This window comes from Cornus florida, unplaced genomic scaffold (assembly GCF_030987335.1).
Source record: "Cornus florida cultivar Cherokee Brave unplaced genomic scaffold, ASM3098733v1 CherokeeBrave_3.0.0_Hap2_Chr06, whole genome shotgun sequence".
NCBI classification, from domain to species: domain Eukaryota; kingdom Viridiplantae; phylum Streptophyta; class Magnoliopsida; order Cornales; family Cornaceae; genus Cornus; species Cornus florida.
The window spans coordinates 87,256,226-87,400,404 of NW_026775576.1; the positions used below are offsets into that span (position 1 = coordinate 87,256,226).

At 34.4% G+C, this 144,179-nt stretch overlaps 12 protein-coding genes and 2 pseudogenes across 16 annotated transcripts in view; 5 read left to right on the plus strand and 9 right to left on the minus strand.

Annotated features, from left to right (window-relative positions):
* Window positions 1–487, plus strand: part of LOC132312613 (pentatricopeptide repeat-containing protein At4g38010) — a 9,699-nt gene extending 9,212 nt beyond the window's left edge. Inside the window, exon 3 of one of the 2 annotated variants that reach the window (XM_059811039.1) lies at window positions 401–487. The gene's annotated coding sequence lies outside the window, so the exon portion shown is untranslated. Of the gene's footprint in view, window positions 1–394 lie in introns of both variants that reach the window. The other variant, XM_059811040.1, reaches the window with a different exon arrangement.
* On the plus strand, window positions 406–4,013 carry LOC132314511 (protein HOTHEAD-like; annotated as a pseudogene).
* A 1,487-nt stretch (window positions 4,014–5,500) lies between these two features.
* Window positions 5,501–9,403, minus strand: LOC132314512 (protein HOTHEAD-like). Its single transcript, XM_059813369.1, has 5 exons — window positions 9,319–9,403; window positions 8,195–8,845; window positions 7,002–7,393; window positions 5,750–6,315; window positions 5,501–5,564 (listed from the first exon to the last, which is right to left on the minus strand). The coding sequence occupies exons 1-5, from the start codon at window positions 9,401–9,403 to the stop codon at window positions 5,501–5,503; spliced, it is 1,758 nt and encodes a 585-aa protein (XP_059669352.1).
* Window positions 9,404–16,178: 6,775 nt separating this feature from the next.
* Window positions 16,179–17,128, minus strand: LOC132314994 (uncharacterized). The gene has a single exon (XM_059813753.1). It carries the CDS (start codon window positions 16,953–16,955, stop codon window positions 16,593–16,595), a length of 363 nt encoding a protein of 120 aa, XP_059669736.1. The 5' UTR covers window positions 16,956–17,128; the 3' UTR covers window positions 16,179–16,592.
* A 4,247-nt stretch (window positions 17,129–21,375) lies between these two features.
* On the minus strand, window positions 21,376–29,358 carry LOC132312614 (zinc finger CCCH domain-containing protein 48-like). The gene is made up of 9 exons (XM_059811041.1): window positions 28,569–29,358; window positions 28,168–28,263; window positions 27,259–27,348; window positions 27,018–27,119; window positions 26,436–26,582; window positions 26,177–26,296; window positions 26,026–26,085; window positions 22,142–22,239; window positions 21,376–21,942 (listed from the first exon to the last, which is right to left on the minus strand). Exons 1-9 carry the CDS (start codon window positions 29,046–29,048, stop codon window positions 21,801–21,803), a joined length of 1,335 nt encoding a protein of 444 aa, XP_059667024.1. The 5' UTR covers window positions 29,049–29,358; the 3' UTR covers window positions 21,376–21,800.
* A 1,380-nt stretch (window positions 29,359–30,738) lies between these two features.
* Window positions 30,739–43,197, minus strand: LOC132314513 (zinc finger CCCH domain-containing protein 17-like; annotated as a pseudogene).
* On the minus strand, window positions 39,859–40,326 carry LOC132314514 (uncharacterized). Its single transcript, XM_059813370.1, has one exon. The coding sequence runs from the start codon at window positions 40,324–40,326 to the stop codon at window positions 39,859–39,861; it is 468 nt and encodes a 155-aa protein (XP_059669353.1).
* A 1,823-nt stretch (window positions 43,198–45,020) lies between the features above and the next one.
* Window positions 45,021–52,322, plus strand: LOC132312615 (uncharacterized). Of its 2 annotated transcripts, none has more exons than XM_059811043.1 (5): window positions 45,021–45,412; window positions 48,604–48,865; window positions 48,975–49,171; window positions 49,862–50,049; window positions 51,748–52,041. In XM_059811043.1, the coding sequence occupies exons 1-5, from the start codon at window positions 45,318–45,320 to the stop codon at window positions 51,900–51,902; spliced, it is 897 nt and encodes a 298-aa protein (XP_059667026.1). In that variant the 5' UTR covers window positions 45,021–45,317; the 3' UTR covers window positions 51,903–52,041. The 2 variants fall into 2 exon arrangements, with proteins under 2 accessions (XP_059667026.1, XP_059667025.1); XM_059811042.1 differs by having other exon boundaries at window positions 45,025–45,412; window positions 51,755–52,322.
* Window positions 52,323–53,184: 862 nt separating this feature from the next.
* LOC132314995 (dehydration-responsive element-binding protein 1B-like) lies at window positions 53,185–54,219 on the minus strand. The gene has a single exon (XM_059813754.1). It carries the CDS (start codon window positions 54,148–54,150, stop codon window positions 53,437–53,439), a length of 714 nt encoding a protein of 237 aa, XP_059669737.1. The 5' UTR covers window positions 54,151–54,219; the 3' UTR covers window positions 53,185–53,436.
* Window positions 54,220–63,902: 9,683 nt separating this feature from the next.
* LOC132314996 (ethylene-responsive transcription factor ERF027-like) lies at window positions 63,903–64,987 on the minus strand. The gene has a single exon (XM_059813755.1). It carries the CDS (start codon window positions 64,964–64,966, stop codon window positions 64,265–64,267), a length of 702 nt encoding a protein of 233 aa, XP_059669738.1. The 5' UTR covers window positions 64,967–64,987; the 3' UTR covers window positions 63,903–64,264.
* A 6,746-nt stretch (window positions 64,988–71,733) lies between these two features.
* Window positions 71,734–77,196, minus strand: LOC132312618 (F-box/FBD/LRR-repeat protein At4g26340-like). Of its 2 annotated transcripts, none has more exons than XM_059811044.1 (4): window positions 76,369–77,196; window positions 75,365–76,205; window positions 75,107–75,250; window positions 71,734–72,185 (listed from the first exon to the last, which is right to left on the minus strand). In XM_059811044.1, exons 1-4 carry the CDS (start codon window positions 76,437–76,439, stop codon window positions 71,883–71,885), a joined length of 1,359 nt encoding a protein of 452 aa, XP_059667027.1. In that variant the 5' UTR covers window positions 76,440–77,196; the 3' UTR covers window positions 71,734–71,882. The 2 variants fall into 2 exon arrangements, with proteins under 2 accessions (XP_059667027.1, XP_059667028.1); XM_059811045.1 differs by having other exon boundaries at window positions 76,494–77,195.
* A 36,535-nt stretch (window positions 77,197–113,731) lies between these two features.
* Window positions 113,732–114,493, plus strand: LOC132314515 (LOB domain-containing protein 24-like). The gene is made up of 2 exons (XM_059813372.1): window positions 113,732–113,884; window positions 114,194–114,493. The coding sequence occupies exons 1-2, from the start codon at window positions 113,732–113,734 to the stop codon at window positions 114,491–114,493; spliced, it is 453 nt and encodes a 150-aa protein (XP_059669355.1).
* A 5,905-nt stretch (window positions 114,494–120,398) lies between these two features.
* LOC132314997 (protein DETOXIFICATION 49-like) lies at window positions 120,399–122,204 on the plus strand. Its single transcript, XM_059813756.1, has one exon. It carries the CDS (start codon window positions 120,437–120,439, stop codon window positions 122,009–122,011), a length of 1,575 nt encoding a protein of 524 aa, XP_059669739.1. The 5' UTR covers window positions 120,399–120,436; the 3' UTR covers window positions 122,012–122,204.
* An 11,566-nt stretch (window positions 122,205–133,770) lies between these two features.
* LOC132312619 (BAG family molecular chaperone regulator 1-like) lies at window positions 133,771–136,065 on the minus strand. 2 transcript variants are annotated; one of them, XM_059811048.1, is made up of 5 exons: window positions 135,969–136,065; window positions 135,152–135,760; window positions 134,780–135,036; window positions 134,535–134,681; window positions 133,771–134,394 (listed from the first exon to the last, which is right to left on the minus strand). In XM_059811048.1, exons 2-5 carry the CDS (start codon window positions 135,387–135,389, stop codon window positions 134,020–134,022), a joined length of 1,017 nt encoding a protein of 338 aa, XP_059667031.1. In that variant the 5' UTR covers window positions 135,390–135,760; window positions 135,969–136,065; the 3' UTR covers window positions 133,771–134,019. The 2 variants fall into 2 exon arrangements, with proteins under 2 accessions (XP_059667031.1, XP_059667030.1); XM_059811047.1 differs by having other exon boundaries at window positions 135,897–136,065.
* Between the last annotated feature and the right edge of the window lie 8,114 nt (window positions 136,066–144,179).

Below are 144,179 nucleotides of genomic sequence, written 5' to 3' on the forward strand. Positions count from 1 at the left end.
TCACCTCCAATTGGTATGAGGCCTTTTGGGGTGAAGCCTAAGAGCAAAACCGTGCGGGCTCAGGCCCAAAGCGGACAATATCATACCATGTGGTGGAGTGGGTCGTTACAATAGCTTTCCTCTTTCTCGTTTCAGATGATGGAAGTCTTGGAAGGCCTTCATGAACTGTCAAGCTTTACTATCTCACTGTCAGCCTTATATATATGTGCTTTGGACAGGTAGAGTGATATATGGGAGGCCGTAGTTGGTATCATAAAGCATGCATTTCAACAATCTCTAAGGAAATTGAATCTTTATATGCAATGGGTGCAAATTTGACATTGTTAAACTAGTAAATCGGTTCTTCAGTAGACTTAAATACAAGAGTTTTTTTTCTCACTTTTCTGTTTTGTAGTTACAGAGAACATGGGTTTGGGGTTGTGGAGTTTTACCTCTGCTGCTCTACTGGGAATTAGCTTCTTTCACGGTTCTTGTTTCTCAGAGAAAGGTACTTTCATAAGCCTCTCTCTCTCTCTCTCTCTCTCTCGTGATAAATAAACTTTGATTCTTTAGTTGACTAAACATGCTAGAATCTGTTTTGATCAACTAGTAAGTCTATCATCTTTATCATTGAAAGAAAAATACGATTACATTGTATTTAGTGCAATTATATATATATATACTAATTGCATATATGTCCATCTGACTCTCTTACTGTGGTTCTAGCTCCATATTCCACATTCACTCGAGATGCAATATTTGCCCCATCAGTTGTATATTTCGACTATATTATTGTTGGTGGAGGAACTTCAGGGTGTGCATTAGCGGCCACTATCTCTCAAGGTACAAATGTTTTGGTGCTTGAAAGAGGTGGTTTGCCCTACGGAAATCCTAATATAAGCAACATAGGATCTTTCTCCGCCACTCTTTCAGACACCTCTCCATCATCACCTTCTCAACTGTTCATCTCCACAGACGGTATGTTTAATAGCTGAGCCCATGTTTTGGGTGGTGGCACTGCCATAAACGCTGGGTTCTACACTATGTGAACCGAGTTGGTTGGGACCCAAAACTGGTTGATGAGTCCTATGAATGGGTAGAAAAGAAGGTGGTGTTCAGGCCTCAGATCTCGGAGTGGCAATCAGCGGTGAGAGATGGGTTGGTTGAAGTTGGTGTGTTGCCATATAATGGATTTACATATGATCATCTTTATGGGACTAAAGTTGGTGGGACCATCTTCGATCAGGATGGTCATCGACACACCGCTGCTGATTTATTAGAACATGCTGACCCAAGAAGTATTACGGTTTTCTTGAATGAAACAGTGCACCAGATCTTGTTTAGGATGGAAGGAAAACATTATACCTGCCTGAAAAGTAGTGGTTGAAAGGGAAACCTTTACAGTCTGTTTGGCAATTTGGAATCTGTGACTTGAAATTGAAGTTGAAAGGAAAAATAGTTAAAATTTATACTGACATGGTTTTACTCCAGTTGCAAGATGTAGATTCTGTATTGTCAAACACAGCATAGAAGTTTTTCTTTAATTTGGGTTTCCCATTATATTTTATCGTAGAATTCCAAGTTTTCACGATTTATAACTTTTAAGTTAAGTCTATAATGAAGGGAGCCCCTCATTGTAGTTTTTTCCTACTTTTTGTTATGCTGCCAAATGCAGCATTCTAGAGTTACCCATTTATTGTGATTTGGAAGCTATAGCTTTACCTCAATGGCTCTTTGGCATTTTATCTGTTTTTATTTTTATTTATTATTATGTTTTAAATGAAAAAAAAAAAAAAATGTGACCATGGCTTCATGGACTAAAATCATTTTTTCTGAGTCATTCATAATTACTGTAAAACAAGCATACCCAACCAATAGTCATATAATTGTCGGATCACTTTCATTTTAGTAATTTTGTGTGGTACAGTAGAACCTGTCAAGTAATGTTGATATATTACTTTTGCAACAATCATCTGTTGTATTATTCTTGTAATTGGTGCCTTACAATTATTTCTTTATCATGTCAAAAGTAATTTTTATTAATGTATATCAATTTTTATGTTGATGCTGTAGGAAAATTGAGACCAAAGGCTTGTGGGGTGGTTTTTAGAGATGCAAAAGGAAGCAAGCACATAGCGTACTTGAATAAGCACTCCCTGAACAAGATCATCCTGTCAGCTGGTGCGATTGGAAGCCCACAGCTTTTGATGCTGAGTGGCATTGGGCCAGCAAAACACCTTTTGCCCATAAAATAAGGGTGATAATGGACCAGCCCATGGTTGGTCAAGGGATGGCAGATAATCCTTTGAACGTCATATTTATTCCTTCGCCTCGGCTGGTGGAAGTCTCCCTCATCCAAATTGTGGGCATTACCCGGTTTGACAGCTATTTTGAAACAGCTAGTGGGTCTCACTTTGGTTATGATTGGGCGCTTAGCATGGCTAGAGAATTTGGAATATTAGCGAATCAGGTTAGTTCTTGCTTCTTATTAACTGGCATATGTAGGTCTATGGATTGCTCCAGTTGAACTAAATTTTTTTGAGCCAGCACAAGTTTTACTTATGCTTGGCCAAGCTCAAACATTACAGTAGGTTGCTTTGGGTTTAATTAAAGATTTTAAAGTTAATCCTACTCCAAACATGGGCCAATACCATAAGCTGTATATAGACTTGTATTTCAATCTGTTTTGTGGTGATATTTTGGATAAAAGTTGTGTTTGCCAACCATGAGAGTATTGGAAACTGAATACCTATTTTGTGTAGATAATATAAAAAATTGATCATATTCAGTTGTCCTCCCAACATTGCATTGTGAGGTCTACACTATGTAATGGCCGTTTTTAACCCAGTTTAATATGCAACAAGTGAAAAACATGAACCCAAAAAATAGAAAAGATGATTTTCAATTGGAAAAGATGATAATATTCAGTTATCCTCCCAACATTTGGAAAAAAATTTGGTGTGAAAAGACGATTTTCAGTTTAGTTGTTGTCAAATTGAATTTATCTTAGAAGGATTCTTATGATAAAATGATCATAGTTTTACTCGAGGTTATCACCCAGCAGTACAAAAAAAAAAATTATATATTATTGCCAGGAAGGGAAGGTCAAAGGAAATAACTGAACAGAATGGTTGACACTTTGGCAGACTGGTGGCCAGGCCACCAAAGTGTATTCTGAGCAAAGAACCCCAGAAGCCAAAGCTAAAGCTGATGAAAACATGAGTCCTAATCTCATTGGAACTCTTCAAGCTGGATTCATCTTTGAAAAGGTTGCAGGCCCATTCTCATCTGGCTATCTCAAGCTCAGAACTAAAGATCCCAATGACAACCCCTACGTTACTTTCAACTACTTCAAGGAGCCCCAGGACCTGCAGCAGTGTGTCCAAGGCATGAGGACTGTTATCAACGTTGTAGAATCCAAGTCCTTCTCAAAGTTCCGCTCTGCTAAGTTGCCAGTGCAAGATCTTATTAACATGATGCTGACCTTTCGGGTGAACTTGCGACCAAGGCATGCCAATGCCTCATTTTTCTTGGAACAGTTCTGTATAGACACTGTCGTGACGCAATGGCATTATCATGGAAGCTGCCAAGGGTTGTCGATGGTGATTATATAGTTCTTGGAGTGGATGCATTACGTGTTATTGACATGTCCACCTTTTATTATTCCCCTGGAGCTAATCCCCAAGCAACTGTTATGATGCTTGGGAGGTAATCGATCATTGTTTTCATTGTCACTGTCATCATCATCTTCTGAATATTTTGATCTGAGAGTATTATCAATGGAATTTGTAATATGTTATCTCGTGATGCAGGTACATGGGACAAAAAATTCTGCAAGGAAGGAAATAGATGAGCTTCCGAACCTTTGTATTTCAAAAATAAATAATGTTATGCTTTTGCATGGTATGGATACTAGTATGTGAATAGACTAGGAGAGGTACTTGATGTTTTTGCTACTGCTTCAGTATGTAATCACATCTTTAAATAAAACAACATTAGTTTGAATTGCAATGCCATGCTCTATTCTGCATTCACTGGTGATTCCCGCGGCCGTCATTTTCTCATGGGAGTCTTGATTATCAACATATTTGATAATCTGAAAAATATTTTGTTTAATATATATATAGGTGTGTGTATATATAAATATATTTATTTATTTTTATGTCCTTCCTGGGATATTGGAATGGAGTTCAAATCTTTAATAAACCTGCAATTCAATGAACACAGGAGGTGAAATCAACAAGAACATATATATGAAACATGACAACCATGAGTGTTTTTTACAAAACATTCTATGTCATCTATGTACTGTATAAAACTGAGTTGGAAAGCAAAATATACACTTTTATTTCAGTTACCTTATCCATACATAATGCCTTTGAAGAGAGAATCAGGATACAAGACCATATATTAAGCTGAAGCAGTCACAGGGCAACTCTCCTTTGGCATGTCACCGGAATTTCGTCCCGGTGGCCCTATATATTTCACCACTGATCACCATAACATGCCAAGAGAAAGGAGCCCTACAACTGTTTCGCTTATCGAGCAGCTGCTTCCTCTTCCTTCAATGCATCTCAATTGCTTCAGAGTTTTGCAGGTGATCGATGTACAACTTATAAGCAGTTCGATGAGGTCTTGAGAGATGGAATAAACCAATGAAGCAATGGCATATGCCAAGTGATGTGCTATATGGAATCCTTCAATACCTACTTTAATGTATTTCTGGTCACTCCATGGATGGCTTCTTATCTTAAGCGTTTCCATGTCTTGAAAAAGTTTTTGAGAATATGAGATTCTTCTCCTCTCCTTGTCCATAGGCAATAATATGTGAAGTAGAAAAAAGCAGTTGAAAGGAGATGCTATCTAAGCTATGAAGTTGTCTGAATTCTTACTAAGATGGGTCTTGAAATGGCATATCCTTTGTCATATTCTTCTTCCTTTGCTTTATATGTTGGCTCTTGGGATTCTTTGCAAAGTCCAAGCAGGTGTGTTTTTTTTTTTTATTTTTTTTATTTTTTATATTTTTTAAAGCAAATGTATATTAGCTGCGTCGGGTATAAAAACAATTGGGAAGAACTTTTTTTTTTTTAAGTTAGTACTCACACACACGCTTCCCATGCTCTGATCTCACTTTGAAAAGTAAGGACCTGGTACTGTTAAGTCATTGACTATTAGTAGAACCAATTTTATAAAATGGTGTATTTCTATTGGTGGGGCATACCAATAACAAATCTAATTCAATCGTCAATATGTGTGTGTATATATATTCCATGTTCAATTCTAGCTCTCCACACTAATCACAGGCTAATTAGTGATTTGTAACTGCTGGAGCAACTTCGCAATCCAAATTAAAGTTGTATTGATTATTGAAACACATGACAACAACCAATGCAGTTGCGAAAACACTGTTCTACCGATTTATGCACAAAAAATATATAACATGTCCAAGGCAAAATTCAAGCATATATAACCCTCAATAACAATCGAATCACATTCTCCAATATAAAGGGTTGGACCATCATCACATTCTCATCTGCTTTCTCCCATTTTGAAACCTCTCACACATAATTCTTTGTCCCATGTACCTGCATGCATAACAAAATACACAACATAATATTTCATTTATTCCTATGATAATGACTTTTATGTCGAAGAGTTTGAACGCACAACATGGGGAGTCAAAGATGTAAGTTCAAACTCCTAGGCATAAATATCATTATTCTTATTTATTTCTATGATGACGACGACGATGATAACACCTAGAACTTACCTTCCTAGCATCATAACAGTGGCTTGAGGATTAGTTCCTGGGGAATTATAAAATGTGGATCCATCGATAACGCGTAATGCATCCACACCAAGAAGTTTATAATCATGATCAACAACCCTACCAACTTGGCACCCTCCATGGTAGTGCCATATGGTCATGACAGTGTCCATGCAGAACTGTTGCAGTGACACTGAAGCATTGAGATGCTTTCGTCGCAAGTTCACCGGAAAGGTCAGCATCATGTCGATGAGGGCTTGCACCGGCAGGGCTCTAAGGCGGAACTCCGAGAAAGACCTTGATTGTATGACATCAATAATGGTCCTCATGCCTTGGACACACCTCTGCAAGTCCCTGGGGTCTTTGAAGTAGTTAAAAGTAACCCTAGGGTTATCATTAGGGTTTCTGGTTCTGAGCTCGAGATAGCCGGACGACAAGGGTCCCATGATCTTCTCCAGGATAACTCCGGCATTAAAAGTTCCATTGAGGATAGAGCTTATGTATTCATGAGCTAGGGTTTTGGATTCTGTGGTTCTTTGCTCAGGAGGCACTGTGGGTGGTTCAGTGGTCTGCCAAAATGTGAACAATTTTGTATTGTTAGTTACTTTTTGTTTACTAATTAATTTGCTACACAGGTGAATTCAAATGGTCTACAAAAATGTGAACAATTTTGTATTGTTAGTTCCTTTTGTTTACTAATTAATTTGCTATATAGTGGAATTCAAATGGTCTAAGGTAATTTTTATCACCCAATTCCAAATGATTTTCTCAATTAGATGGGCATTTTCATTTTCTCAAGGAAAACTATACAAGATCACTTTTACGGTTTTATGTTTTAAAAAATAAAACTATTTTATAAATATCTCTTATAGTGATAGAATTCACTAAAATATATATATTTTTATTTACACATATCAACTGTTGTCTTTTGTATATGTGTAAGCTTTATTTATTGTGTTACCCAAGCAAAATTATTGAATTGCCCTTCATTAAAAAACTTTGATTCAACAAACTTTTTTTTAAAAATTTCACCATAAGGATGGATTGTAAAAGTGAATTATCAGTTTTTGCTATGGGTGATTATTCAATCAGGCTCAACCACATAAACCATAATAGAACTCAAACCTGCCCACAGTTTGAGATGGGTCAAACCTGAGTGGAACTAATGCTGCTTCAGTGTTTTATAGAAATGATATGGGCCAATTGATGGGCTAACACAAGTGGGTTAATGGAGAAAGTAAGAACTAACCTGAACCTTTGATGTTCCCATTAGTCGGGCCATACTCCGAGCCCAACTGTAACCAAAGTTGGACCCACTAGCCGTTTCAATGTAGCTGTCAAACCGGGTAATGCCCACAACTTGGACGAGAGAGACTTCAACGGGCCGAGGTGAAGGAATAAATAGGGCGTTCATTGGATTATCAGCCATCCCTTGACCAACCATTGGCTGGTTTACTAACACCCTGATTCCATGGGCCGAGAGTTGTTTTGTGGGCCCAATTCCACTCAACATCAAAAGCTGTGGGCTTCCAATTGCACCAGCTGACAATATGATCTCGTTCATTGAGCCCATATTCAAGTATGCTCTGTGCATGTTACCTTTTGCATCTGTAAATACCACACCATGAGCCTTTGGCCTCAATTTCCCTACATCACCATCAAAATGATTACTATCTTAGTATTATTAGTTACCGTTCGATCACACTAAAAAAAGATCCTAGCAAAAAAAAAACCATTGATCACTAAAATTGATATTATGAGGCATTAATTGCAAAGGAAAATGATATTTACACTTTGTGAAAGACTTGGTTATCCTTGAAAGCCACACTCAAATACCAAAATTATTATAGAAATGACTCTCGTACTACATTTATAGGAATAATTTTGTCATTTCATATGTTATAAATTTTAAGGAGAGTGTAACAAGAGAAAAGTGGAGTATCAAATTCATATCCCAAATTACAAGAGTGATACAAAATATGATCTACTTCCTTGCTAATTTCTTTAATCTCTTAACAACATACATACTCTTTCATCTTTGTATGATCTACGTCTTCTAATTGGACAAACTAGTCTACAATTTAATTAATTTTTCTCTAATTTTAATATATAAATTCCACATAAAAAAAAAAATTTATGATTTGGGGTTTTTCATTTCAAACACTCATTTTTGGGGTTTTTCTGTATAAACGTACACGTGGATATAAAATTAAATAATTGTCACACCCTTTGAAGTGCAGGTAAAAACCATACTTCTAACATTTATTTAATTTCCTAATTAAATCTTTCACATGCATTAAAAGACCTGCCCAGCTTTGGACTGATCAGCCCATGCATTTGTAGCACATAGATCAGCTGTTCTACTTGTACTAAGTATTACTCGTAACACACACACAAACACACACAACACATGCATGCATTAAATACAAGTTTAATACACAAAATTACCTTTCAAGAGTTTCATCCTAAATAAGATCCGTTGCACTGTTGCATTCAAGAAAACAGCAATCCTTGTTGGATCAGCATACTCTAGCAAATCAGCAGCAGTGTGTCGATGACCGTCCCGATCGAAGATGGTCCCACCAAATTTAGTCCCATACAGATGATCATACGTAAATCCATGATATGGCAACACCCCCACCTCAAGCAATCCATCTCTCACCGCCGATTGCCACTGCAACATCGGAGGCCGAAACACCACCTTCTTTTCCACCCATTCATAGGACTCATTCACCAGTTTTTGGTCCCACCCCACTTGGTGCACATAGCCGGTGCTAGCCCGGGTGTAGAAACCGGCGTTCAAGGCCGTGCCGCCACCCAACACCCGGGCTCGGCTGTTAATGACACCGTCCGTGGAGATGAAAAGTTGGGATGGTGAGGAAGGGGAGGTGTCCGAAAGACTGGCCACGAAAGAAGTAATGTTGTTTATGTTAGGGTTTCCATAGGGCAAACCACCTCTTTCGAGCACCAAGACGGTTGCGCCTTGAGACAGAGTGGCCGCTAATGCACAGCCGGAGGTTCCGCCGCCGATGATGATGTAGTCGTAGTGTATGAGTGGTGGAGCCAATGTTGCATCTCGAGCAAATGTGGAATATGGAGCTAGAGAGAGAGCACATAATTAATAAAGGGTGTAATTTTAGGACGATATTATTATTTAGAACGGAAATTCAAATCTAGAGATACATTTCAAAAGGGATATAATTTTCTCTATTAGTATTTTCGGTTAGACTTTTAAGTCTAAAAATCATTTTTTAACATTTATTCTCAACTAAAAAGTTATACACTAATTTTCCAAAAAGCAAGAAATGTTAAGTACATGGAAACTTTTAAAATGAACAAAATCTTTTTTTTTTTTTTTTTTTCATGAACAAATCTTAGTGTGGTAACTTGTAGCACCATTAAATGAAATGGATGCCCTAAATGTAATAAAAATAAATAAATTCTCTCTTATAATGCTAAAGGAGATAAAATTTACTATAAAGCTGATCAAAACCAATGCACAAGAGCTAATTTAGTAAACAAAGAAACAAAATTTATTGATCACAGAGAGAGAGAGGGGCATATGAAATTACCTTTTTCTGAGGAACATGAAGAAGTATTAAAGAAGAGAATTGCCAGTTGAGCTGCAAAAACATAACTCCACAACCCAAAATCCATGTTCACTCTAACTTCAATTTTCTGATCGAGTCTTGAGTCTTTGATTGCTTACAGAACCAATAATCAAACAATAACCTTTATATATATATATATATATATATATATATATATATGAATCCTAACTACGTCCCCAAAGGCACAAAGATTTCTTTGTAACACTTACTTGGAAAGACAGGTAGTTCTAGCTAAACAATATCAAAATTGCACACATTTCATTCATGGATCTCTTTAGAGAGTACTGTTGAACTGCTTGCTCTGTGATACCAACTAGGCCTTCTCTTGTACCCCTCTACCTGTCCAAATCACTTATATATAAACACACACATACACACACACAAGGTCAACAGTATATAGTTAATGCTTGACAATTAATGAAGCCATTCTCAGACTTCCATAGCCAGTCTGTAACAAGAAAGAGAGAGACTATATAAATGGACATTAAGTACAATGTCAAATGCAAATATGGTTTGTTTCAACTTTTGTCCTATTTTTCCTACTGCCTTAAATTTAAATTAATGGCATTGCCATCTTTTTACTGTTCCGTTTATATAGATATGCCCTAAGTCACACAATTATAGTCAATGGGTGTTACTCCTACACTCCAAACGAACATTTATGAGTTAAATCTAACTTTTGCCAATTGCAATGGTTCCATTGTCTTAAGGGCAGTAATCCCCAAGAAGTAATTAATGTGCATTAATACATATTATTTTTGTTATTTTCATTTAATGAGGGCAGTAATCTCTTGAAGACTCATCAACATCTAAATTATTTTAACTACTTCCGGAAGTAAAGTATGACGGTGTTGTCCTGATTGGTAGAGAGAGTTAGGCCTTAAGTGCCTCTCACCCTATCTTTGATCCTAGGTTTGATTCCCCTTTCCCGTGACTGTAATTGCAAAAAACTATTTACTGAAGCACGAAAAATTAGTTTAAATTTTTTTAATAGTATTAAAAGTAACAATTAATTCATTAATTTCGATTTAGATCTTCAACAAGAGCTATTATAAGTTTATAAGCAGGGCTGTTCTTGGTGAAAATTCATTAAATTATGGGTTAAATGCAAAAAAACTCTCCTAAACTATTGCCATATTGCAACTAACCCCCTGAACTATCATTTTATTCCAAAAAGAAGAAATGTTAAGTACATGAAAACTTTGAAAATGAACAAAATCTTAGTGTGGTAACTTTTGGCACCATTAAATGAAATGGATGCACTAAATGTAATAAAGATAAAGAAATTCTCTCTTATATTGCTAAAGGAGATAAAATTCACTATAAAGCTGATCAAAACCAATGCACACAAGTTAATTTAGTCAACAAAGAATCAAAATTTATTGATCACAGAGAGAGAGAGAGGGGCATATGAAATTACCTTTTTCTGAGGAACATGAAGAAGTATTAAAGAAGAGAATTACAAGAAGAGCTGCAAAAACATAACTCCACAACCAAAATCCATGTTCACTCTAACTTCAATTCTCTGAGACTTCAGTCTTTGATTGCTTACAGAACCAAAAATCAAACAATAACTTATATATATATATATCTATATATATATGAATCCTAACTACGTCCCCAAAGGCACAAAGATTTCTTTGTAACACTTACTTGGAAAGACAGGTAGTTCTAGCTAAACAATATCAAAATTGTACACATTTCATATAAAGACTATTCATGGATCTCTTTAGACACTGTTGAACTGCTTGCTCTGTGATACCAACTAGGCCTTCTCTTGTACCCCGGCCTCTACCTGTCCAAATCACTTGTATATAAACACACAATCAAACACACACACAAGGTCAACAGTATATAGTTAATGCTTGACAGTTAATTAAGCCATTTTCAGACTTCCATAGCCAGTCTGTTGCAAGAAAGAGAAAGAGTATATAAATGGACATTAAGTACAATGTCTGAATGTCAAATGCAGATATGGTTTGTTTCAACTTTTGTCCTATTTTTCCTACTGCCTTAAATTTAATTTAATGGCATTGCCATCTTTTTACTGCCCCATTTATAAAGGGTATGCCTCATCAACTCTAATTTTTTATATCGAATAGTTTTGGCATACATGTTGAATTTCTGGAGGAACTGTTACAACAAATGTTTCAATTTTATTTTTATTTTTATTTTTATTTTTGACTAAATAAGATCAATGAAAAATACAAATTTATGAGTTGAACTAACTTTTGCCAATTGTACTGGTTCCATTGTCTTAAGGGCAGTAATCCCCAAGATGTAATTAATGTGCATTAATACATATTATTTTTGTTATTTTCATTTAATAAGGGAAGTAATCTCTTAATTAAAGGAACATCAGCATCTAAATTTGTTCAACTACTTACAGAAGTAAGGTGTGGCAGTGTTGTCCTTAGTGGTAAAGAGTTAGGCCTTAAGTACTTTCAACCCTATATATAATCTTAAGTTTGAATCCCTTTTCCCCTAACCGTAATTGCAAAAAAACTATTTATTGAAGTGCAAAACATTATTTTTAAAATTTGTATAGTATTAAAAGGAACAATTAATGCATTAATTTTGATTTAGACTCTCTGAATCTTCAACAAGAGATATTATAGAAAATTCATTAAATTGTTGACTCAAAATAGAAACACTTCCAGAGTCGTTTGACATGGTTAGTTAATTTTGGGTAAAGTTCTAAAATTTTATTAATTAATTGAATGAAAATTTACTTAGAAATCTAAACACACTTATTAATAATGTCACATAAGTCATGGTAAAGGCTTAAAGGTTCTATTAGCACAAATTTTTTTTTTTTTTTTTCGTTTGGGTTCGACAATAGTAGTGTTGAGCTTTATAAAACCCTTCATAATCATATGCCCGTCAAACTTTGATCAATCAGCAAGGATCGCAGGCTCATAGGTCTGGTATTTCCAAAAAGGTCCATAATGGAATATCTGTTGAGTGTCTTATTTAGATTCAATTTGATCCAGTCCAGATACACACCTTATTTAAAATGGACCATCTTAAGGCATTTGAATTACATATGGGCCGCTCGTATGGTCCAAATATTACAAATATCAAGTCATAACAAATGTTGATCGAGTTGTGTCTTAATATTTCTCAAAAAATATAAATAAATAAATTGCTAATTGACAAAGCTAGAAGATTATTAAATTAATAACAGAGGTTTACAAGAAAGCCATCATTTCCTCAGACAAGTAATTAAATTCCGACAGTTGAGATATCCATTAATTGGTGTAATATATATATAATTCAGTATTGGTTGGCCAATTTATATGATAAAGTGGGATTTGGAGTTTACTTATTTTAATTGGTGACATTAATCAAATTAAACTCGAGTCCTTGACAGTTAACACATTATTTTCTGTCTTCAAATTAAAGTGAGGCGTGACTAACAGATATTCCCCAATATGAATTGTATATTTATTTATCTAATAGTAGAGTATTCGTATTATATATTGGTTAAAGCAATGTTAGAATTGCCTACATTGTCATAGTGACTAAGCCACTCTCACAATGTTCTCTATAGATGATGTGAATTGAACAACACTCTAGACATACTTACTATATGTATAGTATATACATATACATATACATATACATATATATATATATATATATGTATGTATATGTATACATACACACATATATATGCATTTACACAAATTTGTATAGACTGGAAATGATGGGTACGGCATGGGGAAGAAAAACGCAGAGTATATATATACCCACCTAAGCATGGTGGGTATGATGTCTAATAGAGAATGTGACATGCAACCATACCAAAGCCATAAGTCCACTTTATATATAATAGTTTCTTCTGGCATTGAAATTCATTGATATATATATATCCAATAAAATTCACATACTGGCCACTAATAAACTTGCTAATTTAGCTTGATATATAAATACAGTAAAGCAAACCATGAAACACCCACCTCATCATGAGCTAATCATAAATTCATAATACACTCTCTCTTCTTAGGCAAATTAACTTGGGCTTCCTAGTCATCTTCTCACGGCACCTTCGAATTACTAAATAATATATATATACACACTCCTATTATCTTTTTTAAATTGCTTCTAACATGTATAAAGAGATAATCGTATTAGTTAGTTGCAAAATCATTAGATGTTAGTTGAATATGTAAATATATATTTTTTTAAGGTAAAAATGTTAAATCAAAAGGCAGTGGGTGTAAAGGTTTGAAGTCGGGCTCCCATAGAGAATGAGAAGCAACTAAACCATTAGGCTACGATAACGTTCACAGTTGAATATGTATCTTAAACTTTTCAAATTTGACCATTTACGCATAAAAAATCACTCCTTAAAAGATGTTTTACATGCAACAACTTGGGATCACGGGACTAGTCAAATATTTAGGTCTTCATCCTCATTGGTGTACATCATCACTATGAGGACCTAAGTATAGTACCCCAAGCAGGAGTATTAATAAAGATATTAAATATTTTCTCCTCTAATTAAATTTTAAATAGTGATACTCACACCGAATACTAATTGTCTAACCTAATAGTTTTTTATTAATTATTTATGTTGTAGATGTTAAGTCTAAAAAGCGCACGTTTAAGTGAAGTTATGAATTGTAACTTTTAAAATTGCGTTAAGGTAGAGGTCCATATTTTTAGGTAACTAATTTTCTTTTAAATAATTTAATCCCTTCATATTTTTTATAAATAAAATTGTGTCCCTTCTACAAATAAATAGCAAACAATATGGACACTGTAACAAACTAAAATCCTAATTTATTTTGGGACTCTCCAACCTTCCAATCTCAGTTTATTTTGGGACTTTGAATTATATAATTGTTAGATGTTTAATTTTTAATAAATTATGATTTGTAATTTGTTTTTAAAATAACTATAATACATTTATATAATTATCTTAAATAACAAGTAATAAGATTATTAATTGTGGTTAGAGTGTTTAATTTTGTTTTATGAAATGTTGTCTATATTGCAAAATATTATATTATTAAATTTCATTATTAGATAGCATAGGACTTATAAAAATTTTTTATTAGATAACATATGAACAAATTTGCTTATTTTATTACTGAAAGATCCCAAATCAGATACAAATTAATCATTATTAAAATATATTTAACTCATTTATATGTTAGTACTCAATACAAATTCAATATCATAAACAAAATATGTAATTAAAAAAAGAAAAAAGAAAAAGAAAAAACCAATACGAGTTGATCTTTATAAATTATTAAACTCAATAAAATTTTATAATATTTAATATTAAGAAATTAGTATATGTTTAGTGTAAGAGTAATATAGTAAAATTAGTAATAAAGTGCTTTAAGCAACATTATTACCAAACAAATTTAAAAGTGCTTCAGGTATAAAAAGTGTTTTATATAATATGTCACCAAACGCTTAAGTATGTTTTACTGATAGCACTTTTATAACAGTTCTACCATTAAAAATACTTTTAATATTCTAACAGCAACCCAAAGTGGCTAATTAAATTTTGAGTAGTGATACTCAAACCGAATACTAATTGTCTAACCTAATAATTTTTGATTAATTATTTATACTAAATACAAGTAAGGGGAGAATTTCACTTTTTTATTTGTGGTATAAATAATCAATTAAAAAATGTAAGCTATTAACAATTTACTGCAAATAATTGGTGCAACAATCACCACAAGGGATCGGTGCAACAATTAATTTGACATGCTTGCACACAAAATTCAAAGTGAGATCACTCTTGGGATAGGTATTAATTTAAAATTCAAATCAAAATCATTGATATCAATATCAGTTATAATATTCGCGATCTATATAAATCCGTTAACCCAAAAATTGACCAAATTGAAAGTTGGTCAAAAGTAACTTTTGTAATGGTGGTCATCGCCTTTTGGTTGCAATGATCGTTAATAAAATGATGCTTAGGAGAAAAAAAAGAGAAAAATTGACCAAATTGAATTGCGTCTTTCAGTGGTTATTGAAGGCGATTGTATGCCGGTGATGAAGTTGCAAGCTTCAGTGGAAGCTCAGCTGGTGATTCTTAATGATGTGTTCTCTACTCTTTCAGAGTGTTTCGATTTTTTCCTTTCATGGATTTTTCGATGTGGTTCCCTGTAATGGTTTTGCTCACTTATTGAAGTAGAAGTCGATAGTGTCAATTTGGAGTGAAACATTTGGCTTCACTTATTTATTTTTTTTCTTTTTTTTTTTTAATTTTTTTTTTTTACGTAGTTTTGGTTTCTTTGGTGTCAAAAATAAATAAATAAAATAAAATAATGATTTGCCGTCTTTGAAAAGTATATTTTGATCTGATTTCTTTATAAAGCAATTTGATAACTTGACATGTGCATTATATATATATATATATATATATATATATATTGGTGCTGAAAACGCAATACATTGAAAGAGAGCTTGCTTGCAACAAGAAGCATAAAGTACATCCCATGGATAGAGAGGTACTTAACGTGTAGCCATTTCATACGCATTATATAAAAAATAAACTATATATATATATATATATATATAAACATATTTATTACTCGTGCTACACTTCGATTCCATCACCAATAAGGTTACAAATTAATACTTTCGGTTGACACAAAGTTCATGAAGTAATACTTCTCTTAACCGCCATAACAATATAACTTTAATATTTAACCTAGGAGACTTTCTTCCACATCAAGAACATGCCCAAAAAAAAAAAAATCAGTAATGGTCCCTCTGAAATTATAAAAAACACCATCTTGCCCATCTCCTACTTACATACCATATTGAAAATGTATGATACAATAATAAATAATTAAAAAAAACTTCCAACTTCCTATGGAATTTCATTCATGAAATTAATTATTACAAGCACCATCATGTTCATTTGCTCGATCTCCTCTTACACGTACAAGAAAAAGGAAAAAGTATGAACACCACACACATAACCTTTTAGTGTGGTACCAAAAAAAAAAAAAAAAAAAACTTTAGCTTAGTACAAGAATGTTTATATATATTTTTTTTGGACGAACATGTCACACTGTCACACGTTCGGAAGAGAGTTGACCACTCTACCAACTAACTACTTAAGAACGATGGAGTCACATATGTGTTTAGCCCACACAATGCAACACAAATGGTCAAGCATCTCCTTAAACAAACAGTAAAATCCAGGATTCTGAAAAAAAAAAAAAAAAAAAAAACATATTTTAACTACCTTGAATTTACAACTTCCTAGGCCAGGAAGGAGTGATCTTGATGACAAGTCCAGGGAAAACATCATCGGGGTCTTGAATATGAGGGTTCTGCTCCACAATAAAGGGGTCACCACACTTGTCACTGATTGTATGGAGGGTTTCGCCTTCTCCGACGACATATATCTCGTCGCAGGGCCGGTAATTGAGCTGGTTTCCTCTCACAATACTGCTTTCATTTTCCTCATCTCTGAAAGCAGAAGAAGAAGAGCCCAACAAGATGAGGGCTATTAGCACAATAGCACAGTACCACCAAGCTTCATCACCTATAGCCGCCATTAATACTTTCTTGGAGACACAGTTACTCTCAGTTTTGGGATTATAAGAAGCCATATATATATACTACTTCCAGAGAGAGAAACAGAGAGATGGGGTTTGATAATTTTGAGGAATTATGTTGTGTATCTATAATCTATATATATAGATAAAGAGTACACATGAGGAAAGGTGAGGGGGAAGAGGTGGGGAGAGAGAAAATAGGGAGGCAGGTGTGAGTGGGAAGTCTTTTGGCGTATTGTTGGGGGAAGTTGGGTTCAACGACACCAGGACGTGTTATTTGATGCGTTTCATGAATTAAACATTTCTTTTACTCTTCCATCAAACTGACTGATATAGACTTCTATCTTGCCCAATACCATTTTGGAAAATGTTGATCCAAAATTATTATTATTATTATTTGTAAGGTAAATTTTGAATACGTGTAAGAAATTAAGAATTTATAAATTACACATATTATTCAAATAGTATTTTTGTAATTAGTGAGAGTCAGACTCAGAACTAAAGCCACTTTTAAGAAAGAAAAATTATAATTTAATCTTTCATTAATTACACACTCTATATATTAAAACAATTAAAACATTGTACCATTAAACTAATGTTTTATTAGTTACACACGTCAATGTTAAATCAATTGAAACTAAAAAAATTTAGCTTTCTCTATCTAAAGTGAATGAAATGCTAAAACTTATCAACTTAATGCATAGAAGTGAATCTATTTTTAATTTTAATGGATGTATCAAAAAGTAGAACCAGAGAATTTTTTTTTTTTTTGACATTTTGGTCACCACAATAGACTTGAAGAAGGCTAGTCAGAGTCAAACAAACAAGCAATAGTATATTGTATAGGACTTATTCTTTCCCTAGTCGTTAGAATATTAGGTATTTGGTTTTAAAGAGGTCTACTTCACTTTCAATTTTTTATTTATTTAAATTTTTTTTTTGGTTTTCAACATTTAAGAGCTAATAGACTATTTACATTCTATCGAACTCAACCAATGGTGATGAAAATAGATAAAAACAATAATTTTTTAACTGAGACAATAATTTCAAAATGTTATGCACACACACAATTACTTTTTCTTATAGCTAACTAAATTCAACACAAAAAGGAGATGGAAATTATGTTAAGAACATATACATGACAGAATTTATAAGTATATGTTAAGTCACATAATTCTTCACAACGAGTGTTATTCTTACACTTCAAGCGTACTCTCGCTCTGACTCAAATTTTCACCATTTATTACTTAAATCTACTGTTCTCATGCTCTTGTTCTCGAATTCGCCGTCACTTTATGTGACTTAAAGTATATGTGCAAATTTATCACTTAGCTACTATTTCAACAATACTAAATATTACTAATTTATTGAAAATTTAAAGTATATGTGCAAATTTATCACTTAGCTACTATTTCAACAATACTAAATATTACTAATTTATTGAAAACCAAACAGACTCACTTTTACTTATTTAAGTAGAGCGTGTGTGACTCACTTTTACTTATTTAAGTAGAGCGTGTGTGTATTGAAAACCAAACAGACTCACTTTTACTTATTTAAGTAGAGCGTGTGCAGACTCACTTTTACTTATTTAAGTAGAGCGTGTGTGTGCACGCGCGCTTTTATTTATTTAAGTAGAGCGCGCGCCTATGTGTCCGAAAGAGAGAGAGGAATTAGCGTTTTTACTTTTTTTTAATTAGAAGTTTAAAACATTGAAAATAAATTAATATCACTCAGCTGTCAAAACATAATGAACAATGCGACTATACAGATAATTGTCTATTATATCATATTCTGGCGGGCTTCTATAATCTAATCCTAGTCACTTTCTAACCATAACTTCAAAATTGATTAAAATGATTTCCTCCCCAAATTGCACCATAAAATCTGGGTTTAATTATGATAATGATCACATTTAATTGAAATGTGATTGTTGTCATAGAAAGTCAATTTTGACTTAGTAAACAGCCACAAAGTAATGGCAGCTTGAAAAGCATCTTTCATGGCAAAATTACAGAATCAACAAAAATATCACAAATTACTAGTTCGGAAAAACAAATCCAACTACACTTAAAACCGTTAAATTCCGATGCTAAAAATAAAAAATAAAAAATAAAAAATAAAAAATAAAAAATTGAATACCAATATAGAATACACATAGAATACAGCAAATAACGGCAAGCACGTACTGTACAGAGGACTCCGCTGCTCTCTGCCACGCCTCTGTCCTCTGTCGCTTCACCGGTCTCAAAACTCTGTTCAATATCACGCGCCGGTTACACTCCCGCCTCCTCAACCCGCGCCCCTCGTCCTCTTCATCTGGATCGCGTGTCAACATGCTCCAACACTTCGCCATGTGCCAGACGATCATTCCCGCTGATCAGTCGCCGTTTCATTGATCCACCGCCACCGACCGTTCTTCCATTATAGATCCAATAATAAATTCCTAAGGGTGTTTTTGAAAGAGTAAAAGGATAAAATCAGCATTATATTAATTGGGGTGTGTTTTTGCACAAATTAAAAAAAAATATGAATATTTTTTGCACACATTTTTAAATAAGGAATAAAAATATTATAAAAGGTATATTTGAAGAATGTTTCTTGCACTTACCCCCAGAAATTAATATATTCATACCCGCAAGTGTGTTAACTTATTGCACAGTATGCATGATATCCAATATGGCTTCCTGGTGCAGACCATTTCCAAAAAAGAAAAATATATTCTTTTCTAGTATATATTCTTTTCAAATTATTATTATTATTATTATTATTATTATTATTATTATTTTGACATTTAAGAGCTAATATACTATTTATATTCTATCGAACTCAACCAATGGTGATGAAAATAGATAAAAACAGATAGTTTTTTAAGTGAGACAATAATTTCAAAATGTTATGCACACACACCATTACTTTTTCTTATAGCTAAATTCAATAAAAAGGAGATGGAAATTATGTTAAGAACATATACATGATACTATGATAGAATTTATAAGTGTATGTGCAAGTTTATCAACTTATCTAATATTTCAACAATACTAAATATTATTAATTTATTGAAAACCAAACTGACTCACTTTTACTTATTTAAGTAGGGCGTTTGTGTGTGTGTCCGTGAGAGATAGAGAGGAATTAGCGTTTTTACTTTTTATTAATTAGAAGTTTAAAACATTGAAAATAAATTAATATCACTCAGCTGTCAAAACATAATGACATATATACAGATAATTGTCTATTGTATTTCTGGCGGGCTTCCATAATCTAATCCTAGTCACTTTCTAACCATAACTTCAAAATTGATTAAAATGATTTCTTCCTCAAATTGCACCATAAAATCTAGGGTTTAATTATGATAATGATCACATTTAATTGAATTGTGATTTGTTGTCATCTCATAAGTGAAAATAACAATGTCCTCCCAATGTTATTATTAAATGTGTTAATTAAAAGGTTTTCCTGCAATCATAAGTGATTTAAAGAGTTGTTTGGTTTTCAATAAATTAGTAAACATAAATTTATTTCACCAAACTATAAAAAAAAAAACTTTTTCCTGAACACTAAAACAAAACAAGGTTTTTATATATATTTTTAACTAATTTTTTAATAATAATAAATTATTTTCAAAAAAACTGAATCAAACATATTTTAAATTTCCTTTTTTAAGAGTTTCTTTTCAAAACCTATTTCTTTGTGTCCTTCCAAACAGTGAAGAAGAGCCTTTAAGTAAAATCCATTGAGCAAATGAATGGGTTTATATTTGTCACTTGAATTCAAGGCTGGTGTTTGATGAAAAAAATATGATTTAGGTCCTTTCTCAAATGAAGAAGAGCCTTTTTCATGTGAGGATACAACCCCAATCATGAATTACTCTTTAATTCAATTTATTGACCAAATGTGACCTACAAAGTCTATTTTGTTAAAGCAATGTTGTGTCCCAAGTCTTTAAACGTATATTTCCTTCACAAGCACATGAAATATCAGTCATATATGTGTGTTTATGTATATATATAAGTAATACAAAAACATTACGGTCAATTTTGTTGAACCTTAACACACGTATTACGGTCAATTTTATTGGAGTGTATTATATATATATATATATATATATATATAACACACACACATATGAACCTATTTAGAAAAATAAATAAATAAATTGACACACACACACACACACATATATATAATTAAAATAACTATATGCAACATTTAAAAATAATAATAAAAAAAAATTCTACGAACATTTGCTTCATCATTGAAATGTGTAACGGTTGGAATTCTCAAGGTTCTCTATCTAAATATTACGAGTACTATTTTGAGATACCAAGTCTTAATTTAAGTAATATTTATGATTTGCAAATAATTGTAGTTCAGCACAAAGAATGCTTGTTAAAAAAATGGTTCCTCATTAAAAAAAAAAAAAAAAAATTAATAATAATAAAAGGAGAGAAATTAAGTGGACGGGAGAAAATGAGTATAACCACCATTGATGTTCCATGCAATTTAAAACTACTTTATGGAGAACACTTGTGACTGAAATTGGATATATTCTGGAACCATTACAAACTTACATATAGAGAGAGCATAGAGAACACTTGTGAAAAAAGAATCGACAACACTTGTGACTGGAATTGGATATATTCTGGAACCATTACAAACGAATTGGATATATTCTGGAACCATTACAAACTTACATACAGAGAGAAAAGAATACTACTATATTACGAGCATTGCATGGGTCACAAAGCTTCATTGACTGGTGATGTGCTTCTCTGGAACCTCAAAACTGGCACTCACTCATCTTTTCTCATTTTTTCCATGAACTTGTACATTGTCAAGAAACCCTGAAATTAAATAAAAAATTGTTAATGTATAGACAGCGCCACTCATCATGACTCATGAGGCAGCTGTTGTTTCAGCCAACCATTTCCATACTCTCACTTCACCCGCTCCATCTCCGGTAAAAAACAAACCCCCAGGGCCTATCCGTATGGATCGGACCTCCTGTTTCGCGAATATCTTGCCCCTCTCGGAAAACCTGCATCCAGTAAAAGAAATCTTCTTTTAGAATGAAGTAGAATGAACCACATGAAAGCATTTGAAGGGAAAAAGAAGAAATATCCGTGGAATTCCTACCAAGAAGATAAAATAATGATGACAAGTAGATGGCGTAAAAGCTTTTTGAAGGAAAAACAAAAAGGAATACTGTAAAATACTGAATAAAAGTGAGAACTTACGATGGCAAATCATATACATGGACAGAGTTATTGTTGCAAGAGCACAGCAAGACCGGCTTGGATTCTGAATCATGCATCCCACAGAGAGTGAGCACGCCCTGTAGCAGGCAGGTGGAACCATTAAAATGCAGGTTTTTTATTTCTTAGAACAGATATAAAGAAAATTAAACTAAACTCAAGAAACTGCAAAATATTGGTAAAAGGTTTTGACAGAATATAGCAGTCGCAATATGTTTTTTGCAACCTTCATTCGTATGGGACAAAGGCAAGGATATGATGATGACGACTATGTTAGCAACCAATTACATTTAAGGTGGTGGATTTCTGACTCAAAAGATGTCCTATATACTTTATAAAACAAGATAGTCTCAAAATTCCCAACCCCATCAGATGGGATACTCTGCCCACCACGTGAAAACTCTACCTACTCTGATACGTGACGAGTTATATTCAAAAATAGCGTCACAGCACAAATAGCAATGCCCCTGTCAATCCTACCCCATAGGAGTATTACCATTGAGTCTGCAAATGGTTCAAACAGAAACAGATGAAGTACCAACAACCTTTTCCTACCACTACAGGGTGGTATGAGCAACACATATGACACGCCTACTTTCCCAAAGAACTGGGTTACTCAAACTCAAACGCTGGCATTTAAAGAGTAAGGTTCTTCCACTGGTCCACCTAGTAAGGTAATTTAGCAGGATTCAGACTGGTTATTTGATACATCTATCGATCTGTCAAAAAATACAGACACTTCCCCTTCAATTTTAATCAGGTCCCGAGGCTAAACAATATGAGACTATACGCAAGAGCACATATACCCATGCAATGATTATTTATTTCCCAGCACAGTAGTAGGAAACCAGCTTCAAGATTGATAATTCTCACTTCCAAACAAAAAGCAGTCTCCACCAGCTATAATCACAAGAGATCATTAACCAGAACAAAGATCTAACTCTACATATCACCGATCCTTCTCTATCTTTTGAGAACAGAATAGCCATACTTTAACATGTGTGCATCAAGTTAAACATAACCCCTTAATACAACAGCACAACAGCGCCTGTAAACAATACGATGTTAAATAGACTCAACATTACTATTAAAATATTTTTTAACATGCTTGCACCAGTGATTTTAGATGAATCATCCAAAATTGTGCAAGGGCCAAAAACAAATCATCAAGAAGTAGCCTACGATTTCCCAACCTTAGAGATGATCTCTGCTTTTGCTTGATTAATGCACCTAATGGGCCCTTGATAATCAATTCATGTAACAATATTTTAACTTACAAATATTAGTTTAAAAATAATTTTAACACCATTTGGAGTAGAATTTAGAATACCACCATTTAAAAGGATCTGGCATTTAGACCAGAAAACTGCTTGTGCAATGGAATTTCTAATATTTTTACAAACCTATAACACAATCTTGGCCCTTGCCCTTTCCTAAGCAACCCAAAATGTGTAAATACCTGATCAAGCACACAACACGAGTGTAAATAAAAGATGTGTCTGACATGCCTATTGCATATGTCCATCCTTTATAATATTATAATTTATATCAGAAAATGATGGTGAAATTCCTTGTGCGCTAAAGGCTCCCTCAGATACTATCACCCTGCGCTGCTACAAAATGAATGAATTTCACGACAAAGATGCTTTTGTTATATAACATAACACTTCTTCCTTACTGTACAGATGAAAATTTAACTACTTCAACAACAAAGCCGTTTCCCAATGTCCAAATGTTATAAAAACCCCTAAAATATACATGCTAAAAGACTTGTATATTTTAGCTGGTTTTATAACATTTTAAAATTTGGACATTGGGAAACAGCTAAGTTCTCGAAGTAGTTAAATTTTCATCTGTACAGTAAGGAAGAAATGTTATGCTATATGAGGAAAACAGCCTAAACAGGTCCTTGCTGCTGGTTTATCCGATGAAAAGAGAGTATCCAAGGAGAAGAGGTAACTTGCTAGTATATGCCAGCACCAAGGTTAGCTGAGGAGAATATGACATTGCAATTATGATTGCATGTTCAGCAATGGGGACCCATTGGAGATTACTGGAGATAACTACCTGTAAAAAGGCTTTGTGAGCTGCTCATGGCTCGTGAAAACCCTTCACTTTTTAACAACCCCAGAACCAATTACAAGCTTTTGAAGAGGTTATTTAGTTAAAACATTAGTCACCATAAACTGAATACAAACAAGTCACGAAATTGTCAAAAGATAGGGCAAGACAGCTCAGGAGGACTAGAAAGTTGCCACACAAGCAAACAAGCTTACGAATACTAAATAACTATTAAGGGCCCTTGAGGATACTCCCCTTATACCATACCTTCACCGATACCTAAGGTTGAAGCATATGTAAAAATTAGAAGTCGCTTGGTATTGCATAAGCTGCAACATCAGACGCAAGGTAAGGACAAAGTTATCTTCTTGAATGCCACATGTAGTTTGGAATCAGGAACCCACAATAGTCCATCTTAAAATTTCTATGTTTTAGTGAGGCAAGCACTTGCACGCCTAGGTGAAATGTACAATTTTTCAGAACTAACCATCCCCTGAATGAGGGATAAAGTAACCCTAATTTATCAAAGTTAATACATTTACAATCAATTCAGATAATACATTCTGAAAATCTTAAAACACTTGTAAACTTTTTCAAAGTGGATCTTTATTAAGATATCCAAAAGAGGAAAGACAGACCAGTCTTCTTCTTTTCTTTTCTTTTCTTTTTTTTTTTTTTTTTGATAAGTAACACAGACCAATCTTTCAGGACAGGAGTTTATTACAAAAAGTAAAAAGAACAGTAAAAATTCGCTAATCCTTGAAAGTTGAAACAAACCAGTCAACAAAGGCTCAGTAACATGTCTCTTTACGCTAAATTGTTAATAAACTACTTTTTTTTATTTATTACAGTGATATCTGATTCCCTAAGATCAACATATAACCACCAATCCAAATACACCTGGTGAAGTGAAGGTCAAGCTTCTCCAAGCTCAAAACCCAATCTCTGAGAGGGAGGAAGGGATTTTGCTTTAGGTCGAGTAGTGAATCCGGGTAAATGCAAGACTATGTGGGCCCAAATAACACTCTGGTCGATATTTAAAACTATCAAAATCATACTTTTAAAGCATATTTTTGCAATTTCAGGCAAGAAACACTAAAACCACGAGCTATTGGGCTCAAAAGCCAAACCTGAGAAGAAGGCAACAAAATTATTTGAATTAAAAGTTCTCTCTTCCAAAAAATCTCCTTTAAAGGAAACTTGACAACCTCACGTATAAGTCTATAAGATACTAAGGAGGTACCCCATAGTGAAGCACTTCAAGTAACCTACAACCAGTCAAAAAGTAGCTAACAAGCAGCCACATCAATGACGAAAAGTCATAAAAGAATATATTCTATCCTAAATCTAATTTAACAAAGAACTAATGTACTCCTAAAATTTAATATAAAAATACATCGTAAGCTAAAACACATCAGGCCATTAAAAACACGTTTTTCTTCAAAACTCAATGAACCATCAGCTATTGCACCCAAAATACTTCCTTGATCTTATACATTGGATTTCATTACCAGGAACTAATGACATCTTCAGCTTCCTCAAGTTACCACTAACTTATGCAAAGATTTTTAGCAAAAAATACGGACTCTTCTTAAATCAATATCATCATCAATGTTAGAAGTCTCACATATCATTATCATCCTTGACTTATTCCCATATGAATGTGGTCAGCCAGAAGTCTCACATATAAAGGGATGAAATGCTAGCTGAGGATTTTTCAGATTAAGTGGGCATGTTAATGTATTAAAATGAAACACGTACAAGTGCATATATAAAATTAGGAGATATTTTACGTAGAAACTTACATGTTCCTCATTATGGGTGTATGTAACTTCCAACTTTCCACTCTGAGAAGTAAACCACACCTGGAAGCAGGACAAAGTAAAGAGGACATTTGAATGAATAAGTTGAGAGGTGGGTGCAAGGACAATATTAGTAATAAAAAGAAACACCAACCTTTATTGTTTTGTCCAATGAACATGATAGAAGAAACTGATCCCAGCATAGAACAGACATTACAACTGAAGTATGCTCGGTCAAAGTCTGGATGCATTGCAAAGTTTCAAGGCTCCATACCTGGAAGCAGGATAAGCAGATACACAAAAGGTAATAAATTAAAAACCTCAAGCAATGATTATGGAAGCAAAAGTAATTTGAAAATTCTTGCCAATAAATCATAGATAATCACAGCAGTATCCCACCACAACCAACTTACTCTTATAGAATGATCCATTGAACCGGAGTATAGCCTATTAGCACCAACAACTAGTGTCACAACAGCAAGAGTGTGACCCTTGAAGGATGCAGCTGGTTCAAAGCAGTTGGCAGCAGCATTAAATTTCCACGCCAATATGGTCCCATCCTGCATCAGAAGTTTACTTCTTTCAAGAAAAGAAAAATATGCCAATATCGAAGAGAGAGGGAACAAAACTAAATATAAATATGCAAGGCATTTTATTTAGTAGGACTCAAGTTGAACAAAGCCATGGCCATAGCTATAACTCCACCAAAAGCTAAGGGAATTCCAGATCACCATGATATTAGGAGAAGAAATAAAAAGTCTAAAGCCCTAACCAACCAAAATATGGCACAGTGAGTATTGAACATTTTCTATGACAACTCATCCATGTTAAAATGCTAAATTGCATAATTTACAAGGAGAAGCTCCTTAGGAACAGTGTGACAGCCACTGCGGAAATATTCTTACATGGTAATTAAGAAAAATAACAATAATAATAAAAGTATATAGATACAGTTAACAAGAGAAGAACTATATAATTCATAACCAAAAGCTTACCTGTGAACCTGCAAAGAGCATATCATTGCCCACAACCAGGGTATAGACTTGTCCAACAGGTCCATTAAGACTCAAATCAGTGGCGGTTTGGGTATTCCATGCCTGCAATATCACCATAATAAGTCCAACGACCAGTTTGCATCATACTCATACAACTAAGAAACCTAGAAAGAACCAATAACAATGAAATACTTAACTAAAATAAGACATAAAAGGATGGAAATTAAGACTCGCCCCTTACCTTGACAACATTTGGTAGACCCACAAATATCCATGGCCCTTCACTGAGCATGCAACCTATTTCACTGCCCAAATTAATCACGCTAGTACACTGCATAAAACATAGACAACAACAATACATGAATAAATTCCAGCACCCTCCATTCAGTAGCTGAGAAAAATAAAATAAAATACAATCCATATCAGAGGTGGCATGTTGCTTTGATTTCTCAATTCTTTTTAGTTTTAAAAGCTTCTTTGGGCCTGCTTGGTTAGTCACTCAGAAAACTGTTCTCAAAATCTCAAAAAACTGAAAACTGTTTTCAGAGAACTATATGATTACAGATCTTTTTCTAACTAATGACCTGCTTGGTTTGTCACTAAGAAAATACTTCTTAAGAACTCAGAAAATAGAAAACTGTTTTCAGAGAATTATAAATGATAGTTCTATGAAAATTGGCCTTCTTTTAATTGAGTTTTCAGACACCGGTTCTCAGAAACTGTAAATCAAACAGGTTTTTTTTACAGTTTTCTGATTTTCAGTTATCAAAAAACAAAAAACCGTTCAAATTGAACCAAGCAGGCCCAAAGTTTTCAGAAAAAGATTCTCAGAAGTTGTCAACCAAACAGGTTTTGTACAGTTTTCTGATTTTCAGTTCTCCGTTCTCACTTTTTCCTTTTTTTAATCTTTTGATTCGAATTACATGTCATGATAGTGCATCTAAACAGTCCTAAACAAATTAGCAATGTTAGTAGAATACACAGTGGGGGTTCTGACACCATAAATCCCAATAAAAAAAATCTAAATTTGAAACTTTTTTTCTCCTTTCCATCTCCAATGTATTCTCAGAATCAAAGAGCATCAAATTATTAAAGAAGAAAAGAAAAACTAATTTAATGAATAACCACAAAAAATGAAGAAAATACCAACCTGCCCAGACTGGCAATCCCAAACCCTCACAGTTTCATCCTTACTCCCTGTATAAAGCTTATCAGACCCAGATGGCAAAGTAATCCCGCTAACTACCTGTTTACCAAAAAAAGAAGAAAAACAAAAATAGATAATTAACTCAAGTATCCCTCAAATACAAAGACCAAAGAAACCAAATATAGAAAAATCATTTATCTATCTTTAGAAAAACTGAACCACCAAATACTGAAAAATCATTTATCTATCTTTAGAAACATTGAACATTGTTAACATCAAGAACATTAATTAAACAATGACCCAATAGTTCAACCAACACAATGCCAAGAAAGGGATCAACTTAAACAAATATAAAAGAACTGGATTGACAAATATGTGTAATGCGTGTGTGTAATTATCACTACCTTCTGGTGTCCTTCAAGCTGTGTCAACAACGAAAGACAATCTCCTGTGGACCAAGGATGCAAAAACCTGCACTTATCCCCAAAATTACAACTCCCCTGCACCCAATAATTACACAATTTCTCTGTTTTCTTCACAACTCTGTCCCCTCCTGCTCGCCCCCAAGTCGAAGAATTGCTGAAATTAGGATTCCTTCGGCTTGTCAAATGTTGGTCATCCGCGAACCCGTGAGGCGGCTTCGACTTGGCCGCGCCGTCGCCGCCAATGGACTGCGGTGGCGGTAATTCTCTGTGCAAGTAAGGACATGAGAATCTATAGCAATTGCCTGCCCTCCAATTGAAACAGACCTTTCGATGGTATACCCGCTTGTTTTTTTCAACATCCATAGTCGATTCTTGGTTTCTTGGATTGAGATAGTGGTAAGGAGAGTCCAAACCAGTTTGTGTCAGTGATTGAAACGGTCGGTGATCTGATTTGATCATTACAGGAAGCAATTTAAATCAACGGCTGATTAAGGTCTAAGACGCTCGAGATTGGAGAGTTAGGATCTGTAATGCTTCAATAAGGCGATTTAGAGAGAGAAAGAGCCCAAGAGGTATATACATGTATGTATGTATAGTGGAGAGAGACAGACAGACAGACAGACAGACAGTCGGTGAGTGAAGTTGGCCAGTAATTTCTTGCGAGGTTTTATTGAAGAATGGAATCAGAAACTCATATTTTTGTTGCAATGGCTACGGTGAAGAAGGAGACAGTGAAGAAGGAAATAACAGAAAGCGTAAAGTGTAAGCTGTGCTTTATAAGTAATACAGAAAGCGTACGCTTTACGCGTACTTGACAAGTATATACTTTTTGGAACCCAATATTACGTATTTATGTTTATTTTTAGATTTTTTTTATTAGAAAACACAGCTGTCAAAAAAAAATCAAGCACAGAAAAAAAAAAAAAAGAAAAGAAAAAAAAAAAAAGAGAGAGAGAGATAATAATAAAATAAAATAAAATAAAAAAACATCAATCTTCTTCCCATAATATTTTTTGAAATTTTTTCTCAAAGAGGTTTTTTTTTTTTTTTTTTTTTTTTTTTTTAATAAAAAATATATATATATATTTGGTTAAACAAATAACAACAATAAAAAATTAAATTTCACTGTTCTGCTTTCGAGGAAAAATTATTTTTGAGAACAGTGAACAAAAAGATTTCCAATCTGTTTATTGCTTTAAAATCCATAAAAGCTATTATTACACTGTGAAAACTCAAAACTGATAGTGATTAGCTGATGATAGTCATCAAAAATGATCACTAAATCACTATCACCCCCTTATTTTATATTTACCATAACTATTCTTTATACTGTAACTTCTTTTTCTTTTTTGCTAACGTTTTTCCAACCAAACATAAAAAATAAATAATAATAATAATAATAAAAGTGTTATTCCATCCCTCATTTCTATTACTTTTCTATGTCCTGTAACTTCTTTTTCCTTTTTTGTTAACTTTTTTCCAACCAAACATTAAAAAAAATAATAATAAAATAATTTTAAAAAGTGCTATTCCATCCATCATTTCTATTATTATTCTTTATACTGTAACTTCTTTTTTCCTTTTTTGTTAACTTTTTTCCAACCAAACATAAAAATAAATAAATAAATAAAATATTATTTCATCCATCATTTATATCATTTGTTTCATCCAATCAAATAAAAAGTGAAGAAAAGATCATACTTCCCTAAAAATGTCTCATCCATCCATTCCCACCCTCTTTCATTCATTTTTTCATCCCAACAAAGCATAAGTTAATTATAACATCATTAACACAATTATTGGAGTGTGTTATAATATATGTGTGTGTATATATACACACACACATATGAACCTATTAAGAAAAGAAAAGAAATGTATATGAACCTATTTAGAAAAGAAAAGAAAAATAACAAAGGAAAAGTTAAATAAATGGACACACACACACATATATAAATTGGTTCCTCATTAAAAAATAATAATAATAAAAGGAGAGACAATGAGTTCAACCGCCATTGACGTTCCATGCAATTTAAAACTATTTTATGGTTTTTTAGCAGTTCATGTACACAAATAATTATGGGTGTTTTAACAATTTACCCATCATAATTGCAACACGAAAAAAAATTAAAAAGATAAAGAAGTAGATATAGAGCACACTTGTGACTGAAATTGGATAATATATATTCTGGACCATTACAAACTTACATATACAGAAAAAAGAATACCATATGATTGATGATGTGCTTCTCTGGAACCTCAAAACTGGCACTCACTCATCTTTTTCTCATTTTTTCCATGAACTCGTACATTGTCAAGAAACCATGAAATTAAATCAAAAATTATGAAAAAAGATATATATTATGAAAAAAAAAAGATATATATTGTAAAAATTATGAAAAAAGATATATATTGTCAAGACAGCGCCACTCATCATGACTCATGAGGCAGCTGTTGTTTCAGCCAACCACTTCCATACTATCACTTCACCCGCTCCATCTCCGGTGAAAAACAAACCCCATGGATCGGACCTCCTGTTTCGCGAATATCTTGCCCCTCTCGGAAAAACTGCATCGAGTAAAAGAAATCTTCATTTAGAATGAACCGCATGAAAGCATTTGAAGGGAAAAAGAAGAAATATCAGTGGAATTCCTACTAAGAAGATGAACTAATGATGACAAGTTGATGGTGTAAAAGCGTTTTGAAGGAAAAATAAAAAGGAATACTGTAAAATAATGAATAAAAGTAAGAACTTACGATGGCAAATCATATACATGGACGGAGTTATTGGTGCAAGAGCACAGCAAGATCGGCTTGGCTTCTACATCATGCATCCCACAGAGAGTGAGCACGCCCTGTAGCAGGCAGGTGGAACCATTAAAATATAGATTTTTTATTTTTGAGAACAGATATAAAGAAAATTAAACAAAACACAAGAAACTGCAAAATATTGGTACAAGGTTTTGACAGAACATAGCAGTCGCAATATGTTGTTAGCAACCTCCATTCGTATGGGACAAAGGCAAGGATATGATGATGACGACTATGTTGGCAACCAATTACATTTAAGGTGCTGGATTTCTGACTCAAAAGATGTCCTATATATTTTATAAAACATGATAGTCTCAAAATTCCCAACCCCATCTGATGGGATACTCTGCCCACCACGTGAAACCTCTACCTACTCTGATAAGTGATGAGTTATATTCAAAAATAGCGTCACAGCACAAATAGCAATGCCCCTGTCAATCCTACCCCATAAGAGTATTACCATTGGGTCTGCAAATGGTTCAAACAGAAATAGATGGAGTACCAACAACCTTTTCCTACCACTACAGGGTGGTATAAGCAACACATACGACACGCCTACTTTCCCAAAGAATTGGGTTTCTTAATGCAACTTGGACCTAATTACTCAAACTCAAACTCAAACTCAAACACTGGCATTTAAAGAGTAAGGTAATTTAGCGGGACTCAGACTGGTTATTTGATACATGTATCAATCTGTCAAAAAATACAGAGACTTCCCCTTCAATTTTAATCAGGTCCCGAGGCTAAACAATATGAGACTATACGTAAGAGCACATAGACCCATGCAAGAATTATTTATTTCCCAGCGCAGTAGTAGGAAACCAGCTTCAAGATCGATAAGTTTCACTTCCAAACAGAAAGCAGCCTCCACCAGCTATAATCACAAGAGACCATTAACCAGAACAAAGATCTAACTCTACATATCACCGATCCTAATCTATCTATTGAGAACAGAATAGCCATACTTTAACATGTGTGCGTCAAGTTAAACATAACCCCTTAATACAACAGCACAACAACGCCTGTAAACAATACAATGTTAAATAGACTCAACATTACTATTTAAATATTTTTTTAACATGCTTGCACCAGTGACTTTAGATGAATCATCCAAAATTGTGCAAGGGCCAAAAACAAATCATCAAGAAGTAGCCTACGATTTCCCAACCTTAGAGATGATCTCTGCTTTTGCTTGATTAATGCACCTACTGGGCCCTTGCCCTTTCCTAAGCAACCCAAAATGTGTAAATACCTGATCAAAGCACACAACATGAGCGTAAATAAAAGATGTGTCTGACATGCCTATTGCGTATGTCCATCCTTTATAATATTATATCAGAAAATGATGGTGAAATTCCAAGTGCACTAAAAGGCTACGTCAAATACTATCGCCCTGCTCTGCTACAAAATAAATGTATTTCACGAGAAAGATGCATATGTTATATAACATAACACTTCTTCCTTACTGTACAGATGAAAATTTAACTACTTCGACAACAAAGCCATTTCCCAATGTCCAAATGTTATAAAACCCCCTAAAATATACATGTTAAAAGACTTGTATATTATAGGGGGTTTTATAACATTTTTAACATTTGGACATTGGGAAACGGCTAAGTTTTCGAAGTAGTTAAATTTTTTATATGTACAGTAAGGAAGAAATGTTATATGAGGAAAACAGCCTAAACAGGTCCTTGCTGCTGGTTTATCCAACGAAAAGAGAGTATCCAAGGAGGTACTTGCTAGTATATGCCAGCACCAAGGTTAGCTGAAGAGAAGAAAAGGAGCCCTTTCGGGTGTTTGATAACTACCTGTAAAAGGGCTTTGTGAGCTGCTCATGGCTCGTGAAAACCCTTCACTTTTTTTTTACAACCCCAGAGCCAATTACAAGCTTTTGAAGAGATTATTTAGTTAAAATATTAGTCACCATAAACTGAATACAAACAAGTCACGAAATTGTCAAAAGATAGGGCAAGACAGCTCAGGAGGACTAGAAAGTTGCCACACAAGCAAACAAGCTTACGAATACTAAATAACTATTAAGGGGACCTTGAGGATACTCCCCTTATACTATACCTTCACCAATACCTAGGGTTGAAGCATATGTAAAAATTAGAAGTAGCTTGGTATTGATAAGCTGCAAAATAAGACACAAGGTAAGGACAAATTTATCTTCTTGAATGCCACATGTAGTTTGGAAGTCAGGAACCCACAATAGTCCATCTTAAAATTTCGATGTTTTAGTGAGGCAAGCACTTGAACACCTAGGTAAAATGTACAATATTTCAGAACCAACCATCCCCTGAATGAGGAATAAAGTAACCCTCATTTATCAAAGTTAATACATTTACAATCAAATCAGATAAGACATTCTGAAAATCTTAGAACACTTGTAAACTTTTTCAAAGTGGATCTTTATTAAGATATCCAAAAAAGGAAAGAAAGACCAGTTCATTTTTTTTTTTTTTTTTTGATAAGTAACACAGACCAATCTTTCAGGACAGGAGTTTATTACAAAAAGTAAAAATTCGCTAATCCTTGAAAGTTGAAACAAACCAGTCAACAAAGGCTCAGTAACATGTCTCTTTAAGTTAAATTGTTAATAAACTACTTTTTATTTTTAATTAATTACAGTGATATCTGATTCCCCAAAATCAACATATAAGTATATAACCACATATCCAAATACACCTGGTGAACTGAAGGTCAAGTTCTCCAGGCTCAAAACCCAATCTCTAAGAGGGAGGAAGGGATTTTGCTTTAGGTTGAGTAGTGAATCTGGGTAAATGCAAGAATATGTGGGCCCAAATAACACTCTGGTTGATATTTAAAACTAGCAAAATCATACTTTTAAAGCATATTTTTGCAATTTTGGGAAAGAAACGCTAAAACCACGAGCTATTGGGCTCCAAAGCCAAACCTAAGAAGAAGGCAACAAAATTATTCGAATTAAAAGTTATCTCTTCCAATAATCTCCTTTAAAGGAAACTTTACAACCGCACGTATAAGAGATACTAAGGAGGTACCCCATAGTGAAGCACTTCAGGTAACCTACGACCAGTCAACAAGTAGCTAATAAGCAGCCACATCAATGACGAAAAGTCATAAAAGATTATATTCTGTCCTAAATCTAATTTAACAAAGAACTAAAGTACTCCTAAAATTTAATATAAAAATGCATCGTAGGCTAAAACACATCAGGCCATTAAAAACTCTTTTTCTTCAAGACTCAATGAACCATCATCTATTGCACCCAAAATACTTCCATGATCTTATACATTGGATTTCATTACCAGTAACTAATGACATCTTCAGCTTCCTCAAGTGACCACTAACTTATGCAAAGATTTCTAGCAAAAAATACGAACTCTTCTAAAATCAATATCATCATCAATGTTAGAAGTCTCACATATCATCATCATCCTTGACTTATTCCCATATGAATGGGGTCAGCCAGAAGTCTCACATATAAAGGGCTGAAATGCTAGCCAAGGATTTTTCAGATTAAAATGAAACACATACACGTGCACATATAAAATTGGGAAATATTTTACGTAGAAACTTACATGTTCCTCATTATGGGTGTATGTAACTTCCAACTTTCCACTCTGAGTAGCAACCCACACCTGGAAGCAGGATAAGTAAACAGGACATTTGAATGAATAACTTGAGAGGTGGGTGCAAGGACAATATTAGTAATAAAAAGAAACACCAACCTTTATTGTTTTGTCCAATGAACATGATAGAAGAAACTGATCCCAGCATAGAACAGACATTACAACTGAAGTATGCTCGGTCAAAGTCTGGATGCATTGCAAAGTTTCAAGGCTCCATACCCGGAAAGCAGGATAAGCAGACACACAAAAGGTAATAATTAAAAACCTCAAGCAACGATTATGGAAGCGAAAGTAATTTAAAAATTCTTGCCAATAAATCATAGATAATCACAGCAGGATATCCCACCACAACCAACTTACTCTTATAGAATGATCCATTGAACCGGAGAATAGCCTATTAGCACCAACAACTAGTGTCACAACAGCAAGAGTGTGACCCTTGAAGGATGCAGCTGGTTCAAAGCAGTTGGCAGCAGCATTAAATTTTCACGCCAAAATGGTCCCATCCTGCATCAGAAGTGTACTTCTTTCAAGAAAAGAAAAATATGCCAATATCGAAGAGAGAGGGAACAAAAACTAAATATAAATATGCAAGGCATTTTATTTAGTAGGACTCAAGTTGCACAAAGCCATGGCTATAGTTATAACTCCACCAAAAGCTACGGGAATTCCTGATCACCATAATATTAGGAGAAGAAATATAAAGTCTAAAGCCCTAACCAACCAAAATATGGCACAGTGAGTACCTATTGAACATTTTCTATGACGACTCATCCATGTTAAAATGCTAAATTGCATAAGTTACAAGGAGAAGGTCCTTAAGAACAGTGTGACAGCCACTGCAGAAATATTCTTACATGGTAATTAAGAAAAATAACAACAAAATAATAAAAGTAAATAAATACAGTTAACAAGAGAAGAACAATATAATTCATAATGAAAAGCTTACCTGTGAACCTGCAAAGAGCATATCATTGCCCACAACCAGGGTATAGACTTGTCCAACAGGTCCATTAAGACTCAAATCAATGGCGGTTTGGGTATTCCACGCCTGCAATATCATCATAACAAGTCCAACGAACAATTTGCATCATACTCATACAACTAAGAAACCTAGAAAGAACCAATAACAATGAAATACTTAACTACAATAAGACATAAAAGGATGGAAATTAAGACTCCCGCCTTACCTTGACAACATTTGGTAGACCCACAAATATCCATGGCCCTTCACTGAGCATGCAACCTATTTCACTGCCCAAATTAATCAGGCTAGTACACTGCATAAAACATTGACAACAACAATACATGAACAAATTCCAGCACCCTTCATTCAGTAGCTGAGAAAATTAAGGAAAATAAAATAAAATACAATCCATATCAGAGGTGGCATGTTGCTTTGTTTTCTCAATTTTTTTTTAGTTTTAAAAGCTTCCTCGGGCCTGCTTGGTTAGTCACTCAGAAAACTGTTCTCAAAATTTAAAAAAAAAAAAACTGAAAACTGTTTTCAGAGAATGATATAGTTCTCTGAATACAGATCTTTTTCTAAATAAGGACCTGCTTGGTTTGTCACTCATAAAATACTTCTCAAGAACTCAGAAAATAGAAAAATGTTTCTAAATAATTATAAATGATAGTTCTATGAAAACAGGCCTTCTTTTAATTGAGTTTTCAGAAACAGGTTCTCAGAAACTGTCAATCAAGCAGGTTTTTCTACAGTTTTCTGATTTTCAGTTATCAAAAAACAAAAAACCGTTCAAACCGAACCAAGCCAAGCAGGCCCTAAGTTTTCAGAAAAAGATCCTCAGAAATTGTCAACCAAACAGGTTTTGTACAGCTTTCTGATTTTCAGTTCTCAGTTCTCACTTTTTTCCATTTTTTAATCTTTTGATTCAAATGTCATGATAGTGCATCTAAACAGTCCTAAACAAATTAGCAATGTTAGTAGAATACGCAGTGGGGTTCTGATACCATAAAACCCAATTAAAAAAATCTAAATTTGAAACCATTTTCTCCTTTCCATCTCCAATGTCTTCTCAGAATCAAAGAGCATCAAGTAATTAAAGAAGAAAATAAAAACTAATTTGATGAATAACCACAAAAAATGAAGAAAATACCAACCTGCCAATAGACTGCGGTGGCGGTAATTCTCCGTGCAAGTAAGGACATGGGAATCTATAGCAATTGCCTGCCCTCCAATGGAAACAGACCTTTTGATGTTTGCTACCGTTTGAAGGACCGAGACGTTGGTATACCCGGTTGTTTCCTTCAACATCCATAGTCGATTATTGGGTTCTTGGATTGAGGGAGTGGTAAGGAGAGTCCAAACAAGCTTGTGTCAGTGATTGAAACGGTCGGTGATCTGATACGATCATTACATGAAGTAATTTGAATCAACGGCTGATTAAGGTCTGAGAAGCTCGAGATTGGAGAGCTGGAATCACAATTTAAGGACTAAACAAAACAAAAAATTAAAAATGAAAGTTAACTAGAGTTCTTGCCGAACTAATACTATATAATTTAAAATTGAAAACTTTATAAATCAATTTTATTACAATGGTTTATATTATATTATTCTTATTATTATTTATTGAGAAAAAAAAATACAGTTTTAAATATGAAAAAAATGAACCTAATTATGAAAACTAATATAAAAATAAATAAATAAAGAAGAGGAAGAAATGAATTATAGATTAAAAAAAATTTGTAGACTTAATGGTGAATAATTATTGAACAAAAAAAAAGATTATAAGGACGTGCGCGTGTGTGGAGACTAATAAGAGAGGAAAAAGAAAAAAAAAAAAAAGAAATGTTAACACAACACTTCAATTCAATGTAACATCTATTTCTTCCACCACTTCATTAACTACAATTTATTTTTTCTATGTCATTTAAATTCCTATTATAAGTCTTCTTCTTTTTTCTTTTTCATTTTTTTCCTTTCTAAAATTGATATTTAGTTCGTAGGTAGCTACATAATTTTAGAATGCCATAGAAAAATCTTTCACCATGTAGCTTTGATATATAATAGAATACTGTTTATAGTATTTTTTTTATACTTCTAATATTATTTCAATATACTAACAAATAACATATTCTATTAAATTTTATACTCTCGTTTGCTTATATACAGTAGGAATACCAATTGAAAATTGAGAACCGTGAACAAAAAGATTTTTTATTGCTTTAAAATCAATAAAAGCTATTTTTATTACACTGTGAAAACTCAAAACTGATAGTGATTGGCTGATGATAGACTGTCATCAAAAATAATTTTCATCACTAAATCACTATCACCCCCTTACTTAATATTTACCATAACTATTCTTTATAACTTCTTTTTTTCTTTTCTTTTTTTAACTTTTTTGCTTCCTCTAGTATTTTCTTTTTTATCACTGCAATGTAATGCCACTCATATTCAATCAATTCTTAAACATGTATTAATTAATATAATTAAAATTAAATAAATAACAAATGATAATCAAATTCAGTATAAATTGACTAAATAAATAACTCAAATTAAATAATTATTTAAATAGATTATTTCTTAAATAAATTACTTCTTTTGACGGAAAAAAGAAAGAAAGAAGAGAGTGCTAGAGAAAGTAAATAAGGTATAAATAAGTTACAGTTTGAAATATAGAGGGTAGTTGTGATAATATAAAATAAGGGAGTGATACATTAACGAACCTTCTTGTCATTTTTTTTTAAATATAAATAAATAAATATAGAGTGCAATTCTAAAAAACAAAAGTGCGAATATGGCCTCCCTTGAAAAACAAAAAAGCATTATGTAATTAGTGAAAATAACGTTACACTACAGCCCTTAGATAACATAATGTAAACGGTAAAAAGCAAAATTCACAACACAATTTCACAACACATTAGGGCATGTTTGGTTGTCCAATTTCAACACACTTGTATAACTTGGGGCTTCCCCATCTATTCAGGGATTATCATGCATCATATATTTCACAAGACAATTTTTCTGAATTCTCCATTTCAATTCAGCATGGAAGTTCTTTCACTTGCCTGGTATAATTGAACCTCATATGATTTCAAACATATCAACATCAAGAGTGTAAAAATTATTTATTGCTGGCAAAATCATCACAATTTACCCGTTACCCGTTCGGAGATTATTATTTGTGCCTCTCCTTTCAAATATTACTGAGTTGTACAATGTCACTTCAATCAAGAAGAAATCACAAATTAATATTGTTTCTGCTGTGACAGTAATGAACCAAAAAGGCAGTGATGCTGGTTTCTACTTTCTAGGGCAAATTGTGGCTGTCAGGATTAAATCAAGCAAAAGGGAGCTACGGGATGATCAAATCAAGGATGGTTTTTCGCTGTGAAGGATAACAATCATAGAAACGACCAGAGTAGTTCTTTCAATGTGGGAAATGTACTTCTAAAAAGAAATAAGTACACAGAAATATACTGCCCAACTTCATAAATAAACAAAAACAGCATCAACAAGGTTGTGATATTATGTTTTACACTACAACAGCGCTTGCTTAAACAGTAGCAAACCTAGGGAGACCAAGAAATTCATGCGTCAAAATACCATCTAGTGAAGTGCCCAGAAGATAAAGAGAGAAGGATGAGTGTGTAAGGAGGTCATGATAGGTATACAAATCGGAGACAAATTGAGAAAAAATATAAGGACGTCATTGATCAAATGGCAAGAATAGGAAGATTTGAAATGGAGACACATATCTGCTAAAATATAGTCACCAAATTTTGGAAGAGAGTATCTTATAAACCAAACCTATAAGAGAAGCCGGGACAGGATAAACCAACCCACATATGGCATGTTGGTCAATTTGGATGCTTTTAATTCAACTGGCAAGTTTAAAGGCATCAATGAATAGACCATAAGTGAAACCCATCTTGAAATTGTTCAGGAGAGCAATGGGGAAAGTAACCTTTGGCCTGCTGTAATAAAACTTAGTCACATACTCAGTAAGTAGAACACATACTACAGCAGCAATTACATCGTTGACTCCTATAGCTCCAAAGGATAGGGAGATTGTTTGAGCCACATAAAATCCACCCAATAAAGAGATACCCCCAAAAAGTGCCCTCCGAGAAGGAGTTCTAAAGTAATTCCTTGAGATGTCAGGCACAAGTCGAATAATGTCAATTAGCCTTCGAGGCCCTTCATTCTCTTGCACAGCTCGAACGGTAAAAAACCCAGGTGAGGATTTCGAAACAAAATTTCTGATTTTTCCATGATAATTTCTGGTTTTAGGAATCAAGCCCAATTTGAGGAAGCCAGTAGAAGTCAAACTTAGAGGATGTGCCATTGAAGATTCTGGTATACAGACACCAATCAGGATGCTTTTCCTAGAAGAAGAAAAAAATGAGGCTTGTTGGTGGGGTCGCTTAAATAAAACTTCTTCACAATGACAACATATAGATATACAAAAACTAATACATTCACACACACACACACAAAATGTGTTACTAATACATTCACACACACACACACAAAATGTGTTTACTTATTGCACAGTATACATGATATCCAATATGGCTTTCTGGTGCTGACCACTTCCAAAAAAGAAAAAATATTCTTTTCTAGTATCAATTTTTTTGCTCAACGCAAAAGTGTTTATAGAAGTGCAACAAAAGAATGCAGATGCTCCCGTATTAACATCCATAAAACTTTCCTTTCCCATCCACATGACGTCTTCCAAATAATAGTAACTGAAATCACTTCATATCTATCCAGAAACTGACACAATTAACTAATATGTTTCAGGTTATTTGCCCAACATGATTTTGAAATTTATTTACGCCCTATCACTTGGATGGACATAATCACCTTGCTAACTGAGAAAAAGCTTTGTTTTTTTCTTTTACATTTCTGCTACATCAGAGATCAAACAAGAGAACAGACCCATAACAGGACATGCATCAAAGAGTCCAAAATCAACACGAGGCACAAAAAAATAAAAAATAAATAAATAAACAACAAAACAACAATACTAATAATTATATTAATAATAGTTCATAATATTGAAACTCAGAAAACAAGGGTAACAAAAGAATAATAAAAGGTATTAAAAAGGAAAAAATAAAAATAAAAAACTGAATGTGGGAGTCTAAAGTTCTCAAATCTTAGCCAAACTATTTGTATAATAGGTCATACTTTTCGGAGATCCGCTTTTCAGCTTAGAGCATTACTTTGAGAAGTAAATATCATTAGAATCCAAAAACATGTGATTGCAAATAAAACATACACTGATCATCAACATCACCAGTATAATGTTTTAAGAATTTGGTTATGGCATTTAGCTTCTTCTTGTTTATTTTACTTTATTTTCATTGCTATTACATATTACAAATGTCAAATCCTCACGCTAAAGTTTACACTGGAATCACATTCTCTTGTGCAAAATTAATGGGGAAAACTACTCACTGCTATTCCCTATACGCCCTTTGTTAACCATCCTAGAGGTGGAAATGAGCAAAAGATGCAGAAAAGAAGAGACAAACTAAGTCAAGAAAGAACATGTTTCTTCACCTCTCTAGAGAGGAAAGAACTTAAAAAATTATCAAAGCAAATATATAAAAAGAAAGAAACAAAGAAAATTACTTTGAATTGCGAAAAAGAAGGGTCAAATAAGATGGCAGACTAATAACAAGTTCAAGCTGATATATTCTTTAAACAAAATTAGTACATAACTACAACTAATAAATGACAGGAAAATAGAAAAAGAAAAAGAAAGAGAAAATTAAGCTCAAGTAACTTGTGATCACTATAATGAATAACATCAACGATCTTCTGATAAATTCAGAGATCGTGGATCAAAGTATTAAATGAGGGCATGAAGGTTCTGAAAAACGCAGATATTCATGTTTTAGCTATTCAATTTCCAAGTGCATCCAAATGTCTCAGTCTTAAGAGATTAACTACTGTTCTGGTATATACACCACCAGAATTAAACCATCACCGTCCATTAAAATGGCAAGGGGTTCTACTAAATAAATTATGATTCTTCTTTATTACAATTTTTTGCAAAATTTCTAACATTTCTAGTTTTCAAATGTCAAAATGTTCATTGAAAAGAATGAAAGTTGATAAGCATGATATAAAAATAGAGCACTTCTGAGTTCTGACCCATTGAAATTTCTGCACGACTTTGGAATTATCAAGAGTCAAGCATGTGAATTCTAATGGGTGGTACAATTAACATCTAGACTTAATAACTGCAAGAAAGAAAAAAAAAAAAAAAAAAAAAAAGCCACTAAGATTAGAAGCCTCATAAAAATGTAATGACAGCTTGAGGAGACAACTATTCAAGGATTTTGTTTACTTGACAACACAATTGAGAGAAAACCAACCAAGCAGCATTGTCAATTTGTCGGAAGAACCATAAAACAATAATAATAATAATAAGATTTTTAAAAAAAGAAAACATATCATATACTCAGTGGACTGATTTCTATTTTCTAATATCCTAAAGCAAACAAACTAGAAAGCATAAAAGAATGACAGCTATGATAATGAGAGTTACAAGGACCCTAAATTGTACCATCGGAAAAGCTAATTAACAAGTAACAACAATGAATAATATCCAATTAATAGTATTTATGTAGTTGAAACTATATTGTCAGTGGATTCTTGAAAATTTACTTCTAAACCCGCATATATAATTATAGTACTTGTATTAGTGTTTATATTACGAACAATGGATACTTTTTATTTTCTAATTTTCTTCCTCCTATCTGTATAATTAATCAAATAAAAGATACAAAATTTAATTAATTTAAGGTTCATGAGACGTATATCGAAATCAATTCAGAGATAATATAGCTAAAACAATAAAAAATAAAAAAAATAGCTAAAATAAAATAAAACATTAAACGAAGAAATCAAATTAAAAAGAAATTCTCTTACCTACAATTCTGGAACTTAAATGTTCAGAAGCTCCATTTCTCTCCTTCTACCGTACTCTGAAACAGGGGGAAAACGTTTGTGTTGAGACTTGAGAGAGAAACAATAGAGAGAGAAAGTTTAGAGAGAGAGAGAGGATCGTTTATGCGACAGTCGCAGCTAGTCGACGGTGAATGTGGTAGGGGAGCAGAGGTGATTCGTAGGAGGAGGATTGGGAATTTCTAATTTCTTTTTTTCTGGTCACTTCACCCAAACCCAATTGATACTATCTCAAATTGTGTTGTCTTATCCAATGTGGACCCACTAAATGGACCCATTTGGGTTCAAATTCTTGAAATGAGCCCTCTGAATGAATGAAGGCCGTAGGCCCATAGGGGCATGTGAGAGGCCGAGAGGCAACATGTCTGATGTTCAGCCCATAATATTAACATTTTTTTTTAAAATACGATTCAACCAGTGTCTCAGGTTTGTTATTTATTACCACGTAGTTTTATTTTTTGAAAAAGAAAAAAATTATTAGTTTTCTATTTTGTAACAATACTTACGTACTCATCCGTGATTCCTACTACTGCTAACGTGATTCAATTATGAATGTACACATAGTTTATGATTGCAAAATTAGAGGCCGGTGACTGAATTTATTCCAAAAACAAAATTATTATCGATTTTATTTATTTATTTTTGTAATCACATATCATGTATACATTTGTGATTAAATCACATCAATAATTATTAGGATGACATACTTATTTTTTGTTCCGAAATTGTAGTGTCTTGTCTGATTTTGTAAATGTACTACTCATCAGTGAGTAAATATGGTCCTATATTCCTACATTCTCATTTTTTTTTTTCTTCTAACATTTTATATATAAAAAAAAAAAATCATGGCTCTCCATTTCATTAATTTTCTTTTCCTTCTATTTCTTTCCACCAAACCAAGCCAAAAAGTTCAATTGCTATCTATGAAAAAAAAAAAAAAAAAAAAAATTAGGTGTAGCTTTCATTCATGAGTTTTTATTTATTTATTTTATTTTATTGACAATAAATATATTTACACCACTTTTGTTTCTATAAAAACTTAAACTCTCGACTTTTTACTTTTAAAGATAAAGATGACCTTTTTAATTCTTGACAAAATTAATTTGCATACAATACGTATATTATAAGCATACGTAATGAAACACTTCCAATTCGTTAAATTCGGATAGTGTTTTGCATCCCTGGAGTGGAAATGGCTGAAACCTAAAAGCACATGCCTGACACCCCATATCTCTTGAATCATGAAATAAAAAATTAGGGTGTAAAATGTAAGCCTCACCTCCACACATACATACATTACATATATTCTACCTCTAAATCTAATCATTTAAAAACAAAAATAATGCATATATGCAATTTAATAAATCTATATGCATTTTGTGTGGGTGTGTGTATAGACAAGTCAATGATGATATTTAAATGGATTTTTTTTTTTTTTTTCAAATAAAGAAAATAAATTTGTAAGCAAATAAAATAGCTAGAATTATTTACAACTATATTTTCTCATATTGTCATTTGTTAACATGTTTCATTGCATGAAAATATCAAATATAAAGTCAGAGCGAATGCATTTAACAATTGAATTATAGTTCTGAATTTTCAATCAAAAAATTTATTATATACATAACATAGCTACGATTAATCAATGTGTTGCTGATATCTTTTAATAATATATTAATATATATTTTTTTTAATAAAAAAAATCTGAATTGAATTGTTTCATGAAGTGATAATGGTCTATGTAACAATTAAATTAAAATGTGAATATCACAAGGATTCATTAGGAAAAAAAATTAATAGAGAAAGAAGAAGAAGCAATAATTGGAGTTGACATAAATCAATTGTCAATAATGTGAAAGTAGTTGCTTAATAATCATTAAATAATAATTATTTAAGATATAAATATAAAATATGTTGAAAGGTTATTATGGTAAAAAGATGAGGCGGAGGAAGTCCACGTGTTTATTCGTGAAGCGGCCCCAGAGAGTGTCATTCACGAGATTCTGGTTTCTACTCACCCCGTTGTCCCCACTCTCACTCCTCAAACCACCACCACCACAAAAAATAATCTCCTCCTTCTCAAGCTCATCACTTCGATTCTCTCTCAGTCGCTTTCACGTCTCTCATCGATTTCAAATATATATATATATATATATATATAATATTATATTATATATACGGTAACATATGTATTTATACAGATAGGTTCAGGAGTTGAGTTTTGTTATGTAAATCAATCATCTTCCATACACGATAGCTATTTCGAGTTCTCTCTCTCAGATTCATGAAAGATTTTCGTCGATTACATCTTTTCATGAACTTTCGATACCTCTCTTTTTCCAGTTGCTGAATCTGATGGCACAATGTCAATTGATTGTGTTCTTCGTTGTGCTCTCGTGTCTCGTTGGTGTGCTCAACGCAAGTGCCGGTGAAGTTGATCCGATTTACAAGTAAGCTCTGTTTAGTTATTTATTTTTTTAATTTTCTTCTAATTATTCATTAATTTCGACGTGTTGATGAATTTAGAGTTCAATAAATAGTTGATTGATGTGTTGTCTTCCACTAGAATAGTATACTTTGTTTCGTGATTTGTGGTTTAAATTTACTGTTATTCTTCTGCTTGATTTGGACTTGAATTGACATCTGGATTTTCCGTTGAGCTCCGTTTGGTTGCTGAGAAAGTCTAGGAAAAGGAAAATAAGCTGATTTTTATTATTGTTTGGGACTCTGGAGAACAAAGAAGACCCAACTGAGCTTAAACTAACTACGTTTCTTTCGTTGACTTGAATTTTATTGTTAATTATTTTTTATTGGGGAAAATCAAAGATAAATTGAAACTTAGTGTTTAAGAGTTTACTAGCTGGCATGATATTTGTACAAGATCTAATTTAGCTTACGGAAACTTCCTGTGTATATTATTGACAAAGGGGACCTTGAGAGGTAGGATAAGGTTCTAATTGTATGTTTGAGAGGTAGGATAAGGTTAAGTTTGTTATAAACATTTTAACCTTTACCTGGAATTTCGCATGATTACAATTTATGCAAATCATCCTTATTAAAGATTCGTATTTTAGGCAAAGCTGAATCCTTCTTAGAATTTTTGCATTTCCTTCTCTTGGATCTTCAAAATCATGACCTGGAGATGTTTGTGGAAGAAAGGGCTCTCTAGTCTGACTTAGATGGTTGAAAATGCATATTTTACTGTTCTTAGTTGCTTCCATGGCAATAAATTCTTGAAGAGATGCCCCCACCCCTCCCTCCTATTTGCTTCTTTATATTTATTTATTTATTTTTGTAACTTTAATTGGCTTAGATAATTCTCATATCTTTTGTGATTGCTAAAATATTGGTTGAAAAAGGTATTCCTAACTGTAATTTTCTCTAACATTCATAATAAAAGCCATGATCATTTTCGACATGTAAAATATAAGCATATTGCATGTAATATTAGAATCACAATAAAAGTAATGTAAGGCCTTGACTGATGCCAACCTAACCATAGATCTGGAAAAGATTTATCAATATTCCAAGCCCCATACCTGAAAAGCTTGTCTAATGATTCTAATCCATTGGTTGGTTTGGGTGGAATCATATGTGAGTTGTAAATTTTTCTTTTAGTATGTACAACCCTCCAAATCCTAGCCAATAATAATAAATAAATAAATAAATAAAATCTCCAAATCCTTGCAACAAAAAATAATGTATGCAAGAATGCCACTTGCTGTTATAATATAATGTACTAAATTACTTGTAATCTTAGGGTTTCTAGAAAAGTGTTGCTGGAGGAAAAGAGAGAAATAGGGATTACTTATGTACTTTGGTGGTTTTTTTTACTTTTTTCTTGACAAGGAAAAAATCTTATTGAGTAATTTGGCTTCCTCAGGTATATCAGAACTTTTAATCAATGGCTATTGCTCAGTTTTTCATCTGAACAAAGCTCCACCCTTTTATGACAATGTCTAGTGAAAAATGGCCCTTTTAGGATGAAGACTTCAAAAAGCCAACTATATTATAATCTTACATGCAACCTCTGATTAAGATCTCTTTGGTGGGAATGCTTAAGCATACAACTTGATTCCACATGTTGACTGGGATTAGATTTAAAGATAATTAAATTGTTCCACAAGCCTTTGAGAGGAAGGATGATGAATTGATCGTGCCAATATATCAACTGATCATAAGTTGAACCAGTTGGGCTTGGATATTGTGCAGAGGTTATATGGTGGGCTTGCAGCACAATTGAAATTATGGATCGAGGATATGACTGGATTGCTTATGAGCATACTGACTATCTCCTCTCACTCCAAGTCTAGAGATGCAAAAGGATTGAAAAGGACGTGTGACATTTCTGACATTGTAAAATTAGTTAGATCGCGTTCACTTTTTCAGCTCCTTTAAATCTTGTTCATGGGAAATTTCATTTGCATAACAAGAAAACATGAAACCACCCCTTTCCCCGTTACCCCTTTCTCGCTTCAGGAATCCCTGTTAATCTCATTATTGTTTTTGTTATTCTATCATCTTATATGTCATCTAACTTCTCTTTATTTATTTATTTTTTCTTTTAAACTCTATTGTGGATCATTCTCTTCACAAGGCAAGAACCCCATCAATAAAAACCTAGTATGTAGTGAAAGGCTGAAAGCTTGACGACTTTGCCCAAGAGTGAGTGGAAAAGGGAAGGATGAGGGGAATAAACAGGGATTTTGAATGTGGTCGTGAATTTCTATATAATAAAATTGAATGCGAGCAATTTGTTCACATTTTTGTATTGGTAAAGGAAAATGCACAATAGTCTTCCCAAGTTCTCTGATTCCCAGGCTGACTTGACTTGCAGTTTCTGTTAAGCTTTGTAAACTAAAAGAATATATGTCGCAGATTAGATTCAAGAAAGGGGATACGACCGACATACGAGGCTCTACGTGAGAGTTCACAAGACCCCAAACTAGAGCTAGAGGGAGGTGAATATGTCTCAAAAGCTAAAGTAACTAATTTTAACAATAATTCAAATTTGACCAATTTTGGTAATTAAATATCAGCGCATCCATCAAATAATTACTAGTAGTGCAAAAATATAAAGAGCATACACCACAAGAGAACACCAACTTTTGTGTGAAAAGTCCCATGGGAAAAAACCATGGGATCTAGTCCGGCAGATCAATTCATTACAGAAGAAAGGGAAGTGCAACCCTAGGTATCAGATTATAAACCCTAGAATCACCTTAGATGTAGACTCATACCAGTTGTTCCTTCTCAGACATATTATTGTCAATCTACCTCCTTAATAAAAGACTATTCATCTTGTGATTGATCCCCTCTGCTAGTCGTCCAAGCTTGCAGGTTTTATGATTTGAATCATGTTAACCTCCTTGAAACACTCGAATTGTCGACGAATAACACTCGATAACAATCAGCATCGAGATATTATGATGATTATAGATATGCCATTGCTGATTTTTTGAATTTTCCAATTTGCCCCTGGATTGAGGTAAACTCAACTAACTTTGAAAAATATATACAAACTGAAATCAATAATACAGACTGTTTTGTATTGACCGAACAAAGACATGCAGATAGATTTGTTTTTCACTGTCCCTATGTACCTATTGCTTTTGATGTATCAAATATGTTGGTTTGCCAGGGCTTGTGTTGAGCAATGTGAGAAGACAGGATGTGTTGGGGACAAATGCTTCCAGCATTGTAAATTCTCTTCTGATGGAAAAGCTATTGATGGTCTATGGTATCTGCAAGAACCACTTTATCTGCAGTGGAAACAGTGGGACTGCCGCAGTGACTGCCAATACCACTGTATGCTTGCTAGGGAGGAGGAAAGAGAGAAACTCGGTGACAGCCCAGTGAAGTATCATGGGAAATGGCCATTTCGGCGTGTTTTTGGAATACAGGTTCTTACATGTTCTTTATGGGCAATAAGTTCTCTATACTAGAGTAATCTGTTATTCAGTTGCTCATACAGTTTGCGCCTACTAATTTTAAAAACATCCATGTTCTTAGGAACCTGTTTCTGTGGCTCTTTCTGCCCTCAATCTCGCTATGCAATTTCATGGTTGGGTGTCCTTTTTCATCCTTGTTTACTACAAATTGCCTTTAAGGCCAAATAGAAAGACATATTATGAGTACACTGGCTTGTGGCATATCTACGGGATCTTATCATTGAATGCTTGGTTCTGGAGTGCTGTTTTCCACAGTCGGTAAGCAATCCTTTCCTTTGTGCGTAATTTTTTTTTTTTTTTTTCTTTAAAAGAAAATATATATCCAGAGCTGATGCCCATGCTGTTGTATCTGGAGTGTAGATCTGGAAGCAAGCTGAAGGTTTTTTTTTTTTGGAAGAAACTGCTTTAACATTAATATTTTTACTCAAACATGTAATATATAATTCATTTGAGAATTTATAAATGTACTTAAATTTCAAGAATCGGAGAGCAGACCCTTATATTTCACAAAAGGGTTAGCTCCTATATGGGAGTGTGGGACACAGGTTATTAGAGATACTATAATGCACATGCCCCTTATACTGCTTTTGGTAACAAAGCTTTCCACTTTGTGAAAAACAATGCTAAAGGTTATATCTGGTTCCAGTCGTATCCTCTTAGCACTTCTCGTGGGCAGGTCAAGCACTGAATAATGGCCTATGTACTGTTATGGTTGTGTATGCTGTTTTGTTGCTGATTTGACTCCACTGTGCATGCCATTGACTTCAATGAGAGTGCCAACCTTGCTACTTGTTGCCCAACAATGAAATAAACCCAGTCTGGTTCTTCTCTTAGAACCCGTAGTCTGTTATGAGGAGTCAGCCAAATTTGTTTGCTTTATGTTTTCGCATTTTATTGCTGGTTTATGTTTCTCTTTAGTATGACATTATGTAGCTAATTTACTTGCAGAAATGTGGGTTTGACAGAGAGGCTAGACTATTCATCTGCTGTAGCATTACTTGGTTTTTCCCTTATTCTGGCTATATTGCGAGCTTTCAATGTAAGGGATGAGGCTTCCAGGGTAATGGTTTCAGCTCCACTGGTAGCATTTGTGACAACCCATATCTTGTATTTGAACTTCTATAAACTCGACTATGGTAAGCCTACTCTTTCACTTTCCACTTTTTGAAGAAAAATCAGAATGAGAAAGATATTTTCTTTTAAAAACTAGCGGCATGACAACTCCTATTTATAATCTCGCTGATAATAGCAGCTTTTACATGGCATAGCATATCAAACATTTTTATGGGCTCAAACTCATCATAGTTGCACATTCATATGTCTCGAAAGTTCGGAGTTTCAACTTCTTTTCTTTCTTTCTTTTTTTCTTTCCCCTGAATGGGATGGTTGACTTAGGAAAGCCTTTCTCCAATGCCTAACCCTGTCATTTTGCTTGGTCTAGAAATATCTTTTCAAATCTCAGGTCATGTCTTTTTTCATTGGCACTGTATTTTAAACCCTTAGTGTTTTTTCCCTTTTTCCCTTTTTCCTTTTTCCTTTTTCCTTAATAGTGTAGTCCTTGATTTCATTACAAATGGTCAATCAGCCTCAGTTGACCATCTATCATGAATAAATTCATTTTACTTCAGTAATCATGCCCATGCCAGTTGTTGGTTCAAGCCTCAACATTTTTTTTTTTTTTTTGTTGATATGCTCTGCTAAATGATACGTAGAAAAATATTGTCATAATGGAATCAGAGATCCTGAAAAATGGTTTTCTGTATCAATCGTTTTACCCTAATCTTATATCCCCTTTATTCTGTTTTTAGCATAAAACAAATTTTCCTTGTCATACAAGAAATTATCTTAATATCTTATAGTATTTTCTGTTTTTAATTTTCCTTCTTTCAAGTCCGCAAATGCACTGCTTAAAGTTTAGTGAGTAGGCAAAACCCAAGACTTGAATGCTTTCATGGTTTTGTTAAATTTTTTTTTTTTTTGTGGTTTTAGTTATGGTTAATCTTGTTAATTGATTTCTTTAGTAATCATTGTCATGATTTAGTCTGTAAATACAAGTTGTATTTACTCCTGTTACCAAGTTCAATTAACACTTTAGTTAAGACTGCCACATTGAACTTGATAATCCAGCACTTCACCTTACCCAGGCGATGTGGGATTGTGCAACCTGTAATGGGCCCAACGTCCCTGTTGGCCACACTTCCAGCTGGGTTCCGGCTCTGATACCATTTGTAACAGTCCACTCCACCACATGATATGATATTGTCCATTTTGGACCCGAGCCCGCACGGTTTTGTTTTTGGGTTCTATCGCACTAGGCCTCATTCAATTTGGAGATAGTACTAGCACATATAAGCACATATCCTTCACCTTACCTAGACGATGAGGTTGGGCAACATGTATCTCGCCCAATGTCTCGCACCCACCGACATCACACTTGCCCACATAGGTTGTCACACACACACACACTCTCTCTCTCTCTCTCTCTCTCTCTCTCTCCCCCTCTCTTGTAAATATTGGGAAAGTTCTATAAAATAAAGGCACATTGCTTGGTGCACTGTTAATAGCTTAACTCCTAAGTATAGTAATGCGGCTTTTAGTTTAAGGCAATCTCTTTGTTCAATTAAAATGCTAAATGATAAGGTCTGCAATACTCTAACAATATAATTTGTGAGCCTATCAAAAGATTTGGAAAAGAAAAAATGTTCCCAGAGAAGTGTATGGGCATGCTGGAAAGTTTTATTTTGTCAGTCTATGAGCCTAAGCTTCCTTCTTTATTATTTGTGTATCACTTGAATGATGCTTTCATGGACGTAACCTGACATGAGTTTCACAAGTTTTCAGGTTTGAACGCCAAAGTATGCATGGCCATGGGCATAGTTCAGCTTCTTTTTTGGGCTGTTTGGGCTGGTGTTACTCGACATCCTTCGCGTTGGAAGTTGTGGGCGGCGGTGGTTGGAGGTGGTCTTACCATGCTCTTGGAAATGTATGACTTTCCACCCTATAGGGGATTTGTAGATGCTCATGCTCTTTTGCATTCCACCGCCATACCTCTCACCTTCCTTTGGTGGAGCTTCATCTGTGATGACGCTGAGTTCAGAACGTCAACCCTCATCAAGAAAGCTAAATAGCATATGCTGATCTTAAGCACACCCTAATTGGAGAGGGAATCAAGCTCACCTCACTCCTTTGTTAATCCATCAAAACACCTCTCTTTTTTTCCCGCGTGTTTGCATTTCTCTGAAATGTTTATGGAGGCGGGTTCCTTTGTTTCTATTTCAAATCAGGAAAATTGTTTCATTTTTATTTTTTCCCCAATATAATTGGTGGATAGAATTATGTGTTCGTGTTCTTTTTTATTTTGAGTGAATGTTGTTGATTTGATCTATAATCCGAGTCTTGCTTAGTTGAACTATGGGTTTGCTCTGTTTGAAATTTTTGCACAAACCAAACCACATACTGTAGTGAATAGTGTGTTGATTCTGCACAAGTGCGTGATGTATAATCTCAATTCATTTTCGCTGGGGAAGTGTTTTAAATCTTGTGAAGACTACTCTCAAAACAGTCAATTCATTTGACTACTGATGATTAGGGATATAAATCGCGACACCCTCGTCCCAATTGTGCACCATTGTAAGCTTTATATGCAAAGGCATTGGGTGTGTGAGTTGCTTCAACCATACAGGGTGAGAGTTGCTTCAACCATACAGGAAGGTGATTCGGAGCTGATAAACCCGCAGCGAAACCCGCCGGCGAATGTGAGCTACGATCACAATCTGGGAGTCCATTGTTGCCGGCATTATTAATATTACTCCCTTCTCTCTCTTTATGGCTATGATAGCATAGTTACTTTGGGCAGGTCATAACCTAATCAAGTAATAATTTCTATTTATGTTTGGATAAACAGGAGAGAGAATTAAATAAAAGATAGTCATTCTTCTTAGGATCAGGAGAGAAGAGAAAAAGAAGGAATTAGGACTTGAATGAAATAATAAATCTATATTATCAAAATACCATTATATTTTTTGTTCATATCTTCTCAATTTTAGAGAGATAACAAATGAGGGATAGGGAGGGATAGCTGTGCCTCTCTATCCTCTTTTTTTTCTCCATTTAAGTCACCCAAACAATATTTACAATTTTGACCATATTTACATAAGTTCCACAGGAGTCTCGACAGTTACCAAGGTTTTAACGTCAAATCATAGCTTCAAACTGGGGTGTTTCTCACACCCAAATGTTATATTTATACAACTTGGGGCCAAAGAATAAAATTCTTAAAAGACCAGTTTAATTTTTATACTGTACAATTTAATAGAAGGAAAGTACACTTATATTCTTCCAGCACACAATAAAACTCACTCAAAGTCCATTTCTATTTTTCTTTTTTCTCTCAAACCTTTTCAATTAAGAGTACTTTTTTAGAATATTCCTATGACCTCACCGTACTATAGTAAAAAAAATAAGCACGGACTATAACTTCTCTACTCACTACGGTGGACTACACTAAATATAAGTACATCATATCAAACTGAATAGCTCCATAAGGACACGTCTGCACCAACCTCCACGTCATCCTCATCCATCAAATTTCCTACACAGCCCGGTGGAGGTGGAGGTGGAGGTGGAGGTAGCATCAACCCTTCTGCCATATTTGCAAGCAATCCGGGCATACCGAAAACCGCCTCCTCATCCATAAAAAACACTTGTTCCGGCAATGACATTGTCTCTTCTGGCCTTGCTTTGCCGACGCAAACCCCGTCACACTCTGGTGGCCGGAAAGCTTCCGCCGCCTCCGCCGCCGCCTTCTGAATGTCCTTTGCATTGGTGGATGCCGGAACGGGCAGCCGCCACGCTGAGTCAGCAAAATTAAGACAAGCGGACCGGCCCTTCAGCGCCATTGCCGCCACGTCGTGGGCCCGCGCCGCCATCTCTGCTGTGGGGAACGTCCCCAGCCATATCCTCGACTTCTTGTTGGGCTCACGCACCTCGCAGACCCACTTACCGGAGTTCCTCTGCCGCACACCCCAGAACGTCGGGTGCCGAGTCTCCCGGAACTTCTTCCGCCCAGCGCGCTTCTTGGGATGACTCGACGCCAATGGAACCTCCTCGTCGGAAAAATTGGCACGGCTGTTGCTGCCACCGTCAGACACAGGCGATGATTCCGGCAAGTGGAGTGAATAGAAATCTGACCCACAAGGAAGTGGGTCGGAAATAGAGTAGTTTGAGAACATGTCCATAGATGATAACTGATAAGTAGAGTAGTAGCTAGTTTAAGAGTAAGAGAGTAGGTGTGTGTGAAAACTTGTTTGAATTACACATAGTGATAGTGTGTATAATATATAGTAGGAGTATATATAGTATTATGAAATGTGAGTTAACGATTTGACAAGGCATACACGGAATGGTGATAAGTAGCCAGCTGGGACGCCCACGGTTACTAGAAGTGGGGATTGATGAAATACCAGCTGTTGTGGCCCCCAAGTTTTGGGCTAATATTGGTTCAACACGTGTTCAACGAGATGACTTGGCAAGTGGATATTAAAAAAAATTAGTATGTTGACTGAGTATATGGATTTGTTTGTATTATTATATATGTATCCATCAATTAATTTTTTATTCATTGTACAAGTCGCAGCTGTCACAGTCAAAGTCACTGGATTTACTTTCCAGAATATACATTAAATTTCTTCTATTTCTGCTACTGTAGTACGAGCAGACAAATTCCTCGGCGATTATATCACTAAGCAAATACTTTTTAAATTTGCAACCAGACCCCCAAAATTTTGTAACTTTGTTTTTTATTCCATTTTATATATCACAGAAAGCTCATGGATACGGTTCAAACCGTGATTCAGTCCAAAATAAATCCAATTCGTTCAAATCATTTTAGTTTTGAAGAGATATGGGTATTGTTATAGTTTCATTATTTTTAAAATTGTTTGGCTTGATTATCGATTGCGAATAAAAATTCAATCCAATCTAATTCATGCGAATTATTTTAGTTTTGAAGAGATATGGGCTTTGATATATTTTCATTATTTTTGAAATTCTTCGTATTGATTTGATTTTTGATTGAGGACAAAAATCCAATCCAACCCAAATTGATTTGTTGTATTTATCGGTCTACATTGGGCTTTATGTGATTGAATTTCCAATGAGCAAGTTGTCATTTATTTTATTTTATTTTATTTTTGTTAAAAATTAACTTTTTTCCCCACATATCCATTTAATATTCTTTTTTTATTAATTTTTCTTATTCTTTTGACGATTATTTTCGTTATCAAGAGAAACCTAATCTATGTAACCAATCCGATCCAATCTAATTTTCGTGTGGTTCAGATTGGATTTGTGTTTGATTCTCACTTTGGTTCCATTTCATTCTTTTTTATAAAACTATTAGGATCAAATTGATTTTAATTTTATAAATAAATCCAAACAATCCAATCTAATCCAATTTGTGTGCAGCTTTAATTGAAAGTTCAATTAATCCAAGTAATAAGCCGATTGCCTAACACTAAAGAAATTTTATAAAAAATCCAAATGAAAGAGGCAAATGGCACCATCAGCCGATCGCCTAGCACTTAGAAAATGTTATCAGAAGTCTATGTGAAAGAGGCAAATAGTACCATTAACCAATCTCATAGCACTTGGGAAATTTTACAAAAATTCCAAATAAAAGAGGCAAGTGGCACCATTAGTCTATTGCCCAAAACTAAGGAAATTCTACATTGATTGTGTTGTTTGTTCAATTGAAGAAAGATCAAAACAAATCTGTTTCACTTGCAATTATACTAAAAATAAGTGTATAAGGATTTAGTTTGTTTAGATAAAATTATTATGGAATTTTCTTCTATGCATAAATTGAAAACAGTAAAAATTTAGAAGGTTCCTTTGCTCCTACCTCCATCGTTGTTACTTACACCACCGATTATTACCACAGTTCCACCAAATTCACCAATTAGCCATTACTTCACTGTCACCAACACCTTCAACCACTCACACAGTCCATTCACACGGTGCCACCAAAATCTGTCATCACTTATCAAAGGCTGTGTCTCAGAATAAAATATACAGAGATATTGAATTTTATTTGTATTAAAATGCATAATTTGATTTCTTGGTTTAGCGCTTAACACAAAAACACAATAAACATTTTAAAATATAAATGTGCTTGGTAACCGTTGAGTACCACTCAAAGCCAATAATTATGCGATTGGTTTCTATGTTGCCCTTCTCCTTTTTTATGGAATCATGTTGCATTTTTTTCCCTCGTTAGGTTGCCAATGGATTTTTGCTTTTAATTTACTCCAATGTCTCCAAAGTTTTCAGCTGACATTTAACAAAATAATATGAATACAAATAATTTTTATTTTTATTTTTATTTTTATTTTTATTTTTTTTTATCTCTCTCTCCCAAATAATATGAATACAAATAATATTTAACAAAATATAAATATAATATACAATTATGCACTATATCACTTTAAGTTTATAATCAATCTTTAATCCTTTTCACCTTGCTATGATATAACCTACCATAAATAAAAATGAAATGATTTATGCCGTGAATTCTAATATCATTTTCATAAGTCATTCAATCTATAATGTTTCATTTCATTTGATAGCCAATTTTACAACACAAATTTATATTTGTGCTTGATTTACATGAAAAGATTTTACATATAACCTCCGTTTGTTTTAAAGTAAAATATTTTTCAACAAAAAGATTTTCCTTTTTTAGGTAAAATATTTTTTATTTTTGCTTTTTCTGTGTTTAACAAAGGTGTAGGTCGAGATTGAAATCGAGTCCATCGGGTAGGACATATAAAATAACTTGTCGAAAATTAATGAGTAAGTTATTTTTTTTAAGTTTCAATATTTTTTTTCTCCGTAAATATTTTACAACAAACAGAGCCGTAATAGTTGGATGAAAACACGTTAAGTTTTGAACATCTCCTTGCAAACAAATGTGTCAATATATCAATTATAGATTAAGTAATTTCATTAAGGTTGTAAATTTTGCTTTCAATATATCAATTATAGATTAAGGAATTTCATTAAGGTTGTAAATTGTGCTTGACTAAATATAAAAAAATTTAATCCAACTACAACCCAACTTTTCATCTACCCAAACAACTGAACTTGAAGCAAACCAAAAGTGTTCAAATTTTAAATCAGGGCTTGAGTTAGAATAGTCAAGTAAAAATTAAAATGATAATGGATTCCATCGGTAATATATTATTCCTATAGTTAAATTCTTTCCTACGTACCATCTTTAATTTACAAATGTTATGTTTTGTTTTTTGAATTTTTATGATCAGTTTTGACATTAATATCCATTGTTAAATTGATATATTTCTTTTAGTAAAATTTATTATTTTATATATTCGTGTATATTATATACATGGTACCTTCCTTTAAAACAATATAATGTGCATAAGATATTAAAGGTAAAAAATGTAATAAAACATTTATATTTCAACTTATGCATTAATTTAACAAACAATCTTCCATTGTTTAAAATTAGACAGTATCAAACAAGTTATCAAATTAATACATTTAACAATTAAAATTTACTACTTAAAATTTTTAGTTTTATCAAATAATACTTAAATACTAAATACTGAAATTTTAAATGATTTTTGTTAATTGATTTTTTTTATTTTAAATAATTATAAAAATTCAACATTGATAAATGAAGTCATTAAAATTACTAAGTTATTTTCAATGATATTTATTTTTTCAAGTAATATTCAAATTACATAATTAAATGTGATTAATTGAATAAATAATTAATTTTTAAATAAAATTAAATGTCGAAGTGAACGTAAAAGAAAAACGAACGAGTCCACGATTTTGAGCAGAGGGGAAGAGAATGTAAAAATCGGCTACCAATTTAAAGCATTCCAGAATGTTCGTAGAAGCCGCGTTAGTGAGTCAAGTACAAGTGACGTGACCCCAACAAAACAAAACATCATTTTCTGATGCTGACATCACAATCATGAACCGGTGATCAGCACACGGGTTGACAGTTAATTAACTTCTAAGAACCGGTGGTTTTCCCGCGCAAACGCGTGGACCACGTGCTGAATTGAAACCTCTAGGTTGTTATGGCCCCCACTTCTGGCTTGTTATTTTCCCGAATTCCCACCAGTTGTTGTTGTTGTTGTTAGTTGCAAAAAGGAAGTTAGTGAGGAAAGTAGGCGTGTCCACATCATGACTGCTTCTTCTTCTTCTTCTTCTTCTTCTTCGTACGGACATATATGATCTCCAATTCCGTGTTTTTCTAGTTAATTTTCTTTCTCATTTTACTGCTGTCCAAACAGAAAATTGGTGGGTCGGGTTGGTTATAATGGTGGAGGTGACCACCTGATATGGTCCTCAGTCTTTTTATTACGGCTTGAAAAAATCAAAATAAAAAAATGGACCATGTTATGATCTATATTATTGGTCCCCCGTCTAGAAGTGAAGACTAGGGTTTGGACCAGTGAGTGAGGGGGACAAACGGGAAAATAATGGTTAGGCTTAGTCATGGATGTTGTCATGTTGATCAGTGACACAGAGCTTAAGGCTTTTGAGTGATTTGACAAAAGCTCAAATTATAATTTTAATTCTTGACGACCTTGAAATATACAGGTGATTTTGAAATCTTAGGTGGTCAGATTTATTGGTTTTTTTTTTTTTTTTTTTTTTTTTTTTTTGTCATGTCAATACTTACGACACCATACTACTATGATATATTTGAACTTATTATTTATGACTTATCATTTCAAATATTTGTTGAACTAATTTATTTATTAATAAAATTTTCAAAAGAAAAATGATAATGATCATGAATGATTTTAATGTGAGTTAGCAGCTAAGTGTAATTTAAAAATAAATTTTTAGAAGACAAAATAAGAAAAGAGAGAGAAACCAACCTTACAGCAAAGGAGAAGTTTGTGTGTGTGTGTGTCACGTGTATGTGTGAAGATCAGGACGTGTAAGTGTCGATTGACACTGTGAACCACACGCTATGGAGTAACGTAATGATTACTCAAAACTTCCAAGCATCAATTCATAGTTTTTTATTAGTGAGAACAGATGCTTTGTTGCAGAGAATGGAGATCTTTATGGGATTCATGTGCCTAGGAAAATTACATGGAGTAGGGCGTCCACTGTGAGGCTCAGTGGACGGGTGTAGGCCTGTGAGAGGTAAAGCTCTGAGGCAAGTTACCTGTTCACAATTTTTACATTGTTTGGGTGTGTTACACGTAGATTTAATACTCTTCTATAATAAAGCGTTTTAAATCTGTGATAATCGTCAACTCATCAGAATTCTGGAGTTAAATGAGTAACCTCCTGAAAAGTCTCTGGTTCAGACAATATTGTGAGGGTATTGTGAGGACAGTTACATCCAACCATGCACATTTAATGTTAATCTCTTAGGATGGAGCATATTAGAAAGGGCGCGTGCCTCCTTCCCTTGCTTCAACTTACTATATATAGGTATATATTTTTGCTATATACATATACTTATATGATTATTTTAAATAGTGCTCCCTTAAAATTTTTAAATTCCTCTAATTTCCTTTGAGAAAAAAAAAAAAAAAAAAAAGTTACATATATCCCCCTTCTTCAAGTACACCATATATTTTTCCTTTTCTATTTTTTTTTTTTTTTTTTTTGTATAATTATGTTTTGTTTCATTTTTTTCAATTAAATTATTATTAATCAATATTTTGATTCTTATATTTGTAAGTATATATTTTTTTCTTGTTTGCCTTTTGATTTTTTTTCAATAAATGTATTATGTCCCCTCTGAAATAAAATTCTCACTCCGCCCTTGGATAAGGCCTACAAGAGAGTTATAATGAACTTACGTAAGAAGAAATAAAAATATTGTTGTAGCATCGTTCATGATGCATATTTAAGAATTTATTTCATGGTGTGTATCGTTCCTTTTTGGGTTAAGTGCAAAAAAATCCCCTAATATATAGACTTTGTGCAAAATTAGTCCCTACTTTTTGAAAATGTGCATGTAAGTCCACAAAATTCAAAAAATGTGCCGAATTAGTCCATCTGACCACCTTTTTACAAAAAGTAAAACTGAAAACCCCATTTTACCCTTTTATTTCCCATTTTGCCCCTCATCCATTTGTGCATATAAGGGCCTCACCAATTGTGCATATAAGGACCCCCGCCCCTAAACCCAATTCATATCTCTCTCTCTCTCTCTTTCCATGTCTGCTTCAATTCTTTTTTTCCTCTATTAGTTTCTCCATATCTGCTTCAATTCTTTTTTTTCCTCTGTTAATTTTTTTATTTCTTCATTTCTTTCTTTATCCATAACTGCACACTATTTATATTATTAATTGTCTCAGAATTTTTTTTTCATTTACTCCAAAACATGCCATCATCTTCAAGCTCAAGAAGCCATTGTTACCCATATGGGAGGTCAGTGAAAGAATATTATTGTAAATCTGGAGTTAAAAGTCCTTTGAAGGTGCCATCTACCCAACGAAATCCTGGTAGAAGGTTTTACTGATCTTTCACCGACTTTATAACAACACAATCGATCTTTCACCGACTTTACAACTCTTGCAAGTTATCTTCAACCGATCAACAAACAAATACAAAGATTCAATCGATTTGGAGAACAAATACACATGAAAACGGGTTAGGGTTTCATAACACTAAGGAATTTAGAGTCGGCCTCTATTGTACACAATGCAGACTTAGGGCCAGTTTGGGAGGAAAGTAATGGAAGGAAAAGAAAAGAAAGGTAATGGAAGGAGATGGGATTTTGTGTTTGGGGTGAAATATGAGAAAGAAAAGAAAGGAAACAAAGAGGAACAAAGGGATTCAATAAAGGTTGCATATCAGTTTTTGTTATCCTCCCAAAATTGGGAGGAAACGAGGGAAACAGAAAGAAAGGGCAACATATTATACTAAAATTTTGTAACCACCAACATTGCCCAAATTGATTAGTTGATTTAGACCCAAAAAAAAAAAAAAAGGCGAATCCGAACTGGAACAGCGGCTAAAGCTTGCGAAGGGCGAAGGGCGAACCAAACTAGAACAACGAGCGATGGAAATTGAAAGATATGGGTTTTGATTTTTTGAACAATCTGAAATGATATGCCGATATGGGTTTTGAGCTTTTGATTCTTGCAAATAGATAGATAAACTAAAATATATAGGTTTTGAACTTCTGATTCTTGTAGTTTGCAGTTGTAGAGAGAGAAAGAGAGAGAGAGGGGACAAGTTTAGAGTTGAGAACGAGAATAGCAAGGAGGTGGAGGCTGAAACGTTTTGCCCTAAAACCCATCATCCATGGGCCTAATGATATATGGTGTGCATATATATATATATGAAAATTTTATTTATATTTTAAAATATGAAAGGACATGTTTAGTTTTAGATTTAATTATATTCAGGTTTAGGTTATCCCTATTTTATACAATTTGAGGTTAATTTTATCTTTCTGCCAAACAAACCCCATTTTATACAAATTTGAACAAAAGGGTCATTTTATATGACCTGTATTTATAATTATTAATTTATTCAATTGAAGTGAGGGTATTATCGTCATTTTACACCACCCAATGACCTGCTCGTACCAAATTGATAATATAGGGTTTTTTTTTTTTTTTTTTTTTTTTTTATCACACAAGGATTAATATGCACTATATTGACAGTAGAGGAGAGTTTTTTGCACTTAACCACTCTTTTTTTATAAAGTTCAAAGTTCAAGTAAATACATATCACCAACATATCCTGAATGTAGCTCCAACCATTCGAGAAGAGTGATCATAGCATCTATTATTATTATATAATCTATGAATCATCATGAGTTTCTCTCTCTCTGGTTTGGTCTTTTTTGGGTAATTCCAAAGATCAATTATGCCGAATGATTTCCTCATTGTACCAGAAATTGGAAAAGATATATATATATATACCTGGGACTTTTTATTCATTAAGATATGAGAAATTGTAGTTTTTAAGAAAGTGATCTAGAAAGCCTCTTTCTCCTTTTGGGAATAGTATTGTCTCTTTCTTTTCCAATTTCTGGTACAATGAGGAAATCATTCGGTATATATATATATATATATGTGTTGTCTCTCTATTTTGTCTTGTGCCACTTTCGGAAACAGTCGATTCCCAAATAAAATAACATCTCATTTTCACATGCAATCCGACAGAACTAAAGCCTCTTCTATAAATTTATGTACTTAAATTATGTGTATTTGACTTGGTTGTCAAGACACTCGATCACCTATTACCATTATGAGAAACTTTGTATATTCTAATGTAATGGACCATCTCTTTTCTTTTCTGTATTATAATACTCTTCAAAGATAATATAGTCTTCCTCTTATGGAATTAAAGCGGAATCATTAAAACATCAACCATTATTACCACCTCTTTCACTACAATTTTATACTACTATCTATCTATGTACTGCTAAGTTGACATAGCCTCAACGCAACGATTAATTTGTTCTAATGTGATTTGAAATTTATAAATTTAAAATCAGAATCCCAACGTTTTTAAACTTTAAAATAATGAGAGTCTTGTACATTGAGTTAACCATTTTATTCATATAGTGCTAAGTTATATCTCACGACCTTGATATTGTAAAATGATATTCATTCGCAAATTTACGATGTAGTTATAGGAAGATACTGTATATATTTATTAGAGTTTAAATAGAAGTGTGACATTATAAACTTGCAAAGGGACATTAACTAACTGAAGGAAGGAAAAGTATGATGTTTTATAGTTAAAACTTCTAGTATTAATTAGTATGAGTAAATTCTCTTTTCTCTTTCTCTTCTCAATTTTCAATAGTGTGATTTCTTTATGTTCATCTAGGAAAGAGCAATTGATGGAGTGGTCCCCAGCAGGCTTGATTCAAAACAGGAAAGAAGTAAAAGGAGGCCCACCAGTTCAATTGGTTGATTCTTATATATATATTCGGGTGAAAATGATGATCAAACATTCGATCTTCTTCCATTTTAGTAAAACTTTTAAAGATTTCACTTTATAATAAGGAATCTAATTTGGAACAATCCTACTTTCTAGACAATTTTCTATGTTAAAGCAGCCAAAAGGACCGCAAACATCTTTGAAGATTGATGGGCCACTGCAAGTTTGAAGGCAGACTTTCACTATTGCTATGTTTGGTTGTAGAATGTGGAGGGGATCTGTGCCTTGCTCCTGCAGCGTAGATTGTTAGTATAACACACAATATTGTAATGATGTAAACGTAAAAAAAAAAAATAATAAATAAATAAATAAAAAATTACTGTATAAGTGATTTAACATATATAGTTGTTGCATAAGTGATATGAGTAATTTCATAAGTAATGTAGTGGGAAAAAATAAACAAGTTATAAGATGATCAAATGTTCTTTGGTTCAATGGTATAATTTTTCCATCCTAAAAAAGAAAGAGAGAATTCAAGCCTGGACGTGAACAAAAAAAAAAAAAAAGTGTAGTTTAGCATTCGAAAAAAGAAAAAGAAAAGTGAGAAGTTGAAATTGATAAGTTTGATCAATCCTCCCTGTAAAATATTTCCATTTAGTTACTTTAGGTATTAAATGTCATCGATCACATGAGGTTTTAACCATTTGATTTGTGTGGATAGGTATTTTATTTTAGCACTCTTCTTGCTCCCACTTTGAAAGGTCTTAATCAAGTCCATGGCAGCACATTAAGTATGTTCAGTCAGATGATGTATATTGAACAACTGTCCAGTCTGTTCAAGATCATTAATTGAACCGGCATCTGCCAGTTTCAAGTTAATTAGTTTCTAAGTTAATGAGCTTCGATTAGTAATATTTGAGTTGGAGAGGTAAGTAAAATTCTTTAGTCGAAAATATTTGATTGGTCATAAGAGATAACAAAGTCGAGGATCTCACCTTATATTTGGCATTCATTGACAAATTAAGTAACCTTCTTTTTCACGATAGTGACATGGATTGATGAGGTTATGCAAATGCCATTTGTTCTAAATCAAACTCGGTCTCTGCGGACTAAACACATTAAACTTAATCAAATCAAAATACACAAAGGTTTAACTAAAAATTATGCATGTAGCAGTAGCTTCACAATCCAATATAGTGTTCACAATCTCAAAGCTTTCAAATGACTTGATAACTCACTAACTAGAATCCAATCAAAGCCAATCAGCTTCAAAATTCAAATACATACAGCGAAGCTGAAAAAAAATAATAATAAAAAAGAGTACAATCCAAATATGGTAAAATCTAGTGATGTTATCACACCAGTCTGCTTCTGTTATATATATATATATATATATATATATATCATTCTCTTCAAGGCATGGTTGAAGACTTACCCTTTTCAACCATAGCTCCAAAGACTTTCTCCATCTGAATTTTCCGGAGAGTCATCCGATGGTGTAGACTTCATCCTTGGCGGGCTCACCAGCATTCCTTCCGCCATGTCCACTAGCAAATTGGGCATATTGAAAAATGTTTCCTCATCGATAAATTCATTGCCGGCCTTACCAGTACTCGACGACATGTCCTCTTTTTCCGGAACAGGGGTCTCCGGCGGCTTCGGCTGCCTAGCTGCAGCGGCAGCAGCCGCCGCAGCACGAATATCGCTTGCTGACGAACACGCTGGGACGAGATAAGAAAGAGCGGAATCCGGGAAGTTGAGGGTAGCGTCGGGGCCTTTGAGTGCCAGCGCCGCCACATCATAAGCGGCAGCCGCCATTTCGGGTGTCGGGTACGTCCCCAGCCATATACGCGTAGTTTTACGCGGCTCCCGGATCTCCGACACCCATTTGCCGCTCCGGCTCCGGATTCCGTGATACTTCGGGTGTCTGCCGGACGAAGCGCCTCCTCCGGACGGCGAAGCAATGGTGGCTTTAGGGGGTTGAGGTGGTTTTGGTGATGGGTTTTGAGGACTGGGTGTTGTTTGGTCGTCTTGAATAATGACAGAAAGGGGTGAGTCAGATGGATTGGGAGGGCCTAAAACTAATGGGTGGTAGTTTGGTGGTTGGTCAGATTGGCGCACGTTAGCAGGAGGATTATTCATATTCCATGCACAAACACAAAGGGTTTTAGTTTGGGTGAAGCAATTTTTGTGTACTTTGTGGTGGCTTTTTAAGGGAAAACCAAACGAATGGCTAAAGCGTGGCCAAGTCGCGGACCCCTCCTTTTGTGGGCCATACTCTTGTCTAACCATTTTAAGTATGAATTGGTATTTGGTGGAAAGTCCTCTCAAACATTAGGCTACAGTGCGCACACGTATTAGGCGCAAGCTAGCAATTAGCTGTTTACTCCTTTTTGACAACTTTATTAAGTAGAAACTTTGGTTATCAACTTTTTATTTATTTATTTAGGTCAGATATTTTTTAAAGTATGGACCCCACGGTCCCTATACTCCGTACTTGTTTATTTGGCTGAGGAAGTGACACATGTCACACATATACCATGTGGGAAATTATTCAATGGGACTTATGTACCCACGATTTTAAAATTTGGTCATTGTTTTGATAATTACATTGAATAATAAACATCATTATGGTATTTGTCAATCCCTAACTTTCCGCATATGAAAAATTGTGACAAGTCATCATATAAGTTGACTCAATTTGTACTCAATCTTGCCCGATTGAACCCACCTAACACACTTACCAAATATTCGGTGGCTTGGTTAGGCTAAGCAATTTTTTTGAAGAAATATTGTCCTACATGTTTAATTCATCAAAGTATCATACAAAGTCCAAATAATTTCAAGCCAATTTGTCTCACCAAAACTAATAGAGCCAAAGATGCGTGACGGAGATGAACTTTAAGTTTACGTGGTGCCCTCTATTTGGATCCAAAAATGAAGAGTCGAATTTATATCAAAATGTATGGGTATCACTTGATGCTTTAAATTAGAACTTACGTAAGTCCCATCTGAAAGTATCATGAAATATCTTACTGAATGTTTTTGGTTTTTGTCCTGTCCTTCACTTTGAACCAAACATAACACAAAAAAATAAGGACAAATTACACTAACTTTTTTTTTAATTTTGTCAGTATAGAGACTTTTCATTTTATTTGTCCAATTACACAAATCTTTACTCTCAGAACTTTAGATTGGATGGTGTTAACTATTATATTATTGTGTAATTACATTTATGTTTTTATTATATATATTTTATTTTATTTCAAAATTTTAAAGACCAAAATACCCATCTATATTTATTATTATTTTTCAAGTCAGAAAAAAAAAATAAAAAATAGATTACTTTCTGTTCTTTTTATTTTCTAATCTGTCTCCTCTTTACGGCAACCATTTTTTTCGGTAGCTTCCATATTTGCTAACAACCAAGGGCGGAGGGAGGGGTGGGCGAAGGTGGGTTTCAGCCTTCAGCCCATCCCAAAAAATAAAAAATTTATTTTTACTATACTGCTTTCAGCCCAGTCCAAAAAAAAAAAAAATTAGCCCACTCAAAATTAGTCCAATCCTAAATTAGTCCACCCTAATTAGCAATCCTGGATCCGCCCTTGGTAACAACCATCACCTTGTTTGTGGATTCAAATGCATAAAGATCTTCTTCTCAAAATAGAATTAGTAAAGATAGCAAGTGAACTTATTGATAGTAAGAGGATAAGGTTTGGTCCATTTTACTTGTAAATTTAAGATCATCAAAGAAACTCCTCTAACAAGCTGTCTTTACAATATCCCATTATGTTCTGCTCTTCTAGAATCTACTGAAACCCTCCCCAAATTTCTTAGAATCACCTACAATTGTCGCAATAAAACAAAAAATTTGCACCTTTTTAACCACTAAATTCACCCCATCAATCCACATAAGAACAAGGCCACCAGGTTTACCAACTGGATCAACCCAAATCATATGATCAAAAACCACTTGTCTCGTTACTTTTTCCAAAACTTTTTTTTATTATTATTTCTCCCAAAAGGAATCTAAAGCATAATTTGTTGATAAATATGGATGTGCAATATGATTGATATGATTACAAAACCACCAAATCGCATGGGCTTCTCTTCAAGCTCTCTCTCAGTTGGGTCTCTTAATGAACAAGTGCTGTCCCTCTCTTATATATTTATATATATTTATGTGTGTGTGTATAGCTCTGTATTATAATTGTCCTTTTGAGTTTATAAGTCAATGATAGTATTATAAATTTACAGTGATTATTGAGGTTAAAAATGTCATTTTAGGTATTAATAGGGTAAAATTGCATTTGTACTGATTTTTTCTAACGGACATAAGCCTAAACCGTTAGTTGTTTAACAGCAGGGGAGGTCGGTGTTATCAATATATAAAATTCAAGGGAGGTCAGTGTTATTTGGCAAACAAGAAAGGAGGTTAGCGTATGATGACGAAACTTCAGAAGGTATCAGTATAATTATCCCCAAAAATAACGCATCAAAACTCTTATTTAAGTCTTAACTATATTTAATTTAAAATATTGTTATTTTATTTAATTTTTTTTAAAATATATATATTTATGATATGAAAAGTAAAAACAGTTGCATTTTCAAGTCCTTTGAAAAGAGATACCCCACAACGAACGTCTTAGTCCGGGGACACCTTCCGAGAAAAAAAGAAATTGGTTCGGGGCCAACACAGGCTTGGCCTTTTCATTTACACAGAGTCGTACATTTGATGGACCAACGTTGTCAATTTCACAACACAATCTCATGTGACCTGCACTATTAATTTTCCTGCGGAGGCCATGGGCCCCCATTACGAACCAATTGGGCCTGCTCTCTCTCTCTCTCTCTCTGTCACACACACTGTCACACACACAAACACAACTGCCACAGCTCAAAATTTTATTATCTGAATACGAACGAACACATGAAGATTTAGAGTTACGAAAAGGACCCAACACACAACAAGCCAGTCTCTCTCTCTCTCCATCAAAACCTTTTAACATTTTTTTTTTCATAATTGATACTCACACACACTTATTTTTTTTTAGATTTAAACTCCTGACCTCCTTTTGAGAAGTAAGAGGCTGATATTACTAAGCCACTGACCCGTTGATAAACCTTTTAACATTTATACTCACAATTGACACCAGAAACTCTAATTTTCAAGTATTTTCCATTTCAACCCCACCCCTCCAATTCTACTTGCAACCAGACCCTTTAACCACCATGGGTTTGCATCCACAATTGTTGAAACCCATCTGAAATTTGATTTCGGCTTTTAAGTGAGCAAAAAAAGCAGAGTGTTACATTTCTTCGTTTACTTTTCTGCCGTGTTTGAATTTGTAGCGCCCCCTTCCTAACATTTACTCAGACTACACTTTGTGGTGCTGCCTTACCAAGGGAGGACAATTAATTGTCTGTCTAAAGCAAATTGCACCACAGAAAATTTGAGATTGAAATGCATAAAGTCAAGAAAATTTCACACACATGGAAAGTTTTTAAAAATAACAAAGTAGGAAATCTATTTGGCTTATTTGTGCTCCTAGCCTTCTTTGGGTGCTCTGAAGGGTTCATAAAATCATTGACTACATCACTTTGTCTCTGGATTTTTATTTTTATTTTTTGAAAACTAAGGTGATTGTAAAAATATATGTACATAGTAGTAGTAATATTTACATTGGTTCTTGGAAATAGATAGTGGAGCAGCCCACTAAACTGTTTGCGAGTGGGACAGGCCCATTACAATATAACCAAATGGGGGGGGGGGGGAAGAAAAAAATCCAGAGTCATATATGGAATCCCCAATTCCACATACAACAAATCAGAGTGGCGCAGCGGAAGCGTGGTGGGCCCATAACCCACAGGTCCCAGGATCGAAACCTGGCTCTGATATAAAAGAGTAGCTTCCTCTGTTCGATTTTTTTTATTTATGGACAGAATTTTACAAAATTTAAAACAGGTTATATAATATTTATCTGTCTATTTATAATCACTCCACTATAATCATTATAAAATCTACTTTTATTTATTTATTGAATAAGTACATATAATTCATATATTATTTGTATTATTCAAACAACAAATCTAGAAAATATTTTGATCTAATTGATCCAGTAACGTCAAGATCATGTGACACATCTAAACAAGTACGTGGAAGAGTTTTGGGTTTTTCCATACACTCATTATGATGATCATTAAATAAATTTTACCCCATTAATCCACTAAACATCTCCATTTATTTGATCATCTAATTATTAATAATATATACTATTAAAAAAAAGGGTTCAAACCGATCAGCTCAATCCGGGATTGGCCTAGTGATAAAATTACTTGATTTTGGCGTCTTCCAAGCACCAGGTGTGGGGTTCGATTCTCATTAGAAACTTACGATTACTTGGCAATCCCACATTTCAAATCATATATAAGAGGGGCATTGACTACATGTTGTATTATATCATTAGCTATATCGTATTAAATTACATACCATTTGATATAGTCTAGTTTCCAAAACTCGTCTAGTAGCTAGAAAAGATAAAAGTGAAAGAAATACACATAACATTTATATTGTCCAACAATAGTGATATATACATAATATATATATATATATAATGGACCAAGATGGGGGGTTGAATTAGTCCTTAATAACTTTTCAAAAACACTTTGACACTTTTCTGAACCAATATGAACACCATAGCAAGTATGCAATGATTCTAACACTTGAAAACCTAATATGTCACAAGTGTTTGATGAAATTCAAAGACAGAAGACACTAGATTTTTACAAGGAAAATCCCCCTCAATAGGGATAAAAAACCTTGGTTTTTGGGTGCTCACCTAATGTAAATCCACTAATTATGTTGCTAGTTAATATACACTCAGCTGTCTCACACTCTGCACACACACCCTATCTCAACTTTGTGCACACAACACTCCCCTTGTCCTTAGCACCCCCGTTTAGACCAATACAACTCTCACAGCTCTTCAAATACATAATAAAAGATGGATGTACATCATACAATGGCTATTACACAAGATAAGAATCAAAATACAACTCAAAAGTACTTGAGTAATTCTACATAATATGTGGTCTGAGTATACAAAGTGAGATGGAGTTTCAATATAGACCCAAACTTGATTCCTAAAGCCTTATATCAACAATACACACTTGCTCAGATGATACACATGATGAGTGTAGCAAGATATAACAATTTCAATTCAAAAACAGGCTTGATTTCTGCAGAAAACCCTAATTGTCAAGGTTTAAAAGGCCAAATTCAGAAATGACCATTTCTCTGTTGAAAACTCACTTGCATTGCTTCAAATCAATAATATAAACTTGCTCAAATGATAATCATGATGGTCACAACAAGATATCAACATATAATACTCAAAACAAGAAGCAATGCACCAGAAAACATACAAATAATGAGGTTTGAGATATCAAATACTACTGCAGTGAATATATGAATATAAACTTGATTTATGCAGATGTAAAATGTCAAACCAAACTTGTCTGTCTTTTTTTCATTACATATTTTAACATGTGTTTCATGTCAATTGTTTAATGAAAGGAGGTTCGACACTTTAATGCATGTGTATAATGTTGTTATCAGATTGTCTGTATTTGTATCAACACCTTCATAAAAGTGTCCGTACTTCTTAACTATTGATCTTATTACATATTTAAAAAAATGTGTCAAATTTTATTATTATTATTTTTTTGTTTTTACACTTTCAGTCCAACAACAAAATGACTGCATTATTATTCTCTTAGTAATAATAAGTCATTTGAGGTATAGGTATCAACCTTTCTATTGCACAAATTTTTTTGTTATAAAGTTGATCATAACTTTAATTGAAATCCTAATACATATTTGAAAATCTGTGTCAAATTGTTTTTTTTATTTCTCTTTGCCCTTTTCTAGTCCAACAACAAGATGATTGCATTATTATTCCCTTACTTAAGACCTAAAATAACAATAATAATAATAATAATTCATTTGAGATACAAGTATCAACCTTTTTATTCTTTAAACCAAAAAAAAAAAAAAAATCCTTTTTATTCTATTAAAGTGTTTTTTTAAAATAAAAAAATAAAAAAAATTGGAGAATTGTTACCAGCTACCAGCTGATCAAAATGTTGCAAACACCTCAAAAAGATGATCACTAATAATCCATGACATACTTAATCCCCCAACATTGACATACTCAACCATCTTCAACAAAAACAAAAAGAAGGGCGTAAGAGAATTCAGGCTTAAAATATATTTTTTTTAAAAAGATTTTTTTTATTTTTACTTTTTTGATATTTAGCAAAGATCGGAAAATAACTTATCGATAAATTATTTTTGTTAAATTTTTATATATATATATTTTTCGTAAATATTTTACCACAATTAAAAATCAGAAAATACAAATATAAATATATACTACGTATATTTTAAAATATTTAATAAACGGAGCCTCAATAGAAAGTACAAAAATAACAAGAACGGGAAAAATAAATATATTTTTTTTAGGTAAAATATTTTTTTATTTTTACTTTTTGGATATTTATAAAAATCCAAAATTAACTTATCAATAAATTATTTTTGTTAAATTTTAATATATATTTTTTTCGTAAATATTTTACCACAATTAAACATCAGAAAATACAAAAAATATATATATTTTAAAATATTTAATAAATAGAGCCTTAGTAGAAAGTACAAAAATAACGAGAACGGGATCTTACACAAGTAAACAGTTAGACGTAAAAATAAATACTCTTGAGTATTCATAACCTTGCAAACAAAATTAAAGACAATGAACAAATCAACTTGAAACTGCGTCTGTTTTTCTGAAGGACAACACGGTATATATATGTATAAAGAACAAAACTTCTTGGTGTATATATATAAAGAACAAAACTTTTAATTAAAAATGTTTTTAATACATAATGAGAAGCCTTATTTTTATATTTAAAAAATGTATATAAATAATAAAAATATCTTACACTTTTATAAGAATTTCGCTGCAATATGTACAAGCAATAACTTACAAGCATCAAAGAATTAAAGGATTACTAAAGCTGCTCCAGCAGGAAGTTTTGTTTGAAAGTGCCTAGCACGCTTTCTCGCTGCTTTTTTTCTCAAGGTCTCCGTGAACTCCCATGGAGTTCCTATAAGAAGCGGACTGCGAGGATCAAAAGTAATCTTCTCGAGCATGACAGCACTTTTGATTACATATATTGCAAGCTCAAAATCATCTGCACGCCCAACCCACCCAATGAATTCCACCTCCTTAAGGTAATGATGGGGCCGAGATGTAACCTTTTCCAGGTTTCTCCTCTTAGAGGTGGAATCGCCCCAATGTAGCTGTAACAGAGAGGAATGAAGATGAAGTCATACCGTGCTTAATTTATACGTTTAAGTAGACCATTAGCACACAAAACCAACATACCAAGCATCAAATCATAACGCAGGACAAGTTAGAATCACGACATTACTAGACTCAATGGAATAGCCAAAACGAAACGTTCCACAGGCTCCAACGAGATTGAACATATTCTGTTGTACATATGACTTGACAATCAAATTTTTTTCTTTTCTGACATTAGTCACCCTGCTGCTTGTAGAATAAATAACTATTCCGCTTTATAACATAATAAGATTCAGTGGACATGCAATTTAAAAGACCTTTAACTGATCCATAAAAATATTCCTCTAAGCATTTAAGAAATAAAATCAAGAAAAGTTTAATTGCTTGGGAATAATCAGTAGTAATTTCGCCAAAGTGTCCGTAACTAATAACTAAAGATCCTCAAAAATAAATTAAACTTCTGCAGGGTACTCCTGGGAAGTAGAAGAAAGGGGATGATTCTTATTGTGTCTTTGGCTTGCATTATTCGACATTTTTCATCTTCCAATCACGGGGTCAAATTTCTGCCTGGCTTTTAATTTATTGAAGGATCTCTGTTCCTTCTCCCAACTGCAATCTCAATTTCTCATTTTTCATAATATTGATCTCTTACCAATAGAATTATAAGGACAAAAGAAAAAATACTATAGTTTCTTAGAAAACACCTTTCTAAGAGCTGATGAACTAATAGATTGGTGGGTTTATTCTCAGCATGTATGCTTGGAATAAGTCACACCCTAAAATCATAGTTGTTAAAGGCACGCCTAGGCCCCTCCCCAGGCTCGTCAAGGCTCAGCTAGAGCCTTGAGGATCAATCTACTACAGGTAAGGTCCTTTCAATCAAGCTCAAATAAAGCCCTCAGGCTCGCACTTTTTAGTAGCCTCCAAGGCTCGAAAAAGGTGGCCCTTGTATTTTTTAATCATTTATTCATATTATTTTCATTTTTTACTTGATGACTACTAAATTAAAAGGTTCTATACTATGAAGCACGGACACCGACACGGACACGGAACACAAGTACGATACGACACAGACACGGGGATACGTTAAATCTCAAAAAAATAGGACACAGACACGGCAGGAATACAGTAATAAAATAATAATATAATTTTATTATATATAAAAATTAGTTCATAATTCATATAATTTAAGCTCACTATATAGTCTTTTATTATTTTTATTTATTTATTTATTTATTTTTTTGAAATATAAGAATTTATAGTCTCAAATTTATTAAATTACAAACAAATAAAGATAATAACTTTATATCCAAATAGAACTAGTTAAACCTTCTGACCAAACAAGTGCTAAGGAAAAAGATGAGGTATATCTTCTCTCTCCTCCTCATCTACGTGTCTTATCTTTGTGGACCTTCTTATCATCTTATCTCTACTCTTCCTTTTCCCACACCAAATCAACAGAGCAAAGAACGAATCTCTACCCACTCTAGACAACACCGTCTTTGGAGGCAGAGAATAAGTTGCGAGGGAAGGACGGGGTGAAGAAGGAGAGGTGCGGTGACGGCGAATGAGTGGTGTGAGGTTACCCATTTCAGAGGAGGTTGATAAATCTTAAATTTTTATGGTGTCGTCGGCGCCACCGGATACAGCGACAGAGCCGGAGATGTTAACCGACTTATGGAGAAAAGGTGAGAAGGGAAGGAGAAGAGTAGTGGGATTGGGATTGTTTGAGTTACCGTGTCCTCCGGCGTATCGCTGTCGTGTCTCTCCGTGTCCATTATTTATTTATATATTAAAAAAACAGGACACAGTTTTTTAGGTGTCGGACACGTGTCCAAGCTCTAGACACGCGTGTCCGTGTCAGACACGTGTCCAACACCGGTACGCAAACCCTACATGCCATATCGGTGCTTCCCAGGTTCTATATCATATATTGTATTGTTTAACCTTATGAAATATTTGACAAAATTAAAAAATTTACGATTCACTATTTACATTAAGTGCAATTATTGTTTGACTATGAATATATATAACAATATATGTTTAAATATGCATTATCATATACACACGCCTTACTTTGATCAAGTTCACGCCTTATACTGCACCTTGCACTTAGGCTCCAGAAGGCCTTTGGTGCCTTAGTGCGCCTTGGGCTTAGGGTCCAGAAGGCCTTTGGCGCCTTGAGCCTTTAATAACTATGTCCTAAATCATGTCCTTTTAACAACGATGTCCTAAATCACGGATCTAAATGGATGTTTTTGCCTTTAAACCAACATAACACAAACACAAAATGATAAAGCAAAAATGGATTATAGCATTGGGCAATCACTAGACAATCTGATTAAAGTGACCATGTTTTAATTAAACTTATAATGAGAGCAAAGAATCCTCAATAGTAGCATGGTTGAAAGAGGAGGAAAGAAGAAGAAGAAGTTATGAAGAAAACACTGTGTTAGAGATGAATTCACACTGTTTTGAAGAGAACTAAGACTAAATCTAACCGAATTATGTTAGAGAATCCAAGAGGTCCTAGTGTCCTACACCAGCCAGGAGGAGTTCCTTGAGCAATTAATTAGGATCAATTGCAAAGGTAATTGAACAATCATGAGATTAAAGATCATGTAAAACTCTCGGGCAGTAAATATTAAATCAACTTGGGAACAACAGAATGTTATATATTCATTTACAAAATTCTTGAACAATCAGGAGAATAGGGCAAGCTAAACACTGTAAGAGCATTTTTCCTATTATTGGTAATAATATAATTTGTAATAGTCATAAAGAAGTAACTACTTGAGAAAATTGAAAGCTTTTAAGCGGAAGTCCAAATGAATCAAAGTTTCCAATTGAATATTCAACTTCAAAAGCAAAAAACCTGACATTTTAAAAATGTAGGAGGTAAAGTAAGACTTATTACCTGTAACACAAATTTACACAAGAAAGGACACGCCTCTATCAGGGGAGCAAAAACAACAAGACTTTCAAGATAATCTGGAGTAACTCTCAACTCCAGTTGCTTGAGCTTATTAAAGACAGGAAATTTAGGAAACCTAATACTGATCTGAATAAACCAAAGAAAAAGTAAATCAGCACGAATTGATAATTATGTTAAAAAATGAATAAAATATAAACTAAGGGGAGGAGGAGATAAAAATAATTGGTTAAACTAACTAACCTCATAGAAGGTCGCGTGCAACGTAAGGCTCTCTAGTTGAGAAAGATAGTTTGAAATTTCAAAAAAGTTATAAATTAGATAATCACAATACTCACCCCCAATACACAGTTCAACAGGCTCCTTGACGTTCTTAAATGGCTGGCTTATTTTTGGTCCAAAGTACTCAAATGACACTAGATTCATAGCAGAAATCTCAATACTTTCCACATCGAAACAGTAAATTATCCCCAAGCGCTTCAATTTGAGTGCTAGGTCAGGAACTTTCAGATTTACAAGACTATTAGATCCGCTCACAGACAATTGTTCCAAAAATGGACAGTTAGTTAAGAAGTACTCAAGAACTTGCCCAGTTACATTAACGTTTGTCAGCAGGAGATTGGTGAGGGAGTTGCAGCTGGTAAACCCAAGGGACAATGAATGCACACTGATTCCCGAACATGGTGACAAGTCTAACTCAAGCCTTTTAACCCTCTTTTCTATAGCAAAATTAACCCAATTGTCAATGTCAAATTTACAACTTTCATCATCAAGATCAAATAGAACTCTGAATTCATCTAAACTGGTACCATTGTACGATTTCAAGACTTGATTAACCCAATTCAAATACAAACGCCTTTCTACTTCAAGTTCCTTTTCACCTAGTTCAAGTGCATTTATTATATGTGAGGCATCAAAGTTTAAACCTTCAATGTAAGTCCACATATACCTCCATCTCTTGGATAGCAGACTAGTTCTTCCAGCTTCTTTCATCGTCAATTGTGACAAGATAGAAACAAGAATATCATCAGGAAGTCCACTAATGTGATCCTCCAAATTCAACCCTCTTTTATCGACCTTCTCACTATTGCAATTAAAGGGGAAAAAAAAAAAAATTTAGGAACTGTGATAACAGAAACACCAACAGTAGTGCTGAATTTTTGTAACTAAATTTCTTCATTCAAAAATAAAACAAATATAAACATACAAATCCATACATAAGTTAAAAAGACGGTGTAAATTTTTACCTTGCGTTTTCAGCATAAATTGAGGGTCTCGTGCTTTTCTCCATGGAATTTGAACTCACAGTTTTCAGCATAATTTAACACATAAATTTGCAGATCCAAGAGAGAGAGAAAGAGAGAGACTTTACCTATAAAACAAACGAGCAGATTCATAGTCCGAGTTGGATTAGGGCTTGTCTTTCGTGTCTTCCTAGGTTTAGGATTTTATTATTATTATTACTCCGTATTTGGTAAGTGATTTTTTCTTTTCTTTTTTAATTCGCTTTTGGTAGGTAGGTTTAAAAACTTTTTAAACAAGAATCTGACCATTTTGGGACACCGGCCCTGGAGGCCCACTATGTTGACAAATGTCTAAGCCTGCTTCAACCCATTATTTCACCTGGTATTCAATTTATCCAACTCAAGGCCCAGTTGGCTGGTCGGCCAAGCCCACTAAAATCCTTTTACGAGGAATACATTATTTCGCCTCTCTTCAGTTGGACATATTTTATGCTTTCAAAATTATGAACCGGGCTGATAAAAAATAAAAAAAAATATAAATTACGAACCAGCAACCAAGCGCCTTTGGTCTAATTGTATAATGTTACAAGTTTGTTCACGTCGAATTCGAATAAGAAATGTTATAAATATGTATAAGTTAGATGTTAGCCCTACTTAATAAATTAAGTTTTTTGATTGGATCTGACCTTATAGTTAGTATTAGATTCAGATTCAGTTCTTAATTTGGTGTTACTTCAAGCGCTCGATCCGAAAAAATCCTGATTGTCACCTTACATGTCATATCAAACGTTAGGTCCAAAATGATTAGAAAAATTTAGGGTTAACTTTAGTTACACCCCCTGAAGTATGTCCAAACTTCAAGGAGACCTCTCCACATTTACAAAAATTCAGTCAGACCCACTGTCAGACATTGTCGACCAATAAATGAATGAAATGACTAAATTATCCTTTTGTCGTTTTCTTATATATACTTGACCTAACAGTCAATCTCTTGAACCAAACATGTTTTATAATAGCTTTATCTCTTGAACCAAACAATCAATCTCCCTCATCCCTCATATCTCAGTAGCAAAGTTAGGGTTACAAAAAACTAGGTTTGCATGGCTGGCCGGAAAACCCAGGGATTGTGATATTGAGATAGTTTATCCCTTTGCCACAGGGATATATGCTTAACCATTCAAGAGACGGGCTTGTGATATTGAGATAGTTTATCCCTTTAACCTTTTGCAGGTTTAACTTTTTTATTGCGGAGAAGAGAGATGAAACCCAATCCTCAGATAAGTTGAGAGGATCAAGTCTTGCGTCTTTTTGTCCAAATCCTGGAGCGAACTGAAGCTGTTGCCGGTACCGGAGGATAGTTCGAGAATTGTGTCATAAAGTCTCAATTTAATCGGTCTTACGATGGTGGATAGTGGTAGAGGAAAGCATCCTGCTTCTTCAGACCATCCAGTTGACATTGACATTCCAAATGATAGATTGAGCTCTTCCGCCTTACAAATCACTGTAGTATTGTGAATCCATTCGCATACACGATCAATATCATCGTCGTTAAGGGAAGATTTCATCTTCAAAACAACACATCGCAGTTTTGCCCCATTACCTAGGGTGAGAAACTGGTCTGTCCAGTCACCTATTTTTTCTATAGTGTATAATTCAAAATCAAGAAACAAATCTGGGATAGATAGACATTGTTGTTTCAATCTGCTGCTGCCGCCACTTTACCGCTGTCATCCATTGTGCTCGTTGGGCAGTAGCCCGTCATTTCAGTGACTTGGTCGTCAACCTCTTCACCGGTTCCAGCTCACCGCCGCTCCTCACCGACCTCATCACCGCCGCAATCGCAACATCCTCACAGTTCCTCACCAATTTATTCAATCCATGTCACCCATTTATTGGATTAGAAAATTTATTAGTCAAAATCCAAATATTAACAAGTCTACAGTCTACTCCAAATCTCCAATTGAAGCACCTATGAGTCAAAAAAAGCAAGAAGAACATACCATAGCAAGACGACCGAAGATGATCTCCTGACTCTTCTTGGAGCTCTCTATGTACTCTGACAGGAACGCAAAGAACAGCGACGACGACACCCATCACCGCCCTCATCATCAACACCATCACCACCCTCATCATCAACACCATCACCACCCTCATCATCAACACCATCACCACCGTCCCTCCACGGCTTCATCATCACCCCCACCTGATCAGAACTGTACGATCTGAGCGTGCATAGACGAGGCTGTAACACGATTTTCACCTTATCTGTCCCCGTCGATGACGTCGACGACACATCGGAGGTCCTCACCCTCTGAACTGGAACAAGAACCGCTGGTTTTTGAGACGCGAGCTCGCAGAAAACCGGTCGAGCCACCTTAGCCATTGGAGAGAATCTTAGACCAAGAAAATGGCTTTGCAGAGAGACAAAGTTTAGAGGGAGAAATGGGTTTGCAGAGAGAAAGAGAGAGAGTGTTTTGAGGGGAGCGTTTGGTTAGATGGATAGTATATAGCCAAACATAACTGTTGAGGGCAATTTGGGTATTAAAATTTATTTTTTTATTGATGTAGGCAAAAAGTGTCTCTGACCAGTTTTGACAGTTGATCGAAGGGAAAGACTGATGCGTGTAAGAAAAAATAAGGAGTCTGACTGAATTTTTGTAAACGTGAGGAGGTCTCTTTTAAGTTTGGACATACCTCAGAGGGTGTAACTGAAGTTAACCCATAAGAAAAAATTAATTTTAATAACGTAGAGTCTTAATATGAACTTGTTGACGTTTTTATTTTTATTTTTTTGGACTTCATCATGTTATAACATTGAGTCTCATAATCAAGTGAGATAAATTCTAGCTCACCTTTCTCTTTTAAAACCCAAATTTTCAATTAATGGATCAAGTAAGTCTTACATACACACACACACTCAATCACCCCTAAAGCTCTTTAAAACCACCAATATTTCTTTACCGGTCGTTTTCTGTCTACGGCGAGATGGTAATTTTTCTGAGTTCATTGTTATGATTCAATATAAGAAATGAGGCAGTCACGGGTCGAATCGAATCGGATTAGGCATCAATCCTAATTCGATTCGCTCGCAATGGATTAGGAGGTTTTGAATCCGCCACCAATCCGTTAGCCAACGGATCGGATCGGATCGGATCCATGAAATAACAGATCGGATCGAATCCAATCCGCGGACTGAATTTATTCAAAATAGTCTATTTGCACCAATTTCATATCCATTTACAAAGCAGTATAAGTGTATAACAGAACATATATAAAACCAATTTAAATGCATAATAGGTGAGGCAGCCGTTTTTCTTTCTGCTCTTTTTTAATTCTTTGAGTTCTTTCATCTTTGGTTAGGTTTAGGTTTTGATTAAATGAAAAGTCAGTGGTCCACTACTATTGATTGAATAATGAATATTATAAAACTAATTGTATAATACTTAGCAAAAAAAGTAAACAGAAAAAGTACGGTATGTTAGGAGTTCATATATATATATATATATATATATATATAAAATATTAATATTATAGTAATATCTTTACTTTTTCGTAACTAATCAACCTTAACTACTCAACTCATCTTTCTATTTTTAAATTCGGGCTTGCAACTTAGACTTAGATTCCGGGTAAAAATTTTAAGTTAATTCGGGTTACTCATGTGGCTAATCTTTACACCGAAAATTTAATATGATCTTGAATTAGTTTTAGATTAAATTAATCTTAAACAAGAAAAAGTTTAAAGACTTTTTGTAGATTTTAAATAAATTACAAACAAATTTTTAAAAAATTAATTCTCCCAAATGTTAACATACAATAAGTTAAGATTTAACAAAAGAAGTTGAAAAGAAAAAAAGTAATCATAATTTAAATATTATATGTAATGTATTTAAAAGTAAAAATATATATGAAAATAATATTAGAATTCGGCTTAGGGTTGACTCGGGTTCCTAGCACTTCAACCCAAGCCCAACCATAATTAAATTCAAGTTGAGATTTTTCAACCCAAACCCAACCTTAATTGTAAAAATGATTGTTCAAGCCTGTAAAAAATCGGGATGGGCTTGGGTTGAGTTTGGATAACTTAACTCAAGTTGCACCCCTACCAATCCGTGATCCGATTCGTGAACTACGGATTCAATTTTTTTGAATCCGCCACTTATCCGTGGGTCTGGCAATCCGATCCGTACGAATGAGATCAAATTTACAGATTCGCGAATTTTTTACCCACCCCTAGAAATGATACATTCAGAAGAAGAGTATCACACAATCACAGGGGCCAAATGCTCAACATCACCATATTTGACTACAAGAGCCTTCTTGCTCAGCAAGTGAACCACCACATTTCCTAAGCGAGGAACCCACACCAAGGAAGATCTCAAACTCTCGAGAAACATCATCAAGAACGATCAAAAGAGCTTCGTCATCGGCTGCAATTGTATATCGGATTGGCAATCCCCTCAATGACCACATTATGGTATCCCACCTTTTTAAAATTTGGAGGATTTTCTAAGCACTATGCCTTCAGCCAAAGATCGACCGCTAACATTATTGAAGAAAACTGAAGCTATCTTAACCGGATGTCCCAAGTGGTTTCGTAAATCATTCCCTTCTTGAAAGAGTGGAAAGACGCATCGAAATTAAGCTTGTAGAAACCCACTGTAAGGGGAGTCCAAACCACAGATGGAGAAGGATGCATGGGCAAGGGAACAACAAATAAACAATTATGGCGAGAAACCTCAAAAACTCATTGAAATCCCGAAGAGCCTTTTGGGCCACTTCAAATGATTCCATCTACGTTGGTTGAAAACAAGGCCATTTTTGCATTTCCAAATTGACCAACAAATGAAAGCAGCTAAACCGATACATTCTGTCGAGGACTGAGTTTCCAACCCATACAAGCAAACAGGCACAAACAGAAGAGGTGTTCCAATGTTTCATCTGAATTTTCTCAAAACAAACAGTAGGGAACATCAGAAAAGTTTGCATTACACCGCTTAGAAGTAACCGACTGATGTGAAGAATCCGGCAACCAGTTATCCTTCCAGCAGTAGATCGACGAGCCATGAGTTCCATAAGTGAGAGAATTGAAGGAGTAAGCAAGCCAGAAGAAAAGTTTGCATTACACCGTAAACGATTAGCCATCACCTACGCCATTTCATGCCCTTTCAGATGACTTCCTTTGCAGAAAAGATACTCTTCCACACATTCAAGAGGCACTTGATTTATATGGAGAATCAACAAAGTTACAGTTTTTAAAAGTACTTCATTTTGAAAGATTTATACAACAAAGATTCGTCACCCACCTCCATTCTCTATGCCATTTTAGCCAAATGGGCAGCTTCAACATTTTTAAAGCCAATACTCCCATCCTTATTAGAATTGCAAAGCTTATCCCAACTGATCCCTTTGATTTTGTTAGATTTTTCCTCCTGCTCCACCAGAAGTTGATAAATTTACTCATTAGGATCTTGCAGTTGTGTTTTGGGAGCTTGAAACATTGCATTTAAGCCTAGTTATATATACATTAAAATATATATATTCTCATTGCATATGCTTATATCTTGTATATCAACAAATCTAATCAACATTTTAACTAAAAACAAATATAATTAACACAACCAAAACATGTTTTTCAAAACAAATGAACATAGATGACCAAAAACAAACTATTATAATGTTTACGTCTCTACATAATAGTAAAAGTATTATGAGGTACATTATAGTTCAATGAGGAAAGAAAGATACTACAAAAAAAAAAAGAGTGTACTTATTTTTTCATTAAACACCACATTTTCCATTTTGCAAAATTTCTTCCCAGTGGAACTAGTTTTCGGATTCCCCACTCTCTGTTAAAAGCATTAGCAGTGTTAATACTCTACTTTATTGCTGGCAACCGAACAAATCAATACCTGAAAATAATTGCTCAATTCTGTCAGAGAGACCAGTTGATTCATGAACACAAAAAACAAATAGAATAAACAAAAAACAATATCAGAAAACCTCTGTAGCTTCAACTAATTTCTTGGAACAATGTTTTGCATGCAAAAATACTAGTTGTTCATAAACAGCTTAGTCATAGCTCGCTAGAATTAACAAATTAAACTCGATTTCTTTACCCAATAATGGTCGAAATACAACGGACTCTTGGTGTGGGCCTCAATTATCGGAACCAGCCAATAAAATCCATTGAGGATGTGAAAGGCATTTTTTTTTTTCCCCAAGCAAGTATTTTATTTTTTGAATGAAGTTTCTTAAATAGAAAACAAAAACAGATGAATACTTTCACAAAAACAAGAAGGTAATATATTTTAACCATGCAAATAAATTGAATTGCTGCTACTGACATATCTTGTCATCATCATTTTCATTACATTCTTTGTATGCTACATGTAGTTTTTAAATTATACAAAAATATATTAATTACATTTGAACTGTCATGTAAAACAACAATTTAACTTGGCAGAAATTTGATAATCATGCAACGTCATTACGGAAGCAACTCTCCATTTTATCCATTGTGCTCAAGTTTTACGATATTGTTCTTCTAAGTCTACTTTTAATTCATATATTACGTCAAAGAACATGCTTAATTTAAAACCCCTAATTATAGAGTATCTCTTGAAAATCAATCCCTAAGTCAATATTATGACTTGAATCAAAATAAAAAGAAGAGAGAGATGAAGTTCCACACAAATAGGACTAAAAGCTATGAAACAGTGATTTTAGTCTAATGTACTACTCTCTACTCAAATTGTGCCAAATAATACCTCAGAATGATTTAGACCCTATAATCAAATCAAAGCAATACTTTGATAATCCATAAAGTAGAATCAAATATATGAAAAAGTGACCCTATGAAATTTAAATAATATAAGGGAAAAGGCAGAAAAAGAAAAAGAAAAAAAGAACACAAAGAATGCTTCAATAAGTTACTAAACGTAAGCTCAAATAAGATCAAAAAATTGATTCTATCTAATATCTAAAGGGGTATGCTATTTTTACAGTAACAGCCTCTAAGGAAATCTCGCTTAAAACAGCAGGCAGTGGGTGTGCCAAAAATAGCAATGGAAGATCAGTCTACTACTCTCTGAAATAACTATACCTAAGGGATGTTACTTAGCAATTGATAAGACATAGTGGCATGGGTCATCTTGTTAGAGTAGAACATGTAGTGTAATATAACTGGTGTGAAATCGCTTAGAACGTGGGAACTTATCAGATGGGAAGTAATCATAAATTAGAAAATGGGACATTAACACAACACTAGACAAAGCTGACTAAAACATAACTTAGATAATAAATGGCGGTATGGGTCATCTTGTTAGAGTAGAACATGTACTATAATATAACTGGTGTGAAATCGCTTAGAACATGGGAACTTATCAGATGGGAAGTTATCATAAATTAGAAAATGGGACATTAACACAACACTCGACAAAGCTGACTAAACATAACTTAGATAATAAATAGCACCACTACACATACATACAGGAATCAGTTGGTACATAGTAGAGTTTACTAAACTTACAATCACTTCTGCAGCAGCGTCAGTAGTAGTTCCACCTTTGTGTGTGGGAGTCCGGATAAACAAATCAACGAGGGAGGGTCAAGGGTGGCTTTCCTGTTTCCAACTCCATCTAATATAAATAAATAAATAAGAAGTCAGGAGCCATTTATCCACATGCCAATTATATATCGTAAAAATTATACCTAACATGTGAGTAAATTTGTCATTATGAAACTTAACCTCAGTAGATACTCTTGCAAAGCTTCTTCGTTTCAGTGGTATGAAGGATGGTTTGCTTGCCACACTTTGCTTTGTTTATTTTTCTCCGTTTCTGAATATGAAAAGTTTCAACAAATAACATGATATCAAGTACAAAATGTTACATAGATGGTAAGAAACTCCCAGTGATTATTTTCAACCTCAGGTGGTGAGCGTGCCAATCAATGTACCAAATTTTGTAATATTGATCCTTTAATTCACCCTTGAAATCCTTCCACTTTTTCCCAATGGATGACAATGCCCACGTCAACAAATTTGGTCTACAAATAATATGAAAAGGATTCAGAATTACTTATATATATGGTTATGAACAGATGCACTCAAAGATTGAAATGTTTCCCAAGAATAATGCAGCCAGTCACCGAGGCAAAGATGGAGAGAATACCCATACATGTATAGAAAGACATACATATATGTGTGTATAATGTGCAACTATAGTAGAAAAAGAGCCCATGTGGCTGCAACAGGTATATATACTTACAAGTGATTTGTATCTGTGTATTAACTATACTGTGCTAGATTTAGTCCAGAAGTGTTATGGCAGTTGTTTAATTCTATGTTCTAGGGCAACTGGTATGCATAATAGACCACTAGGTTCAATGTCAACATGGAGCAAGTTAATGTGGAGATTAATGTGGATCATGAGAATCAGCAGGAGCAAGAAAATGAATATGATGCCATTAACACTTGGTATCTCTGTATTTAGATTTCATCAGTAATTCTAATAAATACAACATGAGCAGATCAGGTCAAAAAAGGAAGGTCCTTACGACTCCAAGTGTCTAACTTGAGAAGAACAACATATTCAAAAAGAATTTTAACCAAAAAAGCATCCATGCGCATTTGATCTAGAATAAATGCCAAGAGATAACAGCAGTACCTTTCTTCTGGAAATTGTATTTGATAAAAATTGTGCAGATACGCCAACATATATATTTTTTTCCATTGGCAAGAAACACACCCACGATACCCCTATGAGGACTTGAACCCTCTACCTTCTCCTTTAGAAGGTGAAGAAGTACCATTAGGGTATACCAACTACATAAGATCACAATTCTAAGAAACTCCTGGTTAATCCCTATTTGAAGCACTAAGAGTTTCTAATTTACCAGACTAGCATAGTGACAACAACAGACATCGTCAACTTGACCAAAAGGTTCCACAAAGTTGTCACTATTTAGTAGCATACCAGAAGAAGTGACAGTTAGTCCAAAGTCCAAAAGTTCTACAGCTACTCATATTTAATATCTCTAGCAGAGATGTATGAAAAAATAATAATAATAATAATAAATAAATAAATAAAAGAAAAGAAAAGAAAAGAAGAGGAAAATCAAAGAAGTATTATTACATTGCAGCATTATTAGTTCTGAGTCACAACAGAAACTATAAATTGTATAGTCATAAAATTAACCACATGGTAATCTTGTCAGTTTAATAGATGTAATCACAGGTTTGTTTAGTTTAAGATTCATGTTCAACTTGACGCACTAAAGGATCAGTTCTGCATGAGAGAGAAAGCTTCAGGTAACAGAGACACGGTCTGAGCCCACTGCTCCGACCAGTCACCGGAGTCATCTACTCCGGTGAAATCCTTAGTTACTTTCTTTTGTTTTTCTCTTTCCTCTCTTGTGTTTTTGGTTTGGGCATGCATTCTTTCTTGGAGGTTGCGAGTCTCCCACGTTTGTTTCAAGGAGGCTTTGTGAGATCTGCTTCTACGTACAGAGGGTCGTCGTTTTTCTTGGATGACGACTCAGTGGGCAAGAGAAGGGAGGATCTGAGGTCTTGTTTGGTTGGGAAATTCGACAAAGAAGTGGGTTCTAGAGCTCAGATTGCAGATTGGGCCTCGCGTGCTTGGAAAGTTTCTCCGGTGGTGGTTGTGTCGCCTTTGCCGGATTCTCTGCTCCTCTTCCGTTTTCCCTCTTCAGCAGAAGCAGAGAGAGTGCTCAAGGGGGGCGTTGTGATTGGGGGAAGGCTATGCTTTCTGTGGACTCGTGGAATTTCAGGGTGGGATGCTCCGACGTTTTGAAAGAGCAAGGGTTGAAGAAGGTGACATTGTACGGCCTCCCTTTGCACCTTTGGAGTCATGCTCTTTTTGTGATGATTGGGGATTTGTGTGAAGGTTTCATTTGGGTGGATGCTGATGAGTCCCTTGATGCTGAGAAGGTTCGGATCACTGTGTCTAACAGTCGTTCTTGCCCGCCGTTCATCTTTGTTCATGACGATCGTTTTTGCTATAAGGTGGCTGCTTGGGAGGTAACGCCTCCTCAACTTGTCCCGATGACTGATAGCTTGGAGGGAAGAAGGGGGGGGAGGGGGGGGATGGATCTCACTTGTTGAAGGAGGTGAAGTGGTTGAGATGGAATTCAATGGGCGAAAAGGGGATGGCAGAATTCCGACGTCGGAAGGAATGGAGGGATGATTTGTGGGATCGTAACACAGCGTGTTTTAGACGGATTTTCACTCAGAGAAGGCGAGAAAGGTCTTCTTCGTCGATTGGTGGCCGGAATTTTCAGAGGGGCGGCGGGGCTGGTTTTGGCCGCCAGTTTTAGAGACGGGATAGGAACCTTCTTAGAGGTGGCTTTCACGCGCAGACGGAGCGTGGGTGGGGGAGAAAAGATTCCCTTCCACGTGGTTGGCATAGAGGTGAGAACCGTTCCAAGTGGGTTACAGCTGGTTCATTTTCAAATTCCTTTGAGACCAAGAACGGACAAGTTGTCATCATGTGTTGGTGGGCCTATTGGGCCAGTGATTGGTGATTTGGCTGGGCGGGCTCAGGTTCCTTGTGGGCCAGACTCTGGGCTCTTCTTTATGATGAGCATGAACCGGTGGGTCGTGGTCTTGTTAACGGTAAGACGGCCCAAATTGATGTTCCTTTACGCACGGATGGTCCTTCTTTTGGTTTGGGCTGTGATGGAGTGGTTGGGCAGGATGTTCAGCATGATTTTGTTGGGCCTGTTTGTTCTGGTCTTCAAGTGGCTAACCGCTTTGGACCACTTTTTGCATATGTGGATGATCCATCGACCCCACAGTCGGGTCCATCTCTTGCCACAGTTGGTCGGCGAGGTAGGAAACAACCGCAGGGTCACCGATTGAAGTGTAAGAAGCGATTTCTTCTCCCTTTCCTTCGACGAAGATGGACTCGGAAATAAAAACAAAAGTGGGTTCCTTGTGCCGTTCTTGATCCCGGTAAGTCTGGTTCTAAATTTTGTTTCTCTTCTTTGGCTTCTTCATCCGCTCCCCTTTCTCCTTCTTCGGTGGTGGTGAGAAAGTCCTCGGAGAGGTTGATTTCTGTTCCCAAAAACCTATCCTCGGTCTTTGAGGATGGGTTGGTGAATGGTGGGGGTGATTTGCATGGGGGCTGTAAGTTTGATGGGTTTGGCCACTCTCGTTCTGTTGAGTGTAAGGGAGAGAGTGTAACTGTTTGTGTGGGACGTGATGTGAAGATTGCTCTGGATAATGATACTGCTGCAATGCTTTTGAATGAGTTGCGGGCTCATCTTGCTTTCAAAGGTATTCAAAATGAGCAGAATGGTCATTTGGCTGAAGAGGTGTTTGGGACTCCGCAGTCTTGCTGTTCTCCTTCCTCATCGGCTGTTGGGATTGGGAAGGATGGGTCGTGCTCCCTCTTTAATGAGGATCTAGGTATGGTTATGTGGAACGGATGTGAGTCTGATTTAGAGATGCTTACCCCTTTAGCTGTTGTTAGACCGGAAGGGGATTTTGTGGATGGGAATGGCTTTGTTGCAGGTGAGGCTGCATTGGAGGATGATTGGGTAAGGGAAAAGGGAGTTGGGGTGGGTTCCCTTTTGGGTGTCTCTTTTGAGGGTCGGATGGAGGAGGCGACAAGTTTATTTCTTGATGTTCTCAATTCTTAGTTTGTTGAAAGGATGGGAAGTAGGGGGGAGTGTCCCAGTGAGGAGGGAGGAGAGGGAGGTGTCGAGTCCCACGACTTTTGTTACTTATGAAAGGAGGAGTAGGGGTCCAGGGAGAGGGTTAGTGGAAGGAGGGGAGAGACTGTTTTTTCTACTGTTTCCCTATGAAGCTACAAATTCTTTCATAGAATGTCCGAGGTCTCAACGACCCGGCTAGAAGAAAAGTGGTGAAATCGGTGATTCGGAAAGGGGGTGGGCATGTTGTGTACCTGCAAGAAACTAAGATTGCCTCGATGACGGATGGGATTGTTCAAAGCTTATGGGGAGGGAGATTTGTGGAGTGGTTTGCTTAGGATGCGATTGGATCTTCGGGTGGTATCCTGATTATGTGGGATAACTGGTGGGTCTCTTTGTTGGATTCTCAGGTTGGTCTTTTCTCGACTTCCTGTGTTCTCTCTTTGGTGGATGATGGTTTTCGTTGGGGTTTTTTCTGGCATCTATGGTCCTTCTAAGGATGGTGTTTGTCATTTGCTCTTGGAAGAGTTGGGAGAGATTCGTAGGAGATGGTTGTTGCCTTGGTGTATTGGTGGGGATTTTAATGTTGTGCGCTCTCCTTTTGAGAGGTTGTCAGGGGGCAGGTGGACGGCCGACATGGTGTCCTTCTCAGAGTTTATTGATGATTATGGTTTGTTTGATTTGCCTTTGGTGGGTGGTCCGTACACTTGGTCCAGTGGTCGTTCTTCTTCTTCTCTCTCTCGACTTGACAGATTCTTTTTATCAGGTGATTGTGAGGAGAAGTTTTCTGATGTTGTTCAGGCCACTTTAGCTTGCCCTTTGTCTGACCATGTTCCATTGATGTTGGATTGTGGTGGGATGCGGAGCAGAAGATCCCCTTTCAGATTTGAGAATATGTGGCTTCGGGCCGAAGGTTTTCTAGAGCGAGTCCGATCCTGGTGGGTCCATGGAGTGGTTGGTACTCCTAGTCATTCTCTCACCGGAAAGCTGCGCCTTTTGAAGAATGACCTTAAAGTTTGGAATAAAGAAGTTTTCGGAAACCTGACTTGGAGGAAGAATCGGGTTCTTTCTGAGATTGTTGATATCGATAGGATGGAGGGTCAGGGTCTTTTGCCGGTTCCCTTAAAGCTTAGGAGGGTGGACTGTCAAACAGAGTTTGCTGAGATTGCTGTTATGGAGGAGATTACGTGGAGACAGAAGTCTAGAGCTCTGTGGCTCAAGGACGGCGACAATAATACAAATTTTTTTCATAGACTTGCAAATGCTCACAAAAGGGGCAATCACATTGGGAGGAGGATTCGGGTGGATGGGGTTATGTTTTGTAAGGAGGAGGAGATTTGCAATGGCTTTACTGATTACTTTTCGAGGTTGTTCACTGAACCGGCTGGTTGGCGGCCTTTGCTTACAGGGCTTCACTTTGACTCTATTTCGAGTGAAGAGTACTCTGTTCTGGAAGAGCCTTTTTCGGAGGAGGAAGTTTTGTCTGCTTTGAAGAGTTATAATGGGGGTAAGGCCCCAGGTCCAGATGGTTTTTCTATGACATTCCTTTTAGAGTGCTGGGAGGTGATCCGTGAGGAGGTGATGGGCTCTTTTCACGCCTTCTATACTCAGGGCTCTTTTGAGAAGAGTTTGAATGCCACTTTTACTGCTCTTATACCGAAGAAGGGTGGGGCGATGGATGTTAGGGATTTTCGCTCTATCAGTTTGGTGGGTTGTTTTTATAAGTTAATTGCTAAAGTCTTGGCCACGAGGTTGAGAAAGGTTTTAGATGGCATCATTTCTGACTCTTAGAATGCCTTTATGGGAGGTCGTCAAATTCTGGATTCCGTTCTTATTGCAAGTGAATGTGTGGACTCCCATTTGAGTAGTGGGGTTCCAGGTGTTTTATGCAAACTGGATATCGAGAAGTCTTATGACCATGTGAGTTGGAGCTTCCTTCTCTACTTGTTGGAGAGGATGGGGTTTGGCGGGCGTTGGAGGAGATGGATTCTTTTTTGCATTTCTAGTACTCGTTTCTCTGTCCTTGTGAATGGAGCCCCGACGGGTTTTTTCTCTTGTTCGAGGGGTTTGAGACAAGGTGATCCGCTTTCTCCCTTCTTGTTTCTTTTTGTGATGGAGGCTCTTAGCAGATTGTTGAAGAAGGCGGTGGAGTTGGGTTTTTTGAGAGGTTTCCGGGTGGGTAGGGATGTTGCTAGTCAACTGGAGATCTCCCACTTGATGTTTGCGGATGATACTTTAGTGCTTTGTGATGCAGATGTGTCCCAGCTGAGATATTTGAGATGTGTCTTAATTTGGTTCCAAGTTGTCACTGGTCTTAAGGTGAATATTGGTAAGAGCGTTCTTGTGCCTATGGGGGATGTTCCTGAGATCGAGATGTTTGCTCAGATTCTTGGATGTTGCTCTAGCTCTTTTCCCATTTTTTACTTAGGATTGGCTTTGGGAGCCCCTTCGAGATGTGTTGGGAGCTGGGATCCGGTGGTGGAAAGATTCGAAAGGAGGTTGGCGGGTTGGAAAAAGCAATACCTCTCCAAGGGGGGTCGAATCACTCTGATTAAGAGTACCCTTTCTAGCTTCCCCACTTATTTCATCTCTCTCTTTCAGATTCCTTCTTCAGTGCCTGAGAGAATTGAGAGATTGCAGTGCAACTTTCTTTTTTTTTTGGGGGGGGGGGGGGGGAGAGGAGTACAAGTATCATCTGGTTAGGTGGGATCATATGTGCCGTCCGATTCGGAGTGGAGGCTTAGGGATTAGGAGGTTATTGCCATTCAATAAAGCCCTCCTTGGTAAATAGCTTTGGAGGTTTGGGATTGAAAGGCATTGGCTTTGGAGGAGAGTTATCGCGAGCAAGTTTGAGGAGAGCAGTGGTGGGTGGTGCTCTCTTGAGGTGCGTGGTCCTAGGGGTTGGGGGTTTGGTCTTTCATTCAGATGGGGTGGGATGCTTTCTGCAAGCATGTTCGTTTTCGGATCAAGGATGGCAGGAGGATCAGATTTTGGGAAGATCTTTGGTGTGGGGAGACTCCCCTTGCCCTCGCTGTTCCATGGCTTTTTAGGATTGCTTCTCACAGACAGGTCATGGTGGTTAACTGTTATCACCTTGATAACGGGAGACTGACTTGGAATATTCAGTTTAAGAGGCACTTTCAGGATTGGGAGATTGAGGAGGTTACTCGTTTTTTGGAGGTTCTGTATTGCTAGGTGATCACTGGTGGGGAATCGGATTGTTGGTCTTGGGTTCCTAACTCTCAGGGCCGTTTCAAGGTTAGGTCCTTTTTTAGGTGCCTTTCGGTCGGCACCGGAGGCCCTTTCCCCTGGAAGTCTCTTTGGCGTTCTAAGGCTCCCCTTAACTAGCCTTCTTTGCTTGGATTTCCGTCCTGGGTAAGATTTTAAACTAGGATAATTTGAAGAGGAGGAATCAAGTGGTGATCAATCGATGTTATATGTGCTTGTGCGATGAGGAGACAATTGATCACCTTCTTTTGCATTGCAGCTTAGCCAGAGACTGTTGGGATTTGATGCTTGGTTTATTTGGTGTCTATTGGGTTTTGCCTTGTTCCTCCAGAGGGTTGATCGAGGCTTGGAGAGGTGTATCTGTTGGGGCTATCATGCAGGATGCCTGAAGGGCTACACCTCTTTGTATTTGGTGATGTATTTGGCTCGAAAGAAATCGGAGATACTTTAAGGGAAAAGAGAAACCTCTTTCTATGCTTAAGTTCTCTATTATCTTCACTTTTTTTTGTTGGGTCTCAGGGAGGGATTACACATCTATTGAGGAGATTATTGTATTTTTGGCCTCTTTGAAAGTTTAAGGCGCCTTTTGGCCCTTGTGTTTGTTTTGGGTTCCGCTCCCCTTTTGAGCGTTTTTAATAAAATCTTAATTATCAAAAAAAAAAAAAAAATAGATGTAATCACAGTAAGTGAACACTGAAGCAAAGTTGCTCTGAATTTGCCCACCAACATAATGACGGAAATCATCGAACTTTGGACCACCATAAAAGGGAATATGTTTTGTGGGGGTCCAGGAATATCATACTTGTATAGTGACAACAGACAAGTTATAACATTCTCCAAGTGCCTCAGTAGTTAAATAGTGTTAAGGATAAATAACAATGATATATTAATACATTAAATAGCATGAGAAAAAGAAGGCATACATGATTATTATTATTCACCAAAATATATATAGAGAGTATAAGAAAAATGATTATTATTATTCATAGTTAATAGATATTTATAACAATGACTTGAATATTTTTTATAGAGCGTTATTTAATGTGGCATTGACAACATATATATTTATGTCCTTAAATGAAAAGAATATGATTAGAAAATTCAAAGTTTATCATCAAATTGGTGGTAATGCTTGCTAAGTTATCCACTTGATTTATATGTATGCTACACTAATAGTTGTGCTGGATAGAGCTGGAGGCATGGTTCTCACTCTATTAGTCTGAGGTCATTTAGCAGCTAATAGAATCATGAAATTGGCAGTCTCGCCCTAGCCTGTTGATTTGAAGAATGGATTTCATTCTTTTCCTTATATGTCACATGTAAAACAATTAATTCCAAATTTCAAAGGCTTAACCATAAGGGCGTTTAACTATGAATAATAATATCTAGTACAAATTTATAATATCCAAAAGAAGTATATGTTTTGTCTTGCTATACTCAGAATCTGTTCTTGAAAAGCAAATCCCACCAAATGCAATTCAAATACAAATACATACAAATCTATATATATATACTATTAACAACTATCTACTCCAAAAGCTTAAGTTGTTAGAGAGGGTGCAACTTTTATATTTATATCCTTTAACATGCCCCCTCACGTGTGGCCTTCTTTTTGGTCCAACACGTGTTTTTTTTCAATTTTTTAATTAGGATGACAGTGAGGTTTGAACTCGAGACCTTTGGCTCTGATACCATGTTAACAACCATCTACTCCAAAAGCTTAAGCTGTTAGAGAGGGTGCAACTTTTATATTTTTATCCTTCAACATATACATATAGTGTATAGATGTTGGCCAAACAACTAGAGTGAAATTCTGAATACAAAAAGAAAATTATTGCAAAAGGCTGGTCATGAAAGACGGGAAAACAATCAATGAATTAAATTTGGAGGGAAGTGTCAAACCAAGTGTCCAAAATGCTTATAATCTAGTGAATAATTGAGTATTTAAAGAAGTGAGTATGCAATGTGAAACTGTATGAAGTTTCTGTGCAAGTGTGTGGATTCCAGCGCTAAAGACAGGTTATTGGTGGTTGCACTTTGTGGGATCTTCTGGATTCACCACATCTATGATATAAATAGAATCTCTCTCTTTTTTCTCTTTATGTAATTGTGCTCTATCAAAATCTTTATTTATGTATGTATCTAAGGTTTGTTCGGTTACATTTCATTAAAATACTTATCTCCACATGTAACATAAAGCTTATTGAAGAGGCAACAATCCTAAGAGAGACCACACGTGCCTTGCACAGAACGTGACAATAATAGGCAACAGCCTATCTCTGCATGATCAGCTAACCGGTTCTCATCTATGTATGTATATATATAGTCTTGATAATATTGTATATGTTATGTAATCTTTTTTCAAATAAATTAGTTCGAATTGAAAAAACAAATTACAATCTAGAAGGAAGTATAATAGATTTCAGATCCATAAAAGACCACACTTTCATCATAGCACCAAAGAGAGCGATGCGAACAGTTCAGTAGGTCGCAGATAAACCCCTTAGTTCAGCGCCGGGTTTCATAATCTAGGCATTCTACTAACTTAAGAATTTAAAGCAAGCTCATCCTTAAGGAAAACTCCTCCTGGGCTGTGCTATTCTTTACTTATTCAAGCTTCTTAACTTAAAGAGTGAAAAGGCTGACGGCTCATCCCTATAAGGGATGATCATCTCTCTAGAGTCGGATTCCATTTCTGTAGTTGTAGCCTAGCCCAGAGCCCAACCTTTCCATACAGGTTCACTATAACCCTGACAGCGAAAGAATCATCCTTATTTACTTAAGCTATTCTGAAATGGAACATGGAATGTTTGAATTTCACCATTGCTGCTACCCTGTAACTGTATCAACACTCAGAGAAGAAAGAACCATCACAAAAGTTTTGCACAGAATGTGTCAATTGACTGACTCATCATTTGCAAGGATTCATACATAGATCCGAGAAGTAAAAGACAATCAAAATTAGGATTTTACCTGAAAAGATTGAATCTAAGATGAGAACCGACGTGGTCCAACAATATTATGTACTTTTCCTGCATCAAGGACCTAATAGCCTATTCTGCCACATTGATTTAGAAGCAAGTGATTTTGAACCCTCAACTGGTCACTAGTTGACATTATTTTTGAAGCTTGATTACTACTTACCTTTTCTTGAGTTTCAGGTCACTTTAAAGCAATATTTTTCAATAAATATTGTCTCACCTAGCAATAACAATAACACAGTGAATGAACATACGATGAGTCCATTTACAAAAACCAAAAATTCACATTAAAGCTAAATGTTAATGGTCAACTTAAATTCCACAAATAACAAAGTGAAAATGCAGCGAGTCCAAGTAAATTTCCTATCATGCGAGTTAAACTGTTATGACACTGTCAAGAGAAACCAATTAAAGAACAACCACTAACCAAAATAATAAAGTTCATACACTGTCACACAAGTTAAATTTAGTCTCATTGATGCTTTTTTAAGCTGATTGATTATTCTATGTTAGAAGCTACACACAGTTGCAATGGAAACTTCATCTTTTAGATATAGAAGTGAAGTTATTGATACTCATGGAAGCTGCTTGAGAGAACTGAAGCTTTAGGAGAAAGCATAATGAAATGAATTTAGCGTCTGGCACAAAAATATTATTAGCAAATAACATTGCCATGTGCCCAGGAGGAGGGGTGGGGAGGACATTGCCAATTTGCCACCCCTAGCCTACTTTCCATTTGGTGAAATATTAACCTACTGGACTGCAGCAAGTGAACTGAATAAAAGAGTTCAAAAATTATACTGGATCAATGTAAAAGAAGACACTCACAAAAGGGCACAGCTCTTAGCCCAAGAATTCAGATTTTTCCAATTGATTAGGAATAATGCACATGGTTGTTTCAGAGAATTTTTTATTTGATGTTCTCTTCGTGTGATCAGTAGAGCATTACACACGATTTAGTTGAGGGTTCAGGTAAAATAAAAAAGTGTATATAACAATTTTGATCCATTGAAGATGTGTTTGAATCCATTTGACATATATTTTCACAAACATTGGCAAACATTTTCTAGGGATAAAAAAAAAAAATTAAAATGGTTAAAGAAAATAAAAATCAGAAGCAAATTCATTGAAACACATTTATCTGGAAAAAAGAAAAAGAAGAAGAGAAGAACCCTTCACAGAATCAAGCCAAATAGAAATAGGAACACAAAACATGCATACAAAATTAAGCTTATATGTAATCTGAAAAATCCACGAAGAAAGAAATAATAGAACAAAGTAAAACGCATGTTCAAAACAGACAAAAACAGAGAGCCAAAGAGAATCAACTGAAAACCAAGCAAATTAACAAATATGCACTGAGTTTATTTTCATACATATATCAGAGCAAAAACAGAGAGAATTTAGAAGCAAAGATATGCTTTACCAGCTCTGAAGACAGTTAGATTCATGTATGTGGAACTAAAAAATGCATAAAGAGTATATATACTACATTATGTTAAAGTATGGCTCTAAGTGCTCTGAGAATCAATTTGTCTCATATTGATCAAAGCTAGAACGGACATCAAATCCGCTAAGACCTAAGACAATATAAACAACCAACACTTCTATTTAGATCAAATAAAACAAATAAATTTACAGATCTAATCTAATTCAGTATTCTATGCATTTATACATATGATATACAAATATACAAATGTATATACAATATAATTATCAGTGATATCCATATAAATATATGTAATCATAATACATATGTGGATCATTACCTTTGAGACATGGAAGAAGAGAGATTGAGTGACTTGGTCCAATCTTCCGTGTGAGATCATGATCAGACGGGCAATTGCAGGTCAAGAAACGAAGCCATGACAGAGCATCCTCCGGATCTCAGCTTCAGAAGCTTCGCGGAAGGAAAACAACACTGAACGAAGGGTTCGGATTCAGGCTATGGGCCGGGGGCCCAAAATCTTTTTAAGATGTTATTATATATGTGTCCCAAGAGGACTTAAAAGGTGGTTAAGCCCAAACATGGCCCTCCTAAAAATTCAGACTAGTATTAGTCTTATTGAGGCATTAGTTAGTTTAAATTCAAAAGAATAAATATTTTAGTTTCTTAAGCCCAATAGTAATATAAATCATATATATAGCATAATATTAAATTTACCATATGGTAAAATAACATACCATATTACTTTTCTTTGCTTTCAAAGCTACGGGAAGTTCAAACTTCTGTGTGTTTGTGTAGCCAAAGCTACTGAAAGTCTCTAAGTACCCCCTTTTTATTTTCTTCTTATTTTGATTTTTTTAAGTTGATATTTGACGCTTTTGATTTATTTTTATACATATCTATGTCATTATTGACAGCGTCTATTTTTGTGAACGAATATATCAAATTTTGGCTAGATATGTTTTTCTAAGCATTTAATAAATAATCGAATACTTTTGGCTTATAAATAATTTTGCGATGTTTTAAACTTCCTGGTCATGTTTGTGACAAATAGACATCTCTTTACTCCGAAGATGAGTTGGGTGGCTTGGGAAAGATGTGTTTATCAAAAGTGAAGGGTGGAATAGGGTTCAGACTTCAGATAGATTAAATCGCTTCAATAATGCATTGTTAGCCAAACAGTATTGGAGACTGTTAAATGAGCCCAAAGTTTGTTTTCCAAATTTTTTAGAGGAAGATATTTCCCCATTCTTCTTTTCTTCGTGCTAGGCGCCTACGCTAGGGCGTCAAGAAGTTTTTTAGGAGCAAAACGCCATCTTATGACTAGACTAAACTGGGAAGACAATTGGGCAAGTGGTAACAAAAGTTTTAAAGTGTCCTATATTCACTCATGCTATATTTGTTCTCCGGGAATGGAATAGAATGAAATGCTATATTTAGTGTGCATAAATAGAATGAAATATTCATTCTAATCATTTTTTTTTTGTTTGGTATATCATTTAAAGTGGAAATGACCATTCTATTGGAATGAAAATCCATTCTTGGAAATAAAAATTAATTCCATAATTAAACCTATGCAGTGGTAATTCCATTCCCAATTAATATTTTTTAAAAAATCAAGCTCACAAAACACCCTCATGCACCAAGTCCAAAAACCACCACACCACCACCTTCCACCACAACCACCGCTGACTTTCACCATCACCACCACCACCACCACCTCCACTGCCTTCCACCACCATCACCATTGTTGCCACCTTCAACCACCACACCGCCACCACCTCCACTACCTTTACCCCACCCCATTGCCACCTCCACCGTGGCCACCGCCACCACCTAATTCCACCAATGCCATCACCTTCCACCACTAACACCTTCCACCACCGCCACATCTACTGCCTTCCACCACCATCATTGCCACCACCGCCACCACCATTGTCGTTGCCTTCACCACTACCACCACATTCCACCACCATAGCTGCCTCCTACCATCATCACACCACCGCCACCTCCACTACCTTCCATAGCCACCGACTTCCATCACCACCACTGCCGCAGCCACATCCACCTACACCTCCACCGCCACCTTCATTGCCATCGCCACTGACTTCCATCACCACCACCACCTTCCACTACCGTCGTTGCCACTGACTTCTATCACCACCACTGCCTTTCACCACCTCCAATGCCACTGACATCCACCACCACCACCACCACCACCACCACCTTCCACCACTTCCACTGCAACTAACTTCCACCACCACCACCACCGTCACCTCCATTGTCGTTTTCTACCTCTACCACCACCGTCACCTCCACTGTCTTCCACTACCACCTACACCACTGTCGTCTTCCACCACTGTCACTGCTACTGTTTTCCACCATCTCACCTACACCACTAACATCTTCCACCGTTATTGCCTTCTACCAACACCCCTGCTGTAATACCCCTAATTTCAAAAGGATAGTCCTGGTATTTAATTTATTCTTTTAATTGGTTTTTCAATTATTTAATTGTTTAAGTTGCGTTTTATTTATTTAATGGTGTTTTTGTGGAATTTAAATGGAATTTATTTAATGGTGTTTTATTTATTTAATTGTTGCTTTGACTTATTTGACCTACTTGAATTATTTGTATTATATGAATTTCTTATTTTTATTTGTTTATTTATTTCATTTTGTTTATTTTGTGTAATTTAATGTATGAAATTATTTAATTAAAGTTAATTGTTTTCTTACTTCACGTTACAGTAGGGTTGGTTGTAAGCGGCCAACATGTTTTTCACTTAGATGGTATTATGGGCCGATTAGGTTTCACATTAGGGTTTCAATTCGTATTAGGTTTTGTGTAACCTTATAAATAGATGTAATAAGGTTGTACCTAGGGTTTTAAAAAAAACAAACAAAACCAAAACACGTCTGTGGAAATAGAAAGGAAGAACAGAGGAAGTTATCAATAGGAATTGCCGGGAACCTTCGAAGACGGCGTAGAGATTTTGAACAAAAGTCTCAAAGGCAAGTTCTGTCATAACTCTCTCCCTTAGGCTTCGTGTTCTTTGCATACTTAAATAGTTACAGGATGATTGTATGTTTTAAAAAAAACGTAATCTGTTTGCATGCTTTAAATACTTTGTGTCGTAATTTTTATTATTGGTTAATAGTCGAAACTTGGAATTGCTATGCATTGTTTTTGGTTTAAATTCATGTTAGTAGGTGTTGTAGGGACCTAAACAAGGATTAAAACATATTGGGATCTAGGTACAGTTTCTAGGAACCTACACAGTGAAGTGCCGGAGGTGTAGACAAAGCCGGAAAAGAGAACACGGAGAAGAGGAGGGAGAGAGCCGGCTCCTTTTGGGATTGGAGCCGGCTCCTTTTGGGATTGGAGCCGGCTCAATTGGACTTAAAGGCGGTTCCAAGTCACTTGGAGGCGGCTCCAAGTGTTTTTAGAGCCTGCTCCATTCTTTGTTTTCCCATTTTTTCTTTCTGTTGGCTTCTCTTTTGATTTTCAGTGAGACAGAGGCTTGGTTATGAAGTTTCTAAGTTTTTCCTAAGAGAGTTCAATACTTTAATGAATGGTTTAACAGTGGACTGGTGTGGGGATAAAGATTTAAGGGGGGTGAGTCTGCTCCATGGGTGTTCTCTTTGGTGTTTTATTTTCTGTTTTGCTTTTTCTTAAATTACAGTGATAAGGCTTCATGGGGGGTTGATTTCCTATGTTTTAAATGGAAATTAAATACTGTGAGAAACGGTTTAGAGTAAATTTAAATTGCCAAGAACAGAATATTATAAAGCTGCACTCAGAGCATCTAACGGTAAAATTGTATGGAATCAGTTTAGGTGTTCTGCAAAGAGGTATGATTTTGGTTAATTAAATTTCTTAAATGTTATTAGAAGTTTCCGTGAGAGCTTATTTCACTGTTAATGGAATATGTATGTGCAAGTATAAAAACATATACATGTTTTAAGTCTATGTTGTGCTAAGATTTTATTGTAAAATTGAGTGCATAAACTTATTGGACAGAAAACTACAAGTATGATAAATTACTTATAGTTATTTTTGCATGTCACGGAATTGAGTTAAACAATATCTATTTATGCTCTGTTGGTTATATGGAAACTGGAAATGGAGTTATAATACAGTTACAGTCCGGTGTGATCAGGTTATGGTTTCTGTGTTGATTTAATTAAAGCATGTCTGTTAAACTACTTTATCATGCTTAGTTTAGAATTCTCGGGATTGACATTCATATGGTCAGTATGTTTATCAACTGGTTTAATTAAAACATGTTTGATAATTACTTTACTATACCTAGTAGGGACTTGTTGATATTGTTATTGTAAATACTTTGTCAACAATTAGATGGATGGGATTGTATGCACCGGCATAGGACGGTGTCATACTAGGTTTGGATTAGCTCAAATTGCTAAGTCCTACTATTTTGGAATAAGGGCACGGGTTATTAAATACAATCCTCCTTATATATATAAGTCGGTACGGTTGAATACGCCGAATGACTTATTGGATTCCTTGTGGATGGTTAGGAACGGAGTTTAGATATATTTTTATGATACCGTGTCATGAGCTTGAGTCTCAGTGTTGACGGTTAGGGTGCGTATATGCAATTGGATGTGTAGCTGACTGTGAGGGTTAAGGTATACCCTGTTTAGGTTTAGGTACTCATGCCCATTCAGGTGCGTATTGTGTGATGCCTTATATCGAGGTTGAGACCCTCTTCATAGTCTAGTGAGAGTCCAGTAGTGTGGATATATTTATGTATGGAGTATTAGTTATTGTTGAACTATTTAGTATGTACATGCGTATCGAGTCTCTGTTTGGATTGTAGTATGATAGAACTTGTTCGTGCGCCTAACCCACTTCTATTTTTCAGGTGTACGTCAGTTCCAGGCTTGAGCTTGTTCGTGCTAAGTAGAGACGATCTTCCACTCTACCAACGATGTAGGACTTCTTTCCAGATAATAGATTTGGGTTTTATCTTCAGCTTCACTTTCATTTCAGTTTGGGATTTTATTAGGGGTCCACTGGAGATGGATTCCCGAGTTGTTTAAATAATGGAGTTTTGGATTATCAGATTTAAGTATTTAATTATTAAATGATTTTATATTTTAGTTTCTTCCAGCTTTTTAAACTTAATTCTTATTTCTTTTGTAATCTGTGTTCGTTATAACGTATTAATTGTTTGATATCCCTCGGGTTTGGGCCTAGGCCTGATCAACCCGTGTCTCGGATCCGAGGGGTATCACACCTGCTGCCTTCTGCCACCACCGTCGTCGCCTTCTAACACTACCACCTACACCACTCCCGCTTTCCACCTCCACCACAATTAACCACCGCCACCACTTCTTTTAAAAAAATTTAGAACAATGTTATTTTGTCAATTTAAATTATTTGTCACTTATAGGGGTATTTTGAATAATTCAATTTGAAATTCATTATTTTATAAATTTTACATTAGTCTATTCTTACAGATTTTATATTTGCAACCAAACAAAAGAATGAGAATGACCATTCCATTCCATTCCCATTTTCATTATATTCTCACTTGCATTCCATTCATACACACCAAATGTATAGTCAAAATGTGTTTTAAAGTGTCTTCTATGATCCTATTTGTAATGACCCGAATCCGTGGATCCGAATCGTTCTTCGGGTCCTTACCCGAGGTCATCTAAAGGTATTACGGTCATTTCCAATGTTAAAACATGATTCACTCACGTTACCAGTCCTTGTAGTACACCTTAGTATCATTAAATATGTCAGGACTGGTGAAAAGATCAGAGAAAACAAAAATAAAAGGACAACAGGAATCAGTCGACATGTGCAGGGTACACGTCGACCGGTTCATGCAAATCGGTCGACGTCTGGCCTAGACGTTGACCAGTTTGAGCCCTGCACAGTGCCAAACCATATTGCCTTAAATTTTGAGATATCGGTCAATACCTGGAACTTCACACGTCGACCGGTTTATGCTGTAGTGACCCTAAAGGCGTGTTTTTGAGATTTAATCCCCCGGCACCCTCGTTGGTCCATTTGTAACCTTAAATGTGATAAACACCCGTTTTGAAAACATAAATTTGATGAAAATCGTTCTCGAAATATCATCCATGCATTTATATACACAATAAACTGTTTAATACATCAATTGAATGAAAATGGTCCGGTTACATTATAATATGGCCACAAGGCCGTACTTGGGATTAAAAATCCTAATGAGACCACAAAAGATAAAAGGATGTTCTCAAAACTATTTCTATCCTCAAAATGAATACAAGTACGACCATATACAACTTGTAGCAAAATAGGTTATATTGTCATTACAAATCTCATGCTACATCAAATATTACATTAATTACAAAGAAATCAAATAGTCCCTTTAATCCCGTCTAAGCTTATGAGGGAATGTCATCCACCATCTCTTTTCCGTGACTTGAAAAATGGTAGAGGAATAAGTACAAGGCCTAGTAGAGATTGCCTAAATGGTATATCTTAAAATTAAGCAGACGAAACACATGCTTAGACACGTCAATGAATAGAGTATGAGAAGAGGGCTCATGCTGGGATTACACGTCATCCACAAATAACAATTAATCTACTATCAACCATTTGAAGTGATGTAACACATCAAGTGACTTCTGCAATGCATACCACACACACACCCTCACTTATCCACACACACACACACACACACCCGAAAATATACTAACTAGCAAGCCTTTTGTACCTCCGCCGTCCCTAGGGAGAACTTGCTAGTCTTCCCTGTAAAGGGTGACTCCCAACTACCATTTACGGTTCGAGACCGTTAAATTACTCACGAGTACCTCATGTGTCCCTATTAACTAGCATGCACTGTAAGCAAAAGGGTATCTCCCCAACTAACGGGTTTAGGAAAATCCTTTCGTTAAAACTTATTCAAAATTCACATTCACATTCCACACTTTCCTCACAATACACCCAATGTCCAACAATGTCATGCTCACAGTGCAAAACATACTTCAATAATCATTCTTGATCATTCGTAGTTACAATTCCAACTTCACATGAGCTCAACAATTGAAACATCAACTTTTAAGCATTATACATGGCATTTGACAATAAAACAACTTCTCTAGTATGTTAACATTTGGTCATTAAGGCCATAATAACATGAATTTGACAATAAACATTCACATAAACATGTATATCACATAATTCACCCAATGATCATAATTTTGCTCACAAAGTTTGCAATTAAGCAAATAACAACTAACAAGTTGGCACAATTCATCATGTACACAAAACCGTAGCATGCTCCGACAAATTTATACCAAATTAGCATGCAAAAATTAGGGAAAAACATTAAATTGACTACCAAATTAAAGGACTACGCAAGTTAGACAACTTTACCTCTTTGAAGACAAAAGTCGTAATTTGCACCAAGTATAAATGTCCACCAAAATGAAGTCTATGCACACCAATGAATAGAGGAGGACTAGGACAACAAACTTCTCTCTTGAAGCATTATCAAAATCCAACTCTAATGAGGAAGTCAAAAATTCGAAGTGGCCTAATGGGCTTGATTCCTATATCAATGGAAAACTTTCAACAAATAGGGAGTTTTTCCCTTCAAGTAGTATGCCAAAATCCCACACGAAGGTGGTAAAAAATGAGCTCAAAGTAAGCTAAAAGGTGGATTTCCATGGGGGAAGAAGAAGAAGAAGAGTGGGCCTGGGAGAATGGGAGTGGAATTATGCAAAAGTGGTCAATTCAATGTCCCCTATATGTGGTCAATGTAGGTTGACCTAGTAAATAACCAAAATACTCCTCTAAACCCACTAAACTACATTTAAGCCACAACCATGCAAAATTCTAAATGTACCCTCACATATACAACAAATAACATGTAAAACATTTGGCTAAGTCCATAAAATATTTTCCAAGCACCGGCGTGGGACCCACTCGGGACCTCTTGGAACAAAATTTTGAAAAATAAAGAAATTACTCAAAATACATTTCTAAGAGTCCTAAACTCAAAGAAATGCCCCCAATAACTATCGGAATCTTCAAGGCACGCAAAATGAGGTGTGAAAAATAAAATGGTTCGAAAAATCGAAAAACACCGAAAAATAGAAAATTACGAAATATCACACTATTATTATTGTCATTCAAACTTGGCGGGACCTTAATTAGTGTGTAAGGTCGATAGACACCTAAATTTTGTGATGGATGTCTAATCATCATCCCATCAGTCAAAAAATCAATACTTTTGGTCAATGAAATTCATCTGTGAAAATTGACACGTGTCAAATCTTAGAGGTTCAATCTTTAAAGGAAAGTATTAGTAATTCAAATTTATTTCCATACTAAAAAGATACTAAAAATTTCTCTTTAGGTAAACTAAATTGACATATGTTTGCCCCATTAACGGTCATATAATTATTACTAGGCCATTACTTGTTTGTAATATAACAGATGCAATTAAAATGTATAAATGCCAAGTAAATGAATCTTCTATCCTCAATTTTTGATTTCCTTTCATGTTTTATGTGACTTAAATATAAACACTATAACTTTATCCCTAATATTAGCACCCTTGTGAACTATAAAATTGTTTTTGTCTAAAATTGTTTTTTAGTGTTTCTTTTGTTAGATTTCTATGGGCCAAGTTGCAAAACTCACGAAAAATTTGGATAAGCTAAAGCAAAAGAGCGGAAATTAAAAACAGAAATAGAATTAAATAAAAAGGAGTTCAAATAACGTTTTCATACTAAACAAGTACGTCGCCATTTAAAAGTGGACTCCGTGTTCAGAAGTAGGGATGTCAATTTTTACCGCCCCGCCGGGGCTCCACCCTGTCCCGCCCCATTAATAATGGATATGGGAACACTTTTTATACCGTTGGGGCGGGCATGGACACAAATTTTGTACCCGTTGTGGGTCACGGGGCGGGTAAGGGTTTAGTACACATATCATAGGGGCCCCGCCCCGCCCCACCCCGCTAAGCATATAACTATATTATATATATATATATAATATTAATAACTTATTTTAGCGGCTTACCGAGTTGCCCATCTCTTACATCCTAATTTGGGATGTAAACTTGGTATTAAATTTGTTTTTGTTTTGGTTATGGTGGAAGTTGAAGTTTAGAACTTTTTGTGATTTGGTTTTTATTTTTGTTGGGATACATAATTTCATTTATGTTGTGCCATTCTCAGGCTTTCCACATTTAAATAGCACGAGCTTAAGTTCCAAAACGTGGGAGAAAAAAATTTGTTAACGGGGCGGGCACAGGGCACAGTATTTCCCAACGGAGCGGGGCTGGACATGAAAATCTAACCCGTCGCGGGTCTCGGGGCGGGCATGGACTTGACAAAAATTAAAGGGGCGGGGCGGGATTTAGGAAAACCCGCTCCAAACCCGCCCCGTTGCCATCCCTATAGACTAGAGAGGGCTTGCAAGCAATTGGGAAGAAGAGAGATGGGAAGACAACGTAGAAGCATCTTGGTATTGTAATTTTTCTTCCTAAATTTTTTCTTCGAGAAAATAATTTCATAGAAAGATTCTGTTTTTTCTGTCAAAACAATCAGAAACTAAACACAAAAGATACATTGGAACCCTAATTATTTACTTGAGAAAGTTTATGACGTATTTGTGATGACCAACAAGAAGGACGTCCACATTGAAGATGATGTGCCTGCCTCAGACCCTCATCCCCGCGATCCAATTGTTCGGTACTCAAAATGATTTTCTAAATTATTTTTTGGGTCGTTCTATTTGATTATTTTTGCAATAAATTCAAATTAGACAATATAACATCACAAATTCAAATTACAAATAATGATATATATATATATATAGAAAGAAAATTTAATGTTAATTTTCTCTGTTATATAAGTCATTGCAGGACTTTTGGATGTAGGACCTGAAAACAAATCAATGGGAACAAATAAAAATTACAAGGCATGTCCAAGTCCACGGTCATCTGCATTCTTTGATTTAGTTTTTTGTGCTTTGGTTTCTTATAGAGATGTTAAGTTCTCTAAAATCATTTTTTTAAAATTTTATTTTTATTTTTTTTTGTTATAGTTAGTGGATTAACATGCCCATTACATGTGAACTTTCTTCTCGTTTTCATACTTTATCAATGCTGGGCAGCTGCTGATAACAATTACAACCATTCTGGCTGTAAGAGATGTGGACTGAAGTCATTGCTTTGCTGATGAGCCGTCGAAAATGATTTGGAGGAATTTATGGTGGTCCCATTTTGTTTAATTGTGAAAAGAAACAATGTGTAGTGCTGTACTTAAAGGTGGAAAGATATGATGATTCTTGTAGTTTTTATTTTTAGATAAAGTTTTTTGAAGGTACAATAGCATATAAAGGAAAAATCACTTGTTGTCTTTACATCAGCGAGATGGTGCACTGTGTCAACTGTTATTTCATGATGAGCATATAGTTTTGTGAAAATATATAGATTGAATTTCAAATTAATTCTTAATAAACGTGGTTTCTAAATTTCGGATGATTATTTCTTTAGTCATAAGTGGTGTAATTATTACATCAATTTTGCATGTTTCAGCGCAATGGGGGTCAAGAGTGGACATGTGTCAGGATTAAAATACTCTCTTGGAAGAGTATGCAATAGGTAACAAACTCATGATGGATTAATATGACATAACACCGTTGGAAAACCCTTCCGATTGAAGGGAAAATATTCACCATGGCAAGTAAATTTGTTCATTGAAATCCAAATGACATAAAATTAGTGTAAAACTTGAACTAGTGTCACTTCCAAAGCGTGAATAGTTTCCAACGTTACATTAGTTATTTGTTGAATAATCGTTTGTGTGATATTCTTATTTTTGTGTGGTCGTAACTACCAACCATGGCACAAAAAAAAAAAAAAAATCTTATTTTTCTATAATATCCATGTGTTTATGATAGAAGTTATATTGTATATTCAGAAATTCTAACATCACAAAATTCTCAATGGTACATACATACAAAGTCCTACTTTTTATAAATATTTCCAATTTTAGCATTTTTTTTTTATTGAATTATCTTTAAGATCTTTCTCCTATTTAAATATTCATTTATCATAACAATTTTGGGGAGCTTCCGTCCCTGCCCACACTGTCCTCTAATTAATTTGATATGAAAAGTGAGAACAAAGTTTTAAGTAAAAGAACAATCTCAAGATGTGAATTCGCTTTTGCTTTTATTTTTATTTTTATTTTTATTTTTTATATTCTTCTAATTTTTTAAATGAACCATGTGATGCGTGCTTGGTGTTTTTGGGTGTTTTTGGGCTTTGTCCATCTCAAAAAAAAAAAATACAGTAATTTTTTTTTAAAGTGTTCCATTCGAAATACTAGGTGTTCAAAATCACCACACCCAAGTTCGTGACTATGCTTCTTGGGTGAGGCCCCTGGGGTTGGGGCGGATACCATTTCCCATACATATAATATTCTATTACGTGTATACCTTTTCATTTTTAATCATTCCAAAATATAAGTGCTGTATTAAAAAAAAAAAAAAAAAAAAAAAACCTAATATATTAATTTTTATAATATTAATAAATTAAATACAAATGTCTTCAATATACTATTTTTTTTATATTATTAACAATTTAATCTTCTTGCATTCAACCGTTAAAAAGTAAACCATTATCCATTAAGGTAAATTTGATAATTCATTCACTGTTAATATAATAAAAAAATAAAAATCACTTAAATTCCCAAAAACCATTGAAACAGTGAGACTAATATTTTACTTATTTTATATATATATATATCTAAAGCTTTTAGAATTGGGATGAACCGAAAATTGGAAAAACCGACTCCATTCGGTTTCGGTTCAAAGCCTTCTTTTCACGTTTCTTTTCACCCAATACTGGCGTGCTTTAAGAATTGGGATGAACCGAAAATTGAAAAAACCGACTCCATTCGGTTTCGGTTCAAGGCGTTCTTTTCACGTTTCTTTTCACCCAATACTGGCGGGAAAATGCGTTCCTATTTTATCACCGTTTCTCTCTCTGACATTTCAGAAATTGCATACTCATTTTAGCAAGAGTTTCTGTCTCTAGCTTGGGGAGCTTCGAGCATCTCCAGTAGCTGTAAGTTACAATGATTGTATAGAGAATCAATTCTTAGTTTTTAAAAAGCAATCTGTTAAAACATTTGTGTTTCTTTAAACTGGTGCAGAGATCGATCCTGAAGAATTTCTTGTCACCGTCGCTTCGCTTAGGGTTTGTTTTATCTTATGAGTCATTCAATATCGATTTATGTCTTTTGTTGTTTCTTTAGGTTTTGATGAATACAAATAGTGGTAGATCAAAACAGAGTAAGATATGTATGAAGTTTTTGATTGTTATTTGAATTCCTATTTTTCCCCAATTCTATGTTATAGTATTTGATTATTATTGAAATTCTTGTTTTCCCCTAATTCTATGTTAGTTCAAGATCGACATATTAATGGATTGCGTTTTCCTTCTGTCGATGAAATTCTTCTTTTCCCTTTCTGTCCAAAATGTGTCGGCCTACATGAAATGCTGTAATAGGTTCTATAGTAGTGCCTTTAGATTCTCTCTTTCTTATTGCACTTGTTTGTTTTGTTCTGTTAGAGACCCTAGTGTGTCAAAGATATTCTATGCTCAAGATAGTTCAGTAACATTTTGATGATTGGTCCTGAGAACAACTAGCACATTTAGCTTTCAAAATGTTTCGCTACAGTTCAATTTTCAGTTTCCCTTAAGCCCCCCCGGTTTGGGAGTTCGGGTTGGTTTCAAGTCTGCGTCAAAGATTAAAATACTCTCCTGGAAGAGTATGCAGTAGGTCCGTACTTGTGCTGAGCAATTTTTATTTTTTCTTTCTTCCTTGAATATACAAATTTATGCCTTTGTATGTGGATGATTCAGTTGAGTTATGTGCATTCCTTCTGTTGAGTCTTTCTTTAGGTTTCAAATACTTAGTATTTTTAGCATGTAGTTACTGTGTCACACTTTTTGTTTGTGCTAATTTCTTCACTTAAATGTAAAACTAATTTACACTTCTACATGCACTTCTTTTTTAGTTCATTCTTGCAAATTCTTTTATAACTTTCAAAACCTAGCTCTTACATGGCAATGATTCTTCTAAAACTCTCTATTTGTGTTGTGTGTCCGGACCTGTCACACACATTTATGTTCTCTTCTCCATCTTAGCTGATTAATTTTGGACGGCATATGCTCTTTTGATTTTTGGATGCTATTATTCCCAGTTTATGGTCTCATATTATCTCCCTATTTTAATTTCCTATCAAAATTCAATTTTATGCTATTTATGGAAGTTCTTGTTATGTGTTATCTTGGATTATGTTACAGGTTGGACAAGAGCAAGAGAGCATTATTTTTGGTGGGTTCTACAGTTCTACGACGCTCTTAAGAGAAGGTGAGGTTGTCGTTTGGGTCTTTATGGAAGTGTTTTAAGGATTCATAATCAGTAACTCTTGTCCCTGCATTGTTTGTCAATATGTGCATAAATATTTGCTTTGTTTTAAACCAATTTATTGACTTCATTCAATTACTTTGTTTCGGATAGTCTAGTGTTGCATCGTGGTATATCTGCTTATTTTTTCCTTACTCATTAGTTTAAGGCTATCTGCTTATTGTCCCCTGAAGAGCCTCTGACTTGTGTACTTGTTGGCTCTCTTTATGATTGCATTAAAAGTTTTTCCTTTATCCTACTTTGGGAAGTTAAACGAGCATATTCATGTGATTAGATAGAGAAATTGTTCATTCACCTCAATGCTAGGTTAATTTGGTTTAGAAAGGGTTTCAAAATGTTTCGCTATAGTTCAATTTTCAGTTTCATCATTGATTTTTGAGATCTATCACATGCCAAAATGATTCTTGAAGAAAGTGTTACTACTTGTTTGTGGGTCTATTTTGTTTTCATTTATTGTTTGCTCTTTTTTTTCATTTGCTTTATAAATAATTGTCAATTATGTTTTGGGGCTTATTTCTCTGAAATGTTAGTTACATTTCCCAAAAGCTATTATTGTTGGAGGTAGCAAATTCTGGTAATGTGCTTGAAACTGTTTTAGTAGTATGTATATTCTGGTATGGATATGGATCCGTTTGACTTCGGATCTTTTTGAATTGGTAGTTCATCAAACTAAATGTGTTCTCTGATTAATAAGCCTTAATTGTTCATAAAATGTGCGTCGTAGTTCCTCTTCACCTCTTTGAATATTATTCGTAACACATCCAAAGTTTCTTCTAGTGTGTCAAATGTGTCGGCTTATCTGACCTGTGATTGATCAAATAACAACCTAAATGGATTCATTTTCCCACACAGTTTTAGCTATAGACAATGTCACAAACCATTTTAAACAGTATCCTCTTCTAATTCAAATAGTTGACACACTGCGTTATCCACAGCTCCTCTAATCTTCTTCAACTGATGTAGCACTGTCAATCGTTCATGGCAGCTTTGGCAGAGGAAAAATTGGACTTTCCTTGGAGTTATAATTCTCCAAACATATTTCCGATAATGATTAAATTTCATGGCTTAAGCTATTAGCCGAGATTAAATCAAAATGTTACTGAACTATCTTGAGCATAGAATATCTTTGACAAACTAGGGTTTCCAACAGAACAAAACAAACAACTGCAACAATTAAAATAAGAAAGAGAAAATCTAAAGGCACTACTATAGAAACTGTTACAGAAAATAAAATAATAAGTTCCCTTGATTTTCTCGGGCTATATGAAATGCTTGATACACTTGAGTCACTTGAGTTGAGTAAGAATGTTCATCAACTTTAAAGATAATGATTTTAGAGACCATCTAGCATGCAAGTTAATACACAATAATCCTTGGAACTGTAATGATGACTTGGTTTGCAGAGATTCATTTTCTTTTGTTCCTGTTGCAAGATGGAAGGCAGATTGGAAAATTTCTTGCACCCCCATGGTGAGGTGGAGAGAATTGAGAAGCAAATTAGAGGCACTGAACTTAAAGTCTCCAAAGCAGAAAAGGCGTCAAAGAGGATGGAGCAGCTTCAAACTAATTTGGAGGACGAGCGTCGACTTCTACATGAGGTGAGGACACCATTTGATATGCAAGTCGAGAACCTGTTTGAAGAACCGGTGATCACAGTTTCTACTGTAAATGAAGCAAGAGCGATTGCTTACCTGAGGAAGGGGAAGGGATGGCAAGGTAGGGTGATGGTGGATCCTGATACAAAAAAGTGGGAGAGGAAGGCAATTGGGAGGATGCTGGTTCCACTTGGCTATCGTAACAAAGGAGACCAGTGGACCACATAACATGGTTCAGCATGAGACCTCCACTTACTTTCCTTGACAGTGCATTACTTTTACTAGCTTTGTGATTACACTATACTAGCTTTTACCTGCTCTGTGTCACCCTACTTTAGGAAGTAGATATATGACTGGTGCATTGTATAGTTACTCTTGCTAAGCACATATATTACAGTGTGCAACATAAAAACTTTATGTTGTTGTCTGTTGCTACGATATAATACTACAATTGCTACATTTTTTAGACTAGTTTTTTCATGTAGCTTCTGGCTGTGTTTGTGCTTGCATAAGAATATTTTTGTATCTATAATTATTCTATTGATTCAGTAAATATTTATATATTATATTTCATTGTAAATATGTTATGCATGTTTGTAGTTTGTATACTGCTAGATCCTGAGCCTTGCCAGCACCACAAATCAAAGATCTAGTAAAACCACCAAGAACACCATTCCGGTATGCATATCAGTCTCCAGTTTTCTGTCTAGAATAAATAGCAATTAAGATCCCTGAACCATGTTAGAAAACCAATCGACGAAACTTTGACCTCCATCGACCCTGCAAAAAATTTGTGCACAATCAGTTAGGTAGCCTTATTCATATTGTTCACAACTTAGGTGTAAACTCCATCATAACATATGAACATATTATGTAGCTGAGTCACCAAAAGGCATTATGTGACTTCTGTCATCAGCAAGATCCGATATAATGGAGCTTAAATATGTATAACATAGTTACCAGGCTTCAAATAGGTGAGGTTTTCATTCATTGAGAACCAGACAACTTGACAATGAAAATGGAACACTTCAAATTAGTTACTTTCCCTCTCTCCCAAACTATTTCATCAGCATCCAAACAAAGCATAGTTAATTTTTGTTTCAAGGAAATAAAATCATACAAAAACCCTTGCTTTTGTAAAGAACAAAGAACTTACCTGGTCCAGTGGTACTTCCTCTCATTGGGCCCTAGTTTTTTTCTCTATAACCCTCTCTCTAGGTTGTTAAAGACTTAAGTTTGTTACAGCAATTACAATTTGCATTTTCCATTAACTGCCTTCCTCTCTCTTGAACTTTCTGGCAACTTTCTCCCTCTCTCTCTCTGATTGTCTCTAAGTTGTTGGGGGCTGAATGCTTTTTTTTTTCATGATTTTACATTAACAAGGAGTACATATATATAGAAAATACCTCTTACACTCCCAATGCAATATTTTAACTGCCCAACACCTTTCAATAGCAGTCCAGAGTATCTAGACTTCTCTACAACGTGAATGAATATACACTTTTTCACTTTTCCTTCTGTTTTGGGATTGAGCACGCCTTTGATTCATCACTATAGCCAATGAATATACACTTTTCACTTTTCTCATCAAACTTTTCTGTGTTGGGATGGAACATGAGCGTATGCAATGTAGCCAATTAAGAGTAGCTTCCTCTGTCCGAGTGTTTTTTTCAATTTTTTAACTTCTTTTCTTTCTATTTATGGACAGAATTTTACAAAATTAAAAACAGGTCATAATTAATATTTATCTATCTATTCATTATCACTCCACTATAATCATTATCAAATCTACTTATATTTATTTATTGAATAAGTGCATATAATTCATACATTCTTTGTTATTATTCAAGCAACAAAGCCACAGATTTTTCTGATCCAATTAATCCAGTAGTGTCAAGATCATGTGACACATCTAAACAAGTACATAGAAGGGTTTTGGGTTTTTCCATCCACTCATTATGATGATCATTAAATAAATTTTACCCCGTTAATCCACTAAACGTCTCCATTTATTTGATCGTCTAATTATTAAAAACATTAAAAAAGGGTCCAATTTGATTAACTAAAACCGATCAGCTCAACCCCTAGTGGTAAAATTAAATTGGTTTTGGTGCCTTCAGAGCACCAAGTGCGGGGTTCAATTCTCATTAGAAACTTACGATTACTTGGAGTCACACCTCCGCTACTTGACTCGGGGTGAGGAGGTGCCCTTCTTGGGTCCTTGGAAATTAGTCGAGGCGAAACTTCATTATCAAAAAAAAAAAAAAAAACCGATCAGCTCTTAAAAATAAAGAGAATATATATGACAATGAGTTGTCATTGATCAAAAAATTTCTTAATTTGATAATCTGATTAGCACTTAATCAATAAGCGACCCAGAGATTGTGCTGATTAATGTCAATTATCATTTGCCATCCTAACATTAATTTAATATATATATTAATTTTTAATTACATTTTTTGGGTAAGAAAAATTATAATAAAGTATTTAATTAGATTGTACCAAGCTAATAGCAGATCCCTTATTATCTATTCATTTAATGGACACGATCGACCTTATTGTGGATGATTCAAAACCCTCAGATTAATTTGAGTTTCCTTAATTACCAACTTAATAGCTCTCCCAAAATTGGAATTCTTCTCCACCAACGACAACTTTCCTTACAACACCTAAATTTTTTTAAAAATATAGCCGTTAAATAACTTTCCTCTGCTAACTCATTCCCTTAATACAAATATATACTCATCATTTTTGTCTGAAATGAACAATTAAGAAACTGAAATCTGCATTAGATTTCAGTCTAAGAACAAAAGATTTCAGAAAATCTTTGTGCGGTAGATTTTGATAGGATTTTTCTAAGAACAAAAGATCTCAGAAAATCTTTGTGCGGTAGATTTTGATAGAAGGATTTTTCTGAGGATATATATATATATATATATATATATATATATATGATGACATCCACTCGTTGTGCAGCTTGCAAGTATTTGAGAAGAAGATGCCCTTCAGATTGCATTTTCTCTCCATATTTTCCTTCCAACGATCCTCAAAGATTTGCTTGTGTTCATAATTACTATGGAGCTAGCAATATCGCAAAAATGATCAAGGTATTAAATCTAAAGTGCTACTCTCTCTCTCTCTCTCTCTCTCTCTCTCTCTCTCTCTCTCTCTATATATATATATATATATATGCTTTACTTAATCAACTATTTAGCTTCATTTAAAATCTTTTACGACTATAATTTTCCATTTAAACAGTACTTCTAATAATAAATGCATGTTCATAATATACTCCATTTGTTTGCAACAGCAAAGACATATATATATATAGTACCATATGTATATATATAATAGGTGCAACTTCTTGAAGCTAACCTAGTCTTGAAATTGTTGGTGGTTTGGTTGATAAGGATGAGCGGGTCCCGGTTGATCTACGAGGTGAAGTAGCAGATTCGTTGCACTACGAGGCACAATGTCGTGTTCGAGATCCAGTTTATGGTTGCGTAGGAATCATCTATTCGTTGCAAATCCAACTAGCAAAAGCAGAAGCAGAGGTGGCTCTCCTCCGTGCTCATCAACCACCTGTATACCACCACCAAGTAGATGATGATCAAATTATTCAACCTGCTCCAACCTTCAATTGCAACTTCTTCCCCCAAGAAAATGGTGTTGGACACTCTCAGCATGACACTAATTCCCATCTTTGGTTTCCATAAAACTGCACACGTCAAAATAAAGTGGCTGGTACAAACATGCACCATCCAACTTCTTTATGAATAATTGTATTGTTTTCATGTACCACTTTTTTTTTTCTTTTTTTCTTTTTTCATTTGAATCTTCTTCAATCTGGTTCCTTGGTTTCTTATTTTGTGTTAATGAAGAAATTTTGATAGAGATCACTTTTGCAAAACTTTGCTATTGTGCTACACAACTCTGTCCATATCTATATATATACGTATGCAGAATTGTGTCTTAATTAGTTTTTTTTCCCAGCCAAATTAGAGATAAGGAGACTCGAATATGAGCACACCACTTAGAGAGTTGGGCAATAACTCTAGCAATTAGTGGAGATAGTGATTCATCGTGCAACATTGTGTGTTTCAAGGCTACGAGTGAAATAACTGCATAGATTTCACCTGTAAATACCACTAGCAAATATTTTTGGGTTCAGTAAGAGTCGATCCCAAAACGGCCTTTAGCGACAACAAGATAAAAAATATTTGAAAAAAATAATTCAGTGACAGGTCCGTGCCTAAGTCTATGACTCACCTTAGAAGACTCCTTATCCATGCCAGGCACCGTGCGAGTTTACAGATACTCACTTTATGTTCCATATTAATTGTCCATTTTTTAGAGTTAAAACTTTTATGAACTCACACTGTGTCGCATTTTAATTGTCTATTTTTTTGAGTTTAACTTTTTAAGATAATGATTTTTATTAAAAAAAATTTATTATATTACTAGTGAATAATGTTACATTGACTTTTTTAAAAATACATTATTTTAAGACAGATAAAAACTAAAAAAGTGAATGCTTATTTTAAGACCGAGAGAATAGCATATTGTGAGTGTATAGGCCCAAAAAGAAGGTCATGGAAAAAACAAGGCCAACTGGCCAAGGAAGTCAAGTAATGGGTTGGGCTTTGTTAGGCCCAAAAAGGTCTGCGTCAATCTTAGATTGTTAAGACAACTCCTTTTACTTGATTAGACATAAAAACATTTATATATCCTTTCAAAAATTAACCAAGAAAAATATATCTCATGGGAGCAGGAATGACAACGGGGCGGATTTGGGCGGGCATATCCTCCTCTGCCCCCACCCAAAATCATAAAAAATGGGAGAATTTTTCACTCTATTTCTGTAACAGTTTAATATTTTTACCCTCGCGGATACCCACCCTGCCCTGTTTAAGACCATAATTTATTTATTGTTGAAATAAATTTACTCTCTTTTTTTCACTTATTTTTAATTCTTCACCATTGTAAATTTCCTTTTAATCAAATTCATTTGTTACTTTAATATTGTTATATATGGTACTTAATATATAGTAGAAAATATATATACTAATAAAATAAAAGTACTTAAATAATTTGTCTATCTAAATAGGGCGGAGCGGTGCGGGGCGACCTCCCCTTCCCTCGCACCAAACACACGCGAATTTTTATTACATCGAATCATCTCCGTTCAAATAAATAAAACGATCCCCCAAAATTACTAAAAATGGTACTAGTTAGGTTGGTAACTGTGAGACGGGTCAAATTGTCATCAATGTATCCACCATTCGATTGAGAACGTTTCAATCGGATGGTTGAGAACGGTTTGCTTAATTGTCCACTGAGCCCCCATTCGACAAAGATCGAAACGTGTCCATAGATGACGTAATTCTAATTCTGGCAACCGGACTGTAAAACTAAACTGGGACGGTTGGGTTGAAAAGACCATTGGATTTCGAATCAAGTGGGTCCCCACAGTGTTGTACGGCCAGATCTCCCTCAAGTGGGGTGGGGCCCACATCCATGGGTGTCGTTTTCTTCTTGATCGACAACTTTTGTTTTGTGGAACGAATACTATTTCTGAACCCTCCTGACACCAAATTTTCCATCACCTACTGTTTTCATATGTTTCCATACTTTGAGCAACACTTTTGTTTTATTTGTGCATTTCAGCCTCTTTTTTTTTTTTTTTTTTTTTCTTTTTTTTTTTTTTTCAAAAAGACTGAATCCACACACTACTTTTTTTCTGTGTTTTTTTTTTTGAGGATTCAATTTTTCTTTAATAATAAAGCAAACATACACTTTTTCCCAAATTACCACTAGGCTAAAAATCTTTTAGTATTAAATAATTTTAAACAATACTCCTTTTGGGAATATCGTATCTGCTTTGTTGAAATATTGAATGTCACTTTTTAAGCTTTTTAACATAAACATTAATAAATATTTATTAATGTTTATGTTACACAACTATAATTTTTAAGTCATAACTACCAAAAACTGTATTAATTTAATATTATATATATATATTTTAAATAGAAAGCCGATGGTTCATGTTTTTCCACTGTACCTACTGATATCATGAATTACATCATTTTATTCCATCCCCAAAATCGAAATTCCATGCCTATTTATCCCTTTCAGTAATAAGGCTCAAGAATGCCATACATATCCTTAATTTATTTCTAGATCCCATCTGCATTTTTTAACCCTTCCTTAGTTTTCAACATAATTAAGTAAGATTGGTTTGTGAGAAGAATGAGCTACATGAGTTTTAATGATGATAAAAAAAATAAAAAATAAAAAATAAAAAAGACTTTCATTTCTATTCGTTCTTGAATTTTCAAATTGTTACACTTAATACATACTTCGATTTTTAATGGAAGAATTAAATATGTAACACGAGATTTTAATTTTTACATATCTTACCATATGTTGTTTACGGAAATTGATTCTTTTGGGATTAATCAAATTAATTTTGATGGAATCATAGGTCAGGGAATTCTCCCCCAACACATATCATATAAATTTGATAAAATCCTAATAATTGAAATCAAATTAAACTTGATAAAACTCAATTCACGGAAATGATTGACTTTTTTGACGATATGTCTTCAAAAGAAATTTGAAAATCTTTTACGGTGAGCTGTCTGCCGACAACTTTTTAATAATGTGAATCACTAAAAAAGTAATTAAATAAATAAATAAACTATAACACGGATCATCATTCATACAATATCCCCTCCTCTTCAAAGTCAAACAATCCAACAGTGAAAATAAACCGACAATTTAATATGCAAATACGCAAGCAAGTAGTTGTGGTGGATGCATTTTGACATATGAGATATGTATAGTGCTAGCTAACAACCAGACGGCTCGAATCTCTGGTTTCACACTCTGTTCTCGAACCAACAACCCAAATGGAAAATGGCTTCGGTGTGTAGGAGAAAAACACAAAAAGATTGGATTTATTTAAAGAAAAGGGTTCATCAAAGAACGGCTTTGTTGAAAGAAGACAAGTCAAAAATTCAACTTTCGGTACATATATTCTTTAATTTCTTCAAGTGCTTTGTTCAACAGAGTGTTAATCTGGTTCAGATTCTCTTTTTGAAGAAGTGCTAAGTTGAACAGTTGAACGCATATATAGATAGAGCTTATATAGATTCTTTGATTGTAGCAAAAGAATTTAAAGGACTTTGAAGACATATATACTCGTATATATCATGATAACAACCTCATGCTTTTTGACCCCAATGCATGAGCCACTAGACCACTATTTATTCTTCAAATCTTGATTTTAATGGATAAACATTATCTCTATAGTTAATTCAATGTGTCCTTGTTTGGGGATTATAGAATGTTAAGGATTATATCGTACTGTGATAGGTTAATTAAAAGTTAATTATATATTTAGCAAGTATACAAGGTACATTTGTTGAACTTTACATTCAAGACAAGAGACAAGACTAGGAGTTTGTAGTTGGACAAGCGGGTTAAACAAGACCTAGGGTTGGTCTTATCACGTTTATGGTGTTTACATGTCACTTCATTAACCTCTTAATTAAGCACGACAATGAGAAACCAAAAGCAATACAAGAATGAAAATGATGTTTTGTAGGACATGTTGTTTTGGGTGAAAATTGTTTCTTTTTAGTAAACAAGGAATACACACATGATCCCGTAACAAGAAAACTAAGAAATCAAGAGTTTACATAGATATGTGAATAAATTCAGTGATCAAATTAAGAGTTTGTATACGTACATAAATACATAATAATACGTTGTTTAGATTAGTAATAAAATCTTCAGAGATCTTAAAGTGCTTGACTCTAACTCGTTTCATTTATTCTCGTGTTTACTCGATGATTTAGACGCTTGGACGGTTGGAAATGTGCATTTTATTGACTAAATGAATGTCATGATTTTTATAAGTGTGCTATAAAAAATGGGTAGATATTTCAATGGACGGACTACAATTTTGGAAGGGTACAATGCATGTATTTTTTTAGACTTGGTCTCCTCTTGAAGTGTCAATACGTCATATGTTCCATATGATCATAGGTATATACAATATAGTGTGTGCAAGCTAGGTGTTAAAAAGTATACCGTTAAAGGGTTTCAAAGAAATGGTTAAGAAACATGAAAAAATTAGTGGGAACTCATAATCTGTGGGTCAGATCGCTAATCTTATGTGGTCTTGTCATTAAACTTCTTTTAGCAGATTTTTTGCACGTTTGTGTGACTCTGACCAAAGCTTTGTCTCTATCTTGAAACTTTAGGGTCCCATATATTCTGTGGGCACACATGCCCTTATAAGTTATATAGACTTATAGTCATAAAGGGTTGAAGACTCTAAACAAAAAAACAGACTCACTATTGGTTTGAACCATCCCTATCCCGCCACTTGTCGCTGATTCACTGTAGCACAACGGACTTTGTAGCACTGTATAGTGTAAAACTAGGACTTGAAAATGAAATTCAACACTCAAAGCTGGCCATGCTTTTCTTATTACTTTCCTGTTAATACGGAACCGGAATCTTCTCCGTTGGTTTCGTTTGATTTCGTGTCACTTTCGCTTACATAACAATTATGTTATATCAATATTTTTGAATTGATGTAAGATGCGGCACAAAATGTCTTTTTATGATAATTATTTTTTTTTTTTTTCTTAGTTGGTACTCACACACATATTTTATTGAGACTCGAACTCTTGAACTCTATTTGAGAAATAAAAATTTAGTATCCCTGGGCCACTGACATGTTAATTAATTATAATTGAATTTGTTAATAAAGTCGTCAACGCCAATGTAATGTTTTCTTAATTGTGGCAAGCCACATGCACCATTGCAAACACATGCTCTGTTTCTAACCTAACAATGAGAGGCATGGGACATGGGCTAACCATAGAAATGGAATTGAATTGGTTAGGCTTCAACTGTTGGGACGGTAATATATATATATACTTAAACAAACATGCTTGAATTTTAAATTTTTTTGGCCTAATAATACAAATATCAGTCGGGCGATTGTGGAGCCGTCCCGCCACAATGTCTGACAAAAAAATTAGTTGGCAAAATTAAATCTTAATTTTTACCTCAAATAGTTTCGTGGATCAAACATGACATAGTTCAAAGAACATCACTGCAACATAGATATAAGACCATTCGAACAGTGTTTTTTGTTTTGTTTTTAGTTCAAACAACATGAATGAGGCCGTGACACAAACCGAAAACGTTAGACAAACCACTTTGACTCTCATTTTATAAAGGAACAGTAATTATAATTAAAATTCTATTATGCATAATCCAAAATTTTAAGTTTGTTTAGTTTCAAGTTGTATTTGGACGACCAAAAAAAAAAATTGGAAGTTTTAAGTCTCGGATCTTAGTTCTCAACAAGTAGATTGCCTCTCTCGTTCTCTCTGTCCCTCTTTTATATGCTCGCCGGTCGAACCAGACAACATAATGGCGCCAAATTATCCCAGAATTAATGTAATTGGATTATCATATATTTTCAAAATCCAATGTGTAAAAAGGCCGTCCATAGAAACTCTTTAAAACCCCCCTCGTTAGCCCCTCTCTAAACCCCCCAATCCTCTCTCTCTCTCTCTCTCTCCCCCTCTCCCCCTCTCTCTCTCTGTCTCTCTCTCTCTCTAGAAGACATAATAATGTGTCAACTAGCTCCCTCTCCCTCTCCCTCTCCCTCTCCTCTGTCCAGCATAGTAATAAAAAACCCAGAGTCCGACATGTTCGATCCTTTGATACCCGAAACTCGAACATATCAGCAGCAGCAATCAAGTGAAGCCGATAAGGCCCACAAAACTCATCTCCTCTCTGATTCAATTAAAGAAGCCAAGTCCATAGCCAAAATAGCACTTCCAATGATACTAACAGGCCTTTTACTCTACTCTCGCTCAATGATCTCCATGCTCTTCCTAGGCCGCCTCGGCGAGCTGGCCTTGGCCGGCGGTTCTCTAGCCGTCGGCTTCGCTAACATCACCGGATACTCGATTCTCTCCGGCCTCGCCATGGGAATGGAACCTATATGTGGCCAAGCATTTGGCGCCAAAAAACACACCCTTCTTGGCCTTTCCTTGCAAAGAACGGTGCTTCTGCTCATTTTAACTTCATTCCCAATAGCTCTTCTTTGGCTTAACATGAAGAGAATTCTACTCTTGTGTGGCCAAGATGTATCTATAGCGACAGAAGCTCAATCTTATCTTTTGTACTCTCTTCCCGACCTCTTAGCTCAATCTCTGCTTCACCCATTACGAATCTATCTCCGAACTCAATCCATAACTTTACCTCTAACATTTTGTTCTGCTCTAGCAATCATTCTTCACATACCCATTAATTATTTTCTGGTTTCAAAGCTTGGTTTAGGAATCAAAGGTGTCGCTCTTGGTGGGGTGTGGACAAATATCAATCTCGTAGCTTCTCTAATCATCTACATATTTATCTCTGGTGTGTACAAAACAACTTGGGGAGGCTTGTCCAAAGAATGTCTAAAAGGTTGGAATTCACTACTCAATTTGGCAATTCCAAGCTGCATTTCTGTGTGTCTCGAATGGTGGTGGTACGAGATCATGATTTTGCTGTGTGGGTTGTTGATCAACCCGAGAGCAACTGTTGCTTCAATGGGTATTCTGATTCAGACCACTTCTCTAATCTACATATTCCCATCTTCCCTGAGCTTCAGCGTGTCGACGAGGGTGGGAAACGAACTGGGTGCCAACCGGTCTTCGAAAGCGAAGCTGGCAGCCATTGTAGGCCTGTCTTGTAGCTTCGTATTGGGATTTTCAGCTCTGACATTCGCAACAATGGTGAGGAATGTGTGGTCTACTATGTTCACACAAGATAAAGAGATCATAGCGTTGACATCTCTTGTTTTGCCTATAATTGGGCTGTGCGAACTTGGGAATTGTCCACAGACAACGGGGTGTGGGGTGCTGAGAGGAACAGCTAGGCCTAAAGTTGGAGCAAACATCAACTTGGGTTGCTTTTACTTTGTGGGGATGCCAGTTGCAGTAGGGTTAGGGTTCTTTTTCGGGTTCAATTTCGAAGGGCTGTGGATGGGTCTATTGGCTGCGCAGGGGTCTTGTGCAGTCACCATGTTGGTGGTTTTGAGTCGAACAGATTGGGAGCTTGAGGCACAAAGAGCTCGAGAGCTGACCAGAGGTGTGGTTGATGACAGCAATGAAATTAAGGATGATAAGCCACTTAAACTTGGTGATTTAGTTTAAACTCCATCGTTCCACTAATTAGTTTAATCATTTATTATTATTATTATTTCCCTTTTCTTCTTTCCCTTAGTTGTAAAGCAGAGAAAGAACAAGAAACTGAGGGAGTTTCAATTTTTATTTTTATTTTCTGTTGGGTCAAGGCCATCTCCAGAATTGAATTTCAAATTTTGATTTATTGAATGTACGAGGAATTAATCCCCAAATATATATATATATATATATATATATATATATATATAGCCTGCGAAAGCAACCTCCATTTTGTATTATGTATTCTGTTTAGAGAAATACAGAGTCTAAAAATGGCTGTTATTTCAGATTAATGATTTGCGTGTACATGATATGTAACTTGGCTTGACATCTCTATCAACTGTGTGTGTGTGTGTGTGTGTGTGTGAGGTGTTGAGCTCATTTGAAGCTCAATTTCCTTAGCAAAGCGAAGTTATACCAGCACCATTGTTTCATGGAGTCTATGCATGGACTTGGTAGCTAGGGTGGGTTTGGAACGTCCGATGTATCATGTACATATTTTTTTCTAGAAAAAATAATTTAAACTTAGAACAAATCTAACATAAATTTTGTTGAAATATTTATAATATTGTTAAATATTTATCAATCATAATAACAAAAATGTTTTTCAAATTTAAAAACATCATAAAAAATAAGGAAAAAACAAAAGTCATAGCTAACAAAATAAAGTTTATTTATTTATATATTATTAAACGAGGTTAATTGGTCGGGGATTCTCTTCCCAAACAAACTCCTAATCTTATTGTGTTTATGATATAATTTGTACGGTACTGTTTGAGTCCAAGATTGAACCTAAACTTAGGTAAAAAGTTAATAACCGGACAAGACTAATCAATTTGTGAGGTTTTTTTCTCGCCCCGCCATGTTAACATGGTAAAAAGAAGGGTTCAAAGTCTGAACTCTACTTCAGCGTGTGAAGAAGGCACTTTGCATCTCTATTCTCAAACTACTCATTCTAATAACATAAGCCATGATGGCATATACATCCGAGACATATATCTATATTTAAACATAAACTTATTTTGGGTAGGTATATGTATATGTTCCTTAATTATGGAACCTTTGCCTTAAGATAAATCAAAAGAAAAAAATAATAATAACATGGTCATGAATCATCAAAAATGGTGCAACTTGCAATGAGTCAACAAAACTCAAGATGCCATTATAACATCTTTCATCTTTCATTTATAAGCTCTTGAAAAATGTTAACAACTAATTATGGTTAATGATTAATGTGATAAGTGCAAGTTTACTTTATCTGAAAAAGATAAGTTTCATCATAAGATTCGTCTCATTCAATAGATGATAATGAATTATTCTGGTCCCGTTCTCTTTCTTCTGTGTGACTAATAAAATAATTTCGTATATATTCAAGCTTGAACGACGGTTAGATGAGATGGAGTTCATGTCAACCTCACAACTTATTCTATCCAACAATGAGATTAGAATACCATTATATAAACTACTAATAATTCATGACTCTCTGTTTTAGAAAGTATAAATTATTCTTTTGTGAAGTTGTTAATCTAATATATAATAATATAACAAGCTAAATAAACGGATTAACACATTTTAAAGTTTTTTTTTAATTTTATTTAAAATAAAATACAAGTGAGTTTATTAATAAATTTCATAATTCACCATCAAATACATGCAAATTATTATATATATATTTTTAATCCACAACACTACAATTAATTATTAAGAAATATTTTAAGAATGACCAAATTGCAACTCCCAACCTCCAAGACTGAGAGTCAAAATTTATAATATTGCACAACTAACCACAAACATATAATAGAAGATTATATTTATAAGTACCCGAAATCACTTGTAAATTAAGTGCATCCCGTACGCATAAAACAAACTTAGAACTTGTATTAATGAAAAATGCCCGTGCTACGTTGACTTTTTGTCCACCAGGTTGTATCGCTGGCAAAAATAAATATATAATGAAATTATTCATATTACCCCTATATATATATATATATATATACCGGACAAAAAGTAAAAGATTTGATTGGCTAATAAATAATAGTTAGACCCATGGTTGACTTATATTTTTTATTTTTTATTGTGCAAGTTGCTTGTTTAATTCAATAAATAAAAATTAATTAAGAAAATAAATAAAGTAAAAATAAAAAACCGCTTAAATTAAAGATAAAGTAAATGTTAGATTCAAATTCTAAACAGACTATCGAATTAAAATTCCAATTCACATAGGCCTAACTACGAGAATAACTTAAATTTTCATGAACCTTCCAAGATTAGCTACGTGAATTATCGAATTTCCTCTTATATATGTCTCAATAATTGTATCACATGCATATATTTCATTTTGTTGGTGGCATATATTTTATTTTCAGAATTACTGTAATGCGGTCTCGTACATGTATAGTGTGTAGATACTTTCCTAGGGTTATCAAGTTGTGGATTAGACCCTTCACTGTCAAACAAAACTTTATATTAAAAATAATAATTCAATACCATCACATACAGTAGTTGTAGCTGATGATAAGTGTCTGCAAATTCAATTGAAAACATATATATGGTCTCTCCCTTTCAAGCTTTCACAACATTTATAAGGGATAAGATTAGCATTTGACAACGACATGCAAACCTGTTGGATAAACTCAAGCATCCTCCTCTGTCCACATTTGAGGGTTCAGGATGATCGACTCCCATCCGTGTTTATCATACACAAATATATACATACATAAATAGATATATATATATATATATATATATATATATATATATGTATATATATATATATATGTATGTATGTATGTATGTATGTATGTATGATGTATATTGTGTGTGTCATTTATTAGTGGATCTACATCTATGAAATTAACATTAGCTGGTATTTGACCAAATACCAAAAGTTTCAATATATATTTTCAGCTCTTGAAACTCTTATCTGTGAAATTAACATTAGGTAGTATCTGACCAAATATCAAAGGAATTCAAATTATAATTTCATCTCTTAAAAGTCTTTAAGACTATTGAATGTTTTTTTTTTTTTTTTGAAAGGCAAAGTAAATTTTATAAATAAGATAGAATGTACTATTGAATGTTGATTTCAATCATAAATATCATATTCAGTTTTATTAAACAATGTTGCAAACTATATATAATGTAGAAAGAAAAAAAAAATATTGATTCTTCGGTTTAGGGTATGGGTCCTATGGGAAAATTTATATTAAGTAAATTCTCATAAATAATAAATAAATATGTGTATATATATATATATATATATATATATGTATGTATGTATGTATGTATGAATGATGTATATTGTGTGTGCCATTTATTAGTGGATCTACATCTATGAAATTAACATTAGCTGGTATTTGACCAAATTTCAAAAGTTTCAATTTATATTTTCAGCTCTTGAAACTCTTATCTGTGAAATTAACATTAGGTAGTATCTGACCAAATATCAATGGAATTCAAATTATAATTTCTTCTCTTAAAAGTCTTTAAGACTATTGAATTTTTTTTTTTTTGAAAGGTAAAGTAAATTTTATAAATAAGATAGAATGTACTATTGAATGTTGATTTCAATCATAAATATCATATTCAGTTTTATTAAACAATGTTGCAAACTATATATTTTGTAGAAAGAAAAAAAAAATTGATTCTTCGGTTTAGGGTATGGGAAAATTTATATTAAGTAAATTCTCAAAATATATTTGCTTGAATCTATTATTATTATTATTTTGGGTAAGTTGAAGCTATTATTATTACTCATTCATCACTATAATCTTTTCTTAGTAGTGTTAAATTTTATATATTAAAATCTAGTAACTATACAATTGCTAAAGGATTAGCATAGAGTAGAGCAGAATTCGTTGATTATATTTTGAAATAATTTTTTTTTTTTTTAAATTCTAATTCTAAAGTACTAATTTTATGTAACCGAACATAATTTATTACATTCTTAATGTATAAATTCTATATATCTTGCAGGCAAAAAAATAATTTAAAATTTGCATTTATTAGTTTTTTATACATCAACTTTATTTTATTTCTCTTAGCTGCAAAAAAGAGAGATCACTCAAAATAATAATAAAAACATGGATATTAGAAGGTTTTTCACCATAGCGTAAATGTTATTCTTTGGTGATTTTATATATATACCATTTAGAAGTCATTCCTTTGAAGATAAACTGGTCTATTGAAATGAACCAAAGGATCTTAAAAGTAGTAAGAAAATGTGACAAACACTTAATTTTAGAATCAATAATAATACATTATATATATATATATATATATATATATATATATATATAATGACATGAATAGCCAAAAGAAGGTATGAAGGACAGGTGGCAGCCTTGCAACTTGTAAGGAGACAAAGCGGCGTACGGAACGTAGCTGTAGGCTCGGAAAAGGCGCTCTTTCCAGGTTCGGAAATCTTAACGCGTGACTTTTATCTTCTATTATTAGGATTAAAGCTGTGATTCTGCCGCAATTGCGTGTCAACTTCGGGCTCATGGATTAACACACTAATGAAGCGTGTGTGTCTATATATATATATATATATCAAATGAAAAATAATTTTCTTTAATTTTATTTGATTGTAAATTTAATGATCCCAAGTACAATGCAAAGTAAAGTGCCATTGTTTCTCTTTTATAATTGGGGAAGAGAGTCCTAGTCAACAATAATTCATTCACAACTCCTATGTCATTCAACTCATTTGTCAATTGTCACGTGTGATTTCATGTATATGTGTGGAAGTGGATCGTGGATGTAATTTTTATTTTTCTTTCTTAAATGATTAAATAGATATATGTGAATGACTGTTTTTCTTTCTATTTTATCTCACTTTCCTACTTCACACGTGCATCTAAGAGAAGATCATGGATGGGCATAATGGGGAGTTGATTGTTTCATTTTTATGTTTTCCTCTTTTTTTTACTTCTTGTTCTTCTACCTTTCCTTGATAGATTGCAGGGATCAATATAAAAGTATTATACTAAATAAGTAAATTTAAACTCGACCCATTTAATAATCGTGTCGAAAACTTTTAACACTAACTCAACCTATTTATTAAATAAGTAAACGTGTTAACCCATTTAATGACATATTTTATGTTGAAATGACTTAACTATTCATAATAATTGGGTTTAAACAAGTACCATATTACGTATGTTATGTTCATGATTATAACATGTCGAGTTAAATGGGTCATAAACGAGTTACACGGGTTGAACCTCCAACCCTAACCCAACATGACTAAGTAAATGGGTTAATCGTTTCAATAATTCGAATCTGTTTAAGGTCAACTCAAACCCACTTATCTCGTGTCGTGTTGACAGATCGTGTCGTAATTTGCCACCCCTAATAGACTATTTAGGTGTTTTACTTCAATTTCCTATTCTCTTTTTCCATGAGTTAAATAATGAAATGAAGTACTCCTTCCATCCTTATAATACTTGTCCACTTTAAAAATTGAGTCACATTTCTCAAATTAAACAAGATTTATGGAACAAAGAGAGTAAAAAAAAAAAAAGACAGTTTATTAGTTAAATATACAGTTTATTGTGTAAATATTAAAGAACCAAAATCAATGATGTTTACGAAGGTATGATCTAGTTGTCAAATTGAGAAGATAAAAACGAATTTGGGCATCACAAAAATAGTTCAATTTTGACCGTCAACAACTTCTAAGTTCATGAACACAGACTATGGATCTCAATTTTTTGAATTGAAAGTCATGATGTACTAATTAATAATGTACTCTTTTTCAAATCCAAATCCAGAATCAATGTATTGAAAAGAACATCATAACGGCGCGCACGCACATACACCATTATGTGACTTTTCCTAAAAATAGGTCCTTCTCCACATACTCTTTTTCATCTAACTGATGAGTGCACGTGAGAATATGACCACAATCCAATATTAAGTGTAAACCATTCCATATATAAAATACAATACCTATTAAAAATACAATTAAACTTAGCCATATATAATTTTTTTCGGACAAGAATATTAGAAATTAGTTGTTAGTTGTTGAAAGAGAAACGTACAAGACCTAACTCTCAAACACAACTCAATTAATCGAACAACTCCGCACTTTATTTACTTCTACGTTAAGCAACCACCATGTGCGCGCATCATATCTCATACATAAAAGTCTATGGTTTTGAGGGTAAGGACTGTAAAGGAATAGTGTGATGGATTGAATATTCATGTACATCCGAATATAGGAATAGTGTGACGGATGTAATCAAGGGTGGATCTAAGGGTGGGCAAAGCTGAACTTGAGCCCACCCCAAAAAAAAAAAAAAAAAAAGGGTGGGCGAAGGTGGACTTCAACTCACGCCAAAAAATAAATAAATAAATAAATAAAAATTTACCATATTACTTTAAGCCCACTCCAAAAAAATAAAAATAAAAATAGTAATGATAATTCAGTCCAAAATTAGTCTAGTCTAAAATTAGGCCATTCCATTCAAAAAGATTGGATCCGCCTTGAATGTAATATTAATTCATATACATCCGAATATATATATATATATATATATATATATATATATATAATATATATATATAGATATATAGGAATATATATATTGCGGGGATAATGGCAACTGGGAGAGGTAGTGGCGCCCTTTCATGGAGACAAGGGAACTTGCAGGCTCGGAGGTAGGTCCGGAAAAGGTTAGTCCACTTCCGTGTCAAACTTGGAAGCCCATCCAAGCTGAATGATGCAAAATAGCAAAGGTATGAAACAAAAGTAGTCCAAAACCTATGAGTGAGTGTGTGAAGATTCTAATATATAATACAGTCTAAAAAGTCGGTTGGAATATAATATGTGTTCCTTAAAATATGAGCATTCGCCCCTCTTTTGTTTTTTTTTCTTCAACGGGATATATTTCTTATAATTTATGAAGCACGGACACGAACACGAAATATAAATACGATACGAATACGAATATAATGACATAATAAATTTTAAAAAAATAGAACACGGACACGGCGGAGATACACCTATATATATATATAAATTTCTTATAATTTATGAAGCACGGACACGAACACGAAATACGGGTACGATACGATACGGATACGATGACACGGTAAATTTCAAAAAAATAAAATACGGACACGGCGGGGATACACCTATAAAATTATATATATATATATATATATATTCAAAATATAATAACTATAACCTTGCACATTCATTTTCCTAATAACAAACAAGTATATATAAATACAAAATTGCAAATAAAACAATAACAAATAACATGACCAATTTCAATAATTTCATCTCTGTTATAAGAAAAACATAGACAAGACAAAACAGAAAATAAATGAAAAATAAAGTTGATCCAAATTCCAAACGAAGATGTGCAAAAGAGACATAGCTATAATGAGCTAAATATGTACATAAATAAACATATATATTTTCAGTCTTTCACAAAGTCTTGTTCATGTAACTTAAAAAAAAAAAAATGTCTTGTTCATATAAAGAAATAATTGAAGAAGATGAGAGACTGAGAGAAGAAGTGAGAGAAAATAAAATTTCTGTGTAATACTCTTGTCTGTAGTTGTTTTTTTATTTTTTTAAAATTTTACTTTTAAACTTTTAAAATTAGTAAATTACATTAGGTATCCCATTTTTTTTAAAAAAAAAAATTACAAAATACACCCCGCCGTATCCCCCGCGTGTCCGAGCCGTGTCCACCCCGTGTCCTCCGCGTGTCCGAGCCGTGTCCAATAAAAAATAATTTCTGGACACTTCACAGAAGTATTGGACACGTGTCCGAGTCTCGGACACAAGTGTCGGTATCCGAAAAGTGTCCGACACTGATACGGAATTCCTGAAAGGAATGTCCGTGCTTCATACCTTATAATTAAAGATTAGAACATAAACGTATGGGCTATCGACCCCAATGGAATATTATGGAAAAGCCTATTTATAAATGGAATATGTTATTTAGGGACAGTTTAGCTAGTGCTTTTGTTTTGTATTTTTTTTACTTTTGTTAACATACTGTAACAAAGTAAAAGCACAAAGCATATTTGATAATACTTATTGTGTTTTTTAATACTACCGAAAGTATAAAAATGATATTTTTGTTTGTTTCAGCACTGCAGCAAAGCACTGTTCATAATAAAAAAAATTAAAAAAATCTAAAATAATATTTTTAACTAACCATTCAAATTTTCAAATTTGCAATACTTTTTACCAAACATGCTCTCATGTTTTTACTTCTAAAAATCTTGTAACAAATTTACGTTACTAAACAAGCTTCTAAATAGTGTTGAACATATTCTAAAAACAGAAACATTGCTTTCGCTTCAAATCAAAGCAAAAGCACAAAGCAACTGTGTTGTCAAACGGGCCCTTAATTTGCACATGTTTATTCTTTTTTTGGGTTAGTGGTTAGGCCTACTAAGAAGCTCATGCATTCAATTTAACAGAAACTGGGATTTAAAGCCCATTTAATAGGTGTCCATAATTTCATCAAAACATCCCGTTCCATAAGCCCACGCCAATCCGGCCCAATTGGTTTTGCAATTCACCTGTAATGAGACCTAGTTTCGTGTAAATATATCACTATTACGTCTTTTCTCATTGTTATGCTCTCGTTTTGAACCTTGTTCGAGTCCTTTTTATTTATTTTTTAATTAGAATCAAATTGTTTCTCTTTATTGGTCCACTCATTGGTTTTAAAATGCTCTCAAACATAATACTATATACCAGATATAAAAAAATAAAAATAAAAAGACCAACTTGGAAAAATATATATATATATATATTTTTTTTGTCTCATTTTATTTTAGTTTTTGCTCCATGAAACTTTTAACAAATGCATTCAACATGTGTTGTTTTGTATTGCAAGTTAGATTTGTCATTTAACATGTGTTTTGTATTGCCTTATATTGTGCAACTTTTAGAATTTGACCATTTTATATGCTATCACGGAATTTTATTGAAATATATGCATATTTGGCCTTGAAATGTTAAAGATTTAAAGGAAAAAAGATATAATAATGTATGTATTCGAAGAATGTTTTGAAGGTTTTGTAGAATCGGAACAGCATAAAGAAGCCCAATTTGGTGGGAAGTTTAGCAAGAAGCTTTGGGATTACGAGATATTCATGAAATTAATGAAACTATGTTAGTCATAGGTTTATTAAATTTTTTTTTTTTTTTTTTTGATTCCTTCATCGACAACTCTCAACTCTCTTAGACTTCCCTTCCAATGATGAATTCCCTTAATTAAAATTAAAGGAGTACTTTGGAATTCATAGGGGATTTATTTGTTTATATATCGTTCCATTCGATCTTTTAGATTTCGACTTCACCTCAACGGTTATGCTACGATGTCTTTAAAATCTATATGCTATGGATAGACTCCTGTAACCATGACATATTTGCTATTTGCTTGCTTAAATAGAAGCATAATTTCTTTCTAAAAGAAAGAAAATGGTTAATTCCACAAATTTCATTATCTATGGTTAAGCACTGTAGTGTGAGTTCTAATGTAACAGTAAAATAGTTGAATTATGGTTTTAGTTCATTGTCTTCATTTCAGTTTCAATGGCAATAATTAAAAAGGATTTGACACATCCATTGTTGTATACAACTCGTGATCACACAGTTTTCAGCAGTCCAGATTTTTCTGAAGAAGATGCCAAAGTTGTCAGTCTCGTGCACAATTTATATTGGAAGTTGGAACACACTCTCTAGACTATATATATATATATATATATATATATATATATATATCAACAATTTTACACCGTCTTTGCCTGCATATTTGCGAGTGTTTTGTCTTTATGCAATGTCAAATTCCATTGAAACAACATCATTCTTTTCCAAGAAAATGAGGTCTTTGTGAATTCAGTCTCATCGTTTAGCATAATTGTAATTTGTAAATATCAATATACTGGTCTAAGATGCTTCATAATCATCATAGTCAAAATAGTGTTTCAGATCTTTCTTTAGTAATAATTACTATTATTTTATATATCATTGCCTTTGCTTTCCAACTTTGATGGTCGATCTCAACATAAACTTAACATATACAATCTAGTTGCTGCATGATTTTAAGATAAATTTATTGTGTATGAGTGAACGTGTGTGCTTTTCATATTTTTCTAATAAAAAGTTGCATCAGTAATTGTGTGTGTGTGTGTGTGTGTGTGTGTGTGTGTGTGTAGGATAGTATAATAGTTGATTATGCACAATTATTGTTGTTTTTGTTCCTTGATTGTCATGATCATCTCGCATAGTATTCTTTTTGGGAACTTTTTTTCTTGTTTTCATTAGATCAACAATACTTTCTTCTTTTCCCTTTTTGGTCCTAGCTTGATAATGAAGTACACGGTTTTTTAAAAGAAATTGGGAAGGTATGCTTTATTTGATCTTATGAGATCCATGGAAATTGCAAAGAATGTCCGAAATTAGACAATATAAGTCACCCAAAAGTTCATTTCCGATCCTTTAAAGATTTAAGAGTTCAATACATTTACTTGCGTGTCGAATTGTGATTGACCAGATCACTAATCCCGAATCATGTAATAATTTCTCATTCAATTTTTTTTATGAGATATAATTGATTTGAGGTTGTTAAAACACTTTTACAAGTTGTCTACTTGAAATTTTCCTTTAATTCTTGGATTGGACCACAAGAATTTTTTAAAAACCTGGCATGGACCACAAGAAATTTGATTTCTTGAAAAGGTGTTTCATAATGATTTCATTCTTCTGTATTATTTCTTGGACTGTACCTTGCATGGCTGCTTAATAAATGCCTCATTATTTATTAATTTGAAGCCAGAGAAATACCATAATCAATCATAAAGAACGCCAGCACTGCATAATTGACTCATTATTACCATTACATTTTTAATTTTATATGAACAATAATACTCCTCTATTGAGGCAGGAGTAAGAACTTTCTTATTCTAGGAACCTCCGTACAACTGGCATGTCACGATATGATTGCATCATATTAGTAAATATGTAGTGATAGATGGACCTGCCTTGGAGGATGTATCATCAGGGAGAATACCTTATGCTATGGCTGTTGTTGCAGGCAGTAGCTCATGGCAAACTATGGAATCCATGGTGTTCATCCACAGGGAATCATAGATATTGGATGAGCCAAGCATACCACCATATTCGCGCCAAGCATGCCACCTTATTAGTATATGCTTGTTTCATTCACAAATTTCGCTGATATGTCGATCCAATGAAACAAGCATATACTAATAAGGTGGCATGCTTGGCGCGTCCAATTTCGTTACGTAACACTGAGAAATACAGATTTTCTTTCCTGCATTCCTCCTCAATGTGGTCCTGAGTATCTTCCGTGACCTAACTTCTGTGCACTCCCAATTTCACTAATAGGGATAGAAGATACAGGTTTCTGAAACTGGGAAAAGTGTACCAACAAAAAGACAGCCTAACTCTGCACAACACTATATTCAAATTTGTCAGTCCGTTATATGGTTGGCTTGGTCATTGGATTATAAATCTGTTTCACTTACATTCCCTCCTCCCTTTCTTGTCATTTTTATCCTCCAGAGGAAGCAAGGTATAAAAAGATTAATCACCAATCACTAATCATCAATCACTACTGAGTCGACTGTGTTATTGATTTCACAAGTATCTCAAAAGTAGAATTAATAATGGTTTAAGAATTCTTGGATTTCAAAATGCAACTCTAATTTCTCAATTGTAAATTCAAGTATAAGGAATCATCATCACTATCAATACCACATACAATGCAGTGAGAAAAATGAAAATTACAAAGTAATATTAAGTAATTGCTATCGTAGTGACCCCATTATTTGTTTGAACTGATGAATGACAAGGTGAAAGGGGTGCTAACAAAATCTAAATACAGAAAAGAATGGAGAATAGACACTGAACCAACTCGACACAAGTCCAAACCACACATCCACACATCACAACATATACTTGGTCTTTTTACCTCTACTTAAAGCAGCAAATCCCAATTGAATTTGGGACGTGCCGGTTCATTGGTGGTCGAAGTGGAAGAAGCTGGAATGGCATCGAACGTTTCCCATTTCGTGGTTATGACAACGTCCCCTGACGACGTTGAACGCCTTGAGGAGTGTTGCTGCTGCTGCTGCTGCTGCGGTGTTTGCATAGCCGAATACCCACCACCGGAAGAATGCCTTGAATGCAGCTGTTGAACTGGTGAATGTACTAAACCATTTGAGTGCCTCGGTTTTTGATGCTGCTGAAATGGTGGTGGCTGCTGTGGTTTTTGACTTCCATTGCTGCTTGGCATTGAGTTTTTCATCTTTAACACATCAAGAGTTTCGACATACTTCTGCACTCTTTTCACCTTCAGTATTATCATGAAGTGATAATTGACAGTTCAATCAGTCCAATAAGTAATTCAATGAAGTGATAATTCACAATTCAATCAGTCTACTACTAAGTAATGCTTTCAAACATAAAACTATGTAGAGAAGTAAACTTTACCTGCATTTTTCTCTGCAACTTCACATCTCCATCCACAAAAATCCCATCCAACTTTATCAATTGATTCATTAACAGCTCAATCAGACTCAATACATCCTTCTCTGCAACTTTCCCACCTCTCGAAATTACGGATTCAAGAGCCGACACCTACCACCCAATTCAAACCACAATTCAATTCTCCACATTTCAATCAAATAAACAAACCTCATCTGATTGAATTGAAATGCTCAAGCAAAGAAATTTACCTGACCCGCGAGCCTATCCACCTCCAAACTGATCTCGGAGATGGACTTTGAAGCCTTCTCCAATTTAGCATTCCTTCGCATCTCCAGGTACCTTTTCTCTTGGCTAAGTGCGTCCTCAAGCAGCACGAGCTTGGATCGGTCCTTCACACCCACAAAGTCAAGAAAAGCATTGGAGTCTCTCTCCTTGTCTTTGAACAGCAATTTCTGATCTTGGTGGTGCAAACCCGTTGGCCCGGATAACATTTTTTTCAAATCCCCTGCAAATCAATCACAAACCCATCAAACACCTTATTTTCATACTCAATTCCCAAAAATAAAATTCAATTCAATTATTGGCAATGAAGGGGAAAAAAAGATTTGATTTTGAGTTACCAAATGTGGCTTGAGAGCTGATATTGATTTCGTGGTATATGGACCCATACTTGACCCGAACTCGAATGGTGGGTGGGGGAACGCGGTTTTGATCTGAATCCGGGTTCCGCTTCTGAACCAGCATTCCTCCGGGTCTCAGCTCCCATTCACCCTCGCCGCCTCTTCCGCCACCGACACCGTCTCGTGAGCTGTCATTCACCGGTGACAGCCCCGTCGTTCTAGTCTTCATTCGCATCATCTTGCTGTTTGATTTCGGGAGATGTACGGAAGGTTTTGAATCAAAAGTGTTTCGATTTCAATTCCAGAGACTCAGATCAAAATTTTCTTCTCTCTGCGATTTTTAGTCGAATACACAAAACCCATCCCAGAAAAAGCCAACTTAGACCCAATTGTGACAGCCAGTTAGACCCACGCGTGTAGGGAGAGAAAAGTTAGAGAGAGAAAACACTCCCCCTCGAATAATCGATGGCTTTCTGGAAAAAAGAAATCAAACCCAAATATCTTCAAATCTTAATCGTCGGCAAGAAGAGATCGCCGGACCGACACGTCTACCGCCGGTTGAAACGCCGGCGGAAGAAGAAGTAGTGAGCAGACGTTCCTCTGTGAAATCTGAGAGTTCAAAAGAGAGAAATTTCAGATCTCTCTTTCAACGCAAATGTAGGCAATCAATAGTAGCGTGAAAAATGCCAAAATTATCGAACCAAACAATCTAAATAAAGCGAACCGTTCGATTAAACAAACCTACCGGAAAAATCAATGCCGGCAGAGACCAAAATTTTGAAATAAATGAAATAAAATTCGAATCTTTTTCTCTTACTTGGTATTCAGGGCAGGAGACCCTAACAAGAAGAGAGAGAAAGAGAGGGAGACAGAGAAACGAAATAAACAAATGAATCGACAGCTAACACAACAATATGCAGAGAACACTACATATATATTACTAATATATATGAATAATCTTATATTATGTATTAATTACACACACATATATGTCATCCAAGGTGTGTGGACTATGGATACATACAGTTTAATTTCTAAATGAATTGTTTTACTAACAAATAAATAAATAAATAAATAAAAGAATGTTAAAATTACGGAAGTACCCAATGACTTGCATTTCAAAAGTAGATGGAAAGAATTCACCAGTTTTATTTAGTGCATGCTATTGTGCGCGTTGACCTGATTGGTGATTGGTGACTAGCCTTAATTAGCTCACAAGTGTCTGTCTGTAAGGGTGTTTTAGTAATTTAATAAGATCCAATCATTAGACAGTTAATCATGGAACTAATTGAGATTAGTAAAAGTGTTCAAAAAGCGGGTATATTGTATTATAGTGCTCTGTTTTGTAAAGAAGAGGAACAAATAGCAACGGAAGGAAATACTTATTCCAGAGGCAAGGAAACAACTTCTCAGTTTTCACAATTTTTTTCTTTGGGAGAAATGAAATTAATATTCCACTTTACAAATTTGTATTTGATGTATATGTATATATTTTTTCTTAAAAAAACAAACATTACTTTTATTGAAAGCACTTAGATAGGTAGAACATTAATCATTATTAGAACATATGTAAATTACACTGATATTTCAGTTTAGACAAATTACACATTGATGGATTGTTCAGGTTTATTACTTATATTTCCTTTTTGAAAAACGAATTTGAATGTGAAAAATAAGTAATACCCTTATATTATAATAATATATTACATCACATTTTATACATAGGAGTGACAAATTTGTTATTTTATAAAAAAATTCTCCAGTCAGTCAAAAATATAAATTTATATTAGAAATGTGACTTAGTGCACACATTAAATCTCGAACAAGGTCAAAATAATAAATATTAAACGATCGTATGTAATTTGTTCAAACTTGTGAGGGAATAGTGTAATTTACCCTTACAATTTTTGTTTTGGATAGTTATTTACCCTTATAATATTCCACTTTTGAACAAGAAATTTACCTTTTTATTAAAAATTTAATACAATGCAAATGAAATAAATACATGGCAACATCACCTCCTTCCTTCATGGTTTGTTCAGTGTGAAGAAAAGAAAAGTGGTGGAAAGAAAATAAGAAGGAATGAATAAATTTTTTTCTTTTCGTAAAAAAGATACAAGGAAATAAAGGATAATAGGAAAGTCCTCTTTCATAAATTTCATTCATCAAAATATGGACGAAAGATAGGAGAGAAGACAAGCGAGCCTAATATAAAAGTTTTAAATTACTACATCATCCTTCATAAATATTTAATAAATCCTATAAATAAGTAAGTAATGGGTTTAATAGCAAAAATAACTTTAAAATTTCTCTCTCCTACCAATCAAATTAAATAGTCAGTTTTTTCCATTCTTTTTTCATCCGACTGAACAAAAAGAGGAAAACACTTATGTCTCACTCAGTCTATCGTTCTTCTCTCCCTTCAATTCAATTTTTTTCCTTCCTAAGGTTCATTTAGTGATGAAAATTAATAGTAAAAAATAGAAATAAATAAAGTGAATGAAATAGAAACAAAAATAATTTTTCAACATTATACCATGATTTGTATAGAAAGAAATTTACATTAAATTCATAAAAAATAATCAAGAAATTAATTTTTTGAGTTTTTTTAGCTAAAAACTTTATAAAAAAAAAAAAAGGTAATTATGAAAAAAATTTGGTTTCCATCTATTGCTATTTAAACTCTATAAAGTAAAATTATAAAAGAATAATGAAAAATATTCCTTTTCTTTCTTTCAGACCCTCAAAATTCCAATAGTTGATACCTGTCATACGTGTCACACACTGATACGCTAGCGACCTTTACAGAAATCTTGTCACACTTTGTTTTCCACTTTCGCTCTCTTCAACGTGTGAGCTAAGGCATGCCACCGACACTTTGAGAGCACACGATTATCGACAACTTCATCACTCCGCAACTTGCATTTCTGAGCCGTATGTTGGTATTCCCACGTGGTGGGGGTAAACATCTTGTGCACACGCAGCCCGATACATATGCTACAACCTACTTTTCTATGTATATATATATATATATATATATACACGGAGTATATCATAGTATATACTGTATAATAATTAACTTATTGACATTAGGTTTCAAACAGTCGGTTTTTTCAACTTGTTTTATTGCTATTACTTATTAGTGGTTTCACATAATTTCTGTAGGACTATAATCAATCTTTTTTATAAAAAATAAAAAAATTAATTTCAAAACTATAATCAAGTTACCACCAAACCTATATTTTGTTTTACTCTTGTGTGTTTATTTACACACACCATCTTAAAGCTTTGATGTGTCAAAAAAAAAAAAATCTTAAGGCTTTGATGAATATTGTAAGATGAATGATTTACAAAATAAGATACGTCTAATCAAAGATAATTCTTTTTTTAATGTGTTTTTTATTGTATTAATACATTTTTTAGATAATTTAAATGTTTGTTGCAGATTGTCCTTTGTGATCAATAAAGCAATGGACCAAAAGAGCCTTTCATGATGTCTTTTTCAGTTCAATCAAGGATATAATTGACTAGATCAAAAAAATAAAAAGTCTATTATTAAATCATTATGGCCTACACCAAAAAAGTCATTTCCTTATCTGTTAATAAATTATTTGATATTGCCTTTTTCAATTTGTATTCGCTCTGTTTCTCGATTTATTATTATTATTAATTTTTAATATGGAAAAAGAAACGTAATTAAAAATTATGTTTGACGCATGGCATGAATTGGGTTGTGAATGTCACTTATGAAGGGTTGAAAAGTCTATTTTGTATTCTTTGTTTATTGGTGCAATGTTACCCTCTAATTGAAATCTGAAAATGAAAATGCAACAACTGACTGGTGTGATCTAATTTTTTATATTATTAATAATACATAGGATGTGACACAAACAATTAATTGGATTTGTGTCTATCTATCCTGCCAAACAAAGGTTGGTACGTAGCTAGGGTTTTTAGTGTGTGTTGCAGACCAAACAAACTGTGTTCTAATGCAGAGCTGTATTGGTGTCACATATGTGTTTGTTGCTTGAGAAAAAGAGGTTTAAGATTTAGAAAAATCATGTTCGTATAATGGCATGTTAGAACATAGAAATGACACTATCATTGGAGGTGAGGTTGGTGTCTCTTACACTACTTTTGGACTTTAGGCCCCTTTCGAGAAGAAAAAGACTCAAAATGATGATGATAACTTCAACCTCTGTATTATAGATTGCATCTACTCAATTATTCTTAATATTGCCAACTCATCGTAAGTTTTGAATCTAAGCTAACTATATTAACTTTCCATTTTTATCTTTTTTGAGTCTTATTCTAACTTTCTGACATCGATCACCAACACAATGTGTCGTGAATAGTTGATTGTGTTAGTTTCGGACCATGTATCATTACTCAAGTTAAACTCTTAGGTTATATTGATTTTTTCTGTATTTGAGAGTTTCTACTATGACACCTTCATCATATGTAGTCTGTGATATATTATTTTTTCAAGTCTTCATGTGGCATGCAATTGATGTATGTTCGTTACCTAATCTGGATCCATTATTCAATGAATTGAAATGGGTGCAGAATTTGACAAGGCCCAAATTTAGCGATGATGATATATATAAATATATATAAGTGGTCCATAATTTTATCTGTGATCAAAATGATGTATTAACAAAACTCTAGTATGAATTGGTCTCTCTTTTGGCCTTTTTTTACTTTTGGACATAATTAAAGTGATCAATTCTATCAAAATCAATGAATGGGACTACCGCCCCAATGTTAATAATACAGATGTAAGGGGTGTTTGGCTAACTAAACTAATCTGATTCTCAACACTTAACTGAGAAATTGTTTTTTTCTTTTTTTTCTATTTTTTAATTATATTTTACATTTGCAAGAGAAAAGGAATGAGTTCATTTTGAAAGGCAAGAAAGACATAAATATAGTTAGGTCTAATCAAATGGTAACAACATGATGTGTCAAGGACAAAATGGTCTCTTTTTATATCAAAAGTGTCATGTAGTAAACCTTTACACTAAGTCACTGACATATATGTAGTTAACAATAATTACTAGGCATAACTTCCGAAAAAAATAATAATAATACTAGGCATGCGTTTTTTTCCATGCTGTTTTATATAGGCTTAGACATTTTAAAATTTAAGGACAAATTACACTAATATTTTTTGAAGTTTGAGTAAATTTCACATTGATAAAATTTTTGGCATTCATTACTTCGAATTCTTCTAAAAATATGAAATGTTTTTCATACCTGTGTCTAATTTAATTAAAAAAAATTGTCAAACCAAAACACTATTATATTTTTTTTTCCGTTCTTGTAAATATTATATTTTGAAATAAAAAAAAAAAAAACAAAAAAAAAATTGTTCTTTTAAAATTTAATTATATGAAAATTAATATTTCGCATTTCAATGGTTTTTCAAGGTATTTTTGTCATTTTATGTTAAAATATAAAATTATTGAAGTTTTTTAACATAAAAAAATGGCAATTTAGTCATTTTTTTAATTTTTATTAACGACAAGGTGTCTTTGAGTACACGCGTAAAATCTCAAGGGAGGTCAAAATAATAAAGTTCAAACGATTTATCTATAGTAATTTGCCTAAACCTCCAGAAAAGACAATGTAATTTACCCTAAAATTAAACAAAGAAGAGGACTATTGTTCCTACTTCTATCACAGGCTCACAGCAACTTGACTTAATTCAAAGAAAAATCCACAAATAATCCATCCAAACGACTAAAGAAGGCCTATGATCAGGAGACAAAATGACCTTATCACAAAAAAACACAAGAACATGAATGGTAGGAAAGTAAAACTAATCCGTGTGCTGCTCTGGATTCAGTACATCTGATCAGAACTCAGAAGCAATGGCAGAGGTTTTAGGATCCTTGAGCTGCCAATTTTCATCCCACAGTTTATGAGACTAGTCAAAATCAGCCTTCTATTGCTTTCTCAAAGCAGTCCTCTCAAAACAACATCAAGATGATACTCTTCAATGAATAGTGTCTCCCATGTTTCATTATTTATGTATGTAGATATATATTTATGAGTGTGTATGTGTGTGTATTAGGTATGCATTTTTTGTACAGAGATACCAATCTCTCTCTCTCTCTCTCTCTCACACACACACACAGAGACACACACACACAAATAAGGGTAACAGTGGTTGCAGAGACCAAAGCTAGAGGTAGTGGATTCTTATCTTATAGGAGAAGATATTGGAAAGGTTCCTTATTCCTCTCTCTTTTTCAAAGTTGGGGTGTGCAACATTGAAGCAGCCCACAATGGTCTTAGGCCCAATGTACTAGTCTCCCACTTTTTGTCAACCATCCATTAGTTTCTATTTCTCAAATCCACTATCCACTGAACCTTCTTCATCTTTCTATGTTAATTTCCAAAAATGACACCTTCATGATGATACATAGTACTATATATACAAAATCACTTTCCTTTCTTGTTTCTAATTAATGGGCAACAAAATTTGGCATGATCTACATTCATTTACAAGTCCAGTATGGTGAGCACAAGATGATGATATGTTATAATATTCATGCCTTTTCTTTTCCCCATTGCGCTTTCAATTTGTAAACAATTTGTGCCTCTTCAAAGCAGACCAAAATCATATAAATAATTGTGTAACAATGTCAGGGTTGTCTAGTGGCATCAACACTATCTATAGGATCTATACTGGTTCACAAAGCTATTGTTTCAGCTTCCCTCCACTACAATGAAATAGTAAAAACTCATCCAAATTAAGAGAGGGAGGATTCGAATACGGGTACACCTGTTTAGGGAACTAGGCATTTTACCAACTGGATAATGCCTGAATCCAAATGTGATTATATGACATATAAACCTTTAATCTAGAACTCAAATTTCAATTTAATTGACATGATTCGGCTTTGGTATTACTTTTGCCCTCTTGACATGTTATAAACCTTATTATATATCATTTCATTTTGGGAAATAAAATCACTCATCTTATTGGTCCTAATTAATAGTACAGGGTGAAATCAAATTGGGTAGTAATTTAATTTGACAAAACCAAACACTTAGTTAATCTTTTTCTCTTTTTCATTTTGTAACTTCAATATTTAAGGAGCATGAGGCCAAAAACCACACACGCTGTGTGCTTCTAACAACTTGCATTACCCTTCTCATCTTTTACAACAATGACATACATATAGGTCTTGTCCATTTATTTCTCTATGGACCCATTTCAGAGCTGGATCCAGACTGGAGGCTCGACCTGGTCTAAGTTTGGACTTTGGAGTAACTCACTGTGAACCAAAACTTGACACCTGGATTGGATCTGTCCTATTCTTTTTCCTTTTTCTTGTACCACATGTCGTAGAGGTCCTTTTCAAGTCTTTTTATAAGTCCATTTTGCTAGCACATGAGTGATCGGGACATATATTACTAAAATGAAATCACTTTGCTTTATTTTCCCCCATAAGTAAACTATTTATATAGTTATTTAATCAGAGTGCAGTAAATCATTTTTTTTTTTTTTTTATCAATTTAATGATTTTTCTTCCTTTTTTTTTTCCCCTAAAGAGAAATTGCCCCTATCAGTACACATCTCAGTCCAACTACCAAAAAAGTCATATATCAATTGTTGCATATATATCAGCTTATTCCCACATAGTCCAAGTAGTTGTGTGTGTTATCGATTCATTTTTATGTCCAACACTTCCAGCTTTTCCAATATGTACTTCTAACTTACATAAACTAGTTGAGGGGGGCAAAAAAAATGGGGGAAGATTGTTTACCTATGTGATCATGTGAACAAATATGAGACAGAGGAAACAAAGATTATTTTCTTGAACAATTCTTCAATTTGAGAAGACATCCCAGTGAACAGAAAATGTGTTTAAAACTCCTATTAAAAAAAAAAAAAATGTAATGAAGAGGTGGTAATAAGTCAGACAATCTTCAAGAAGTCACAGAAAGATGAAAAATTTTCAGGCATACAATACATTTTCTTACATATGAAAATTTTCTAATTAGATGACTATACGGTCAGGGCAGCCCTATAAATGAAGTGAGAGAATGAAAACTGGAGACCGACAACACCTAAAATCGGGTCAAGTTCTAATTGTTCAAATTGACTCTTTAGTAATACGATCAGATAAGCCTTATTTGGCTACCACAGGGGCAACTATTCACAGCCATTATGGTGAATTCCTTAACGAATGAGATACATTAGTTACATTTACATATGAAAAATCGAGATCTGGTGATATAACGCAGGGTCTTCTAAAAATAAAACAGGTGTTAGAAGTGCGTTCGATTGATTCAATATGGATGAATCTAGAAAAGAGAGTTGAGGGTTGGAATGAATGTACAACAAGAATTCATCATAAAGAACCATAGCTTGACATATTTATTTAGGGCACTTGTTCAAAATCAAAGTTGAATCAGAAGCAATAAGTTGGATCCTCCTGGCCATCACATTATTCCCAGAAGATTATTGAAGGAAATTCTTTTTGTCTTCACAGAATTATAGTTTCTTCTTGGACATCACATGCAAACTGAAAGTGTTGTAGTCTTGAATTTGAATACTTCAACAGCCAAATTCTTAAATGGAAATTTAAGGATGAACTTGGAAATTAGGTCAAATTTTAAAACCACCTCTCAGTTTCACTTAAATTATCTGCATTAAGCTCAGATATCTTTAATTTTTTTTTTTTTATTATTTTTTTTTTCTAAGTGCTAATTAGTGATTTGTTCTCAATAAGAAATACTGATAAAATAGTTAATATTATGCACTTTTCGACTTAATTCAAACGTCACCTTTCTTGTTTCTCAAATAGTAGGCTTACCATTCAAAAGTTTAGTCAATTCTAAGTTCTCCAGAAGGAAATGGAAAAGAGGTTTTATTCTGAAGGAATCTTGTAGAATTTACACCATCCACACACACCCACGCATATATGTGTGTGTGTGCATATATATATAATCACCCTGTTGATTTAAGCTTTAACTTTGTAAGTTGGCTACAGCATGACCATATTTTAATTAG

Bases quoted from the DNA above. Each gene is read 5' to 3' on its own strand.
- LOC132314512 (XM_059813369.1), bottom strand. From the start codon at position 9,403: ATGGATTTTGGGTTGTGGAGTTATGTTTTTGCAGCTCAACTGGCAATT. The intron at 6,316-7,001 runs GTTCAGGTTAGT...ACATTTTGGCAG, and splicing joins GACTAATGGGAACATCAAAG to ACCACTGAACCACCCACAGT. The intron at 5,565-5,749 runs GTAAGTTCTAGG...TTATGCATGCAG, and splicing joins ACTGTTATGATGCTAGGAAG to GTACATGGGACAAAGAATTA.
- LOC132314994 (XM_059813753.1), bottom strand. From the start codon at position 16,955: ATGGCTTCTTATAATCCCAAAACTGAGAGTAACTGTGTCTCCAAGAAA.
- LOC132312614 (XM_059811041.1), bottom strand. From the start codon at position 29,048: ATGATCAAATCAGATCACCGACCGTTTCAATCACTGACACAAACTGGT. The intron at 26,297-26,435 runs GTAAGTTGGTTG...TCCTGCTTCCAG, and splicing joins CAATGGATCATTCTATAAGA to GTATGGAGCCTTGAAACTTT. The intron at 21,943-22,141 runs GTAAGTTCTCAC...TACTGGATGCAG, and splicing joins CATGTATATGATTTGCCATC to GTTTTCCGAGAGGGGCAAGA.
- LOC132314514 (XM_059813370.1), bottom strand. From the start codon at position 40,326: ATGGCACATCCTCTAAGTTTGACTTCTACTGGCTTCCTCAAATTGGGC.
- LOC132312615 (XM_059811042.1), top strand. From the start codon at position 45,318: ATGGCACAATGTCAATTGATTGTGTTCTTCGTTGTGCTCTCGTGTCTC. The intron at 48,866-48,974 runs GTTCTTACATGT...CCATGTTCTTAG, and splicing joins GGCGTGTTTTTGGAATACAG to GAACCTGTTTCTGTGGCTCT. The intron at 49,172-49,861 runs GTAAGCAATCCT...ATTTACTTGCAG, and splicing joins AGTGCTGTTTTCCACAGTCG to AAATGTGGGTTTGACAGAGA.
- LOC132314995 (XM_059813754.1), bottom strand. From the start codon at position 54,150: ATGGACATGTTCTCAAACTACTCTATTTCCGACCCACTTCCTTGTGGG.
- LOC132314996 (XM_059813755.1), bottom strand. From the start codon at position 64,966: ATGAATAATCCTCCTGCTAACGTGCGCCAATCTGACCAACCACCAAAC.
- LOC132312618 (XM_059811044.1), bottom strand. From the start codon at position 76,439: ATGCTGAAAACTGTGAGTTCAAATTCCATGGAGAAAAGCACGAGACCC. The intron at 76,206-76,368 runs GTAAAAATTTAC...TAATTGCAATAG, and splicing joins ATTTATGCTGAAAACGCAAG to TGAGAAGGTCGATAAAAGAG. The intron at 75,251-75,364 runs GTTAGTTAGTTT...TGGTTTATTCAG, and splicing joins TGCACGCGACCTTCTATGAG to ATCAGTATTAGGTTTCCTAA.
- LOC132314515 (XM_059813372.1), top strand. From the start codon at position 113,732: ATGACATCCACTCGTTGTGCAGCTTGCAAGTATTTGAGAAGAAGATGC. The intron at 113,885-114,193 runs GTATTAAATCTA...GATAAGGATGAG, and splicing joins ATATCGCAAAAATGATCAAG to CGGGTCCCGGTTGATCTACG.
- LOC132314997 (XM_059813756.1), top strand. From the start codon at position 120,437: ATGTGTCAACTAGCTCCCTCTCCCTCTCCCTCTCCCTCTCCTCTGTCC.
- LOC132312619 (XM_059811048.1), bottom strand. From the start codon at position 135,389: ATGATGCGAATGAAGACTAGAACGACGGGGCTGTCACCGGTGAATGAC. The intron at 135,037-135,151 runs GTAACTCAAAAT...ATTGATTTGCAG, and splicing joins CAGCTCTCAAGCCACATTTG to GGGATTTGAAAAAAATGTTA. The intron at 134,682-134,779 runs GTAAATTTCTTT...ATTGGGTGGTAG, and splicing joins TGGATAGGCTCGCGGGTCAG to GTGTCGGCTCTTGAATCCGT.